Source organism: Coregonus lavaretus (assembly GCF_964263955.1).
Source record: "Coregonus lavaretus genome assembly, chromosome: 1".
Classification (NCBI taxonomy): domain Eukaryota; kingdom Metazoa; phylum Chordata; class Actinopteri; order Salmoniformes; family Salmonidae; genus Coregonus; species Coregonus lavaretus.
This window is the reverse complement of record NC_139988.1, coordinates 8,470,328-8,614,506: the sequence shown is the minus strand read 5'-3', so window position 1 is coordinate 8,614,506 and position 144,179 is coordinate 8,470,328. Positions and strand designations below refer to the sequence as shown.

General features: G+C 44.6%; 3 protein-coding genes across 4 annotated transcripts in view; 2 read left to right on the top strand and 1 right to left on the bottom strand.

The window, feature by feature from the left end:
• The window catches only part of LOC311136591 (tumor necrosis factor alpha-induced protein 3-like), a 29,276-nt gene extending 12,358 nt beyond the window's left edge, over positions 1–16,918 (top strand). For both annotated transcript variants that reach the window (XM_084170779.1, XM_084170780.1), the window contains exons 3-9: positions 2,001–2,191; positions 9,161–9,302; positions 10,524–10,694; positions 10,893–11,073; positions 11,326–12,290; positions 12,593–12,810; positions 12,973–16,918. In XM_084170779.1, coding sequence (XP_084026905.1) covers positions 2,001–2,191; positions 9,161–9,302; positions 10,524–10,694; positions 10,893–11,073; positions 11,326–12,290; positions 12,593–12,810; positions 12,973–13,251 — 2,147 coding nt within the window. In that variant the 3' untranslated portion in view covers positions 13,252–16,918. The remainder of the gene's footprint in view (positions 1–2,000; positions 2,192–9,160; positions 9,303–10,523; positions 10,695–10,892; positions 11,074–11,325; positions 12,291–12,592; positions 12,811–12,972) is intronic.
• Positions 16,919–46,630: 29,712 nt separating this feature from the next.
• On the bottom strand, positions 46,631–60,418 carry LOC311135858 (p53 apoptosis effector related to PMP-22-like). Its single transcript, XM_084169881.1, has 3 exons — positions 60,054–60,418; positions 50,366–50,506; positions 46,631–49,152 (listed from the first exon to the last, which is right to left on the bottom strand). The coding sequence occupies exons 1-3, from the start codon at positions 60,256–60,258 to the stop codon at positions 48,941–48,943; spliced, it is 558 nt and encodes a 185-aa protein (XP_084026007.1). The 5' UTR covers positions 60,259–60,418; the 3' UTR covers positions 46,631–48,940.
• A 3,127-nt stretch (positions 60,419–63,545) lies between these two features.
• LOC311104544 (brefeldin A-inhibited guanine nucleotide-exchange protein 3-like) lies at positions 63,546–118,377 on the top strand (the record flags this gene model as incomplete). The annotated part of the gene is made up of 33 exons (XM_084146409.1): positions 63,546–63,630; positions 67,357–67,408; positions 71,360–71,441; positions 72,472–72,603; positions 75,929–75,997; positions 79,573–79,686; positions 79,996–80,041; positions 80,489–80,573; positions 80,837–80,941; positions 81,172–81,502; positions 81,862–81,974; positions 88,529–89,484; positions 89,694–89,860; positions 90,070–90,235; positions 90,538–90,645; positions 93,440–93,655; positions 94,072–94,182; positions 94,445–94,595; positions 95,723–96,010; positions 98,426–98,559; positions 98,750–98,895; positions 99,730–99,909; positions 100,000–100,135; positions 100,794–100,925; positions 101,079–101,182; positions 101,517–101,790; positions 101,954–102,130; positions 107,838–107,952; positions 108,051–108,153; positions 113,993–114,124; positions 115,337–115,467; positions 116,262–117,504; positions 117,671–118,377. 33 exons carry the CDS (start codon positions 63,546–63,548, stop codon positions 117,860–117,862), a joined length of 6,576 nt encoding a protein of 2,191 aa, XP_084002535.1. The 3' UTR covers positions 117,863–118,377.
• Between the last annotated feature and the right edge of the window lie 25,802 nt (positions 118,378–144,179).

Below are 144,179 nucleotides of genomic sequence, written 5' to 3'. Positions count from 1 at the left end.
GTGTCCACCTCTACTGGTGTTTTCAACATGGTGTCCACCTCTACTGGTGTATTCAACATGGTGTCCACCTCTACTGGTGTTTTCAACACTGTGTCCACCTCTACAGACCCAGACTGGTGTTTTCAACACGGTGTCCACCTCTACAGACCCAGACTGGTGTTTTCAACACTGTGTCCACCTCTACTGGTGTTTTCAACACTGTGTTCACCTCTACTGGTGTTTTCAACACTGTGTTCACCTCTACTGGTGTATTCAACACGGTGTCCACCTCTACAGACGCAGACTGGTGTATTCAACATGGTGTCCACCTCTACAGACCCAGACTGGTGTATTCAACACGGTGTCCACCTCTACAGACCCAGACTGGTGTTTTCAACACGTTGTCCACCTCTACTGGTGTATTCAACATGGTGTCCACCTCTACTGGTGTTTTCAACACGCTGTCCACCTCTACAGACCCAGACTGGTATATTCACGACGGTGTCCACCTCTACAGACCCAGACTGGTGTATTCAACACGCTGTCCACCTCTACTGGTGTATTCAACACGCTGTCCACCTCTACTGGTGTATTCAACACGCTGTCCACCTCTACTGGTGTATTTAACACTGTGTCCACCTCTGCTGGTGTTTTCAACACTGTGTCCACCTCTGCTGGTGTATTCAACACGCTGTCCACCTCTACTGGTGTTTTCAACACGGTGTCCACCTCTACAGACCCAGACTGGTGTTTTCAACATGGCGGAAGTCAAAAAGAGGAAGGTAGAACGTGTTCAGTGTCAGAATTCAGAACTTCTACTTTTAGGTAAATAAATATGCGGGTGTAAATGTAAAAATAGATAATCCCACACAAAAATGAGACCACTATTGGTTTACATTTACATTTTTACATTTACGTCATTTAGCAGACGCTCTTATCCAGAGCGACTTACTTGTCGGTGAAGCTCGTAAAGAGAAAGCATTCCAGCCGAGCCAAGCGCCGCCCCTCTGGAAAGTCCAGTGCCACATGTCTCGGATGTCTCTGAAGTAGCTGACAAGGGGAAGAAAGAGTCAAATGGCAGCTTCACGGCACTTAGTCACAGAGAACCACAATCAGGGAAATTCCTCTCTTTAGTGTGGCAGGCAGCAGGGTATTTCAAACGCTTTAGGCCCATTTTGTTACAATGACAAAAAGACCCGCCGCCCTGCAATAAGAGTCAACATAAAATTCCAATGGTTTGTCTGCCAGACGGTTTATCATTGATTTCTTAAACTTGGATTAAAACCTGCAAACGCAACTTTACCTGATTTACTCATTTAGCGCATCTGTCACCCTCTCCAGTACTCCAGTCATCACTGAAGGCTGTTCTTTCATTCTCTTATTTAGTTTAGGTTGTTTCATTGTTAACGTGCCAAGGGACCATTTGACTTCCTAATTAAACTACAGTTAGAGTTTAAACCAATACTGTATGTGTCATTGGCCTAGTGGTCCAGTCTGTTTTAGCCATGTTGTATGGCATGATGACAACCATAGAAGAAGACAACACATGGAAAGCGATTAAAGTACACCACACAAAGCAACAGTGCTGATAGTCTGTGATATCAAACGTTTTATATTTCCTCTGTAAGGTGATGAATGGTGGTCAGATATAACGGACACCTGAAGAGCTGCTCTGGAAATCCCCTCTCTCCTTTTACACCTTTTTCTTAAAGCGATACAGGTCTTTGTCTGCGATGGATAGTTTTGCCGTTAATGACTCGCAGTCTTACCTGTGGTGTTGTGAGGATCGGCAGTTTGTATTTCACATAAACACAGAATCATAGTAAAGAGTTGTATTAGTAACAGCACTGTAGATAAACTTAACCTCCACTGTACATGCCTGGATCAAACCAGATGGAACTCTACAAAGTTTGAATGCGTGAACATAATACATTCTCAGCAACAAAAGAGTGATCAAATTAAGATCCTACACCTATATGTAATATCTACCCCCATATGTCATGGCTGTGTCTGTGTTGCAGGAGATGGGAACTGTCTTCTCCATGCTGCCTCTCAGTACATGCTGGGGGTGCAGGACACAGACCTGGTCCTGAGGAAGGCCTTGCACGGCGTGCTCAAGGAGACCGACACGGGCAACTTTAGAGCCCGTTTCCAGACAGAGCTGCTGCAGTCTCAGGAGTTCACCCAGACTGGCCTGCGTTACAGCACCATGGTGAGGAACGGAGGCCCCCTGTACGACCAGGATGGTGTTACTATACCAGACCACCTCTATGACCAGGATGGTGTTACTATACCAGACCACCTCTATGACCAGGATGGTGTTACTATAGCAGACCTCCTCTACGACCAGGATGGTGTTACTATAGCAGACCTCCTCTACGACCAGGATGGTGTTACTATAGCAGACCTCCTCTATGACCAGGATGGTGTTACTATAGCAGACCTTCTCTACGACCAGGATGGTGTTACTATAGCAGACCTCCTCTATGACCAGGATGGTGTTACTATAGCAGACCTCCTCTACGACCAGGATGGTGTTACTATAGCAGACCTTCTCTACGACCAGGATGGTGTTACTATAGCAGACCTCCTCTACGACCAGGATGGTGTTACTATAGCAGACCTCCTCTATGACCAGGATGGTGTTACTATAGCAGACCTCCTCTACGACCAGGATGGTGTTACTATAGCAGACCTTCTCTACGACCAGGATGGTGTTACTATAGCAGACCTCCTCTACGACCAGGATGGTGTTACTATAGCAGACCTGGGCCAAAGTACATAATGTCAAATACTTGGAAAGTGTAGTAAGATGTGTGCTTGATTTAGTTTGGAGTTAACACTTTGGGGACCAGGCAAACTAAATCAAGTGCAAACCAACTATTTGAAAGTGTTTGACTTATTGTATTAATATGACCCATGTCTGTTACTAGTATCACCTTTTAGTAGTATTGTCTGTTAGTAGTATCACCCAGGTCTATTAGTAGTATCACCTGTTAGTAGTATTACCTGTTACTAGTATCACCTTTTAGTAGTATTGTCTGTTAGTAGTATCACCCAGGTCTGTTAGTAGTATCACCTGTTAGTAGTATCACCCAGGTCTGTTAGTAGTATCACCTGTTACTAGTATCACCTGTTAGTAGTATCACCCAGGTCTGTTAGTAGTATCACCTGTTAGTAAGATCACCCATGTCTGTTAGTAGTATAACCTGTTAGTAGTATCACCTGTTAGTAGTATCACCCAGGTATGTTAGTAGTATCACCCAGGTATGTTAGTAGTATCACCCAGGTATTGTAGTAGTCTTGTCTGTTAGTAGTATCACCCAGGTCTGGTAGTAGTATCACCTGTTAGTAGTATTGTATTTTAGTAGTATTGTATGTTAGTAGTATCCCCTGTTAGTAGGATCACTCATGTCTGTTAGTAGTATCACCTGTTAGTAGTATTGTCAGTTAGTAGTATCACCCAGGTCTGTTAGTAGTATCACCCAGGTCTTTTAGTAGTATCACCTGTTAGTAGTATTGTCAGTTAGTAGTATCACCCAGGTCTGTTAGTAGTATCACCCAGGTCTTTTAGTAGTATCACCTGTTAGTAGTATCACCCAGGTATGTTAGTAGTATCACCCAGGTCTGTTAGTAGTATCACCTGTTAGTAGTATCACCCAGGTCTGTTAGTAGTATCACCCAGGTATGTTAGTAGTATCACCCAGGTCTGTTAGTAGTGTCACCTGTTAGTAGTATTGTCTGTTAGTAGTATCACCCAGGTCTGTTAGTAGTATCACCTGTTAGTAGTATCACCCAGGTCTGTTAGTAGTATCACCCAGGTATGTTAGTAGTATCACCCTGGTCTGTTAGTAGTATCACCCAGGTCTGTTAGTAGTATCACCCAGGTCTGTTAGTAGTATCAGCTGTTAGTATCACCCAGATCTGTTAGTAGTATCAACCAGGTCTGTAAGTAGTATCACCTGTTAGTAGTATCACCTGTTACTAGTATCACCTGTTAGTAGTATCACCCAGGTATGTTAGTAGTATCACCTGTTAGTAGTATCACCCAGGTCTATTAGTAGTATCACCTGTTAGTAGTATCACCTGTTAGTAGTATCACCCAGGTCTGTTAGTAGTATCACCTGTTAGTAGGATCACCCATGTCTGTTAGTAGTATCACCCAGGTATATTAGTAGTATCACCCAGGTATGTTAGTAGTATTGTCTGTTAGTAGTATCACCCAGGTCTGGTAGTAGTATCACCTGTTAGTAGTATTGTATGTTAGTAGTATCACCTGTTAGTAGTATTGTCAGTTAGTAGTATCACCCAGGTCTATTAGTAGTATCACCTGTTAGTAGTATCACCCAGGTCTGTTAGTAGTATCACCCAGGTATGTTAGTAGTATCACCCAGGTCTGTTAGTATTATCACCCAGGTCTGTTAGTAGTATCACCTGTTAGTAGTATTGTATGTTAGTAGTATCACCCAGGTATATCAGTAGTATCACCTGTTAGTTGTATCACCCAGGTCTGTTAGTAGTATCACCTGTTAGTAGTATCACCCAGGTCTGTTAGTAGTATCACCCAGGTCTGTTAGTAGTATCACCCTGGTCTGTTAGTAGTATCACCCAGGTCTGTTAGTAGGATCACCCAGGCCTGTTAGTAGTATCACCCAGGTCTGTTAGTAGTATCAGCTGTTAGTATCACCCAGATCTGTTAGTAGTATCACCCAGGTCTGTAAGTAGTATCACCTGTTAGTATCACCCAGGTCTGTTAGTAGTATCACCCAGGTCTGTTAGTAGTATCAGCTGTTAGTATTACCCAGATCTGTTAGTAGTATCACCCAGGTCTGTTAGTAGTATCACCCGTTAGTAGTATCACCCAGGTCTGTTAGTAGTATCACCTGTTAGTAGTATCACCCAGGTCTGTTGGTAGTATCACCCAGGTCTGTTGGTAGTATCACCCAGGTCTGTTAGTAGTATCACCCAGGTATTTTAGTAGTATCACCCAGGTCTGTTAGTAGTATCACCTGTTAGTAGTATCACCCAGGTCTGTTAGTAGTATCAACCAGGTCTGTTAGTTGTATCACCCAGGTCTGTTAGTTGTATCACCCAGGTCTGTTAGTAGTATCACCCAGGTCTTTTAGTAGTATCACCCAGGTCTGTTAGTAGTATCAGCTGTTAGTATCACCCAGATCTGTTAGTAGTATCACCCAGGTCTATCAGTAGTATCACCTGTTAGTTGTATCATCGAGGTCTGTTAGTAGTATCATCTGTTAGTAGGATCACCCAGGTCTGTTAGTAGTATCACCCAGGTCTGTTAGTAGTATCACCCTGGTCTATTAGTAGTATCACCCAGGTCTGTTAGTAGGATCACCCAGGTCTGTTAGTAGTATCACCCAGGTCTGTTAGTAGTATCAGCTGTTAGTATCACCCAGATCTGTTAGTAGTATCACCCAGGTCTGTAAGTAGTATCACCTGTTAGTATCACCCAGGTCTGTTAGTAGTATCACCCAGGTCTGTTAGTAGTATCAGGTGTTAGTATCACCCAGATCTGTTAGTAGTATCACCCAGGTCTGTTAGTAGTATCACCCGTTAGTAGTATCACCCAGGTATGTTAGTAGTATCACCTGTTAGTAGTATCACCCATGTCTGTTGGTAATATCACCCAGGTCTGTTGGTAGTATCACCCAGGTCTGTTAGTAGTATCACCCAGGTATTTTAGTAGTATCACCCAGGTCTGTTAGTAGTATCACCTGTTAGTAGTATCACCCAGGTCTGTTAGTAGTATCACCCAGGTCTGTTAGTAGTATCACCCAGGTCTGTTAGTAGTATCACCCAGGTCTTTTAGTAGTATCACCCAGGTCTGTTAGTAGTATCACCTGTTAGTAGTATCACCTGTTAGTAGTTTCACCCAGGTCTGTTAGTAGTATCACCCAGGTCTGTTAGTAGTATCACCCAGGTCTGTTAGTAGTATCACCTGTTAGTAGTATCACCCAGGTCTGTTAGTAGTATCACCCAGGTATGTTAGTTGTATCACCCAGGTCTGTTAGTTGTATCACCCAGGTCTGTTAGTAGTATCACCCAGGTATTTTAGTAGTATCACCCAGGTCTATCAGTAGTATCACCTGTTAGTTGTATCATCGAGGTATGTTAGTAGTATCATCTGTTAGTAGGATCACCCAGGTCTGTTAGTAGTATCACCCAGGTCTGTTAGTAGTATCACCCTGGTCTATTAGTAGTATCACCCAGGTCTGTTAGTAGGATCACCCAGGTCTGTTAGTAGTATCACCCAGGTCTGTTAGTAGTATCAGCTGTTAGTATCACCCAGATCTGTTAGTAGTATCACCCAGGTCTGTAAGTAGTATCAGGTGTTAGTATCACCCAGATCTGTTAGTAGTATCACCCAGGTCTGTTAGTAGTATCACCCGTTAGTAGTATCACCCAGGTATGTTAGTAGTATCACCTGTTAGTAGTATCACCCATGTCTGTTGGTAATATCACCCAGGTCTGTTGGTAGTATCACCCAGGTCTGTTAGTAGTATCACCCAGGTATTTTAGTAGTATCACCCAGGTCTGTTAGTAGTATCACCTGTTAGTAGTATCACCCAGGTCTGTTAGTTGTATCACCCAGGTCTGTTAGTAGTATCACCCAGGTCTGTTAGTAGTATCACCCAGGTCTTTTAGTAGTATCACCCAGGTCTGTTAGTAGTATCACCTGTTAGTAGTATCACCTGTTAGTAGTTTCACCCAGGTCTGTTAGTAGTATCACCCAGGTCTGTTAGTAGTATCACCCAGGTCTGTTAGTAGTATCACCTGTTAGTAGTATCACCCAGGTCTGTTAGTAGTATCACCCAGGTATGTTAGTTGTATCACCCAGGTCTGTTAGTTGTATCACCCAGGTCTGTTAGTAGTATCACCCAGGTCTGTTAGTAGTATCACCCAGGTATTTTAGTAGTATCACCCAGGTCTGTTAGTAGTATCACCTGTTAGTAGTATCACCCAGGTCTGTTAGTTGTATCACCCAGGTCTGTTAGTAGTATCACCCAGGTCTGTTAGTAGTATCACCCAGGTCTTTTAGTAGTATCACCCAGGTCTGTTAGTAGTATCACCTGTTAGTAGTATCACCTGTTAGTAGTTTCACCCAGGTCTGTTAGTAGTATCACCCAGGTCTGTTAGTAGTATCACCCAGGTCTGTTAGTAGTATCACCTGTTAGTAGTATCACCCAGGTCTGTTAGTAGTATCACCCAGGTATGTTAGTTGTATCACCCAGGTCTGTTAGTTGTATCACCCAGGTCTGTTAGTAGTATCACCCAGGTATTTTAGTAGTATCACCCAGGTCTGTTAGTAGTATCACCTGTTAGTAGTATCACCTGTTTGTAGCTTCACCCAGGTCTGTTAGTAGTATCACCCAGGTCTGTTAGTAGTATCACCCAGGTCTGTTAGTAGTATCACCTGTTAGTAGGATCACCCAGGTCTGTTAGTAGGATCACCCAGGTCTGTTAGTAGTATCACCCAGGTCTGTTAGTATTATCACCCAGGTCTGTTAGTAGGATCACCCAGGTCTGTTAGTAGGATCACCCAGGTCTGTTAGTAGTATCACCTGTTAGTAGTATCACCCAGGTCTATCAGTAGTATCACCTGTTAGTAGTATCACCCAGGTCTGTTAGTAGTATCACCCTGGTCTGTTAGTAGTATCACCCAGGTCTGTTAGTAGGATCACCCAGGTCTGTTAGTAGTATCACCCAGGTCTGTTAGTAGTATCAGCTGTTAGTATCACCCAGATCTGTTAGTAGTATCACCCTGGTCTGTTAGTAGTATCACCCAGGTCTGTTGGTAGTATCACCCAGGTCTGTTGGTAGTATCACCCAGGTCTGTTAGTAGTATCACCCAGGTATTTTAGTAGTATCACCCAGGTCTGTTAGTAGTATCACCCAGGTCTGTTAGTAGTATCACCCACGTCTGTTAGTAGTATCACCCAGGTCTTTTAGTAGTATCACCCAGGTCTGTTAGTAGTATCTCCCAGGTCTGTTAGTTGTATCGCCCAGGTCTGTTAGTAGTGTCACCCAGGTCTGTTAGTAGTATCACCCAGGTCTGTTAGTAGTATCACCCAGGTCTGTTAGTAGTATCACCCAGGTCTGTTAGTAGAATCACCCAGGTCTGTTCGTAGTATCACCCAGGTCTGTTAGTAGTATCTCCCAGGTCTGTTAGTTGTATCGCCCAGGTCTGTTAGTAGTGTCACCCAGGTCTGTTAGTAGTATCACCCAGGTCTGTTAGTAGTATCACCCAGGTCTGTTAGTAGTATCACCTGTTAGTAGGATCACCCAGGTCTGTTAGTAGGATCACCCAGGTCTGTTAGTAGTATCACCCAGGTCTGTTAGTTGTATCACCCAGGTCTGTTAGTTGTATCACTTAGGTGTGTTAGTAGTATCACCCAGGTCTGTTAGTTGTATCACCCAGGTCTGTTAGTTGTATCACCCAGGTCTGTTAGTAGTATATTTACATTTACATTTTAGTCATTTAGCAGACGCTCTTATCCAGAGCGATTTACAGGAGCAATTAGGGTTAAGTGCCTTGCTCAAGGGGACATCGACAGATTTTTCACCTAGTCGGCTCGGGGATTAGAACCAGCGACCTTTCGGTTACTGGCACAACGCTCTTACCCACTAAGCTACCTGCCGCCCCATGTATCACCCAGGTCTGTTAGTTGTATCACCCAGGTCTGTTAGTTGTATCACCCAGGTCTGTTAGTTGTATCACCCAGATCTGTTACTAGTATCACACAGGTATTTTAGTATTATCACCCAGGTCTTTTAGTAGTATCAACCAGGTCTGTTAGTAGTATCACCTGTTAGTAGTATCACCCTGGTCTGTTAGTAGTATCACCCAGGTCTGTTAGTTGTATCGTCCAGGTCTGTTAGTAGCATCACCCAGGTCTGTTAGTAGTATCACCCAGGTCTGTTAGTAGTATCACCTGTTAGTTGTATCACCCAGGTCTGTTAGTTGTATCACCCAGGTCTGTTAGTAGTATCATCTTTTAGTAGGATCACCCAGGTCTGTTAGTATGATCACCCAGGTCTGTTAGTTGTATCACCCAGGTCTGTTAGTAGGATCACCCAGGTCTGTTAGTAGTATCACCTGTTAGTAGTATCATGATGTTTATTGCAGCCAAAGTGGTTTAATTGATTATTCTTCTGTCAGAATTGGGAGGAGGAATGGGAGAAGATCATCAAAATGGCATCGCCTGTATCCAGCTGCAACGGGCTGCAGTTTGACTCCCTGGAGGATATGCACATCTTTATCCTCTCCAACATCCTCCGCAGGCCCATCATCGTCATCGCAGGTACAGCCTTTCTCAATGGAGCCTCTCATCACTCAGTTCATCAGAAGTTTAAACCCAGACGTGTATGCAGTTTCTGAAGTCAGTATGCTGTCTGTCTGTAGGTCTGTCTACTATAGCAGTAGAAGCAGTCAGTGTGCGGTCTGTCTGTAGGTCTGTCTACTATAGCAGTAGAAGCAGTCAGTGTGCGGTCTGTCTACTATAGCAGTAGAAGCAGTCAGTGTGCGGTCTGTCTGTAGGTCTGTCTACTATAGCAGTAGAAGCAGTCAGTGTGCTGTCTGTCTGTAGGTCTGTCTACTATAGCAGTAGAAGCAGTCAGTGTGCGGTCTGTCTGTAGGTCTGTCTACTATAGCAGTAGAAGCAGTCAGTGTGCGGTCTGTCTGTAGGTCTGTCTACTATAGCAGCAGAAGGAGTCAGTGTGCGGTCTGTCTGTAGGTCTGTCTACTATAGCAGTAGAAGCAGTCAGTGTGCGGTCTGTCTACTATAGCAGCAGAAGGAGTCAGCGTGCGGTCTGTCTACTATAGCAGTAGAAGCAGTCAGTGTGCGGTCTGTCTGTAGGTCTGTCTACTATAGCAGCAGAAGGAGTCAGCGTGCGGTCTGTCTGTAGGTCTGTCTACTATAGCAGTAGAAGCAGTCAGTGTGCAGTCTGTCTGTAGGTCTGTCTACTATAGCAGTAGAAGCAGTCAGTGTGCGGTCTGTCTGTAGGTCTGTCTACTATAGCAGCAGAAGGAGTCAGTGTGCGGTCTGTCTGTAGGTCTGTCTACTATAGCAGTAGAAGCAGTCAGTGTGCGGTCTGTCTGTAGGTCTGTCTACTATAGCAGCAGAAGGAGTCAGCGTGCGGTCTGTCTGTAGGTCTGTCTACTATAGCAGTAGAAGCAGTCAGTGTGCGGTCTGTCTGTAGGTCTGTCTACTATAGCAGCAGAAGGAGTCAGCGTGCGGTCTGTCTGTAGGTCTGTCTACTATAGCAGTAGAAGCAGTCAGTGTGCAGTCTGTCTGTAGGTCTGTCTACTATAGCAGTAGAAGCAGTCAGTGTGCGGTCTGTCTGTAGGTCTGTCTACTATAGCAGTAGAAGCAGTCAGTGTGCGGTCTGTCTGTAGGTCTGTCTACTATAGCAGCAGAAGGAGTCAGCGTGCGGTCTGTCTGTAGGTCTGTCTACTATAGCAGTAGAAGCAGTCAGTGTGCTGTATTGTGTTCAGTGACTAACTCATGGCTGTATCCTTACAGACCAGGTGCTACGCAGCATGAAGTCCTGCTCCTCCTTCTCCCCCCTCAACGTGGGGGGCATCTACCTGCCTCTGCACTGGCCTCCAGGGGAGTGCTACAAGTACCCCATAGTGCTCGGCTATGACTCCCAGCACTTTGCCCCCCTCATCACCATCAAAGACAGTGGCCCAGGTGTGTAAAGTAACCGTCATTGATAGATTATTGTGTTGAGGAGTGCTTGTAGGATGAGGGTGAATGTGACCTACCTTCCACATCTTACTAAATTGGGTCATTTCTTGTGCTGTTTTGGTGTACAGTGTCATTGGGTCCCAGAAAGGTGCTAGCTATATACTACCTGCTGTGTATCATCATTATGACTGTGTGCCCCAGAGATCCGAGCAGTGCCACTGATCATCCCGGGCCGCGGGGGCTTTGAGGGGCTCAAGGTGCACTTCCTTATGGAGAAGGAGCAGACGCAGAAGGAGAGGCTTCTGAAGGACTACCTGATGCTGATGGAGATCCCTGTCATCGGACTGGGCAACAACACCACACGCATCATCAACGCTGCCAGGTGGGTGGCACACTAGAGGCATGGAGAACTATAGAGATCAGGGTGTAAAGCAGTGTTTAAAAAGCACAATACAAATCTGTTTAGGAAAAAGTATGTTTGTGGCAAAATAGTACTTTAATTTGATTTACTTTATTTATTAGGGTGGGTCAAGTTGAGAACCAATTGTCATTATTGACGACATGGCGGCCTGGCCAAGAGGTTTATAATTATCCTATCAGTAGTATTGAGTGTGTTGTGTGTTGCCTCTCCCAGGCTGGATGAAGGGAATCTGCCTGAGGACATGAACCTGATGGAGGACTACCTCCAGTTGGTCAACCACGAGTATAAGCGCTGGCAGGAGGACAAGGACCAACTGTGGGCCGCCCAGCCCCATAGACCACCCCCCTTCTCCGTGTCCCAGCTGTCCCTCATCGAGATCCGCTGTGCCACCCCACGGTGCACCTTCTACGTCTCCGTGGACACCCAGCCACACTGCCACGAGTGCTTTGAGAAACGCCAAGGCCAGCCCAACGGGGGGATAGAGGCCGCCCCTACGAAAGGCGGTGGTCAGGCGTGTGAGCCGGAGTGTAGTAGTAAAGTACGGACCAGTCCCCCTGGCTGCCGGGCGGTGTTATCCAGCCCGCTCTCCGTCCCTCCCCCGCCCACGGCGCCCAGCCTCAGCCTTTACAGTGAAACCCACGCCATGAAGTGCAAGAAGCCTGGCTGCGATTTCACCCTCAGGGTGGAGCACAATGGTCTGTGTGAACACTGCTTTAACACCTGGCAGAATGCACCCGCTGCTGCTACTGCTGGCCCCTCCGGACCCCCAGCAGGCAACCCCAAGGGCCTCCCCCTGCCTGCCCACCCCAGCTGGCCACAGTGGGATGCAGGACGGGAGCAGGAGACAGAGAGGTGCAGCGTGTGCCACCAGGAGGCCTTCAGGATATTTAACGGACTGTGCCCTCCCTGCCTCCAGAACACTGCCACAGAGAGGGGCGAGCAGCCCCAGCCGCCAGCAGCAGCCAGGAAAGAGGCCTCTTCTGGGTCGTTATGGACCCAGCCCCAGCCCAGGGAATCTGAGCGCTCGGGCACCTCGGCACTCAACAGCCACATGCCAGGCCTCACCTGGCAGGTGCCCCCGGGCCAGCCCTGTATGAGGTCGGGATGCCAGTTCTTCGGGACTCAACAGAAGCTGGGATTCTGCACCATCTGCTATGTTTACTATCAGACCAACCACCGTAAGTCTAACCAGACGCTTGTTCTTAGTCATTTTAACAAGAAATGCTTTTCTTATAATTTCCCAGCAAAATATATAGATTGAATGTAAAGGAATCAGGCCACATCAAAACCCACAGCTGTCATGTCTTCTCTTGGTCTACTTATGTCAGTATACTTAGAAACAACGTGAAACTAGTTCTGTCTGTTTACACCAGACAGAACTGGAAAAGCTGCAAATTTACTGGAATCTCAAGAATAGTTGATATTGTGTGTGGTCATATGTGAGTTTGACATGTGGTTTCTCTGGGTTTATTTCCTCCAGTGGCGACCCCTCCTCCTCCCCCTGCTCCAATCCAGAGTCGCTACGCGTCAGAGGCAGGCTTCCAGAATGCTTTGCGCTGTCAGCGCCCGGGCTGTGGGGCCATGGACAAGACCATGATGGAGGGCTACTGTAACGAGTGCTACTTAAAGGAGCAGAGCTCCAGGTTCAACCAGACTGCTACCAGAGTTCCTGGCGCCCACTCCCCTCCACTGGTCATGGTGAGTGTCTCCCTCCCTCTCACCCAGGGCCCAGTGGCTGTACACTACATCTTGAATTGCAAATGATTTTTTACAGTTTTTAGAGTGTAATACAACTTCGATCAGATAGAATGATTTGCTTCCACAAGTGACAACGTTCTCTTTGTTTTTCTCTATCTGCAGCGAACTGCTAAACCAGAACCAGACAGACCCAGACAGACCCATACCCAGGCAACGTGCAGGCGGAGTGGCTGCAGTAACATCTCCCCCGGGTGCACAGACCTGTGTCCAGAGTGCCGGGCCACGCGGGGGCAGAGAGAGAGCCGCAGGGAGAGGGCAGGGGCACCTAAAGAGATGACGAAGCAGCGCTGTAAAACCCAAGGCTGTGACCACTATGCCAACATAGAGAAGCAAGGCTACTGTAACGAATGTGAATACTTTAAGCAGATCTACAGGGGGTGAGCCCAAAGGTTTGGGGAAGATTAAAACGGCCGTGCCACCATGCTAGTCAATGCATCTCTGAAACTAGTGACCCTAAGGCCAGAAGCCCGTTTTAACATGCGCTCATGAAGAGCAAAGAGCAGGGGCAGTAGAAATGGCCAGCAGAATACCTCTTAGTGCAATTATTATTATCACAGGTGTACAGGATGAAAGGTGAGGTATACGTGTCAGACAATGGACAACGTGTACAGGATGAATCATGCTGGACTGCTGATTGTATCTTGAAAAAAGCGCAATACGTAAGCTGCTTAATAATATGGCCAAGGAATTATCTATCAAGCAGCTAGCTACCAACACAATAATGTGATAAACTGCAGCTTTTGTTTAAGAACCTCATCGACCAAAGTTCTCACAAGTGCAAAGTTGTGCCAAAGCCATCACGCACTTCCAAAATGAGAGTTTGGTTAGTAGAAATGTGGTTTAAACAGGAGTAGTTACAGTCTCAAACTGTACCTACCTAGACAGCTAATGTACAGTATCTGAGTGATTGCGAGTGGGAAGGACCCGTAAGTACTGAATGGTGCTACTTGAACAGAAGTCAAACATAGAGGTTCTGTGACATGACAGAGAAAACAGTAGTAAAAACTCAATCATATTCAACCTCTCCCACCGCCACATAGATGTCTGCTAGCAGTACAGATGCTGTTGTGTTCTTGTTCGCTGTTGCCCACTTTTTGTATCTGTACTGTAGAAATCCAAGTTAGCACTTGGCCTGAGAGTTGTACCACGTTACAGTATGCTATGTTAATGCTGGGCAATTACCTTCACACAGACTCCTAGTTAATGACTTACTTATAGAGGACATGAGAGCAGAGTTCAGTTGATCTCGTCCAAGGGGATTGCCAGTGAGGAAAGGAGTGTGTGTTTGTATGTAAGGAAGGAGAACATAAAGGCAGGAGAAATCCCTGTAGAGCTCAACACCTCATTCAGAGGAGGGAGAACATAAAGGCAGGAGAAATCCCTGTAGAGCTCAACACCTCATTCAGAGGAAGGAGAACATAAAGGCAGGAGAAATCCCTGTAGAGCTCAACACCTCATTCAGAGGAGGGAGAACATAAAGGCAGGAGAAATCCCTGTAGAGCTCAACACCTCATTCAGAGGAGGGAGAACATAAAGGCAGGAGAAATCCCTGTAGAGCTCAACACCTCATTCAGAGGAGGGAGAACATAAAGGCAGGAGAAATCCCTGTAGAGCTCAACACCTCATTCAGAGGAGGGAGAACATAAAGGCAGGAGAAATCCCTGTAGAGCTCAACACCTCATTCAGAGGAAGGAGAACATAAAGGCAGGAGAAATCCCTGTAGAGCTCAACACCTCATTCAGAGGAGGGAGAACATAAAGGCAGGAGAAATCCCTGTAGAGCTCAACACCTCATTCAGAGGAGGGGGAACATAAAGGCAGGAGAAATCCCTGTAGAGCTCAACACCTCATTCAGAGGAGGGGGAACATAAAGGCAGGAGAAATCCCTGTAGAGCTCAACACCTCATTCAGAGGAGGGAGAACATAAAGGCAGGAGAAATCCCTGTAGAGCTCAACACCTCATTCAGAGGAGGGAGAACATAAAGGCAGGAGAAATCCCTGTAGAGCTCAACACCTCATTCAGAGGAGGGAGAACATAAAGGCAGGAGAAATCCCTGTAGAGCTCAACACCTCATTCAGAGGAGGGGGAACATAAAGGCAGGAGAAATCCCGGTAGAGCTCAACACCTCATTCAGAGGAGGGAGAACATAAAGGCTGGAGAAATCCCTGTAGAGCTCAACACCTCATTCAGAGGAGGGAGAACATAAAGGCAGGAGAAATTCCTGTAGAGCTCAACACCTCATTCAGAGGAGGGAGAACATAAAGGCAGGAGAAATCCCTGTAGAGCTCAACACCTCATTCAGAGGAGGGAGAACATAAAGGCAGGAGAAATCCCTGTAGAGCTCAACACCTCATTCAGAGGAGGGAGAACATAAAGGCAGGAGAAATCCCTGTAGAGCTCAACACCTCATTCAGAGGAAGGAGAACATAAAGGCAGGAGAAATCCCTGTAGAGCTCAACACCTCATTCAGAGGAGGGAGAACATAAAGGCAGGAGAAATCCCTGTAGAGCTCAACACCTCATTCAGAGGAGGGAGAACATAAAGGCAGGAGAAATCCCTGTAGAGCTCAACACCTCATTCAGAGGAAGGAGAACATAAAGGCAGGAGAAATCCCTGTAGAGCTCAACACCTCATTCAGAGGAGGGAGGGAGAATGTTAACAAACACACCTGTGGGAAAAAGAGCAACATAGCCCTTGGCTTGGTTCATACCTTGTAGCTGTGGCATGGCAGACAGTGCTCTTAGCTACTCAGAGCTGGTAGGCTCCAGCCTGCAGTAAAATACCTCTCCACCCGTAGAACCTGGCCTGCAGTATAGTACCTCTTCATCGTAGGGGCTCTGCTGACATCTGTTTGCTGAAATCTGCTCTGCTCACACGATGCCTCACTCCACTACTCTGTTTGATATCAAACTGACATACCTGTGTTTTCGTCTTTTAAACCTACATATTTTAACTGATATTTCCTTCCTGCCAAAAAAACGTGCCATCATCTACAAAGCATTGATTTGACCTCTTAACTAAGGCAGCGTTGAAGTCTGTTCAATATACATATCTAACGTCTGTTCAATATGCATATCTGACGTTTGTTCAATATGCATATCTGACGTCTGTTCAAAATATGCATATCTGACATCTGTTCAAAATATGCATATCTGACATCTGTTCAATATGCTTATCTGACATCTTTTCAATATGCATATCTGACATCTGTTCAATATGCATATCTGACATCTGTTCAATATGCATATCGGACATCTGTTCAATATGCAGATCGGACATCTGTTCAATATGCAGATCTGACATCTGTTCAATATGCATATATGACATCTGTTCAATATGCATATCTGACATCTGTTAAAAATGAATTTTGTCGATTAGCCTTATGGCAGCCTAGATATAGATCAGATGATACACATAATATAATATAAGGGTAATTAGTTGTCAGCTCTTTGGTTATGTTATGGGTCTCCACCCCATTCAGACCACTACATACTGCACAATACTTAATAAGCTGCTCTGGGACTTTCCTTACATTTACATTTTAGTCATTTAGCAGACGCTCTTATCCAGAGCGACTTACAGTTAGCACATACATTATTTTATCGAACCCACAACCCTGGCGTTGCAAACGCCATGCTCTACCAACTGAGCTACATCCCCTGCCGGCCATTCCCTCCCCTACCCTGGACGACGCTGGGCCAATTGTGCGCCGCCCCATGGGTCTCCCGGTCGCGGCCGGCTACGACAGAGCCTGGATTCGAACCAGGATCTCTAGTGGCACAGCTAGCACTGCGATGCAGTGCCTTAGACCACTGCGCCACTCGGGAGTTCCTTGACATGCATAGGGACATTCCAATGTTACACATAAACACGCAGTTCTAACAAAACATGCAAAAGTTGTGAGACATTTTTGTGTAGCCTGTCAATAATAGGGTATTGTATGAAAAGCTTTGTTTTGTTTGTTCAGTATTTATTAATATCAAATATTATCTGTACTGTGCATTTCAATACTTATTTATATGTTGTCCTGAAATGAATTATTTTTATTAAGAAAACCTGACATTGTCTTGTTGCTTATTTCAACTGTGTGTTTGTGTTTGCGCGCACACGTGTCGTATTCTACAGAACATACACTACATGACCAAAAGTATGTGGACACCTGCTTGTCCAACATCTCATTCCAAAAGCATGGGCATTAATATGGAGTTGGTCCCCCCTTTGCTGCTATAACAGCCTCCACTCTTCTGGGAAGGCCTTCCACTAGATGTTGGAACATTGCTGCGGGGATTTGCTTCCATTCAGCCACAAGCATTAGTGAGGTCGGGCACTGATGTTGGGCGATTAGGCCTGGCTTGCAGTCGGCGTTCCAATTCATCCCAAAGGTGTTCGATGGGGTTGAGGTCAGGGCTCTGTGCAGGCCAGTCTAGTTCTTCCACACCAATCTCGACAAACCATTTCTGTATGGACCTCACTTTGTGCACAGGAGCATTGTCATGCTGAAACAGGAAAGGGCCTTCCCCAAACTGTTGCCACAATGTTGGAAGCACAGAATCGTCTAGAATGTCATTGTATGCTGTAGCGTTAAGATTTCCCTTCACTGGAACTAAAGGGCCTAGCCCGAACCAATGGAGGCGAGCTTTACAACACTCCAGCCGACGCTTGGCATTGCACATGGTGATATTAGGCTTGTGTGCGGCTGCTCGGCCATGGAAACCCATTTCATGAAGCTCCCGACAAACAGTTATTGTGCTGACATTGCTTCCACAGGCAATTTGGAACTCGGTAGTGAGTGTTGCAACCGAGGACAAACGATTTTTAGACGTTACACGCTTCAGCACTCGGCGGTCTCGTTCTGTGAGCTTGTGTGGCCTACCACTTCGCGGCTGAGCTGTTGTTGCTCCTAGACGTTTCCACTTCACAATAAAAGCTCTAGCATTTTATACACCTGTCAGCATCGGGTATGGCTGAAATAGCCAAATCAACTAATTTGAAGGGAGTGGTGTCCACATACTGTTGTGTGTATATATATATATATATATATATATATATATATATATATATATATATATACACACAGTGGGGAAAAAAGTATTTAGTCAGCCACCAATTGTGCAAGTTCTCCCACTTAAAAAGATGAGAGAGGCCTGTAATTTTCATCATATGTACACGTCAACTATGACAGACAAATTGAGAATATTTTTTCCAGAAAATCACATTGTAGGATTTTTAATGAATTTATTTGCAAATCATGGTGGAAAATAAGTATTTGGTCACCTACAAACAAGCAAGATTTCTGGCTCTCACAGACCTGTAACTTCTTCTTTAAGAGGCTCCTCTGTCCTCCACTCGTTACCTGTATTAATGGCACCTGTTTTAACTTGTTATCAGTATAAAAGACACCCGTCCACAACCTCAAACAGTCACACTCCAAACTCCACTATAGCCAAGACCAAAGAGCTGTCAAAAGACACCAGAAACAAAATTGTAGACCTGCACCAGGCTGGGAAGACTGAATCTGCAATAGGTAAGCAGCTTGGTTAGAAGAAATCAACTGTGGGAGCAATTATTAGGAAATGGAAGACATACAAGACCACTGATAATCTCCCTCGATCTGGGGCTCCACGCAAGATCTCACCCCGTGGGGTCAAAAGGATCACAAGAACGGTGAGCAAAAATCCCAGAACCACACGGGGGGGGACCTAGTGAATGGCCTGCAGAGAGCTGGGACCAAAGTAACAAAGCCTACCATCAGTAACACACTACGCCGCCAGGGACTCAAATCCTGCAGTGCCAGATGTGTCCCCCTGCTTAAGCCAGTACATGTCCAGGCCCGTCTGAAGTTTGCTAGAGTGCATTTGGATGATCCAGAAGAGGATTGGAAGAATGTCATATGGTCAGATGAAACCAAAATAGAACTTTTTGGTAAAAACTCAACTCGTCGTGTTTGGAGGACAAAGAATGGTGAGTTGCATCCAAAGAACACCATACCTACTGTGAAGCATGGGGGTGGAAACATCATGCTTTGGGGCTGTTTTTCTGCAAAGGGACCAGGACGACTGATCCGTGTAAAGGAAAGAATGAATGGGGCCATGTATCGTGAGATTTTGAGTGAAAACCTCCTTCCATCAGCAAGGGCATTGAAGATGAAACGTGGCTGGGTCTTTCAGCATGACAATGATCCCAAACACACCGCCCGGGCAACGAAGGAGTGGCTTCGTAAGAAGCATTTCAAGGTCCTGGAGTGGCCTAGCCAGTCACCAGATCTCAACCCCATAGAAAATCTTTGGAGGGAGTTGAAAGTCTGTGTTGCCCAGCGACAGCCCCAAAACATCACTGCTCTAGAGGAGATCTGCATGGAGGAATGGGCCAAAATACCAGCAACAGTGTGTGAAAACCTTGTGAAGACTTACAGAAAACTTTTGTCCTGTGTCATTGCCAACAAAGGGTATATAACAAAGTATTGAGAAACTTTTGTTATTGACCAAATACTTATTTTCCACCATAATTTGCAAATAAATTCATTAGAAATCCTACAATGTGATTTTCTGGAGAAAAACATTCTCATTTTGTCTGTCATAGTTGACGTGTACCTATGATGAAAATTACAGGCCTCTCTCATCTTTTTAAGTGGGAGAACTTGCACAATTGGTGGCTGACTAAATACTTTTTTTCCCCACTGTATATATATATTAGTGTATTTCTATAAATCCCCACATTTCACACTGTTATGTGGATGACTGGATGTGTCAGGTGTCAGTGTGCAGCGGTAGGACGGAGTCAGGCGCAGGACACAGAACTGAGTAATAGACAAACTTTACTCGAAAAACAACAAATCTAATTTCCACGCAGGGAAATACATCAGCTCACAGCAGTATAAACACCAAACAAAGAACAATCACGCACAACACCATGAGGGAACCAGAGGGTTAAATAGGGAAACAAATTAACGTGATGGGAACCAGGTGTGTACAATACAAACAAAACAAATGGAAAACAGAAACGTAGATCGGTGGCAGCTAGAAAGCCGGTGACGACAACCGCCGATAGCCGCCCCCACAAGGAGAGGCACCAACTTCGGCGGAAGTCGTGACAGTACCCCCCCCCCCCCCCCCCCCTTGACGCGCACCTCCAGCAGCGCGCCGACACCGACCTCGGGGATGACCCGGAGGACGAGGCGCAGGACGATCCGGGTGGAGACGGTGAAATTCCTGCAGTAAGGAAGGGTCCAGGATGTCCTCCACCGGCACCCAGCATCTCTCCTCCGGCCGTACCCCTCCCACTCCACGAGGTACTGAAGGCCCCTCGCCCGACGCCTTGAGTCCATGATGGCTCGCACAGTATACGCCGGGGCCCCCTCGATGTCCAGCGGGGGAGGAGGAACCTCCTGTACCTCAGACTGCTGGAGCGGACCAGCCACCACCGGCCTGAGGAGAGACACATGGAACGAGGTGTTAATACGTTAATCAAGGGGGAGCTGTAACCTATAACAAACCTCGTTCAGTCTCCTCAGGACTTTAAATGGCACCACAAACCGCTTCCGGCAGGGCAGGCGAAGGGGCAGGTTTTGTGTCGAGAGCCAGACCCGGTCCCCCGGTGCATACACCGGGGCCTCGCTGCGGTGGCGGTCGGCGCTCGCCTTCTGTCGCCTGATGGCCCGTTGCAGGCGCACATGGGCAGCGTCCCAGATCTCCTCTGAGCGCCGAAACCATTCATCCACCGCAGGTGCCTCGACCTGGCTCTGATGCCACGGTGCCAGGACCGACTGATACCCTAGTACACACTGAAATGGAGACATGTTAGTGGGGGAGTGGCGGAGGGAGTTTTGGGCCATCTCTGCCCAGGGAATGAAAACCGCCCACTCCCCAGGCTGGTCCTGGCAATAGGACCGCAGAAACCTACCCACATCCTGGTTTACTCTCTCCACCTGCCCATTACTCTCGGGGTGAAACCCTGAGGTCAGGCTGACCGAGACCCCCAGACATTCCATGAACGCCCTCCAGACCCTAAATGTGAACTGGGGACCCCGATCAGACACTATATCCTCAGGCACCCCGTAGTGCCGGAAGACGTGGGTAAACAGAGCCTCTGCAGTCTGTAGGGCCGTAGGGAGACCGGGCAAAGGAAGGAGACGGCAGGACTTAGAAAACCGATCCACAACGACCAGGACCGTGGTGTTACCTTGTGACGGAGGAAGATCCGTCACGAAGTCCACCGATAGGTGTGACCACGGCCATTGTGGAACGGGTAGGGATTGTAATTTCCCTCTGGGTAGGTGTGTAGGTGCCTTTCACTGGGCGCACACCGAGCAGGAGGAAACGTAAACCCTCACATCCTTAGTGGGAAGTACTGGTGGCCCACTTTAGCTAAGACAGCGCACTGTCCTACCGATGCCAGGATGACCAGAGGAGGGTGACGTGTGAGCCCAACAGATCAATCAATCGCGGACATCGAACGGAACGTACAGACGCCCAACCGGACACTGGGTGGGAGTGGGCTCCGTACGTAACGCCCGCTTGATGTCCGCGTCAACCTCCCATACAAGCGGTGCCACCAGGCAAGAAGCCGGAAGTATGGGAGTGGGATCCGTGGACCGCTCCTCTGTGTCATACAACCGGGACAGTGTGTCTGCCTTAGCGTTCTGGGAACCTGGTCTGTAGGATAGGGTGAAAACAAAACGGGTGAAAAACATGGCCCACCTTGCCTGGCGAAGGTTCAGTCTCCTCGCCGCCCGGATGTACTCCAGATTGCGGTGGTCAGTCCAAATGAGGAAAGGGTGATTAGCCCCCTCAAGCCAATGTCTCCACGCCTTCAGACCCTTGACAACAGCTAACAGCTCCCGGTCCCCCACATCATAGTTTCGCTCCGCCTGGCTGAGCTTCTTCAAAAAGAAAGCACAGGGGCGGAGCTTTGGTGGCATACCCGAGCGCTGAGACAGCACAGCTCCTATCCCAGCCTCGGACGCGTCCACCTCTACTATGAATGCTAAGGAGGGATCCGGATGAGCCAGCACGGGAGCCGAGGTAAACAGAGCCTTCAGGTGACCAAAAGCCCTGTCCACTCCAGCTGACCACTGCAGTCACTTCAGCAAGGAGGTAATGGGAGCCGCTACCTGACCAAAGCCCCGGATAAACCTCCGGTAGTAGTTGGCAAACCCTAAGAACCGCTGCACCTTTACCGTGGTTGGAGTCTGCCAATTACGCACGGCTGAAATGCGGTCATTCTCCATCTCCACCCCTGACGCGGACAGGCTGTACCCTAGGAAGGAGATGGACTGTTGGAAGAACATACATTTCTCAGCCTTGACGTACAGGTCATGCTCCAACAGTTGACCAAGCACCTTGCGCACCAGGGACACATGCTCGGCGCGTGTAGCGGAGTATATGAGAATGTCATCTATATACACCACTACACCCTGTCCATGCAGGTCCCTGTAGATCTTGTCTACAAAGGATTGGAAGACTGATGGAGCATTCATCAACCCATACGGCATGACGAGGTACTCATAGTGCCCAGAGGTGGTACTAAATGCTGTCTTCCACTCATCCCCCTCCCGGATACGCACCAGGTTGTACGCGCTCCTGAGATCCAGTTTTGTGAAGAAGCGCACCCCGTGCAATGACTCGGTCCCACTGGCTATGAGAGGCAACGGGTAACTGTACTTCACCGTGATCTGATTTATACCCCAATAGTCAATGCACGGGCGTAAACCTCCATCCTTCTTCACAAAAAAGAAACTTGAGGAGGCAGGTGAAGTGGAAGGCCAAATGTATCCCTGTCCCAGAGATTCTGAGACATATGTTTCCATAGCCGCTGTCTCCTCCTGTGACAGAGGATACACGTGACTCCTGGGAAGTGCTGCGTCTACCTGGAGATTTATCGCACAATCCCCCCGTCGATGGGGTGGTAATTGAGTCGCCTTCTTTTTACAGAAGGCGAGAGACAAATCGGCATATTCGGGGGGAATGTGCATGGGGGAGACCTGGTTTGGACTTTCCACCAAAGTTGCACCTATGGAAACACCTACACACCTCCCTGAGCACTGACGTGACCATCCCTACAGAGCCCTCTGTTGCCACGAAATAGTGGGGTCATGATGGGCCAACCAGGGAAGCCCCACCACCACAGGAAACGCAGGAGAATCGATCAGGAAGAGATTAATACTCTCCTCATGACCCTCCTGCGTTATCATACATAGTGGAGCTGTGACCTCCCTAATCAGGCCCGACCCTAAAGGACGACTATCTAAGGCATGTCCAGGAAAGGGCACATCAACAGGAACAATAGGGATCCCTAATCTAAGTGCAAATGCACGGTCAATAAAGTTCCCAGCTGCGCCTGAATCTACTAGCGCTTTATGCTGAGAATGCAGGGAAAACTCAGGAAACTTTATACAGACATACATGTGCGCAACAGGGAGCTCTGGGTGAGTCAGGTGCCTACTCACCTGGGATGATCCACCAGTGCCCTGCCTGCTGCCTCGACTCCCTGGGGAACCTCCCCAGCACCGACCAACAGTGTGCCCTCTGCGGCCACACTTGGTGCAGGAAACGCCCCCCCCCCCCCCCCCCCCCCCTCCAGTCACCCTTAGAGCAGCACCTCCGAGCTCCATAGGGGTAGGTTCGGAGGTGCTGGGGGATGGAATGGACGTACCCTGATCCGGACGTCCGGGGGTGGCCAACAGGTTATCCAGCCGGATGGATAAATCCACCAGCTGGTCGAGTGTAAGGGTGGTGTCCCTGCAGGCCAGCTCCCGACGAACGTCCTCCCGTAGATTACACCGGTAATGGTCGATCAGGGCCCCCTCATTCCATCCCGCGCTGGCAGCCAGGGTCCTGAAGTCCAGTGCGAAGTCCTGTGCGCTCCTCTTCCCCTGTCTGAGATGGAACAAGCGTTCCCCCGTCGCTCTCCCCTCAGGCGGATGATCAAAGACCGCCCGGAAACGGCAGGTGAAATCCTTGTAGCGAACCAACGTAGCGTCTATCCCTCCCTATTCGGCGTTGGCCCACTCCAGCGCTTTCCCCGACAAACAGGAGATGAAGGCGGACACTCTCTCGTAACCTGAGGGAGCCCATCATAGGCCCTCGGGAGCGAGAGCCGAATCTCACTGGGTCCAGGTAACGGAGGGGTGGACAGCGGTGTGGGTTGAGGTGAAGTTGATGGGGTTGTGGGAAAATCCTCTCTCTCCCATCGCTTCAGGGTGTGCAGCACGCGATCCATGGCTGTGCCCAGATTGTGGAGCATCGTCGCGTGCTGCTGGATGCGCTCCTCCACCGGTAACGGAGGACTGGGTGCACCTGCTGACTCCATATTTGGTGCGTGATTCTGTCAGGTGTCAGTGTGCAGCGGTAGGACGGAGTCAAGCGCAGGACACAGAACTGAGTAATAGACGAACTTTACTCGAAAAACAACAAATCTAATTTCCACGCAGGGAAATACATCAGCTCACAGCAGTATAAACATCAAACAAAGAACAATCACGCACAACACCATGAGGGAACCAGAGGGAACCAGAGGGTTAAATAGGGAAACAAATTAACATGATGGGAACCAGGTGTGTACAATACAGAAACGTAGATCGGTGGCAGCTAGAAAGCAGGTGACGACCACCACCGATAGCCGCCCACACAAGGAGAGGCACCAACTTCAGCGGAAGTCGTGACAGGATGTTGCTCAATGGTTAGATGTAAAAAATGACATTATTCTGTGTTTTCTGTTTGTTCAGTGATTTTATCACTAGATGTGTGGGGTGTTTTCCAGTGGGGACATATGGGCCAAAGTGAAGTTAAACACTACCACACTGACTCTCTTATTTTAGCTAAACCATCCACATTACGTTTCTAAAGCATCTTGGTTCTCACACACACGTATATGTTTCACTTTGTCAGGTAATTTTTTCACTCTTTCTAACAATGTAATTCTGAAAGTAAACCCACACCTCTGTACCTCTCAAGGCCTTGGTTCATAGTGCTTGAAAAGCAGGCAACCCTTACTCAGAATCCTCACAGTTGAGTCACAGCAGAAAGGAAAGTCTTCATCAGAAGCTAATGCTGCTGAGGGAAGGGGTATTTGTTGTAGGTCAGAGGTGACATTTCAGGAGTGAGTGGGAGGGAGGAAAAGTGTTAGCGTGAGTACTAGGTCAGCCTACCGCTGTTGACATGTGGTGATCTGAAATTATCTTAGCATGCAAAGTGGGTGGCTGTGTTATCACCTGGCAGTTACCACGTTGTTGCACATGGTCATGGGTTAAAACGTATGTTTATGTTAGGCCTATGTGAAATTCTTATAGCTCAGGACTCTTGTGTTCGGCTTCAATTCAGGAAGTTGAGCTGCAAGCTATGTTTTGCAAAATGTATGCACTCACTAACTGTAAGTCGCTCTGGATAAGAGCGTTTGCTAAATGACTAAAATGTAAATGTGTATCCGCGTTAGTAACCAACGCTGACCCTGTTTTCTAAAATCAAGAAAAACAAGTTGATCATGGTAACAATACCCAACAGATCAAATCAAATCAAATCAAATTGTATTGGTCACATGCGCCGAATACAACAGGTGCAGACATCACAGTGAAATGCTTACTTACAGCCCTTAACCAACAGTGCATTTATTTTTAACAAAAAAGTAAAAATAAAACAACAACAAAAAAAGTGTTGAGAAAAAAAAGAGCAGAAGTAAAATAAAATAACAGTAGGGAGGCTATATATACAGGGGGGTACCGTTGCAGAGTCAATGTGCGGGGGCACCGGCTAGTTGAGGTAATATGTACATGTGGGTAGAGTTAAAGTGACTATGCATAAATATTTAACAGAGTAGCAGCAGCGTAAAAAGGATGGGGTGGGGGGGCAGTGCAAATAGTCCGGGTAGCCATGATTAGCTGTTCAGGAGTCTTATGGCTTGGGGGTAGAAGCTGTTGAGAAGTATTTTGGACCTAGACTTGGCACTCCGGTACCGCTTGCCGTGCGGTAGCAGAGAGAACAGTCTATGACTAGGGTGGCTGGAGTCTTTTACAATTTTGAGGGCCTTCCTCTGACACCGCCTGGTATAGAGGTCCTGGATGGCAGGAAGCTTGGCCCCAGTGATGTACTGGGCCGTACGCACTACCCTCTGTAGTGCCTTGCGGTCGGAGGCCAAGCAGTTGCCATACCAGGCGGTGATGCAACCAGTCAGGATGCTCTCGATGGTGCAGCTGTATAATTTTTTGAGGATCTGAGGACCCATGCCAAATCTTTTCAGTCTCCTGAGGGGGAATAGGCTTTGTCGTGCCCTCTTCACGACTGTCTTGGTGTGTTTGGACCATGATAGTTCGTTGGTGATGTGGACACCAAGGAACTTGAAGCTCTCAACCTGTTCCACTACAGCCTGTCGATGAGAATGGGGGCGTGCTCAGTCCTCTTTTTTTTCCTGTAGTCCACAATCATCTCCTTTGTCTTGGTCACGTTGAGGGAGAGGTTGTTGTCCTGGCACCACACGGCCAGGTCTCTGACCTCCTCCCTATAGGCTGTCTCATCGTTGTCGGTGATCAGGCCTACCACTGTTGTGTCGTCGGCAAACTTAATGATGGTGTTGGAGTCGTGCCTGGCCATGCAGTCATGGGTGAACAGAGAGTACAGGAGGGGACTGAGCACGCACCCCTGAGGGGCCCCCGTGTTGAGGATCAGTGTGGCAGATGTGTTGTTACCTACCCTTACCACCTGGGGGCGGCCCGTCAAGAAGTCCAGGATCCAGTTGCAGAGGGAGGTGTTTAGTCCCAGGATCCTTAGCTTAGTGATGAGCTTAGAGGGCACTATGGTGTTGAATGCTGAGCTGTAGTCAATGAATAGCATTCTCACGTAGGTGTTCCTCTTGTCCAGGTGGGAAAGGGCAGTGTGGAGTGCAATAGAGATTGCATCATCTGTGGATCTGTTGGGGCGGTATGCAAATTGGAGTGGGTCTAGGGTTTCTGGGATAATGCTGTTGATGTGAGCCATGACCAGCCTTTCAAAGCACTTCATGGCTACAGACGTCAGTGCTACGGGTCGGTAGTCATTTAGGCAGGTTATCTTAGAGTCCTTGGGCACGGGGACTATGGTGGTCTGCTTGAAACATGTTGGTATTACAGACTCAGTCAGGGACATGTTGAAAATGTCAGTGAAGACACTTGCCAGTTGGTCAGCACATGCTCGGAGTACACGTCCTGGTAATCCGTCTGGCCCTGTGGCCTTGTGAATGTTGACCTGCTTAAAAGTCTTACTCACATCGGCTACGGAGAGCGTGATCACATAGTCATCCGGAACAGCTGGTGCTCTCATGCATGCTTCAGTGTTGCTTGCCTCGAAGCGAGCATAGAAGTGGTTTAGCTCGTCTGGTAGGCTTGTGTCACTGGGCAGCTCACGGCTGTGCTTCCCTTTGTAGTCTGTAATAGTTTTCAAGCCCTGCCACATCCGACGAGCGTCAGAGCCAGTGTAGTACGATTCAATCTTAGTCCTGTATTGACTCTTTGCCTGTTTGATGGTTCGTCGGAGGGCATAGCGGGATTTCTTATAAGCGTCCGGGTTAGAGTCCCGTTCCTTGAAAGCGGCAGCTCTACCCTTTAGCTCAGTGCGGATGTTTCCTGTAATCCATGGCTTCTGGTTGGGGTATGTACGTACGGTCACTGTGGGGACGACATCATCGATGCACTTATTGATGAAGCCAGTGACTGATGTGGTGTACTCCTCAATGCTGTCTGAAGAATCCCGGAACATGTTCCAGTCTGTGCTAGCAAAACAGTCCTGTAGCTTAGCATCTGCGTCATCTGACCACTTTTTTATTAACCGAGTCACTGGTGCTTCCTGCTTTAGTTTTTGCTTATAAGCAGGAATCAGGAGGATAGAGTTATGGTCAGATTTGCCAAATGGAGGGCGAGGGAGAGCTTTGTATGCGTCTCTGTGTGTGAAGTAAATGGTGGTCTAGAGTTTTTTTTCCTCTGGTTGCACATTTAACATGCTGGTAGAAATTAGGTAGAACGGATTTAAGTTTCCCTGCATTAAAGTCCCCGGCCACTAGCTCCTGCATCTGGATGAGCGTTTTCCTGTTGATTTATGGCCTTGTACAACTCATTCAGTGCAATCTTAATGATCATTTCACAACTATTCATTTAGGGTGATTAACCGACACAGGCTATGTACACCTTGCCTATGGGGTGAATAACCGTAAGTACCTGCTGAAAATGAGACACAAGGAGTTTCATTTTGCATCATGATCATGTATGAGTCTGAGGTACAGGATGAGTCATAATGTGTCTGCTAGCAGACCAGATGACACCCCTCTGGTACACCAGACAGTTTAAAGTAAGTCAGTAGTTATCAGAGACGTACTTGTGGCCACAATGTCTTCGTTACATAATGGGTGATGATACACTAAAGCTAACTAAGGCAGAGTGTCCGATGAAAATGGAACAAACTGATTGTAAAGAATGAAAAACAAACCAGATCCTGTGTGATTGAATGTGGTCTTTGCAGTAATTTTTGTATTTTCTGCATTTAGTGTTTGGGTTGGGCTGACAAAAGCAAAAAGTTACGCTTATTTCACAGATTTCACAGTAAAATCACAGAAATATTTGACACTCCTTATAAATAAATAAATCTAATTTATTTCACCAAGTGCTTTAAATAAACCCCAAAGAGCAAGAAATGCAGCAATCAGGCTACTTAGAATAACTGTCCAGTGAATATCTTACTTATCAAATTTCATATTCCTACCCAAATAATGTTGTTGACTCGTCCTATACTCGTATTTGTGGCCAAAGCATAAATTGGAGAAAAAACACTTCAAAACCCCACCTCAAACTTGTATTTCAAACAGACCGTTTCAAAAATGCTTGCTATTTCCTCATAGAGGATGATGTCATCCTGGCCAATCAACCAAAATCCTAGTGTATTAAAGTAGTCCAAACATTAGTATTTGGTCCCATATTCCTTGCACACAATTACTACGTCAAGATTGTGACTCTACAAACTTGTTGGATGCATTTGCAGTTTGTTTTGGTTGTGTTTTGGATTATGTTTGGCCCTTTTTAGTCAGCTTTTTGCAGACAGTCATGTTCTTTTGATAAAATGCAATTTATATCAGCAATTTTGACGGTATCGTATAGTTTTGATAAATGCATTGTTTTTAGAAGGCAACTACATTTTGAAATACATTTACTGTGTTGCAAAAGGCCACAGAGTTCTGTGTTTTGTGTGCACTGTTTTGAAAATCGACAACATTGTAACAAGAAATGGATGTATGATTGAGAAAAACTGTAACTGAAGTCTTCGATGATAAGAAAAAAGTTTTGACAAGAGAAAAACATTAATCTGAATCTGCTGTCCCTCAAATGGGGGTCTAAGAAATTAGGTCACATGTCATTGGGTCGCAGGAGCATCATGCCCATTGGCAATAGTTTTAGTTGCATCCTAAAGACAGTCCTAAAACACTTCAGTAAAAAATAAAAATATTAACATACAGTGGGGACAACAAGTATTTGATACACTGCCGATTTTGCAGGTTTTCCTACTTACAAAGCATGTAGAGGTCTGTAATTTTTATCATAGGTACACTTCAACTGTGAGAGACGGAATCTAAAACAAAAATCCAGAAAATCACATTGTATGATTTTTAAGTAATTAATTTGCATTTTATTGCATGACATAAGTATCTGATCACCTACCAACCAGTAAGAATTCCGGCTCTCACAGACCTGTTAGTTTTTCTTTAAGAAGCCCTCCTGTTCTCCACTCATTACCTGTATTAACTGCACCTGTTTGAACTCGTTACCTGTATAAAAGACACCTGTCCACACACTCAATCAAACAGACTCCAACCTCTCCACAATGGCCAAGACCAGAGAGCTGTGTAAGGACATCAGGGATAAAACTGTAGACCTGCACAAGGCTGGGATGGGCTACAGGACAATAGACAAGCAGCTTGGTGAGAAGGCAACAACTGTTGGCGCAATTATTAGAAAATGGAAGAAGTTCAAGATGACGGTGAATCAACCTCGGTCTGGGGCTCCATGCAAGATCTCACCTCGTGGGGCATCAATGATCATGAGGAAGGTGAGGGATCAGCCCAGAACTACACGGCAGGACCTGGTCAATGACCTGAAGAGAGCTGGGACCACAGTCTCAAAGAAAACCATTAGTAACACACTACGCCGTCATGGATTAAAATCCTGCAGCGCACGCAAGGTCCCCTTGCTCAAGCCAGCGTATGTCCAGGCCCGTCTGAAGTTTGCCAATGACCATCTGGATGATCCAGAGGAGGAATGGGAGAAGGTCATGTGGTCTGATGAGACAAAAATAGAGCTTTTTGGTCTAAACTCCACTCGCCGTGTTTGTAGGAAGAAGAAGGATGAGTACAACCCCAAGAACACCATCCCAACCGTGAAGCATGGAGGTGGAAACATCATTCTTTGGGGATGCTTTTCTGCAAAGGGGACAGGACGACTGCACTGTATTGAGGGGAGGATGGATGGGGCCATGTATCGCGAGATCTTGGCCAACAACCTCCTTCCCTCAGTAAGATCATTGAAGATGGGTCGTGGCTGGGTCTTCCAGCATGACAACGACAAGAAACACACAGCCAGGGCAACTAAGGACTGGCTCCGTAAGAAGCATCTCAAGGTCCTGGAGTGGCCTAGCCAGTCTCCAGACCTGAACCCAATAGAAAATCTTTGGAGGGAGCTGAAAGTCTGTATTGCCCAGCGACAGCCCCGAAACCTGAAGGATCTGGAGAAGGTCTGTATGGAGGAATGGGCCAAAATCCCTGCTGCAGTGTGTGCAAACCTGGTCAAGACCTACAGGAAATGTATGATCTCTGTAATTGCAAACAAAGGTTTCTGTACCAAATATTAAGTTCTGCTTTTCTGATGTATCAAATACTTATGTCATGCAATAAAATGCAAATTAATTACTTAAAAATCATACAATGTGATTTTCTGGATTTTTGTTTTAGATTCAGTCTCTCACAGTTACAGACCTCTACATGCTTTGTAAGTAGGAAAACCTGCAAAATCGGCAGTGTATCAAATACTTGTTCTCCCCACTGTATGTGGGTTGGCCCATTGATTCTTATCGGAGCTGACATTTTCAAAGAGAAAGCTGCGCATATGTAAATGAAGCACGAGAAAAGAAGCGGGGAACAGGTGTGATTTGCATGTTGGTTTAAATGTGAGTCCATCTATAAATTAAAACAGTTAGCTGACTAATTCTCTGCACATTAACTACTGGATGGATCCCGTAAATCTGATCTCACTCTCTCAGCTAACCATATGCATCTTCACCTCAGGGGGTTGTCCCCAGTGAAAGAACGTTTTTGAATAGGACTCTGTAGAACCAGACCCTTTGAAGACACTCAAAGTGCACCATGCCTCTGAGTCTGCCTAAGTCCCCGAGTAGAGGTTACAGACATGGGTGGGAGGCTGGCCTGGAGGAGTAAAGGTCTATATCAGATTTTGAGAATGGAGGGTGTTCACTGTTAGTTATTTGTCCTAATATAAAATCAATCTGTTTTTATGTCGCTATTCCTACACAAAGAAATGGCTACAGTGCAGATTAGACGTGATTGTCATGTTATCACCTACAGTATCTATCGCCTTTTGAGCTCATTTAATGAGACTACTCATTTATAGATGTTCAACTGTGTTCAACACATTAGATATGTTCAATCTGGTAGGAATTTCAACTTCACAAGTGAAAGGAAAACCAGGCATTGTGCCAAATCAATGTTCTATTATGGGGTCACTTATAATCATCACTAGCAATCTTTATGAGACCTCTTCGACTTCCCCTCTAGATGAAATTCCACTTTGTCTCTTCATATACATTATGTCATATTGAAGTCTAGGGATTTACCCACCTGGGATTATTTTCATTGTTGTGGCTAGTTCCACCAATTAGGTGCCTTTTGAGTAGTGTAAAAACTTTTAATTCACCTAATTTTAATATTCTGTCACAAAGAGCAGACATGTTTTCCCATCTCAAAAAGTACTATAGTAAGTGCCTATTAAGTGTCAAATAAAGTGACAGTGTTGACGATTTCATCTTAAATCAGCCATAAATCATCTTGTAACAGCTTGTTTTGTGCAACAGGAAGTGGCAATTGAATGCAAGATTCACTAAACAAAGTCGGAAATGACTTTGACAAAGCAACAAAATAACTAGGGCTTTACAATGATGGTGAAAACTTGGAGACATGTTGGGGTTATAACACATATGGAATCATGTAGTAACCAAAAAAGTGTTAAACAAATCAAAATATATTTTATATTTGAGATTCTTCAAAGTAGCCACCCTTTGCCTTGATGACAGCTTTGCACACTCTTGGCATTCTCTCAGCCAGATTCATGAGGTAGTCACCTGGAATGCATTTCAATTAACAGGTGTGCCTTGTTTCTTTCCTTCTTAATGTGTTTGAGCCAATCAGTTGCGTTGTGACAAGGTAGGGGTGGTATACAGAAGATAGCCCTATTTGGTAAAAGACCAAGTCCATATTATGGCAAGAACAGCTCAAATATGCAAAGAGAAACAACAGTCCATCATTACTTTAAGACATGAAGGTCAGTCAATCCTGAAAATGTGAAAGTTTCTTCAAGTGCAGTTGCAAAAACCATCAAGCGCTATGATGACACTGGCTCTCATGAGGACAGCCACAGGAAAGGAAGACCCAGAGTTACAGTGAGGGAAAAAAGTATTTGATCCCCTGCTGATTTTGTACGTTTGCCCACTGACAAAGACATGATCAGTCTATAATTTTAATGGTAGGTTTATTTGAACAGTGAGAGACAGAATAACAACAAAAAAATCCAGAAAAACGCATGTCAAAAATGTTATTAATTGATTTGCATTTTAATGAGGGAAATAAGTATTTGACCCCTCTGCAAAACATGACTTAGTACTTGGTGGCAAAACCCTTGTTGGCAATCACAGAGGTCAAAAGTTTCTTGTAGTTGGCCACCAGGTTTGCACACATCTCAGGAGGGATTTTGTCCCACTCCTCTTTGCAGATCTTCTCCAAGTCATTAAGGTTTCGAGGCTGACGTTTGGCAACTCGAACTTTCAGCTCCCTCCACAGATTTTCTATGAGATTTAGGTATGGAGACTGGCTAGGCCACTCCAGGACCTTAATGTGCTCCTTCTTGAGCCACTCCTTTGTTGCCTTGGCCGTGTGTTTTGGGTCATTGTCATGCTGGAATACCCATCCACGACCCATTTTCAATGCCCTGGCTGAGGGAAGGAGGTTCTCACCCAAGATTTGACGGTACATGGCTCCGTCCATCGTCCCTTTGATGTGGTGAAGTTGTCCTGTCCCCTTAGCAGAAAAACACCCCCAAAGCATAATGTTTCCCCCTCCATGTTTGACGGTGGGGATGGTGTTCTTGGGCAGCATTCCTCCTCCTCCAAACACGGCGAGTTGAGTTGATGCCAAAGAGCTCCATTTTGGTCTCATCTGACCACAACACTTTCACCCAGTTCTCCTCTGAATAATTCAGATGTTCATTGGCAAACTTCAGACGGGCATGTATATGTGCTTTCTTGAGCAGGGGGACCTTGCGGGCGCTGCAGGATTTCAGTCCTTCACGGCGTAGTGTGTTACCAATTTGTTTTCTTGGTGACTATGGTCCCAGCTGCCTTGAGATCATTGACAAGATCCTCCCGTGTAGTTCTGGGCTGATTCCTCACCGTTCTCATGATCATTGCAACTCCACGAGGTGAGATCTTGCATGGAGCCCCAGGCCGAAGGAGATTGACAGTTATTTTGTGTTTCTTCCATTTGCGAATAATCGCAGCAACTGTTGTCACCTTCTCACCAAGCTGCTTGGCGATGGTCTTGTAGCCCATTCTAGCCTTGTGTAGGTCTACAATCTAGTCCCTGACATCCTTGGAGAGCTCTTTGGTCTTGGCCATGGAGGAGAGTTTGGAATCTGATTGATTGATTGCTTCTGTGGACAGGTGTCTTTTATACAGGTAACAAACTGAGATTAGGAGCACTCCCTTTAAGAGTGTGCTCCTAATCTCAGCTCGTTACCTGTATAAAAGACACCTGGGAGCCAGAAATCTTTCTGATTGAGAGGGGGTCAAATACTTATTTCCCTCATTAAAATGCAAATCAATTTATAACATTTTTGACATGCGTTTTTCTGGATTTTTGTTGTTGTTATTCTGTCTCTCACTGTTCAAATAAACCTACCATTACAATTATAGACTGATCATTTCTTTGTCAGTGGGCAAACGTACAAAATCAACAGGGGATCAAATACTTGTTTCCCTCACTGTACCTCTCGTGCAGAGGATAAGTTAATTAGAGTTACCAGCCTCAGAAATTGCAGCCCAAATAAGTGCTTCACCGAGTTCAAGTAACAGACACATCTCAACATCAACTGTTCAGAGGAGACTGCGTGAATCAGGCCTTCATGGTGGAATCGCTGCAAAGAAACCACTACTAAAGGACACCAATAAGAAGAAGAGACTTGCTTGGGCCAAGAAGCACGAGCAATGGACATTAGACTGGTGGAAATCTGTCATTTGGTCTGGAGTCCAAATTGGAGATTTCTGGTTCCAACCGCTGTGTCTTTGTGAGATGCAGTGTAGGTAAACTGATGATCTCCACATGTGTAGTTCCCACCGTGAAGCAAGGAGGAGGAGGCAGCGATACGCCATCCCATCTGGTTTGGGCTTAGTGGGACAATCCATTTGTTTTTCAACAGGACAATGACCCAACACACCTCCAGGCTGTGTAAGGGCTATTTGACCAAGAAGGAGAGTGATGGAGTGCTGCATCAGATGACCTGGCCTCGACAATCCCCCGACCTCAACCCAATTGAGATGGTTTGGGATTAATTGGACCACAGAGTGAAGGAAAAGCAGCCAACAAGTGCTCAGCATATGTGGGAACTCCTTCAAGACTGTTGTAAAATCATTCCAGGTGAAGCTGGTTGAGAGCATGCCAAGAGTGTGCAAAGCTGTCATCAAGGTGGCTACTTTGAAGAATCTCAAATATAAAATATATTTTGATTTGTTTAACACTTTTTTGGTTACTACATGATTCCATATGTGTTTTTTCATAGTTTTGATGTCTTCACTATTATTCTACAATGTAAAAATAAAGAAAAACCCTTGAATGAGTAGGTGTGTCCAAACTTTTGACTGGTACTGTATATTTGTGCACAGTTCCTACTTAAAATATCAAAGGGACGCAAAAGGAAGTTAATTTATTTCCCAGTTTAAGTGTCTCATCTGGGGAGTTTACAGACATGACATGAAAGCATTAGGTGATATCCATTTCATATGATTTACACAAGTATTTTACATCAAATAATCCATTATTCCCAAACATTTTCTGTTTGGTCCCAGAGTGAATTAATTTGTAACAATATATTTGTATATGGCTTTCAAGTCTAGACATTATGTCTAGACAGTAAAAGACCATCACAACTGATAAACCCTTTGAAGGAAGAAACTAAATAAATGCTTCTGAGAGATTTTCCTTGTGTAAATTTACCATACTTTACCAAGTAGGTGATGCTGCCATCGTGTGGTTCATTCTGTCAATCCCATCTAGAATACCTTTGTTTATTTTTTTTATTTTACCTTTATTTAACTAGGCAAGTCAGTTAAGAACAAATTATTATTTACAATGACGGTCTACCAAAAGGCAAAAGGCCTCCTGCGGGGACAGGGGCTGGGATTAAAAATAAAAATATAGGACAAAACACACATCACGACAAGAGAGACCTAAGACAACAACATAGCATGGCAGCAACACATGACAACACAGCATGGTAGCAACACAACATGGAAGCAGCACAACATGGTAGCAGCACAAAACATGGTACAAACATTATTGGACACAGACAACAGCACAAAGGCAAGAAGGTAGAGACAACAATACATCACACGAAGCAGCCACATCTGTCAGTAAGAGTGTCCATGATTGAGTCTTTGAATGAAGCGATGGAGATAAAACTTTCCAGTTTGAGTGTTTTTTGCAGCTCGTTCCTATTCGCTAGCTGCAGCGAACTGAAAAGAGGAGAGACCCATGGATGTGTGTGCTATGGGGACCTTTAACAGAATGTGACTGGCAGAACGGGTGTTGTATGTGGAGGATGAGGGCTGCAGTAGGTATCTCAGATAGTGGGGAGTGAGGCCTAAGAGGGTTTTATAAATAAGCTTCAACCAGTGGGTCTACAAAGATGACCAGTTTACAGAGGAGTATAGAGTGCAGTGATGTGTCCTATAAGGAGCATTGGTGGCAAATCTGATGGCCGAATGGTAAAGAACATCTAGCCGCTCGAGAGCACCCTTACCTGCCGATCTATAAATTATCTCTGTAATCTAGCATGGGTAGGATGGTCATCTGAATCAGGGTTAGTTTGGCAGCTGGGGTGAAAGAGGAGCGATTACGATAGAGGAAACCAAGTCTAGATTTAACCTTATCCTGCAGCTTTGATATGTGCTGAGAGAAGGACAGTGTATCGTCTAGCCATGCTCCCAAGTACTTGTATGAGGTGACTACCTCAAGCGCTAAACCCTCAGAGGTAGTAATCACACCGGTGGGGAGAGGGGCATTCTTCTTACCTGAGGAGATACTGTACGTTTTGGTAATATCTACGACATCTTATAGACACACTACTGGTTTCACAAAATATTTTGTGAGGAGCAATACAAAACATACCTGATCAGAGGTATCAAATGTCCTCAGTATCAGTGAGACAAACAATATTATTTCCCAATGAATACTGGCCTCTAGTGGTTATTGTATAGAGTCACATTTAAAAAGCTTTATGCGATCCTGTTCAGAGGCTGCGTTTACACAGGCAGCTCAATTCTGATCTTTTATTCACATCTTTGGGCTTTTGACCAATCAGAGGCTGCGTTTACACAGGCAGCTCAATTCTGATCTTTTATTCACATCTTTGGGCTTTTGACCAATCAGAGGCTGCGTTTACACAGGCAGCTCAGTTCTGATCTTTTTTTCACATCTTTGGTCTTTTGATCAATCAGATCAGATCGGAAAAAGATTGAATGTGAAAATATCTGATGTGATTGGTCAAAAGACCAATTAGTGGAACAAATATCAGAATTGGGCTGCCTGTGTGAACGTAGCCTGTTCACCCAGACCCAGGTCTTGTCCTGCATGCTTTTTTAAATATCAGTTATTGGGCTGCCTGTGTGAACGTAACCGGTTCACCCAGACCCAGGTCTTGTCCTACATGCTTTTTTAAATGTTAGACACCATATAGCTTAAATAGTTATTTCAAAGGAAAAATGCTGAAGCATTGAAATTCAGAGCATGTACAGTGTACATTTAACAGACACTCTTATCCAGAGCGACTTACAGTTAGTGAATACATTTTTTTTAAATACTGGCCCCCCGTGGGAATCGAACCCACAACCCTGGCGTTGCAAACGCCATGCTCTATCAACTGAGCTACATCCCTGCCGGCCATTCCCTCCCCTACCCTGGACGAATTGTGCGCCGCCCATGAGTCTCCCGGTGGCGACAGAGCCTGGATTCAAACCAGGATCTCTAGTGGCACAGTTAGCACTGCGATGCAGTGCCTTAGACCACTGCGCCACTCAGGAGTACACAAAGAGGGTGTGCCAATTCCCTGGATTTGTGTGTGGAACGTGAGCTCATTAACTCTAAACAGTCATCAGAGTTTTTTTGAGGACAGGGCTCATCTGATCCCGCACCAGATCTCTTTGTCTGCCTGATGAAGCTCCTGTCAGGGCATGCTGAATAGAAAACAGTTCTCACTGTCTCAAAAAATGTGTCAGTCACACTGACAAGAACTCCCAAGGTGTGGCGTACTGGTACTGGGTGTGTATTCAGTTATCATCCATTACTCATGTGTGTGTTTACACGAAGGTCAGATGGAATCACAAAAGCTGAAAACAGATGGACTCATGTGATTCATATAGTTGGCTATCTACCCTCCACTGTCTACAGTGCAACTGTGTTTTTCTAGAGAGGAGAGTCCACCCTCCACAGCCAAATGTTGCTTTAACTGTCTTTGTATTATCCAAATGTATTTTCCTCATGGAATGTGCTCTAGATACACTATATATACAGCAGTATGTGGACACCCCTTCATATTAGTGGATTCTAATAGAGATACACTATATATACAGCAGTATGTGGACACCCCTTCATATTAGTGGATTCTAATAGAGATACACTATACAGTGGGGAGAACAAGTATTTTGCAGGTTTTCCTACTTACAAAGCATGTAGAGGTTTGTAATTTTTATCATAATTATACTTCAACTGTGAGAGACGGAATCTAAAACAAAAATCCAGAAAATCACATTGTATGATTTTTAAGTAATTAATTTGCATTTTATTGCATGACATAAGTATTTGATCACCTACCAAACAGTAAGAATTCCGGCTCTCACAGACCTGTTAGTTTTTCTTTAAGAAGCCCTCCTGTTCTCCACTCATTACCTGTATTAACTGCACCTGTTTGAACTCGTTACCTGTATAAAAGACACCTGTCCACACACTCAATCAAACAGACTCCAACCTCTCCACAATGGCCACGACCAGAGAGCTGTGTAAGGACATCAGGGATAAAATTGTAGACCTGCACAAGGCTGGGATGGGCTACAGGACAATAGGCAAGCAGCTTGGTGAGAAGGCAACAACTGTTGGCGCAATTGTTAGAAAATGGAAGAAGTTCAAGATGACGGTCAATCACCCTCGGTCTGGGGCTCCATGCAAGATCTCACCTCGTGAGGCATCAATGATCATGAGGAAGGTGAGGGATCAGCCCAGAACTACTCGGCAGGACCTGGTCAATGACCTGAAGAGAGCTGGGACCACAGTCTCAAAGAAAACCATTAGTAATACACTACGCCGTCATGGATTAAAATCCTGCAGCGCACGCAATGTCCCCCTGCTCAAGCCAGCACATGTCCAGGCCCGTCTGAAGTTTGCCAATGACCATCTCGATGATCCAGAGGAGGAATTGGAGAAGGTCATGTGGTCTGATGAGACAAAAATATAGCTTTTTGGTCTAAACTCCACTCGCCGTGTTTGGAGGAAGAAGAAGGATGAGTACAACCCCAAGAACACCATCCCAACCGTGAAGCATGGAGGTGGAAACATCATTCTTTGGGGATGCTTTTCTGCAAAGGGGACAGGACGACTGTACCGTATTGAGGGGAGGATGGATGGGGCCATGTATCGTGAGATCTTGGCCAACAACCTCCTTCCCTCAGTAAGAGCATTGAAGATGGGTCGTGGCTATGGTCTTCCAGCATGACAACGACCCGAAACACACAGCCAGGGCAACTAAGGAGTGGCTCCGTAAAAAGCATCTCAAGGTCCTGGAGTGGCCTAGCCAGTCTCCAGACCTGAACCCAATAGAAAATCTTTGGAGGGAGCTGAAAGTCCGTATTGCCCAGCGACAGCCCCGAAACCTGAAGGATCTGTATGGAGGAGTGGGCCAAAATCCCTGCTGCAGTGTGTGCAAACCTGGTCAAGACCTACAGGAAACGTATGATCTCTGTAATTGCAAACAAAGGTTTCTGTACCAAATATTAAGTTCTGCTTTTCTGATGTATCAAATACTTATGTCATGCAATAAAATGCAAATTAATTACTTAAAAATCATACAATGTGATTTTCTGGATTTTTGTCTCTCACAGTTGACGTGTACCTATGATAAAAATTCAGACCTCTACATGCTTTGTAAGTAGGAAAACCTGCAAAATCGGCAGTGTATCAAATACTTGTTCTCCCCACTGTATATACAGCCACACCCGTTGCTGACAGGTGGATAAAATCGAGCACACAGCCATGCAATCTCCATAGACAAACATTTGCAGTAGAATGGCCTTATTGACGAGCTCAGTGACTTTCAACATGGCACCGTCATAGGATGCCACCTTTCCAACAAGTCAGTTCGTCAAATTTCTGCCCTGCTAGAGCTGCCCCAGTCAACTGTAAGTGCTGTTATTGTGAAGTGGAAACGTCTAGGAGCAACAACCACTCAGTCGCGGAGTGGTAGGCCACACAAGCTAACAGAACGGGACCGCCGAGTGCTGAAGCGCGTAAAAATCGTTTGTCCTCGGATGCAACACTCACTACCGAGTTCCAAACTGCCTCTGGAAGCAACGTCAGCACAAAAACTGTTTGTCGAGAGCTTCATTAAATGGGTTTCCATGGCCGAGCAGCCGTACACAAACCTAAGATCACCATTCGCAATGCCAAGCGTTGGCTGGAGTGTTGTAAAGCTCGCCACCATTGGACTCTGGAGCCGTGGAAAAGGGTTCTCTGGAGTGATGAATCACGCTTCACCATCTGACAATCCGACGTACAAATCTGGGTGCCAGGAGAACACTACCTGCCCCAATGCATAGTGCCAACTGTAAAGTTTGGTGGAGGAGGAATAATGGTCTGTGGCTGTTTTTCATGGGAAATCTTAACGCTACAGCATACAATGACATTCTAGACGATTCTGTGCTTCCAACTTTGTGGCAACAGTTTGGGGAAGGCCCTTTCCTGTTTCAGCATGACAATGCCCCCGTGCACAAAGCGAGGTCAATACAGAAATGGTTTGTCGAGATCGGTGTGGAAGAATTTGACTGGCTTGCACAGAGTCCTGACCTCATCCCATCAAACACCTTTGGGATGAATTGGAACTCCGACTGCGAGCCAGGCCTACTCGCCCAACATCAGTGCCGACTTCACTAATGTTCTTGTGGCAGAATTGAAGCAAATCCCTTCAGCAATGTTCCAACATCTAGTGGAAAGCCTTCCCAGAAGAGTGGAGGCTGTTATAGCAGCAAAGGGAGACCAACTCCATATTAATGCCCATGATTTTGGAATGAGTCGTTTGACAAGTAGTGTAGCTTGGTATTGGGTATCAAATGTTTCTCCTTTGTCCTCAATGGGATTCTCACAGCAGAGGCATGGGAATTACTTTGACCACATGGTCAATCTATGATAAGACCATTACCAACACGTCCATCTTTATTTTACTATATGGGTACGCAGGGGCGGTGTGTTCAATAGGGCGATATGGGCGACGCACTGCCAAACGGGAAAAGGAAGGGATTTTTTTTCTAATCAATTATATCACGGCAACAGTAGTTATCAGTGTTGTAATGTCCAATCAGGCTAAAGTCGTGCTTCAAATGGCTCCCCCCCCTTTTGGGGCGATTTCAGTCAGGTTGAAAATCGCCCAGAAGTCTGTCATAGACTCCCATGTAAAATCTATTTTTTTCAAATTTCAGAGCTTTCAATACAATCTCTATGGGTGTCTGAGGGCTTGCACTTACGCGCTTTCGTCATACGTAACGTAACCATGAACGTAACTAAGAAAAGAGCGGATTGTGTCTTTGAAAGAAGTTCCTTTTTGCCGGCGAACAAATGAAGATAAATTGGCAACGAAACAATTAGGACCTCCCAGACCAAATTTAATAATTCAACAGGTTTCTACTAAAGGCGGAAAGTCCTACACCCGAGGATTTTCCAAAAATTGGTACGAACGAAAAAATAACATTGCCACTCAACTGGATGAGGGATACAGGCTAGCTGTCCGCCGCCACAACGATGAGGTTAGTGTTGATAATCACAAGTTTACTGGAGAACTGAGACCAAGTAGAGACTTTGGACAGGGTGGATATGGTATAATAAAGGCAGTTTATTCAGAGGTAAAGATATCTGGAATCGCGTGCACGGACCCGTTCGTCAAACTCTTAGGGAGCTATACATTAAGCCCCATTACTTACCATATCAGATAAGAGAAATTGCTGCAGCTACATATATTTTACATCCTGGCCCTACATAGTTCACTATTTGCATCACTTACCAAAATATTACATGTGGTCATATATGCTTGGAAAGTGGAGATGCCATAGAACGTCAAAAAAGTAAACATTGCTGGAGACACAATGCCGTTTTGGAGAAGACATCGCGTTTGCTAGCGAAGAGATTTGTTGTGGCAAATGAACTTGGGCTGGGAATTGCCAGGAACCTCACGATAAGATATATGCATTGCGAGTCTCATGATTCTATACGTATTGCGATTCGATACTGTGATTTTATTGCGCACCATATGTCTGTTGCAGAGGGATCAGAAAGCCATGAGAACGAGTTTTGATCAGTCATGGAAATAAAAGTGCTGAAAACAAATTGGCTCCCAATGTGAAAAGATTGAGAACAAGCTATGAAGGAACAATAATGGTGTTTTGGTGCAGGTACAGCCAACTAGCGCTAAAATATTGCGATATTGTCAATACAGTATATCGTAAAGTATCACTATGTAACTCGATTTCTTTCACCCCAATCCCTCAAATTAACGGTAAATAACTGAATTGTTTGCCCCACATTTAGCTAAGATGATTAGCTAGCCAGCTAAAATGTTTTATTTAGTTAGCAGTCGCATCTACAATAGTTTACTGTCAATAACATGTCTCCAAAAATGACGTGGTGTCTCCAATTGTGTTGACATTTTACAATTGCGATGCGCATCCATGAGTATCCATGGATGTCTCCTGAGTGGCGCAGTGGTCTAAGGCACTGCATTGCAGTGCTAGCTGTGCCACTAGAGATCCTGGTTCGAATCCAGGCTCTGTCGCCGCCGGCCGCGACCGGGAGACTCATGGGCAGCGCACAATTGGCCTAGCGTTGTCCAGGGTAGGGGAGGGAATGGCCGGCAGGGATGTAGCTCAGTTGATAGAGCATGGTGTTTGCAACGCCAGGGTTGTGGGTTCGATTCCCACGGGGGACCAGTATAAAAAAAATATGTATTCACTAACTGTAAGTCGCTCTGGATAAGAGCGTCTGCTAAAATGACTAAAATGTAAAATGTAAAAATGTATCCACTTTCTGTAGCTCAGCTGGTAGAGCACGGCGCTTGTAACGCCAAGGTAGTGGGTTCGATCCCCGGGACCACCCATACACAAAAATGTATGCATGCATGACTGTAAGTCGCTTTGGATAAAAGCGTCTGCTAAATGGCATATTATTATTATTATTATCTGAAGCGAGCCCCGAAACATTGTGTGCAGACATTTTATGCAATAAATGAAGTAGGTTGAATATAGTAGTTCTGATCTTCTGATTGGTCCTGATGAGTTGGGCGAGGTCCCCTCCAGGCTACTGTCACTGTTGCATTGGCTCTGAGTCGGGTTCTCTGTCTTCAAATGTTCAGCCTAAGAGAGGGGAGTTTTGTGTGTGTGTGTGTGTGTGTGTGTGTTTAACAGTGATGATGTGTGTGTGTGTGTGTGTGTGTGTGTGTGTGTGTGTGTGTGTGTGTGTGTGTGTGTTTAACAGTGATGATGTGTGTGTGTGTGTGTTTGTGTGTGTGTGTGTGTGTGTCCTCAGAGCAAGAACTCGTGAGTTGGAAGAACTGAGAGGCCTATGGCGTGGGTGTTGTCCTTGGCCACCTGCTGACAAGGCTGACAAGATAGGACCCTTTTGTCCATTGTTATTGGATAGGAACAGAACTTATAACCAGCTCCTGACCTAAATAGATCTTAGCACAACATTTTACTCAACATATCATATTCCATATTCACTATAACAAATATATTTACTACGACATTAGCAAGAACCGCCACATCCTCAGCCGGCTAATCCAGTGTGTGAAGTTTTGCGGAGTGTTTGAGTTAGCTTTGCGAGGCAAAGATGAAACTGAGGGCTCCACCAACCCTGGTAAGCCAACACTTTTGAGATCAGTCAATAAATGCTTCTGGTATTGACTTATATGCTGCCCCTGTCTTCATGTTGTTGCTGGACATATCTTTTTTAAAATGTGTGTAGGTCACCTAAATCATCAGAAAAATTGCCCCCCCTGAGAATTTTTTCAGGAGCCGCCACTGTGGGTACGTCTTGTGACGTCGTTCACACCAATTGCAAAATATCGTCCTGCCGCAATTCGTCAATTATTTGTTCGGAACAGGTTAGATATTTGTGTCTTTTTGCATTCCTAAAATAAGCTGTTGACCAATAGAAATTGTTATCTGGGACACTGCCACTGACAGGTCTGTCGGTTCGTTGTGTGAATTAATTCATTAATTTCTCTCTGCCTCTTTTTTATGTTTGCAATGCATCAGTGCAGCAAGGTATCAATTTATCCAATGTGATCACACCAGAGGTAGGCTACACGTTGCTCTCTCCATTCAAACTTCCCCGCCAGTGCATTGCCAACGCTGTAGCCTATTTTATAGTCATTCAGCAAGCAAGAGGATTGATTGATGCTTCTCTCCTCTAAAGGGCCTATTAGTTTGAAAACATTGATTGAAATAAGTTTCAAACTATATTGCTGTTCATTGTCTATATAGGCTACTCGTTCAAGAGCTAGAGAGAGAGGGAAGAGATAGGTCAATGGAGTTGCCAGCGGAGATGCGTGAATTGTGCAAGAAGGGAACAGTGAAGAAGACAGAGAGATGTGTAAGTTAGAAGTTAATTAATATATGAATGCATATATGGCCTATATATTTAAGCAATAAGGCACGAGGGGGTGTGGTATATGGCCAATATACCAAGGCTAAGGGCTGTTCTTATGCACGATGCAACACAACCCCCCGAGGAGTCTTATTGCTATTATAAACTGGTTACCAACGTAATTAGAACAGTAAAAATAAATGTTTTGTCATACCCATGATATATGGTCTGATATACCATGGTTGTCAGCCAATCAGCATTCAGGGCTCGAACCACCAAGTTGATAATAGACTATATATTATAGGCCTGCTAAAGTGAATCTATAGGCGACCACCTGTGCTATAGGCAACCCTAAAAGACAGAGACAAAAAATGTATTGGCCAGAGTTGACCCTTATTAATAAGTGGTTGCACAGATTTAGATAAAGCACTCAAATTAAAATGTAGTGTTAACATAACCACCCATTGTTCACTCAAATGTATCAACGGCTGATCATTAGGCTGTGGACAGGTTACTGATCATTAGGCTATGGACAGGTTCCTGATCATTAGGCTTTGGACAGGTTACTGATCATTAGGCTATGGACAGGTTACTGATCATTAGGCTATGGACAGGTTACTGATCATTAGGCTATGGACAGGTTACTGATCATTAGGCTATGGACAGGGGTTACTATGGACAGGTTACTGATCATTAGACTATGGACAGGTTACTGATCATTAGGCTATGGACAGGTTACCGATAATTAGGCTATGGACAGGTTACCGATCAATAGGCTATGGACAGGTTACTGATCATTAGACTATGGACAGGTTGTCTGATCCTTAGGCTATGGACAGGTTACTGATCATTAGGCTATGGACAGGTTACTGATCATTAGGGTATGGACAGGTTACTGGTCATTAGGCTATGGACAGGTTACTGATCATATCTCCCCCTTAAAACTTTCCTCGTCAATTTGTCATAGGCTACATTGATTTAGCATTATCCTATTATGTAGACTCGTTTTTTATATCCTACAGAAAAGGAAAGGTTTTTAATAAGTTTTTGGGAAAGGAGAAATGTGATTTGCTTCTGTGTCTGAGTGAGATGCGCTGCAGGCGGCTTTGATTGATAGGTCCTTTCAGGTAGGTGGGTGTGCGTGTACGAGTTGACTAATGTCCATTCAGAAAGTTTCCTAAAATAAGCCTGTCTGGACTTCATCTCTTTAATCAGATAGAAAGAAAACCTTGTCTTGTGCAGGGTCAGCATATTTGCGTTTCCTCTCTTATTAAATGGTGTGCAACTGAATGAAACATGATTCATGATTCAACATGATTCATCCTATCAGATGCATAGCCTATATCCTAATATTTTCAGTAGCATATTATTTTTCCAGTAGTATATGATTTTTCTCTCATTACTGCGTCCTCTCTAGCCACTTAGAACAACATATTGTCACAGAGATTAACCGCAGGAGAGTTGGTGACGTTATGCAATATTTTTTGAGAAGTGCATTGGACTTGGTGTGAATGGTTTAGTGCATCAAAATTGGAATCTGTATTTTTTCAGAATTAGGATGAAAAGAGCCCAACGCAGTTGGTTAGAAAAGGCCTTAAAGATCAATCCTACTTGATGGTAATAGCACTCACTGTTGCCCCTGGTGGCTGGTTTTGAAGGCATTTCCCGATGTCCTCAGGACACGGATCAATGTCCGATTTCGAAGTCAGTCTTGAGCAACCTGCCTGTGCAAAACATGCAATTGTGATACTTTTTTTTATAACACACACACACAAGGCCGGTCCTTGCCTTTTTGGGGCCCTAAGTGAGATTTTGTTGGGGGGGCCCCCCATCTTGCGGGCAAAACATTTTAGTGGCCCTCCTCTTGATGGTGGAGAATTGTTTGTTTGTTTTAAAGTACATTTTCCTTTCCCCTTGATTTAAAGTTAATTTCTACCCATTTTGCCATGGGGTGGAGGGCAACTATTTGCAGGCTTAAAGCAAGTTTTCTGCAATTCTACACATTTTGCCATGAGGCGGAGAGAACATTTTGCAGTTTTATAACAAATTCCATGCAATTCTATTCTCCTGGGCACGTGCCCTGTGTCCTCAGTCGGTATTCAGCCATGATTACTACACATTTAGATAATAATCAAAAAATGGTTAGTTGACATGGGCTAATTGAGTGACTGTCAGTGACTGACATAACAAGAGAAAAACTGCTGATGCGCAACCACGTTTTGAATAATGTTACTGTTTTGCAATTGTGTGTTCTACCATTGCAACGCTCAAGATTAAGTTGAGACTCCAACTGAGGTCCCTCACAAACACATGCACACACACAGCCATGGAGACACACACACACGCAGTCTGAAGATATAACTCGTTAAAAAAACGACTCTTTATTGCATAAAAAGACACTGCTGATAATGGTATATTTAAACGACTAAATAAACCAAAAAAGATTGTCACCAGAATATATGTTACTGAATAACGATATGACCTTTTCCATTTCAACTGAAATATGACTTGATGAGTTATGAGTCCATAGAAAGTCCCATTCAATGTTTACAACACATTTTGCAATTTTGTAAAATGAAGGCACGTCTGAGTATGACATGACACTACTAGTCTTCTGTAGCAGACTCATAGGGCTCTATTGATGCTGTTGAAAGAGACTACATTGTCTCCTGTAAGCCTTTATAAGTCAAATGCTGAATGAACTGTATATCTAACAGTCTGTGGTTGGGTGCTTCATGTGGGTTACCATTATCAGCACATGGAATGGACATGACGTTTTAATAACGGGCTGAATTCAATCTGTAGTGCCAAAGATCAGCGTTGTAGTGCGGTTGAAATTGGAAGGTGATTTTCGATTGAGCCGACATATGATATGCAGCGTTTACCGTGAATGCAGTCAGAAACATTGCTTTTAAATTTCAATCACGCTATGAACATTATAACACTTATCTTCGGCACTACGGATTGAATCCAGCCCAAATGTGTATTTTCCCTTTATTTGTGTTTTAGTTTTCACTTGTCACTAACAATTCAGCAATACCCACTGTCATACCCATCCATAGCCAATCAAGGACATTGTCATAACGATTCATAGCCAATCAAGAACACTGTCCAGCAATACCCATTGTCATACCCATTCATAGCCAATCAAGAACATTGTCCTTGTTGTAGTAAAAAAACTCTCGTAAAAAAGGACAGAAAATCTTAAGATACAGCTGTGTGTTGCATAATACAATGACTAGAAACAGATTTCTTAAACTAATTGAATAAAAGCAAAACAACACTTGTCTCTTTCCTTGTACCATACACAGTATACATTTATGTTTACATTTTCTCTACTGTACTTACAATAATTCAGTTTAGCCATTAAATGACCTGAACCATTCAAATTAGGATTAAAGTGAATAAATCTTTGAAAAGCGACATCTTAAAACATCCAACAATCCTGCAGTCAAATACATTAGCTTTGTTTGTAGGGCATATGCCCTCTAACTCAGCTGATAAGAACACTTGACATAATCCATCAACTCTAGGATGGAGTTCTTACCATTGATATTAAGTGCACTTCTGTGATTTTGAATTGAACGAATTTAAGGATAAGGTTATGGAGGTTTATGGACATTGTTTATGTATAATCTGCAATATTGCTTCTGAGTCACTTCAACTACTGTACACAAACATCAAACATGGAAAAACATCCAATGTGATAGAAACAAAGCCTCTGGGATATCCATACCTGGCAGCCTCCCTTGGTAACGTGGCCCACTCAAATCAATATAGGGATCAGTATAGGGTCGGAAATAGGGCATTAGACAGAGATACACATCTATGGGATCTTTCCAACGGAGAGAACATTCAGCGTTGTTGGAAATGACAAAAGTGACCTCCAATTATATGTCTAAGTGTCAGTGTCCTCTGTCCTCTGTGGTGGCAGAGGTGCTTCTGTCCGCCCGGAGCTGCATCTCAATAGTCTAAAGTGGGCTTCCTCTCCTTCATCTGGCTGATATGAAAGAACCTGAGCAGGTGAAAGTAAATTCCTGGTAGGTGTCTACTATATTGCTTTCACTGTCCTGTGTTTTCCTCAGTGCAGATGAAGGGAAGGAGATGAGGAGATGAGAAGGAGATGAGGAGGGAAGGAGATAAGGAGGGAAGGAGATAAGGAGATGAGAAGGAGATGAGGGGGGAAGGAGAAGAGGAGATGAGAAGGAGATAAGGAGGGAAGGAGATGAGGAGATGAGAAGGAGATGAGGAGGGAAGGAGATGAGGAGATGAGGATGGAAGGAGATGAGGAGATGAGAAGGAGATTAGGAGGGAAGGAGATAATGAGATGAGAAGGAGATGAGAAGGGAAGGAGATAAGGAGATGAGAAGGAGATGAGGAGGGAAGGAGATGAGGAGATGAGAAGGAGATGAGGAGGGAAGGAGATGAGAAGGAGATGAGGAGGGAAGGAGATGAGGAGGAGGAGATGAGGAGGGAAGGGGATGAGGAGGTGAGAAGGAGATGAGAAGGGAAGGAGATAAGGAGATGAGAAGGTGATGAGGAGGGAAGGAGATGAGGAGATGAGGAGGGAAGGAGATGAGGAGATGAGAAGGAGATGAGGAGGGAAGGAGATAAGGAGAAGGGAAGTCACTTCAGACTATTGAGATGAAGCCTGGGGGTGTCCGTGGTTCCTCTAAGCTGAGGTATAGATGTATTTGGTCTTGGCAAGGCCCGTGAGCTCGTCTTCGTAGCGAGGCAGGCAGCAGAAGAGGATCCCACAGCCGATGCTAAGGATGGTGGCCCCCCAGCCGAAGCCGTAGGCCCAGGTGTAGTCGTAGTGGCCCTCGAAGATCAGGTCATTGAACCTGACTGGGTAGATGATGAGGGCGATGAACTGAATGATCACTGTGGTGAGAAACAGGCAGAACAGAGAGATTTGTCAGAGGTGGATCATTCAGAAACAGGCAGAACAGAGAGGGTCGTCAGTGGTGGATCATTCAGAAACAGGCAGAACAGAGAAACAGGCAGAACAGAGAGGTTTGTCAGTGCTGGATCATTCCAAACAGGGGAGGAGGCTGACTCTGTGGAACAGTGACACATAAGTGTGAGAGTCTACCAAAACTAGCGTGTGGGTGTGTGAACTTATAGCTCTAGGGCTTAGACGTAACAACAAATTAGAGTATGTGTCATTTAGAGTAGAAGGTGGATAACTAGATTAGAAGGTGGATAACTAAGGTGGATGAGTTAAAGTTGAGAAACTGAGAATTATATTTTACACATTCACTGTATGGACGGCGAATCACAAAGTGGGATCAAACAATGGATCACATAGCGATGATTACTACTGTTACTACTTTACATCCACATATACTGGTGATCCAGTCAGAACTAGTTCTGAATACTAATACTTATTTACTACACTAAACACTAGCAAAACATTCCCATGAGAGCACGACAGCTTTATAGTCAGACACCTCTATGATTCAGCTATGTCTGACAGACAGTTTCAGGGTAATTCTGATTGACTTTTCCCCTAGGCATAGGCCGGGCTGGGCTATCAGGTTTCACACTAGGGGGGCAGGGGGAGTGTTCCTATGATCTCACTATCAGTGCTGTGACTCAGCCAGACGCTGAACATTCTCCCAGATTCCATGGCAACGCCATACCACAGCCCTTCCCTGAACCTCAGAGCAGAGTAGGGACACAAACAACTCCCGCTCCTCGTTGGCAATGGTTCAAATCAGAAGAAGATTAGCTTTAGGACTCTCCAACTCCACAGTAGCTATGGTTGCAATGCTCCTTGAGCACCCTCAGAACGTGGAGGAGCATAAGTAGCACTAAAGTATGAGAGTGCTTGTAGTTTGAGGTTTGAAGCAATACATTTTGAGGCAGGCCGAATTCACAAAAGCAAGCCAGTTGTTAATATTTCACTGTCTTCAATAACTAACCTCTCCTCCATTAGCCCAGACACTTGAAGTACAAAAACATAAGGGGGTGGTTTCTCTGACACAGATTAAGCCTAATGCTAGACCAAAAAGCATTTTCAATGGAGATTGCTTTTTAGTCTAGGAGTAAGATTGATCTGGGAAGAAGAACAGAAAGGTGTTGTGTATCTTACCAGTGATGAAGAGCAGGACCCCGATGACGGGCAGAAGGCTGATGTTGAGGGTGCAGCAGAGAGCGATACAGGAGATGATGAAGGCGATGATGAGGATGATGAGGCCGATGATCATAAGAGCTGCCACAGCCTGGGCCCAAGCTGAAAACACATCAACAAGCAATGTTTAGTACAGAGCCTTCAGAAAGTAGTCACACCTCTTGACTTTTTCCACATTTTGTTGTGTTACAGCCTGAATTTAAAATGGATTCAATTGAGATTTTGTGTCACTGGCCTACACACAAAACCCAGTTTTGTCAAAGTGGAATTATGTTTGAAATGTCTTGAGTCAATAAGTATTCAACCCCTTTGTTATGGCAAGCCTAAATAAGTTCAGGAGTAAAAATGTGCTTAACAAGGCACATCATTAGTTGCACGGACTCACTCTGTGGGCAATAATAGTGTTTAACAAGATTTTTGAATGACTACCTCATATCTGTACCCCACACATACAATTATCTGTAAGGTCCCCCCTCAGTTGAGCAGTGAATTTCAAACACAGATTCAACCACAAAGACCAGGGAGGTTGTCCAATGCCTGACAAAGAAGGCCACCTATTGGTAGATGGGTAAAAATGTAAAAAGCAGACATTAAATAACCCTTTGAGCATAGTGAAGTTATTAATTACACTTTGGAAGGTGTATCAATACACCCAGTCACTACAAAGATAGGCGTCCTTCCTAACTCAGTTGCCAGAGAGGAAGGAAACCGCTCAGGGATTTCACCGTGAGGCCAATAGTGACTTTTAAACAATTACAGTTTAATGGCTGTGATAGGAGAAAACTGAGGAGGGATCAACAACATTGTAGTTACTCCACAATACTAACCTAAATGACAGAGTGAAAAGAACGAAGCCTGTACAGAATAAAAAATATTCCAAAACCTGCATCCTGTTTGCAATAAGGCACTAAAGTAAAACTGTAAAAAAAAAAAAAAAAAGCAAAGAAATTAACTTTATGTCCTGAATAGAAAGTGTTATGTTTCGGGCAAATCCAACACAACACATCACTGAGTATCACTTAATATGTTCAAGCATGGTGGTTGCTGCATCATGTTATGGGTATGCTTGTCATCGGCAAGGACCAGGGAGTTTTTTTAGGATAAGAATAAACGGAATAGAGCTAATCACAGGCAAAATCCTAGAAGGAAACCTGGTTCAGTCTGCTTTCCAACAGACACTGGGAAACAAATTCACCTTTCAGCAGGACAATAACCTAAAACACAAGGCCAAATATTCACTGGAGTTGCTTACAAAGTTGACATTGAATGTTCCTGAGTGGCCTAGATACAGTTTTGACTTAAAATCGTCTTGAAGATATATGGCAAGACTTGAACATGGCTGTCTTGCAATAATCAACAACCAACTTGACAGAGCTTGAAGAATATAAAAAAGAATCATGTGCAAATATTGTATAATCCAGGTGTGCAAAGCTCTTAGAGACTTACCCAGAAAGACTCACAGCTGTAATCGCTGCATCAAGTCTGACACCAACAGCCTCTTGAACAGCTTCTATCCCCAAGCAATAAGACTGATAAATAGCTAACAAAATAGCTACACAGACCGAGTTTACCTTGTATCTTTATTGTCCTTTTATTTCAGTATTTGCAGTGTCTCTATGCACACTTACAGGGCCCTACACACACACACGGTCACTCCAACACACACACAAACACTCACTCCATCATCTGATTACTCACACATACATGTATACTGACTCTACACACCCACACACCCACTCACATACAAGCTGCTGCTACTCTATTTATCTTATATCCTGTTGCCTAGTAACCTTACCCCTATACATATCTACCTCCATCACTCCAGTATCCCTGCACATGTAAATATGGTATTGGAACTGACTTTTTAAATATTTCCTGTATATAGTATGCTTACTTACGGTACTTTATTGTGTATTTCATATTTCTTATTTCTCATTTTTTGTTGTTGTCTAGTAATACATTGTTTTTGATTACTGCATGGTTTGGTTCTGAGTTTTTAAGAAAGGCATTTCACTGTACTTCTGCATGTGACATTGAAACTTGAACTTGAACAAATGTGATTCTAACATGTATTGACTCAGGGGTGTGAATACTTATGTAAATTAGATATTTCTGTATTTCATTTTCCAAACATTAGCTAAAATGTCTAAAAACATGTTTTCACTTTGTCATTATGGGGTATCGTGTGTAGATGGCAGATACAAATATCGAGTTAATACATTTTGAATTCAGGCTGTAACACAACAAAATGTGGAATAAGTCAAGGGGTATGAATACTTCCTGAAGGCACAGTATAGACAAGACTATACTTTTGAGCTGGTAAGTACAGATGTAGGATCTTAATTTGATCACCCTGTTACAGGATAACTTTCCTGCAATGCAGGACATTTTAAACTTGTAGTGTATTTGAGGTTTAAAAAGGCTTCTGTAGTTTGTAATTTCCACTTTGAAATTTCAGACTTGATTTTCCCTTACGAAAAATGTCCATGAATTATAATCCAAATAATAACTCACATTTCCTGTTGGTGCAGGATTATTTTTCTGCTGTAGCAAACTGGCTCAAATTAAGATCCTACATCTGTATACTATGGAGCTGGAATTAAATGTATTTTGGAATTTGAAGCATAAGAGGTTGAGAGATATTGGAATGATGTTTGGGAAAGTAGATTTTTTTTTTTGCAAAGCACTTGTCATAGACATAAACATTTACATAATTTAGCAGATGCTCTTATCCAGAGCGACTTACAGTTAGTGAGTGCATACATTATTATTATTTTTTTTTTTAAATCATACTGGCCCCCCATGGGAATCGAACCCACAACCCAGGCGTTGCAAACGCCATGCTCTACAAACTGAGCTACATCCCTGCCGGCCATTCCCTCCCCTACCCTGGACAACGCTAAAAATAGTGCAATAATAATCATCATAGTAATAATAATGCATTTCCAGTCATACACACGTGATATGACTTTACTTGATACAAATAGCTCTTCACACATAGCCCTACATTTCGAAATATCTTGAAAACTGATAAAGGTGCATTCAAAGAACATAAACTCAGTCTGGAAGAAATATTGTTACAACGGTTTTTCTCTTACATAATATCCCCGTCCCCACAAAATATGTCAGCTCAACATGTGAAAAAAAATATTTAAAAATGTAAAAATGCAATTTCATGTGCTTTTTTGGTAAGGAAAGTAATGAAACGGTATGGGGTTTTTAAGGTAAGTGGTACGCTGTTCAGCTAAAATAGTGGAAAATCTTTAATCAATGACAATATGATTACATTTGACATGATCATTTGACTTTTCAATGATCCCATCTGGGATTTGAACTCAACCCCTGGCTTTGGGGTATACTGATCTTTCTGCTGCGCCACAAAGTCTGTAGCATTATCAGAAGTCCCCTACACATTCATTATCTATAATACATCTCTGCACTTAGCAAAAGAGTACAGTCGTGGTCAAAAGTTTTGAGAATGACACAAGTATTGGTCTTCACAAAGTTTGCTGCTTCAGTGTTTTTAGATATTTTTGTCAGATGTTACTATGGTATACTGAAGTATAATTACAAGCATTCCATAAGTGTCAAAGGCTTTTATTGACAATTACATTAAGTTTATGCAAAGAGTCAATATTTGCAGTGTTGACCCTTCTTTTTCAAGACCTCTGCAATCCGCCCTGGGATGCTGTCAATTAACTTCTGGGCCACATCCTGACTGATGGCAGCCCATTCTTGCATAATCAATGCTTGGAGTTTGTCAGAATTTGTGGGTTTTTGTTTGTCCACCCGCCTCTTGAGGAGACGTTGCTCTCGGAGGATGTGTTGGTAACATTCTTTATTAATGGCTGTGTTCTTAGGCAAAATTGTGAGTGAGCCCACTCCCTTGGCTGAGAAGCAACCCCACACATGAATGGTCTCAGGATGCTTTACTGTTGGCATGACACAGGACTGATGGTAGCGCTCACCTTGTCTTCTCCGGACATGCTTTTTTCCGGATGCCCCAAACAATCGGAAAGGGGATTCATCAGAGAAAATGACTTTATCCCAGTCCTCAGCAGTCCAATCCCTGTCCCTTTTTAGAATATCAGTCTGTCCCTGATGTTTTTCCTGGAGAGAAGTGGCTTCCTCGCTGCCCTTCTTGACACCAGGCCATCCTCCAAAAGTCTTTGCCTCACTGTGCGTGCAGATGCACTCACACCTGCCTGCTGCCATTCCTGAGCAAGCTCTGCACTGGTGGTGCCCCGATCCCGCAGCTGAATCAACTTTAGGAGACGGTCCTGGCGCTTGCTGGACTTTCTTGGGCACCCTAAAGCCTTCTTCACAACAATTGAACCTCTCTCCTTGAAGTTCTTGATGATCTGATAAATGGTTGATTTAGGTGCAATCTTACTAGCAGCAATATCCTTGCCTGTGAAGCCCTTTTTGTGCAAAGCAATGATGACGGCACGTGTTTCCTTGCAGGTAACCATGGTTAACAGAGGAAGAACAATGATTTCAAGCACAACCCTCCTTTTAAAGCTTCCAGTCTATTCTTAAAGGAATACCTAGAATAGTATAAAGTAATCCTTCTACCCTCCCCACCACCCCCCCCCCCCCCCCCCCCCCCATAAAAATAAAAATAAAAAATGGTTGTCCCACTGGCTATCATAAATTGAATGCACCAATTTGTAAATCGCTCTGGATAAGAGCGTCTGCTAAATGATGTAAATGTAAATGTTATTCTAACTCAATCAGCATGACAGAGTGATCTCCAGCCTTGTCCTCATCAACACTCTCACCTGTGTTAACGAGAGAATCACTGACATGATGTCAGCTGGTCCATTTGTGGCAGGGCTGAAATGCAGTGGAAATGTTTTTTGGGGGGATTAAGTTCATTTTCATGGCAAAGAGGGACTTTGCAATTAATTGCAATTCATCTGGTCACTCTTCATAACATTCTGGAGTATATGCAAATTGCCATCATAAAAACTGAGGCATCAGATTTGTGAAAATTAATATTTGTGTCATTCTCAAAACGTTTGACCACGACTGTACCATCTGACTTCTATTTTAGTTATCAGTTAATCTGACTATTTTCTCGTCATTGATTTCATTGACTTATTTCAGCAATTGGAGGGTTTTCTGTCGAGTTGTCTAATGTTGGTGGGGCATATTATTCTGTAATGTTACTCCTGAATCACTATGAGTTTCCACATGTGAAATCATGTGGTTTTCCATAAGGGCCAAGAACAACTGCATCCCTCCAGCACAACTAGAGTCTCTACAGGAACAGAAAGTTGTCCACATTCCATGTTGACAGTATGTCAGTCTCAGGGACGGGTGTGGATACGCCCTGGTTACATCCTACCACACCCAACAATAACACAATTACAGGGCCAGGAGGACACAAAAAAACAAGATCTCATTTAAAGAAAAGTTGTGATTATGCATCCACTAAGTTTAAACACATTGTCCATGGAATCCTGCAATAAGAAATGCTCACAAATGCAAAGATTTGTCCCCCAATCAAATTAGGTTGTGAATGAGAGACTCTGATAGCTATTTAGAGGGTCTGGTTTGATCTCCTTCTCTTGAATGTACAGAAACCAGCAATGCGCTTGCACACTGTTGCAGAAAGTACCCTTGCTTGTTGTAGTTTCAAGTTCAAATTTCAAGTTTTATTAGTCGTATGTACAGGAAACACATGGTATACACCATCTAATGAAATGCTTACTGACAGGTTCCTTCTGGACAATGCAACAACAATAAGAAATAATAAAAGATACGAACATAAAGTAAATGGCTCAGTAGAATATAATAAACCATTTAGCATAAGTATAATACAGGAAAGCCCAATTTATAGTCCGATATTTACACGTGTATTGGGGAAGGGGTTAGTACATTATGTCATGCTGTAACACAAACATTGCAATGAAACTAGGGTATTATAATGAATGTATGAATGAATCCTGATAGGTTTCATTGCAATGCGGAACAAACCTTTGTTCTACAGTATCACAACTGCATCGTATTTCAACACACATTACTGGTGGTAGGTTATTAACTGACATCTGTTGCATGCAAATGCATAGCTCACACCTTAAATTATTCACTCTCTCTGTCTACCATCAAGATTAAATGGCAGGCAGCCTACACCTAAGCCTCAGGCACTGCAGTCATGCACTCACTTGCCTCTAACAGACAATGGGGTCCTAGTCTAACAAGTTCTATTTCGTGTGTACTAAACCATAGAGTAGAGAGTATCATTCAAACATTAAACAGAAGTACAGAGAGGTGGCGTGAGAACAGATAATATGTCCCTTGTGTTCAGAAAATGTAAATATTCTCACACTCAAAATGATGTGCTTCTCTGGATCTCAATTCCATGTTTGAGAACAGTTTTGGTGTATTAGTAGCCGACTGTTACAGTTGTTTGACTGTTGCAAAGGATCACTTTAAATGTTAGTGAAGGATCTCTTTAAATCTTAGTGAAGGATCTCTTTAAATTTTAGTGAAGGATCTCTTTAAATGTTAGTGTTAGTGAGTATGTCAATCCAATCCGAACAGTGTGATGTGGACAGCTTACAGGGCAGAAGATAGCTCACAAATACGCCTGACAGTCTAAATACTCTCCAGATGGGGAACATCTGTCTTGTGTCTTTCCTAATGAAGTTAAAAATAAACAACCAATGGCTAACCAATGTTGTTAATTAGAAAAAGTATGGGTCTGAACTTGAAGCGATTTAATCAGTTGAGTCGTCATCTACAGCGATTAAGTACAGATTCTAGAATTGGTTTTGGCACTTTTGTTCATGTGCACTTTTGAGTGTTGTTGATTTCATTCATGCACTGTGTATTTTTTTGTTGATTTCATTCATGCACTGTGCATTTTAAATGAGCAACCTTGTTATGTGACTCCAAGCTAAGAGGTATGCTTACCGTTTTAGGTAGGCTCTGTCTCTATCACATTGATTTGGCTAAAACTTTACATAGCCTAATAATCACACAAAAACGCTCCACTCCATTAAGCAATTCCTATTATTTCCTATTATTAAGTGATTAATAAATTATTGTCTGACAATGTTAAAACAATGTTGATACAATAGTAATTACTGTGTTAATACCCAATTTGTAAGTCGCTCTGGATAAGAGCGTCTGCTAAATGACTTAAATGTAAATGTACACAATATACAGAGAGAATGTCAATGATTTTGAAGACAAACAAATCCCATAACACCATCCATCCAACATGACACCACTAATTCCAGAGAATCCATCCATGCTATCTTCCCACCCAGGAAGGGACAGGATTGGACAACATCCGGCTGAGGTTGTTTAATCACAACAAAGTTGTGTTCCAGTGGTAATATGTCAATACTAGTTCATCTTGATGGCACCAGTCAGAAAGCGACATTATGGCCAACTGCACTCACCCAAACATTGTTTACCTTGGACCAGCAGCACTGACTCTACATGCACCGCATAATAAAAATGAATATATAATTCCCCTTAATTTGTATTTTCTGACTATATATAAGCTAACTTTTTGTGGTACGAAAATGAATGGTACAATTATACCAACTTCATTTTTCTGAGTCCAATTCCACCTGCCTGCTTTGTTCACTACTGGGCTATGCAGTCCCACAGTATAGGGTAAGTGAATGGTTGCATTTATGTAAGTAACCCATTCACTGAGCAAGGACACTGTGATAAGTGTAACTGCCTTTTCCTCTCCTTATAACATCAACAATGTTGCCATTGTTTACTGAGAGCTGAAACTATTCCTCCATTTGGACTGCTACCTGAATGACAACACAGCTGTTCTAACTGACTGACTGCAGGAGTACTTCCTGAGTTCTGAGTAATAGCATATGTTCAGAATGTACCAGGCATTGATATTTTTCACCAGCGTCCAGTGAAGACAAAGAGGCATTTTCTCAATTCTCTTTTCTCACCACAGATTGTCTGGCAGTGGTTTGTAGCAGGACCTCTCCAGCTTGGTACAGGCACTCTTCACACTTCTAAAAAATAGCCCTGAGAACATGACTGAGAAAGCCATCTTGATATGAATCCATCCAGCCTGTTAACACCAATATTCAAAGGCAATTCTCTATTCTATTTTGTTCTATCACATTATATACTATTGTTAGGAATTGGAACATTGGTTGCAATATTCTTACAATATATCTAAAGCAGCCAACATTATAATTTTGTATGAGAAAAGGATCTAAATTGAAATATTTTCTGATTACCATGATGAGTTGAGATGTAGGGGGTAGATCTATTATAGTAGCTGTAAAATGTGCAGGAAAACACCAACACAAACAGCTACCGGTTTGGGTTTGGGTTTATAGGCAAATGACATGCTAAAGACAATGGGAAACAGGGTAAATAAAGTGTTGTTGGAAGTTCACTCTGACTGGCTGCCACTTTGCCATTGAAAAACTCCCAGCAGAGCATTCCTTTGCTTGTTGAGGGCAGACTTTATGTAAAGGAATAAAGAAATAGGTTGTTCATGAAGTAGGCCTATGCACTTGCCCTTCAAACAATTTACAACTAATGAAATACCTCTGCGGAATACCTTTTGTACTGTGTAGGTAGACTATTAGTTATTAGCCCTCGTAAAACTGACTATCCTACCGATCCTTGACTTCGGCGATGTCATTTACAAAATAGCCTCCAACACTCTACTCAGCAAATTGGATGTAGTCTATCACAGTGCCATCCGTTTTGTCACCAAAGCCCCATATACTACCCACCATTGTGACCTGTACGCTCTTGTTGGCTGGCCCTCACTACATATTCGTCGCCAAACCCACTGGCTCCAGGTCATCTATAAATCACTGCTAGGCAAATCCCCGTCTTATTTTAGCTCACTGGTCACCATAGCAACACCCACCCGTAGTCTGCGCTCCAGCAGGTATATCTCACTGGTCATCCCCAAAGCCAACACCTCCTTTGTCCGCCATTCCTTCCAGTTCTCTGCTGCCAATGACTGGAACGAACTGCAAAAATCGCTGAAGCTGGAGACTCTTATCTCCCTCACTAACTTTAAGCGTCAGTTGTCAGAGCAGTTTACCGATCACTGCACCTTTACACAGCCTTTCTGAAATTAGCCAACCCAACTACCTCATCCCCATATTGTTATTTATTTTGCTAATTTGCACCCCAGTATCTCTATTTGCACATCATCTTTTGCACATCTATCATTCCAGTGTTAATTCGAAATTGTAACTATTTTGCACTATGGCCTATTTATTGCCTTACCGCCATAACTTACTACATTCGCACACACTGTATATATATTTTATGTTGTATTTTTGACTTTATGTTTTGTTTACCCCATATGTAACTCTGTGTTGTTGTTTTTATCGCACTGCTTTGCTTTATCTTGGCCAAGTCGCAGTTGTAAATGAGAACTTGTCCTCAACTGGCTTACCTGGTTAAATAAAGGTGAAATAAAATAAATCAAATAAAAATAAATGATCTTGATCAGCTCTCTTACTGTGAGCATAATAATAGTCACTAAATCAATTTCTGAATACATACACTATTGTACAGTAGGCTATAAATTGTCATAAATAATTAATATAGTCTTATTTTCCTTGTCACTATGATTAGGGCTGTTGAGTGAATCTTTATAGATTTTTTTCAATATGATACTTACAGAATTCCATGAGAGATTTGCATTCCCAGTTGTCATGCAGGCCTCGGCATTGACTCCACATACTTGCGTAGTGGGACTTTGCGTCCTTGTCCTCAACCCATCCCGAGTTAGCAGCAATTGCAATAATGTCAAATATAATCGCAAAAAGCAAAAGAAGTGGTACGATCCACCTGCATCTTGGATACGCAAATCCACAGCGAAACATTATCGACAAACACAAACCGGACAGTGCGGATAGAAGCGGTCGGGAGTCCAGATACGATATGGGTTTGTGTAAACTACACCTTTTTTACTGATCAAATCTGAAAGCTCCACCCTAGTTTGCAACGTAATCCGTGCACAGTAGCCTAACGCGTCCCGTGCGCGAGCGTTGCAAAATAAATGTACACATACACTGCCAGTCAAAAGTTTGGACACACCTACTCATTCAAGGGTTTTTCTTTATTTTTACTATGTTTTACATTGTAGAATAATAGTGAAGACATCAACACTATGAAATAACACATATGGAATCATGTAGTAACCAAAAAATAGTTAACAAATCAAAATATATTTTATATTTGAGATTCTTCAAATAGCCACCCTTTGCCTTGATGACAGCTTTGCACACTCTTGGCATTCTCTCAACCAGCTTCACCTGGAATGTTTTTCCAACAGTCTTGAAGGAGTTCCCACATATGCTGAGCACTTGTTGGCTGCTTTTCCTTCACTCTGTTGTCCACTTGGGTGACTGAAAGATGAACTGAGGTCTACGCTCCAGTCCAGTTGGTTGTGTTAATGCACCATAAAGTTGGTTGCCAACCGCCATATAAAGTCAAAAGAAGAAGAAGAAGCCTGAAGGAGGAGAGATTACTAGAAAATACATTTTTACGGTTTAATCAGTGGATTAATTGTCGGAGTAGAGGACCTTGTGGACTTCATGTAAAATAACAACACAATGTTTATATCCCAGGACAAATTAGCTAGCATTAACAAGCTAGCTAGCTAAATAGACAAATGTTTAATGCTTTTCGACCTGTCTCCAAATTAATGTAGTTGGTTCAGAGTTCGTTTTGATATTTCAACCTGCGTGTCCTGATCGTGTCTGGTGTGGGTGGACAAAATCAAAATGCGCGCAATGGCGCACGCGGACGCACGCGTGCGGGCGGTCTAGTCAGCATGTAAACCTGTTTAATAAACCTGTTACTTGGGCAGGCAGGCTCATTCTCGTCAGGCTTGGCCGAATGGCGAGAGTCAACCCAACCAGCATCTCAAGCCCAATCCATTGACACTGTAACATGCTGACCAGACCGCTCGCATGCGTGCGCCATCGCGCTCATGTTGAGTGTGATGGTGTGTACTACTGTGTGCATCTTGCTTGAAGGAGGAGAGATCAGCTCTCAGACTCTCAAGTAAGAGAGCTTTGGGGGGCAGGACCGAGTTTGGGAAACCCTGCCCTACGGCACTGCCCAGGGACACAGTGATCCCCTGTAGCTCAGTTGGTAGAGCATGGCGCTTGCAACGCCAGGGTTGTGGGTTCATTTCCCACGGAGGGCCAGTATGAAAATGTATGCACTCACTAACTGTAAATCGCTCTGGATAAGAGCGTCTGCTAAATGACTAAAATGTCAAATGTGATGTATGGTAAAGTGGCGGATTGTGGGCATGCACCTGTCACTGAGAAATTCAAACACCAGCTGGTTGACAGAGCGCTGGGCCATCTCTATGTGCTTGTTGATGTCCTCCTCCCACTGGAACATCTAACTAGTCCACTGTGTGATGTCAGAGTAGACCACCGTTGTCCCAGGGAACATTCTGATGACTACCTCCAAATCAGCTCTCATCTGACGCACCAGGGCTGTCCCCTTTGTGTGTCACAAATCGTTTCCACCGAGGTGGATGACTATGATCTTTCACGGTCACACCTCGCCTTGGAGAGAGAGAATATTTCAGAACCCTTCCATTGAAAACAGCTCATCCATATTTCGCTCTCCTGTAGTCATCTAGCCAGCTACATTGTGTAATCTCTCCTGTAGTCATCTAGCCAGCTACATTGTGTAATCTCTCCTGTAGTCATCTAGCCAGCTACATTGTGTAATCTCTCCTGTAGTCATCTAACCAGCTACATTGTGTAATCTCTCCTGTAGTCATCTAGCCAGCTACATTGTGTAATCTCTCCTGTAGTCATCTAGCCAGCTACATTGTGTAATCTCTCCTGTAGTCATCTAACCAGCTACATTGTGTAATCTCTCCTGTAGTCATCTAGCCAGATACATTGGGTAATCTCTCCTGTAGTAATCTAGCCAGCTACATTGTGTAATCTCTCCTGTAGTCATCTAGCCAGCTACATTGTGTAATCTCATAGTAAATATTTGCTTCAGTCTTTCTTCCTTGCTTTCGGCAATTTGCTTTGAGCAATGATCAGTAGGATTATGAGCTGGGATTTTATCAATACATAAATGCACAAGTGAGGGTTCACAAGGAGAGCATGTATTAAACTGAATTATAATGTTGTGTGATAATGTTGCATAACCACCAAAAAACTACGTTTTAAGTGAGAATAGGCATGGGTCTGAAGCCGAAAAAGAAAGGAATTTCAAATGAGCACCACAATGCCTATTTTTGGACACAATATTGCGTTCTGCAGGTATAGAATGTTGCCCAGGTCGCGCAGCTAATGTGGCTACTATGTTGTCTCGCGCTGTGTTGGAGTCGTCACTAGTTACCACAGCCACAAATGGCTAAACCCCGCCTATTTCTACAATGTATTTTCTTAAAATCAGATTTGAAACCTACCTTAACCTTACCCCTAACCTTAACCACACTGCTAGTTTTATGCCTAATCTTAATTTTTAATTAATACAAAAAAGCCAATTGTGACTTTGTGGCTGTGGTAACCGGTGCGGTTGCCTGGAGGGTGAGAAGAAATATAATGCATGGAGTCAGATTCCATGGAATTTATCTGCTGGAGAATGACGTGTTTTACATGTCTAAATTGACCTCAGGCTCGGGGCTAGATTGTTTATTCCGAAATACTACTATGTTCATCCCAACAATATTTTTACTTATAGGCCTATCATGTAAAAATAAATGGCCTAAAACACAATCTTGCAGCCACAGTGCCAACCGCTTGCGCCGTCAAAGCCGTTCCAGAAGAGAGCTCCATGGCCACAGTTTCCCAGTTTCTGATTTCCCAGAACGAATATGGGCCATACGTACTCGAATCAAGACAGTTCAGTAGGATAATAGGCATGTAATTTTTCGATAAATGCAGGTGTTTCATTATGAGAATGATCAGGTCGCTCGGTTGCATCAATATAAAACAGTCCGAAAACCCTGGTACGGCTGTGCAACGCTGTAAATAAACGCTTTGTCTCAGCTTCACGGATTTGACGTTCGGTCTTACATCACTGGCCTGGGAGTGAATCATCATAAGAGGATAGGGATGCTGCGGCCGTGAACTGGACATCGCACTTATTTAAACATTGCTCATTTTGTCATCTTTTTGTCATCATGGACGAAATACTAAGTAAGCTACAGAAGGACGCATCTGGAAATAAGCACAAAGCAATTCGGGATGCGTGCCTCTTCGCCTGTGGTGAGTAGCCTATAATAACAGGCTGCAACAGACACTAGCCAATGTTGCACCTGTCATAGAATCGAAAACTGACCAAAGATAGGCGTGTGTTTCAGGCTTCCTGAAAAACCCTCGTTTAGTAGTTCAGCCATTCAGATGGTCAACTATTTTACTATGCCTGCTGCTGACTTTCCGGAAATATTCTTATCAGGCTACTGGAGAGTGGAAAACGGACGTAGCATTATGTGCCATGGCCAACTCGGCAGCACCCAGACCAGTGCAATTATTAAAGCACTCATTCACTTATTTGGCCACATTACATGTGAGCATTTCTGTTGTCCCTAATGCAATTGACAGGTGGGCAATAGCTGTCGCATCAATCATAATGTTTATGAATGACAGGTGGGCAATAGCTGTCGCATCAATCATAATGTTTATGAATGACAGGTGGGCAATAGCTGTCGCATGAATCATAATGTTTATGAATGACAGGTGGGCAATAGCTGTCGCATCAATCATAATGTTTATGAATGACAGGTGGGCAATAGCTGTCGCATCAATCATAATGTTTATGAATGACAGGTGGGCAATAGCTGTCGAATCAATCATAATGTTTATGAATGACAGGTGGGCAATAGCTGTCGCATCAATCATAATGTTTATGAATGACAGGTGGGCAATAGGTGTCGCATCAATCATAATGTTTATGAATGACAGGTGGGCAATAGCTGTCGCATCAATCATAATGTTTATGAATGACAGGTGGGCAATAGCTGTCGCATCAATCATAATGTTTATGAATGACAGGTGGGCAATAGCTGTTGCATCAATCATAATGTTTATGAATGACAGGTGGGCAATAGCTGTTGCATAAATCATAACGTTTATGAATGACAGGTGGGCAATAGGTGTTGCATCAATCATAATGTGTATGAATGATAGATGGGCAATAGGTGTTGCATCAATCATAATGTTTATGAATGACAGGGGGAAAATAGCTGTTGCATCAATCATAATGTTTATGAATGACAGGTGGGCAATAGCTGTTGCATCAATCATAATGTTTATGAATGACAGGCGGGCAATAGCTGTTGCATAAATCATAACGTTTATGAATGACAGGGGGGCAATAGGTGTTGCATCAATCATAATGTTTATGAATGACAGGCGGGCAATAGCTGTTGCATAAACCATAACGTTTATGAATGACAGGGGGGCAATAGGTGTTGCATCAATCATAATGTTTATGAATGATAGGTGGGCAATAGGTGTTGCATAAATCATAATGTTTATGAATATTGTTGTATGAGGTAATGATATATAATGCACTTTCCATGACCCCTGGTCACATTCTTTAGGACCTACACAGAGCCATATTATTGACCCCCTTAGGAACTTTCTTTCACATATGACATGTACAGTGAGGGAAAAAAGTATTTGATCCCCTGCTGATTTTGGACGTTTGCCCACTGACAAAGAAATGACCAGTCTATAATTTTAATGGTAGGTTTATTTGAACAGTGAGAGACAGAATAACAACAAAAAAATCCAGAAAAACGCATGTCCAAAATGTTATCAATCGATTTGCATTTTAATGAGGGAAATAAGTATTTGACCCCTCTGCAAAACATGACTTAGTACTTGGTGGCAAAACCCTTGTTGGCAATCACAGAGGTCAGAAGTTTCTTGTAGTTGGCCACCAGGTTTGCACACATCTCAGGAGGGATTTTGTCCCACTCCTCTTTGCAGATCTTCTCCAAGTCATTAAGGTTTCGAGGCTGACGTTTGGCAACTCGAACCTTCAGCTCCCTCCACAGATTTTCTATGGGATTAAGGTCTGGAGACAGGCTAGGCCACTCCAGGACCTTAATGTGCTGCTTCTTGAGCCACTCCTTTGTTGCCTTGGCCGTGTGTTTTGGGTCATTGTCATGCTGGAATACCCATCCACGACCCATTTTCAATGCCCTGGCTGAGGGAAGGAGGTTCTCACCCAAGATTTGACGGTACATGGCCCCGTCCATCGTCCCTTTGATGCGGTGAAGTTGTCTTGTCCCCTTAGCAGAAAAACACCCCCAAAGCATAATGTTTCCACCTCCATGTTTGACGGTGGGGATGGTGTTCTTGGAGTCATAGGCAGCATTCCTCCTCCTCCAAACACGGCGAGTTGAGTTGATGCCAAAGAGCTCCATTTTGGTCTCATCTGACCACAACACTTTCACCCAGTTCTCCTCTGAATCATTCAGATGTTCATTGGCAAACTTCAGACAGGCATGTATATGTGCTTTCTTGAGCAGGGGGACCTTGCGGGCGCTGCAGGATTTCAGTCCTTCACGGCGTAGTGTGTTACCAATTGTTTTCTTGGTGACTATGGTCCCAGCTGCCTTGAGATCATTGACAAGATCCTCCCGTGTAGTTCTGGGCTGATTCCTCACCGTTCTCATGATCATTGCAACTCCACGCGGTGAGATCTTGCATGGAGCCCCAGGCCGAGGGAGATTGACAGTTATTTTGTGTTTCTTCCATTTGCGAATAATCGCACCAACTGTTGTCACCTTCTCACCAAGCTGCTTGCCGATGGTTTTGTAGCCCATTCCAGCCTTGTGTAGGTCTACAATCTTGTCCCTGACATCCTTGGAGAGCTCGTTGGTCTTGGCCATGGTGGAGAGTTTGGAATCTGATTGATTGATTGCTTCTGTGGACAGGTGTCTTTTATACAGGTAACAAGCTGAGATTAGGAGCACTCCCTTTAAGTGTGTGCTCCTAATCTTAGCTCGTTACCTGTATAAAAGACACCTGGGAGCCAGAAATCTTTCTGATTGAGAGGGGGTCAAATACTTATTTCCCTCATTAAAATGCAAATCAATTTATAACATTTTTGACATGCGTTTTTCTGGATTTTTTTGTTGTTATTCTGTCTCTCACTGTTCAAATAAACCTACCATTAAAATTATAGACTGATCATTTCTTTGTCAGTGGGCAAACGTACAAAATCAGCAGGGGATCAAATACTTTTTTCCCTCACTGTAGGCCTATTCAATAATGGCACAGCAGTTTTCCCATTAGTACAGAGCACATTAACCTATTCACATTTGAATTTCAGGCCAAGCTCTATCACTGATTGACACATTTTCTTTCTTTAAATACCAAAATGCCAGGTTGTTGTGACAGAAATTACTGAGTACTGTAATTGTCCACTCCACAGTGGAACCTGCTCTTTGCAAGGCTCCTGTCACCTCTCTGTGAGGAATTAGAGTGACACGATAGCACAGGGCTGCCTGGCAGACAGCTGCCCTCCTTCCTGCAGCTGTATACCAATGGACAGCAGGTATGCTGGTGCGAGATTAATGCAATATTGCACATAGGGCACATGAATAAAGGCAAGGACAAGGAGAACTTATCCACTCCCACACACGTACTACATTATTCATGCTGCCATTTCAATGTGAATATCATCATATGGTAATGGTTTTAATGAACTTCCTGTTTTTCTAGAAAACCTAGACCAAACTGACCTGTGTTTCAGATTCTGATACTGTACCACAACAAAGACTGGGTATTCTACAGAAAGACTGAGAACCATATGGCCAGTCCAGTCCTATGTTATTCTACAGAAAGACTGAGAACCATTGGGCCAGTCCAGTTCTATGTTACTCTACAGACAGACTGAGAACCATTGGGCCAGTCCAGTCCTATGTGATTTGATGTCTTAGCTGTAATCTGTTTCTTTTGTGTTGTATATGATTACAGAAACCCTTCAGAAACAAAATGGATCAGCCAAGATTCCCCCGTCTCGGCTCAGGTAAGTTAGTAAACATCATCAAGAGTTGGTTTGACTTCAGTCGTGTTTGTGTGTGTTGAGTCAGTGTGATTGTTGTGATGTTTCACTCTTCACAGTCCTACCATTCCCTCACCCACACATGCACACACACATGCATGGAGACACGCGCACACATAAAACACACGCACACACACCCAACAACACCTGCTGTGCTAGCAAGAAGGCAGTGTGAAGATCATGATTTATCATAGGAAAAACTGTGAGTATGATAGTGCTCTAAATTAATTAAACATTTGCAGTATTCACCTTTCTTCAAAGCTGATAAAATTCCAGAGTTAATGATTTAGCCTGTGTTGGTTTAGTCTGCGTATTATAGTTTTGCCAATAACAGTAACTACTCATGTTTTCTTTTTTCACTCTTGCTCTTGTTTTCGACAATTGTTAGTGTATTCCAAATTACTTCTTCCACAGTTGAATTCTCCTAACATTCTCTGCCCAGGACTCACAAATTATCTCCCTTTCTGCCAGCTCAGCAACTGCAGAGACCCACACCTCTGCATGTCCTCCCTCCGCTTCCCCCAGTGATATTTCTGTCAGCAAAACATGCTGTCACATGCTGGAACTGAAAAGGAATCCACGCTACACTGAGTTAGCCTCTGTTTGTCTCTGCAGTGTAACAGTTATTCCCTCCGGCTAAATGAGAGGTCTTGTGTAGGCTGGTGTTAGATCTGCAGGCTGGTGTTAGATATGGAAGCTGGTGTTAGATCTGGAGGCTGGTGTTAGATATGGATCTGGAGGCTTGTGTTTGATCTGGATCTGGAGGCTGGTGTTAGATCTGGATCTGGAGAATGGTGTTAGATCTGGAGGCTGGTGTTAGATCTGGAGGCTGGTGTTAGATCTGGATCTGGAGGCTTGTGCTTGATCTGGATCTGGAGGCGGGTGTTAGATCTGGATCTGGAGAATGGTGTTAGATTTGGAGGCTGGTGTTCGATTTGGAGTCTGGCGTTAGAGTTTGTGGTTGGTGTTAGATTTGGAGGCTGGTGTTAGATTTTGAGGCTGGTGTTAGCGTTTGAGGTTGGTTTTAGATCTAGAGGCTGGTGTTAGATCTGGAGGATGATGTTAGATATGGATCTGGAGGCTGGTGTTGTATCTGGAAGCTGGTGTTAGATCTGGAGACTGGTGTTAGTTCTGGATCAGGAGGCTGGCGTTAGATCTGGATCCAGAGGCTGGTGTTAGATATGGATTTGTAGGCTGGTGTTAGATATGGATCTGGAAGCTGGTGTTAGATCTGGATCTGGAGGCTGGTGTTAGATCTGGATCTGGAGGCTGGTGTTAGATCTGGAGGCTTGTGTTAGATCTGGATCTGGAGGCTGGTGTTAGATCTGGATCTGGAGGCTGGTGTTAGATCTGGATCTGGAGGCTGGTGTTAGATCTGGATCTGGAGGCTGGTGTTAGATCTGGATCTGGAGGCTGGTGTTGATATGGATCTGGAGGCTGGTGTTGATATGGATCTGGAGGCTGGTGTTAGATCTGGATCTGGAGGCTGGTGTTAGATATGGAGGCTGGTGTTAGATCTGGATCTGGAGGCTGGTGTTGGATATGGATCTGGAGGCTGGTGTTAGATCTGGAGGCTGATGTTAGATCTGGATCTGGAGTCTGTGGTTAGATCTGGATCTGGAGGCTGGTGTTAGATCTGGAGGGCTGGTGTTAGATCTGGATCTGGAGTCTGGGGTTGGATCTGGATCTGGAGGCTGGTGTTAGATCTGGATCTGGAGGCTGGTGTTAGATATGGATCTGGAGGCTGGTGTTAGATCTGGTCTGGAGGCTGGTGTTAGATCTGGATTTGGAGACTGGTGTTAGATATTGGTCTGTACGCTGGTGTTAGATATGGAGGCTGGTGTTAGATCTGGATCTGTTGGCTGGTGTTATATCTGGATGTGGAGACTGGTGTTAGATCTGGATCTGGAGGCTGTTGTTAGATCTGGATCTGTAGGCTGGTGTTAGATATGGATCTGGAGGCTGGTGTTAGATATGGATCATTAGGCTGGTGTTCGATCTGTATGTAGAGACTGGTGTTAGATCTGGATCTGTAGGCTGGTGTTAGATATGGATCTGGAGGCTGGTGTTAGATCTGGAGGCTGGTGTTCGATCTGGAGGGCTGGTGTTAGATCTGGATCTGGAGGCTGGTGTTAGATCTGGATCTGGAGGCTGGTGTTAGATCTGGATCAGTAGGCTGGTGTTAGATCTGGATCTGGAGGCTGGTGTTAGATCTGGCAGATACCATCACCTCAGAGTCTGTCTGTCTCCATGTAATCATATTCCGCCTGCTGTCCTGTTATTTGGAATGCTGTCTGGTTATGTAGAGACCTTTTCATTGCCTTGCCTTGTGTGCCCTGTGATGTTAGTCTGACAGTGGGAGGCTATTACAGGATTTATATAAGAGTCCAATTGCCGGACCCAATTTAGTTATTCTTTGAGGTTTAACCCCATCCCTTTAATTCAAAGTTCAATAGCCTGCTTCAATCAGTGATCTCAGTTAGCTTATATCAATGACCTGACTATGCCCCCTTTGAAACACTCATCTTAAACTGTCATGCAATTGAATCAATGGGTGAAACTTCCTTCCCTAACATCAATAACATGAATAGTTAACAGCAGGTATGATTAGTCTCAGCCTCAGGCATTAATAATATATTGATATACAGTGGGTTTTCAGGCTCAGTAACCTGCACACTGACCAGTGGTTGCATAACTCCTACACTGCATCAACATTAGATATTCACATTGACACAGTATAGCCATGACAGGCCATGAGCAGCCTCAGAGGGAAATATACTTCCATCCCTGATACCAGTAAGCTTCCCAGATAGGCTTAGTGCATACTTGGAAATAAGTTGGCATTGTAGATTACTGATAATGGTGTTATGATGAATTGAAGTGCATCCAGTCTCATACTCTTTATCTAGTTATAGTTATATAGTTAATGCTGCATTTGTCATTTTAATGTTCAATATATTGATTAATGGAAAGGTTGGGATGAAGCTAGTTATGGAATGCTAATTAGTTCCTTTATAAGTGGCAGGATACTAATTGTGAATTGTTTTGATAAATGTGTATTGCACTGTTGAGGAGAGCTTGTGTAGGCATTTCACTGTACCGTTTACACCCTGTCCTGTAAATGTGACCAATAAACTTTGATTTGATGAGATGAGACAGGGGAAGTGTTGTTAAGCTCAGCATGATGCATGAGTTTGATACTGTAGACTGTAGCGAGAAGGCATCTCCTTATTATGCAGAATGTTCTGTTTAACACGCTCCCTGTAGCCATTTCCAAATGTAATTCCAGTTGGTTAAAAAGGGCAAGGCTGGCGTCCTCAATTCCGCTGTTTTTCCTTCCTTCTCTTGAAATCTCTCTTCCTTCCTGCAATGTTCTCGGAAAAAAAGCTTTTCCTTTTTTTAGATTTTCTGCATCAGCCATATCATTTACTATCATTTTGAGGGCAAGCAGCAACAAGAATTCTCCCAAAACATAGTATTTAAAATGCCGTTAATAATAGGGGTTGTGTTGTGGATTTGTGGCCTTGATTTCAGACAGATCAAGATGAGATGAAATGTCTCTTGATTTCAGACAGATCAAGATGAGATGAAATGTCTCTTGATTTCAGACAGATCAAGATGAGATGAAATGTCTCGTGTTGTAGGCTGTTGTGATTATATCATTATATAAAATATTATACTCACAGCCTGTCCCCTGAAACATGGTGGATGTGAAACTATCATGCTTGCTTTTGCTCCTGCTTTGTTTTCATGGGATGTGAACATGTTAGCTGTAATCTCTTTTTGGAAAGCCCCACAGGAAATAATTGTCAGAGTGCCCTCAAACCAACCTTCTCCAGTCTAAATATGAAAACTTTGCCCCATTTGTTTTTTATTTTCTCTCTGTAGCTTAATTATATGTTTATGTCTTTGCAGAGAAAGATGCCTTCTCCCTCTTCAGCTGGCACTGGAGTCCAAGAACAGGAAGCTGGCCCAGACTGCCCTCACAGGAATGCAGGTACAGTCCAGCAGCCATACATGCAGCAACAATGACCTGTACAAAACAGCAGATGGGGTTGAACCAGGAAAAGGTCATTGCTTTGACTAGCCATGCGTTTGTGAAACTACAGTACATTCTATACTGAACAAAAATATAAACGCAACATGCAACAATTTCAAATATTTTACTGAGTTATAGTTCATATAAGGAAATCAGTCAATTGAAATAAATTCATTAGGCCATAATCTATGGATTTCACATGACTGGGAATACAGATATGCATCTGTTGGTCACAGATACCCCCCCAAAAAATGGGCCTCACAATGGGCCTCAGGATCTCATCACAGTATCTCTGTGCATTCAAATAGCCATCAATAAAATGCAATTGTGTTCGTTGTCCATACTTATGCCTGCCCATACCATAACCCCACCACCACCCTGGGGCACTCTGTTCACAACGGCTTATGGTAGAGAAATGAACATTAAATTATCTGGTAACAGCTCTGGTGGACATTCCTGCAGTCAGCATGCCAATTGTACGCTCCCTCAAAACTTGAGACATCTGTGGCATTGTGTTGTGTGACAAAACTACACATCTTAGATTGTTCCCAGCACAAGGTGCACATGTGTATTGATCAAGCTGTTGGATGGATTATCTTGGCAAAGAAGAAATGCTTACTAACAGGGATATAAACACATTTTGTGCACAACATTTGAGAAAAATAAGCTTTTTGTGTGTATGGAAAATGTCTGGGATCTTTTATTTCAGCTCATGAAACATGGGACCAACATGCTGCTTTTATATTTTTGTTCAGTGTAAGAGGAAATGTAGGTTAATTACATGCATTACTGCTGCAGACCCAACCCTTTACCCTTCAGTGAGTCTTGATTTGAATTATTTTTTGTCTGCCTAGATTCTGATGTTCTACACAGTATTCATTTTTTTTTTTACTGTGTATTGAATTGTCCCACTCTCTACCTGTATCTGTCTCTCTCTCTCCTCCATTTTGTACTGTTCTCCATCCTACTCCTCCTGGTATGACTGTAGAAGATGCTGTCTGAGGACAGGTTTGTGGCCGTGGAGACGGAGGCTCTGGAGAGGCAGCTGTTGAGTCAGATGCTGGACGCAGTGAGGGTGACCCCCATGCTCCACGAGGACCTGCAGGTCGAGGTCATGAAGGTCCGTCCTCTATGCATGCAGGGATTATTAAAGCGATCAGATGACTTAGTCTCTGTTATAGTAATTGACCCAGTCGAAACATTGATTAAAGAAGTATACTTTATAATCCAATAAAGAGTTTGACTGTTTTACCTCTGTTGATGCTGTGTGAAGACTGCTGTTGTATTGTAGTGTAGTGTAGTGTAGTGTAGTGTAGTGTAGTGTATTGTATTGCACTAAGGGTCCCTACTCCCCAGGTAGTGAAGTAAAGCCGGGACCAGCCCCTGGCTTGTTGCCAGTCAGTTGTACTCATTCACATTCATCGACGGGGCTGTAGTGGAGCGGGTCGAGATCTTCAAGTTCCTCGGTGTCCACATCACTAACAAATTAACATGGTCTACACACACAAACATAGTCGTGAGGGGGCACGACAACGCCTCTTCCCCCTCATGAGGCTGAAAATATTTGGCATGGGCCCTCAGATCCTCAAAATATTCTACAGCTGCACCATTGAGAGCATCTTGACTGGCTGCATCACCGCTTGGGATGCAAGGCATCCGTCCACAAGGCGCTACAGAGGGTGGTGAGTACGGCCCAGTACACCACTGGGGTCGAACTCCCTGCCATCCAGGACCTCTATACCAGGCGGTGTCAGAGGAAAGCCCTAAAAATTGTCAACGACTCCAGCCACCCAAATCATAGACTGTTCTCTCCAAATAGCTACCCAGACTATCTGCATTGACCCTTTTTGCAATAACTATTTTTGAACTATTCCCGTGTAGTTCTGGGCTGATTCCTCACCGTTCTCATGATCATTGCCACTCCACGAGGTGAGATCTTGCATGGAGCCCCAGACCGAGGGAGATTGACAGTTATTTTGTGTTTCTTCCATTTGCGAATAATCGCACCAACTGTTGTCACCTTCTCACCAAGCTGCTTGGCGATGGTCTTGTAGCCCATTCCAGCCTTGTGTAGGTCTACAATCTTGTCCCTGACATCCTTGGGGAGCTCTTTGGTCTTGGCCATGGTGGAGAGTTTGGAATCTGATTGATTGATTGCTTCTGTGGACAGGTGTCTTTTATACAGGTAACAAACTGAGATTAGGAGCACTCCCTTTAAGAGTGTGCTCCTAATCTCAGCTCGTTACCTGTATAAAAGACACCTGGGAGCCAGAAATCTTTCTGATTGAGAGGGGGTCAAATACTTATTTCCCTAATTAAAATGCAAATCAATTTATAACATTTTTGACATGCGTTTTTCTGGATTTTAGTTTTTGTTATTCTGTCTCTCACTGTTCAAATAAACCTACCATTAAAATTATAGACTGATCATTTCTTTCTCAGTGGGCAAACGTACAGAATCAGCAGGGGATCAAATACTTTTTTCCCTCACTGTACATGCGTACTGGGCATACCTTAGAATGGGGCATCCTGTAAACCATGCCACACAGCTAGACTTAACTGGACTTCAACAGGTTCAATTGGGGGCCGTTTTCAAATTATGTATACCATATAATTGTAGTAAATCTGAAGTTGGACAAAATGTGAGAACTGTGAAAGGTTGTCCTTGCCATGTATAGATTTCTTGCGGATTGCTTTCGTGAGCATGCCACTTTTTGTACATGGTACTTTTTAAACTGCAGATTGTTTTACGGCCTACTTTACTAGTAGCTGTAACTGGCTGCACCTAGCATGTCTCTAGTCTCCACAGAGTTCTTACTGTAACTGGCTGCACCTAGCATGTCTCTAGTCTCCACATAGTTCTTACTGTAACTGGCTGCACCTAGCATGTCTCTAGTCTCCACAGAGTTCTTACTGTAACTGGCTGCACCTAGCATGTCTCTAGTCTCCACAGAGTTCTTACTGTAAGTGGCTGCACCTAGCATGTCTCTAGTCTCCACATAGTTCTTACTGTAACTGGCTGCACCTAGCATGTCTCTAGTCTCCACAGAGTTCTTACTGTAACTGGCTGCACCTAGCATGTCTCTAGTCTCCACAGAGTTCTTACTGTAAGTGGCTGCACCTAGCATGTCTCTAGTCTCCACAGAGTTCTTACTGTAAGTGGCTGCACCTAGCATGTCTCTAGTCTCCACAGAGTTCTTACTGTAACTGGCTGCACCTAGCATGTCTCTAGTCTCCACAGAGTTCTTACTGTAAGTGGCTGCACCTAGCATGTCTCTAGTCTCCACAGAGTTCTTACTGTAACTGGCTGCACCTAGCATGTCTCTAGTCTCCACAGAGTTCTTACTGTAACTGGCTGCACCTAGCATGTCTCTAGTCTCCACAGAGTTCTTACTGTAACTGGCTGCACCTAGCATGTCTCTAGTCTCCACAGAGTTCTTACTGTAAGTGGCTGCACCTAGCATGTCTCTAGTCTCCACAGAGTTCTTACTGTAAGTGGCTGCACCTAGCATGTCTCTAGTCTCCACAGAGTTCTTACTGTAAGTGGCTGCACCTAGCATGTCTCTAGTCTCCACAGAGTTCTTACTGTAAGTGGCTGCACCTAGCATGTCTCTAGTCTCCACATAGTTCTTACTGTAAGTGGCTGCACCTAGCATGTCTCTAGTCTCCACAGAGTTCTTACTGTAACTGGCTGCACCTAGCATGTCTCTAGTCTCCACAGAGTTCTTACTGTAAGTGGCTGCACCTAGCATGTCTCTAGTCTCCACAGAGTTCTTACTGTAAGTGGCTGCACCTAGCATGTCTCTAGTCTCCACAGAGTTCTTACTGTAAGTGGCTGCACCTAGCATGTCTCTAGTCTCCACATAGTTCTTACTGTAACTGGCTGCACCTAGCATGTCTCTAGTCTCCACAGAGTTCTTACTGTAAGTGGCTGCACCTAGCATGTCTCTAGTCTCCACAGAGTTCTTACTGTAAGTGGCTGCACCTAGCATGTCTCTAGTCTCCACAGAGTTCTTACTGTAAGTGGCTGCACCTAGCATGTCTCTAGTCTCCACAGAGTTCTTACTGTAAGTGGCTGCACCTAGCATGTCTCTAGTCTCCACAGAGTTCTTACTGTAAGTGGGGAGTCATTTGTCTTCTCTTCCATACTAACCTGAGACCCTGTTGCTCCTTCACCCTCAGAGGCACAGGGCCCAGATATCACAATGTGAAAACAGCACTGTTGTCAAAGGACACAGTAACTATACTTCTAGCTGCATTTATTTCCAACTCAAAGTGCTATGTTGAGTGTTTGAAGTGATGCAGTCTGTTTTGACAGCAGTCACACAAAGCATTGGGTTTGTTCTCAACAGATGGTTTCTGTTCCCTGGCTGATTGCCTGACAGGATGATCTGTATGGTATGTGTAATGGGTGTTTTACAAGCCTTTGTCTCCTTACCCTACAGGTCCTTCTCTGTATCACATACTCCTCCACCTTTGAGATCAATGGAGACTCCATCCTGAGGATAGCTGAGGTAAGCCTGATGCAGGTATCACTGACATGCAAAGGGAGGCCAGGGAGCCAGAGAGGCCAGGGAGCTAGGGAGGACAGGGAGCCAGAGAGGACAGGGAGCCAGGGAGGACAGGGAGCCAGGGAGCCAGAGAGGACAGGGAGCCAGGGAGCCAGAGAGGACAGGGAGCCAGGGAGGACCGGGAGCCAGGGAGGACACACAGGACAGGGAGCCAGGGAGGACAGGGGGCCAGGGAGGACAGGGAGCCAGGGAGGACACACAAGACAGGGAGCCAGGGAGGACAGGCAGGCTGCCTGCCCCCTGACACTCCAGGCAATCAAATGCTCACAGTAATTTGAAAGAAAACCAATATTGTTTGAACCCAGGTCTGGTCTGTGTCTGTTCAGCCTGGCTCCAGGAGTAGGGGGGTGTTGATTATGATTATGGCTGACTCTTGACATAATGTGCCCCACCTCAGCGGCAGCACCTCCTTGCTTCTGCCATCCATCACCAAGGTGAATCTCTTTGTTGCTGCTATGCATCCAGTGTTTATGGTAATCACACTCATAGTAATCTAATGTATTATTTATGTATGTAGATCAATCAGTCACTGACTTCTAAAGAAGCATATCATTTGTAGAGTGGAGAGTGGAACTGCATGGGGTTTTCGTCACATTCATCAATATGAAAGTACAGCTCTCCGTATCTCCTCCTCACAGGCTGTCTGTAGATCCTTGGTCTGTCTCTCTGGACATGGGTTCCTGTGTTTCTCAGCTGTGCTCCTGGTTATCCATTAACAGCCCATAAATATGTCTAATGTTGTGTTTAAGTGGATCTGATCCCATTAGGCCAGTCCATCTGCTGTGTGCAGGCAGGAAAGGTCCAGCACCCCATAACTCTGCTGTTGGACAGAGAGGGTGAGCTGTCAACAGCAGCTCATAAATAACTGGACCTAATGCACCCCTGGATCTAATGTATGCTCCTGCTTCGTCGATCTGGCACCGGGAACAGAAGGTGTAAAAACATGTTGTTTGGGGTTTTAATTTGAATGGAGATTACCCTCTTTATCCCTGCATGGTAAGATCCATATAACTTATACCTCCCACTCTTTTCTAACAAATTAGAATGTCTATATTTTTACAGGTAAAAATTCAATTATCATGGTTATTTTATGATTTAATTCCAGTGATAAAACGTGTATGGCAGAATTTCATGAATGTTGTGTTCAGTGGATGGATGCTATTTCCTATCCTGCTCTTGCTGCTGTGTCACAGAGATGGTACATGCTCCTGTCTCTCTTCCTCATCCTTGGTACAGAGAGAGCCCTGCAGCCAGTGACCCAGAGTGTCAGTACAGACAGACTGACAGTCCCTAACTAATTCCTCCCTGTAACCTTTCAAAACCAGCTCAAACAAGGTGCTCTTTCCTCATTTAATCTCGTTGGTCTGGTCGCCATGGAAACCCCTAATTCAAGGCCACTGACATGACACCATGTCTGAAGTGGTCTTTCCACTACGTCAGCACCAGGCAGGGGGAGAGATGGAGAGTTGGGTCTTTATTATCAGATCTACTGGTCTGGGATCAGGTTACAGTATTTGTCATTCACAGTACTAACAGGTGCATTTCTAGTGTCAAGACTCGTTGAGATGTGACTTTGACTATTACTATACTTCATGATGCAGTACCCCAAAGAGAGAACCATTTCATTTCCCGAGTGGCGCAGTGGTCTAAGGCACTGCAACGCAGTGCTAGCTGTGCCACTAGAGATCTTGGTTCGAATCCAGGCTCTGTCGTAGCCGGCCGCGACCGGGAGACCCATGGGGTGGCGCACAATTGGCCCAGCGTCGTCCAGGGTATGGGAGGGAATGGCCAGCAGGGATGTAGCTCAGTTGGTAGAGCATGGTGTTTGCAACGCCAGGGTCGTGGGTTCGATTCCCACAGGGGGCCAGTTTGAAAAAAATAAAAAAATAATAATGTATGCACTCACTAACTGTAAGTCGCTCTGGATAAGAGCGTCTGCTAAATGACTAAAATGTATATTTTGAGATAACTAAAGAGTTGATATTTGGAAGCAGATTTGAGGAACTGAAGTTGACTTCTGACCTTTGACCTTTGTACCTGGAGCCCTGCTGAACTGGTTTGGTCCTTTAATTTATACAGTCTTTGGTCTGGGCGGTCATCTCATAATTGGACGGACCAAGCTATTAAAATCTACTTTTAGTCTTAGCTGATTCATACCATGAATCACTGCTCAGGATGGATTATAAATGGACCAGCATGGCTCTTGGTTAACAGAACAGTAACGTTAATAATAGCAGTTGCCTTTCACATTTTAATCTGCATGTTAATTACCAGAGCGACTGGGAGTCTTATTTTAGATTGGATCAGCAGATATGGCGTGAAAGATGAGCCCGAACAGTGTGGAGAAGAGTTCTATCTCACCTGCCTGATAACCTCTCTGAATAGTGACTCCTGCTTTCATTATACCAGTACTAAGGGGAGAGGGTTAAGAGAATGTTCCGGTCAAGCTTCCTTGGCTGGGCCTTTTATGTGTGCGTCATCCACCATAGAACCCAGAGCTTTCAGAGGCTGTCATCCTCCATAGAACCCAGAGACCAGCTTTCAGAGGCTGTCCTCCTCCGTAGAACCCAGAGTCCAGCTTTCAGAGGCTGTCCTCCTCTGTAGAACCCAGAGACCAGCTTTCAGACGCAGTCATCCTCCGTAGAACCCAGAGACCAGCTTTCAGACGCTGTCATCCTCCGTAGAACCCAGAGACCAGCTTTCAGAGACTGTCCTCCTCCGTAGAACCCAGAGACCAGCTTTCAGAGAATGTCATCCTCCGTAGAACCCAGAGACCAGCTTTCAGACGCTGTCATCCTCCGTAGAACCCAGAGACCAGCTTTCAGACGCTGTCATCCTCCGTAGAACCCAGAGACCAGCTTTCAGAGACTGTCCTCCTCCGTAGAACCCAGAGACCAGCTTTCAGAGAATGTCATCCTCCGTAGAACCCAGAGACCAGCTTTCAGACGCTGTCCTCCTCCGTAGAACCCAGACTCCAGCTTTCAGAGGCTGTCCTCCTCCGTAGAACCCAGAGACCAGCTTTCAGACGCTGTCATCCTCCGTAGAACCCAGAGACCAGCTTTCAGAGACTGTCCTCCTCCGTAGAATCCAGAGACCAGCTTTCAGAGAATGTCATTTTCTGTAGAACCCAGAGACCAGTTTTCAGAGGCTGTCATCCTCCATAGAACCCGGAGACCAGCTATCAAAGGCTGTCTTAATTCAATTAGCCACTGGGATGTCATCTAGATTTATACACTGATTTATATAGAGTGGGAAGTAATGAAAAGTGTAAGGTGAAGGTAAAGCAATAATGTCCTGCTGACTCTTCAGGGCTTGGCATCACATTTATACTTTGGTTGATGTATCACACATTGCTTAAAGATGATATTTTCATTCACTCCCGATGTCAGACTTTCTTCAGTCCAGCCAGCTTTGCCTTGAAAGAGGCATTTACCTTTGTGTATATACATTGGTTGTTACAGTAAACCCCTGCTCTGTTGTAACGTGTGTGTGTGTGTGTCCTGTCCTGCTATCCCCAGGTGTGTATTGAGACATACAAGTCCAGCTGTCACCAGCGCAGCATCAACACGGCCGTGAGGGCCACCCTCAGCCAGATCCTGGGAGACCTCGCTCTGCAGCTCGGACACAGACAGGTCAGCTACCCCAGGCACCTTTGACCTCTCACATTATCACCACTCAGACTAGATCAGAAGCAAATAATATGGGATTGTCTGGGAGGGAGGGGCTTAAATGAGATATTGTAATCAACTCATTAAATGCATCCATAGAGTACAGACGTACTGTGTTGAATACATTTTGGTTGACTTGTGCTGCTGTGATTACAAGAATCAGCAACAAGATCACAGTCTTTGAATATGTAGGGGAATGCATTGAATGCATAGTCATAGATGAAGCGACATACAGTGTCTGAAAGGCTATAATATTGTGTTGTGTGTCTGCAGGGAGTGGATGGCGAGGACGCACCAGTGCCCACACACCAGCGCAGAGGTACTTTATAGCCCTGTTATATAGGAAAGGCCTTCACTACCGCCCTTCGCATGCCATGGGGAATATACCTCCACATGGACTATACTGTCCCTTTTATGAGTCAATGAGCACAGGGTGTTAGACATCACAAATCTCTTACTGCAAGGCTGGGTGATTCACACCTCCAGAGTCCACGTCCAACAGTGGGAGAGGAGAGACCAGTAGTAGGAAGTGATGCAGTGTGTCTGCTGGTTTAACTGTTCTCTGTCAGACCTGGGTCAAATACATTTTGTCAAACACTTGAGCTGCGTTTGATTTAGTTTGGGCTGGACAATGCAACCAAAAGTTCAAACTCCACGCTTGGAATCGCACCTCAAATAATTTTAAATATATAAGGTATGTTATCAGTTGTATTTATTCCCCTGAGTGTGATGTCTCGGTAATGGTTGTTGGCCTGTATGTTTTTAGATGTGTCTCCCACGACACAGTCCCTGTGTGGGGACGTTGTGACAGTGCTAACGGTCTTCTGTGAGAAGCTGGAGGGGGTTGACCAGTAAGAATGATTCTTTATTCAGAGTTAATACTGTTTGTTTCTCTCTCATCTAAAGAACTCATCATTTCTCCCACCTTGTCTTACACCAATGTTATATAGAGATTGTCCTTGGTTGGCTTTTATTAAGGTGAGACACTGAGGCTGCATCCCAAATACCACCCCATTCCATACACAGTACACTGCTTTTGATAAGAACCTATAGGGAATAGGGTGCCATTTGGGATGGCCTGAGACACTGACTAATGGCCTGTTTGTTTGTACAGTGAGAACCAGCTGCTCCAGCTGCTCTACTTAGAGTGCATCCTGTCCATGCTCAGCAGCTGTCCTCCCACCATGCACCTGAGTAGAGGCTTCACAGACCTGATCTGGTAAGCCTGCCTATGGCTGACATACAGTCACACTTCCCTGTCTGATCACCTGTCTCCTTATTCCTTATGTCCGCAGTTTAAACATACATTATTGGTAACACTTTACTTGAGGGGTACCTACATACGGTCTTCATTTCACATTCATAAGCAGTACTTGAGCACTTCATAAAGTGTTAGCTATATTATCTGTCTACATAAAACATGTGACATGTCTTGTCTTCTTCTCTCAGGAAGCAGCTGTGCCCGTCGTTGGTGGTGATCATGGGAAACCCTGTGAACGACAAGACTATCACCTCGGCCCAAGGCCACAGAGGTGGGTGTCAGGAACTGGACCCCTCTCTGGGCGGGGTGTCTAACCAGGGCCGGGGGACCGGCTGCTCCTCCACCACCCCCGCCATGATCGGCCCGGTGGTGCGGACCATCTGCTACGTGGCTGCTGAGCTGGTGCGCCTGGTGGGCTGTGTGGAGTCCATGAAGCCTGTTCTGCAGTCGCTGTACCACCGCATCCTGCTCTACCCCCCGCCACAGCACCGCGTGGAGGCCATCAAGATCATGAAGGAGGTGGTCAGAGCCCCAGAATCCTCACTGTTCACCAGTCACCTTAAATCCCCTAACATAATGTTTATAGATCAACCAATCAATTAGCCTAGCGGTTAAGAGCTTTGGGCCAGTAAGCGAAAGGTCGCTGGTTCAAATCCGCGAGCCGACTAGGTGAAAAATCTGTTGATGTGCCCTTCAGCAAGGCACTTAACCCTTATTGCTCCTGTAAGTCGTTCTGGATAAGAGCGTCTACTAAATGACTAAAATGTAAATGAATTAGACCGTGGAATGTTGCTGCTTTATCGGCAGTACCAGTTTTGCAGAGGGGATGCAATGAGCGAAAATCAACTTGGGTGTCTTTGTTTGTTTGCGTTTTGTAGATTCTGGGAAGTCCTCAGCGCTTGTTTGACCTGGCTGGTCCCTGTGTTATAGAGCCTGAGTCTAGGAAAAGGTCCTTCTCCAAGAGGAAGTCTCACCTGGACCTGCTCAAACTGTGAGGACCCACATTTTGTTATTTGATTTAGCACTATAACCTTGTAAAAAAGAATATGCCTCTACCTGTCTGTATAAGCCTGTAACCCAAAAGAATATGCCTCTACCTGTCTGTATAAGCCTGTAACACAAAATAATATGCCTCTACCTGTCTGTATAAGCCTGTAACCCAAAATAATATGCCTCTACCTGTCTGTAACAGCCTGTAACCCATACATCATGTGTTGTATAGCACACTGTATTACTTATACAACTAATATAAGGACAGGACATGAGACGGGAGTAGAAATTAACGTGGGCATTGTTTTAATGCGTTTCACAGGAAGAACATTCCAAGCATTTCAATGTAGGTAAGCAAGGGGGGGTTACAGGTGCCCTAAAGGGACAAAACTAGAATATCAATACACAACATATCCCTCCCCCTTTACCTTTGATGACTCGTAAGGAAAAAGTAAATATTCACTGTTTTGCCTATTGTTTTCTTAATGTAAATAAATGAACTTTTCAGAATAACCTTTTCTAAACTAGGGATAGAGGGTAGACTGCCTCAGTCCCCAGACTTAACCCTGGGGTGTATTCTGCCCCAATATCGGAGATTAGTCTGAACTAAATAGTCAACCTGCCAGGGGGTCGTCTTTCTCTTGCAGGGTAATGACGACGTACAGGTGAGTCTACAGTCACATTATCTCTGAGTCACATTTGTAGGTTGCTGCAGTGGATGTTCAGGTGATAGCTCGTAGTCATGGTAGGTCTCCAGTAGCTGATCTTGGTTTGTCACTTGACAGGAGTCATCTCTGAGGTTGGTTCCTGGCAACAGTTGATCCAGATGATGTTTTCCGGTGTGTGAACTGTGTAGGACACAGGCCCTGTTTGTGCAACCACTGTGGCTGGTATCCACTTTGGACCTTTGCAGTAGTTCCAAGCAAGAACTCTCTCTCCAGCTATGAAGCTTCTGTCTTTTGCTTTGCTCCGTCTCTCCACCTGTGCTCTCTGTTGCGTCTGTACAACCTGTCTCATCTTTGGAGATCTCAGGAGGTCGAGTCGCGTGCGAAGCTGTCTTTTCATCATGGCTGACGCGGGTGCCACTTTGGTTGTAGCGTGGGGAGTGTTTCTGTAGGTTAACAGGAAGGTGTTTAGACGCCTATTGAGGGAGCTGTTCCCTTGTGATGATTTTAAAGCTTGCTTCATCGTTTGGACAAACCTTTCAGCGAGGCCGTTCATTGCAGGGTGATACGGCGCTGACTTGATGTGCTGAATTCCATTTGCTTCCATGAATGACCGGAACTCTTCAGACACCAGTTGGGGGCCATTATCACTAACGAGTTGCGTTGGCAAGCCGAAGCAACTGACAATTGACCGTAGCTCTTCGATGGTTCTCTCCGCTGAGGTGCTCTTCATCACTGTGACCTCAGGCCATTTGCTGTGTGCGTCAACTACGACTAAGAACATACGATCCTCCATTGGGCCTGCATAGTCTATGTGGACTCGCTGCCAAGGCTCCTCTGGGAAGTCCCATGGGTGTAGTGGCGCTAGCTGAGGCATGTTCCTCATCTTTTGACATGCAGAACATGACTTGACCTTGTCTTCGATAGCTGCATCCAGACCTGGCCACCAAAAGTAGCTGCGTGCAATCTCCTTCATTCGCACCTATGCCACAGTGCCCTGAATGGAGTTCTTCAAGCACCTACCTTCTCAGTGGCGGCGGTATAATGACTCGAAAACCCCATAGCAAGCATCCAAACTGAACTGTGAGCTCGTTTCTCCTCACTAGGTACAGTGAGGGAAAAAAAGTATTTGATCCCCTGCTGATTTTGTACGTTTGCCCACTGACAAAGACATGATCAGTCTATAATTTTAATGGGTTTATTTGAACAGTGAGAGACAGAATAACAACAACAAAATCCAGAAAAACGCATGTCAAAAATGTTATCAATTGATTTGCATTTTAATGAGGGAAATAAGTATTTGACCCCTCTGCAAAACATGACTTAGTACTTGGTGGCAAAACCCTTGTTGGCAATCACAGAGGTCAGACGTTTCTTATAGTTGGCCACCAGGTTTGCACACATCTCAGGAGGGATTTTGTTCCATTCCTCTTTGCAGATCTTCTCCAAGTCATTAAGGTTTCGAGACTGACGTTTGGCAACTCGAACCTTCAGCTCCCTCCACAGATTTTCTATGGGATTAAGGTCTGGAGACTGGCTAGGCCACTCCAGGACCTTAATGTGCTTCTTCTTGAGCCACTCCTTTGTTGCCTTGGCCGTGTGTTTTGGGTCATTGTCATGCTGGAATACCCATTTACGACCCGTTTTCAATGCCCTGGCTGAGGGAAGGAGGTTCTCACCCAAGATTTGACGGTACATGGCCCCGTCCATCGTCCCTTTGATGCGGTGAAGTTGTCCTGTCCCCTTAGCAGAAAAACACCCCCAAAGCATAATGTTTCCACCTCCATGTTTGACAGTGGGGATGGTGTTCTTGGGGTCATAGGCAGCATTCCTCCTCCTCCAAACACGGCGAGTTGAGTTGATGCCAAATAGCTCGATTTTGGTCTCATCTGACCACAACACTTTCACCCAGTTCTCCTCTGAATCATTCAGATGTTCATTGGCAAACTTCAGACGGCCCTGTATATGTGCTTTCTTGAGCAGGGGGACCTTGCGGGCACTGCAGGATTTCAGTCCTTCACGGCATAGTGTGTTACCAATTGTTTTCTTGGTGACTATGGTCCCAGCTGCCTTGAGATCATTGACAAAATCCTCCCGTGTAGTTCTGGGCTGATTCCTCATGATCATTGCAACTCCACGCGGTGAGATCTTGCATGGAGCCCCAGGCCGAGGGACATTGACAGTTATTTTGTGTTTCTTCCATTTGCGAATAATCGCACCAACTGTTGTCACCTTCTCACCAAGCTGCTTGGCGATGGTCTTGTAGCCCATTTCAGCCTTGTGTAGGTCTACAATCTTGTCCCTGACATCCTTGGAGAGCTCTTTGGTCTTGGCCATGGTGGAGAGTTTGGAATCTGATTGATTGATTGCTTCTGTGGACAGGTGTCTTTTATACAGGTAACAAACTGAGATTAGGAGCACTCCCTTTAAGAGTGTGCTCCTAATCTCAGCTCGTTACCTGTATAAAAGACACCTGGGAGCCAGAAATCTTTCTTATTGAGAGGGGGTCAAATACTTATTTCCCTCATTAAAATGCAAATCAATTTATAACATTTTTGACATGCGTTTTTCTGGATTTCTTTGTTGTTATTCTGTCTCTCACTGTTCAAATAAACCTACCATTAAAATTATAGACTGATCATTTCTTTGTCAGTGGGCAAACGTACAAAATCAGCAGGGGATCAAATACTTTTTTCCCTCACTGTAAGGTTGTAGGCTGTCCGACATCTCTCTTTCTTTTCCACGAGTGACAATGTCCACGACCTCAGACATCACTGGATCAGTGTGGGTGAACTTTTTCACTTGGACAGATGTAACTGGGGCGTTCGTCACTTCCTTGAAGTAGAAGATTTCAGCCTGGGAGTGCTCAGTGTGTGCGACAGGTAAGGGAAGCCTTGAGAGGCCATCTGCATTGCAGTGCTGCTCGACCTGCAAGCGATGGAATGCCGGTGTGGGGACCAAAGATGGAGGTGAGGGATCTATGGTCCGTCAGCAGTGTGAATCGTCGGCCAAACAGAAACTGATGAAATGTCTTAACTCCAAACACAATGGCGAGTGCTTCACGCTCTATCTGTGCATAATTGCTCTCGGCTTTACTTAAGGTCCGTGATGCGAAAGCAATTGGCCTTTCTTCACCTGATGGCATGATGTGTGAGACAACCGCACCAACGCCATAAGGCGATGCATCACATGCCAACTGTAATGGCAAGTTGGGGTTGAAGTGGGTTAGGGCCTCTAACTGAGCTAAGGCTGTTTTCACTTTCTTGAAGGCCTCCTCACATCTGTCTGTCCACTTCCACTGTTTGTTTTGTTCAAGAGTTCATGCAGTGGCTTTAACATGTTAGCTAGGTTTGGCACAAACTTTGCGTAGTATGTCAGTAGTCCTAAGAATGATCTCAGCTGACTCACGTTCTGTGGGGATGGAGCTTCTGCAACGGCCTTCACCTTTGATGGCGCCTTGTGGAGCCCCGAGCTGTCGATGACGTGGCCTAGGTACTCAACAGAGGGCCGGAAAAACTTGCATTTGTCCTTCCGGACCCTCAGACCGTCCTCCTCCAATCTCTGTAGTGTAGCGTTCAGGTTTCTCAGGTGCTCCTGCTCGTTTTTGCCGGTGATGATCATCGAGGTAACATTGGACCCCAGTGAGCCCGCTCAGTATCTGGTCCATAGCTCTCTGAAACAAGAGCTGAGGTGATTCCAAAAGGAAGCATCCGGTACCTGTACAGTCCTTTGTGAGTCACTATGGTCAACAGTTCTTGTGACTCTTGGTCCACATGCATCTGTAGATAGGCTTGACATAAGTCTATCTTACTGAATGTTTGTCCTCCAGCTAAACCAGAAAAGAGGTCGTCAATGAGGGGTAGTGGATATTTTTCAGCAGTCAAGACTGGGTTAATGGTGACTTTGAAATCACCACAGAGTCTGAGTGATCCATCTTTTTTTATGACTGGAACAACGGGTGTAGCCCATTCACTAACATTCACTGGATCCAATACTCCACTCTCGACTAGTCTGTTTAGCTCAATTTCAACTTTTGGTTTTATGGCGTATGGGACAGGTCTAGCTTTGAAGCATTTTGGCTTGCTGTCTGGTTTCACGGTCAGTTTAACTGTTATGTCCTTCATACTGCCAAGTTCTCCTTTGAACACATCCGCGTGTTTCCTCAATATCCCTTGTAGGTTTGTGTCCTCTTTTGCAACCATGTGAATTTCCTGCCAGTTTAGTTTCATATTTTCCAGCCATGTGCGTCCTAGCAATGCTGGATGGTTGCCTTTCACAATGTAGAGTGGTAACTTTACCTTCTGTTTGTTGAGCTCCACTGTAACAATCACGCTTCCTCTCACTGGAACAATCTCACCGGTGTATGTTTTCAGCGTCGTCTTTGTGGGCTGTAGTGTGAGGTGATGTAGTTTCTCCTTGTATACAGCCTCAGACAGCAAAGATATGGCTGCTCCAGTGTCCACTTGCATCCGTACTGCGTTTCCATCCAGTAGCGGTGTCACCCAGTACCCGTATCCATTGTCTGAAATTGACATAACATGCAAAGATTCTTCCCCTTCAGACAGGGTATCACTTTGTTCATCCTCTGTGTGCTCCATTTTATGCACTTTCTTTTTGTACTTCCTGAAGTCCCTTTTCCTTTGTTCAGTACTTTTGTTTGATTGTGTCTTTTTGTTTTTACATGCACGTTCGATGTGACCCTTTTTTACCACAACTTCTGCAGTCTTTGCACCAACACTCCTCTGCTTGGTGACCTGGTTTCCCACAGCGATAGCATGGCTTCCCACCTCCTGCCTTGGTTTTTAACTCCATAGACACCTTATGCACTTTGGTCGATGCACTTAGCTGTTGTGCGTCTTTATTTGCCATTTCCATTGACGTACTCACTTCTATTGCTCTCTGCAATGTTAAGTTACTCTCAGTCAAAAGGCGTTTCTGAATTGCCTCGCTGTGCATGCCACACACTAACCTATCACGTATAGTGTCACTCATTGATCGCCTAAATTCACAGTGTTCAGATAACTGTTTCAATACAGCCACAAACTGTGAGATTGATTCCCCCTCCTCTTGATTTCTCTTATGAAACCGGAATCTCTCTGCGATTATCAGTGGTTTTGGAGAATAATGTCCTTTTAAGGTAGCCACAATTTCATCATATGATTTATCACCAGGTTTTTCAGGCGTTACTAGGCTGCGCAGTAGATTGAATGAATGTTTTTCCTCCCATAACAGTCAAAAATGTTGGCACAACGACTTCAGCTTTATTTCCATTTGCCAACACAAAGTACTCAAAACGTTCTGTGTAAGAACTCCATTGTTCCACAGATTCATCAAATGTTCCTATATTTCCAATCAATGCAGACATTTTCGGTTTATTTTTCTTTCTTTTAACTCACGATGACTTCACTTTCTCCCGCAGCGAAACTCTTCCTATCCCTCAAGGCTCTTGTTGCCGTGACATCAAAGGCTAGCTAGCATCACTCAACTGGCTAGCTCCACGTTATGTTTGCGTCTTTCTACAGCGAGAAAAATAAATAAATAACGAATTTAACTCAGACTTTCTGCCGAAGACGAAGAGCACAAACGTGAGAACATTTCTTCCTCGTCGCCAGTTTTGTTGTATAGCACACTGTATTACTTATACAACTAATATAAGGACAGGACATGAGACGGGAGTAGAAATTAACGTGGGTATTGTTTTAATGCGTTTCACAGGTAGAACATTCCAAGCATTTCAACGTAGGTAAGCAAAGGGGTGTTACAGGTGCCCTAAAGGGACAAAACTAGAATATCAATACACAACATCATGGACTAGTGAGAAGGAAGTAGTACTGTTGTAAACTGATACGTAGTGTTAATGGTGTGCCTGTGTGTGTCTGTGTACCTACAGGGTGATGGACGGCATGACCGAGGCCTGTATGAAGGGGGGCATCGAGGCCTGCTACTCCTCAGTATCGTGTGCCTGTGCCCTCCTGGGAGCTCTGGACGAGCTGAGTCATGGGCGTGGCCTACAGTCAGAACAGGCCCGCGTGCTCCTGTGCCGATTGGACGAGCTGAAAGAGGGGGCAGAATCCACGCGGGAGTCCATGGAGATCAATGAGGCGGACTTCCGCTGGCAGCGCCACGTCCTCTCGTCTGCGCACGCTCCCTGGGAGCCCTCCGCCACCACCATCACGGAGCACAGCCCCGACGTCAGCATCAGCGTCACCATGGATACGGCCCAGACCACTCTGGATGGGGAGCTGGGACAGACCACTTCAGAGGGGGAGGAGTGTGGGGAAGAACCCCGACTCCCTTCGCCTTCCTCTGGTGGGCCGGACGCTGACCCCTACCCTGAGCTCCGTCCCTGTGTGAGGGAGCCGGGGGCGGAGCCCGGAGGACCCCCAGATGTGGTGCAGCGCAGCCATGCCCTTGTTTACCCTGACATCACCAACTTCCTGTCCGTGGATGCCCGTGCGCATTCCCACGGCTCGCGCTACAGTGAGTGCAACTTTAGCGTGGACGAGGGGGAGATGTCACGCACTGAGTTTGATTCCTGCGACCAGTACTCCATGGCAGCGGAGAAGGACTCGGGTCGCTCAGACGTGTCAGACATGGGCTCTGATAACTGCTCCCTGGCCGATGAGGAGCAGACACCCAGGGACTGTCCCGGCCACCGCTCCCTGAGGACGGCAGCCCTGTCCCTGAAGCTACTGAAGAACCAGGAGGCTGACCAGCAGAGCGCCCGGCTCTTTGTCCAGTCTCTGGCCGGCCTGCTGCCTCGCCTGCTGGGGATGCACAGCACAACAGACGTGGACACTTCTCTGCAGAACTTCTCCTCTACATTCTGCTCCGGCCTACAGGCGGGTAAGAGATACAGAGAGGAGCTGAAGGGAGATAGCATGAGATAATGAAGAGAGGACGTGAGATGACATCAGATGTCATTGAAACGTCAATTGAAGCAATGATAGTATCTTATTCTGCGAAGACATCCTCTAATATTTCTAGGTCCCACTGTTTGATGGAGACACTAGGGGATAATATTGACCTGGTTGCATCCTTATGTTCTCTCCCAGGTGGCATCCACTCTCCAGGCTATGAAGGCAGTGAGAACCTGAACTGTCAGGCCCTGATGAACGCTGACGGCCTTTACCTGGTCTCCTACTACGCCTTGCTCCTCAACCTCAAACTCTGCTGCCAGGACTTCTACCGCAGGAGGCCCATGCCTGTGCTGGTCAGTCTGGTGAGTGGAGGAGGTGGAGTCAATGTCTTAGTGCACTAAAGCTGATATTCCTGTGTATGTCAGAGAGGTTTGTGAACCCTGAAGTGATCAGCTGAACACCATGTAGTACATGCTCTGTAGCCAGTTCTTTTGTTTACGTGCTTGATATATTTTGAAGTGATCCCACCAGGCTTCATGGTTTCCCCATTGAATTGTCTCATCTGCTGCAGAAAGAATTTGTTGGTCTCATCCAGAGCAGTGGGGTGCTAGTGGTGCTGTCTCAGGCCTGGATCGAGGAGCTCTACCTCAAGGTGCTGGACAGGAACCTGCTGGGGGAGGCTGGCTACTGGGGCTCACCAGAGGAACAGTCCTTACCCCTCATCACCATGCTCACTGGTAGGAGGGGACACAGCTCTCCCACACTGCTTTATTCATGAGGTTTCTTTATATGTCAACATAAAGATATAAAATTAACATAATGCACATTTGAGTCTTTAAAATGTTCTGCTATGTTTTTCTGACAACTCTCATCACTTTGTGTCCTCTCTCTCTGTCTGTCTGTCTGTCTCTCTCTCTCTCTCTCTTTCGCTCTCTCGGTCTCACTCTTGCTCTCTCTGTCTCTCTCTCTCTCTCGCTCTGTCTCTCTCTCTGTCTCTCTCTGTCTTTCTCTCTGTCTGTCTCTCTCTGTCTCTGGTCAGATATCGATGGGCTGGGCAGTAGTGCCATCAGAGGTCAGCTGATCCGTAAGGCCAACACACAGTCCCCTTTCAGCTGTGACAAGAGTGGCAGTGACACCCTCATGGCAGGTACTGACACCACCAGGTACTTACACCACCAGGTACAGACACCCCCAGGTACTGACACCTCCAGCTGTACTTTCTGAGTCGCTTCACCAAGACAGTATTTGCTATATTTTGTTTAGATATTTAGGAATATTGTATTGTGTATTCTGTTTAGGATTTTTGGGGGGGGCATTTTGCTTTATTCAGACAGATTAGAAACAGTGGGGCAAACAGATTAGGAGGAGACAAAGTGGGAAGGGTGGAGAAGGGGACTGAACCCTGGTCTATCCCGTGGCATACATGAGCCTAGATGCTGTACTCTCTACATGGAGAGAGAAATATGTTGTTCTCCTTGCATCTCTCACAGGGGAGAGAATGGAGAGCTGCCAGCGTCTGCCTACATCTTTTATTATCACTGGGAACAAAAGGCGCACCGTCAAGCACTCGCGCCACTTTGTTACCACAGCAACCGCTGCTGTGTTGCTAATTAGGCATTACAGCTTCCATGTAATTAGCTAGCTATGTACACATAATCAATAGGGACAACTATATTAACATGGAACGGAGAGAAAAGGGATTGTTGTCAGTTCTAATATTTACTTCCCTGTATGAGAGGTTATTGTCACACAGAGTGCCTTTATAGCTCTTAAATCTCTCAAGGTCTCTCTAACTGGACTGCAGTTTACTGCCTGTCTGTTTACTGCCTGTCTGTTTACTGCCTGCCTGTTTACTGTCTAAGTTTACTGCCTGTCTGTTTACTGCCTGTCTGTTTACTGCCTGCCTGTTTACTGCCTGCCTGTTTACTGCCTCTGAGCAAATAATTCTACAGCACATTACAGAACTGCTGGGTCAATACACAGATAGATATAGTGTAGGTTCTGACTTATCTCCCATTAGTGCCTTTTCAGGCAAGGGGTCTTTGTCAATAGACGTGGATGTACTGTATCCTGTTTTAAAGGTCTGATTCAACCCCATTGTGCTGTAGCATAGGTATTGGTCAATACAAAGATGAGGGTCTGACTCGCAGGTTGGCATTTATTGTCATGAATCTTGCCCTGGAGGCAGCTCTGCAGACTGGCACAGCCACAAAGTCATAAAACTGATTTTTAATCTAACCCTAACTTTAATCTTAAACTAAACCACACTGCTAACCCTAATGCCTAACCCAAACTGTAAAAGACCAAAAAGCAAATGTTTGTTTTCATGAATTTCTACGATGTAGCCATTCATACTGTTTCATGATCAATAGTCTACTGTACACAGCTGAATGTACTGTATGCTGTATTTAAAGCTAGAACAGCATTTGCTACATCCATTTGTGGACTTAAATTAAAGATATACACTGAGTATACAAAACATGCTCTTTCCATGACATAGACTGACCAGGTGAAAGCTATGATCCCTTATTGATGTCACTTGTTAAATCCACTTCAATCAGTGTAGATGAAGGGGAGGAGACAGGTTAAATAAGTATTTTTAAGCCTTGAGACAATTGAGACATGGATTGTGTATGTGTGCCATTCAGAGGGTGAATGGGCAAGACAAAATATTTAAGTGCCTTTGAATGGGGTATGGTAGTAGGTACCAGGCGCACCAGTTTGTGTCATGAACTGCAACTCTGCTCACGCTCAACAGATTCCCATGTGTATCAAGAATGGTCCACTACCCAAAGGACGTCTAGCCAACTTGACACAACTGTGGGAAGTATTGGAGTCAATATGGGCCAGCATCTCTGTGGAACGCTTTCGACACCTTGTAGAGTCCATGCCCCTATGAATTGAGGCTGTTCTGAGAGAAAAAGGAAGGGGGTGCAACTCAATATTAGGAAGGTGTCCCTAATGTTTGGTATACTCACTGTATAACCATTGATTCTTGAAGAATATAACTTCTAAATGCCTCGTGAGCTTAGTTTAACTGTCCTCCCCATCAGAACCCAAAATAGAAGCTTGTTTTACTCCAATGTTTGTAAACAATGTAAATGGAAACAAACACTGTATAGCCTCAAAACATGGTTCAATCTATAATGTTGGTATCATGGATGGTCAGTCCTTGCATCCATAACTCTGTATATGAAGTGGTTACATTTCTCCAGACCCATCCCTCAGCTTTTTACCAAAACAGAGGTGGGGTGCCACTTTGTTATTGTTTCAACTGCGGATTCTAGCTTCAAGGGTCTGACTCAACCCGCATTGATCCTGTTTCATACATAGGGGTTGTGTCGTGGAATATTCTAATCAAGTGAGAGAGACTGTCATTTCTTCAACAATCATCTTTATTCAATATCGATTTCATTATTGCAAAAATGAGACTTGTCGACCCAACACACTTGACTGTTGGGCCGAGAGCCTAACCTTTACAGAAAATGCTGGTTCTTATATAGCTGACACTAAAAATGCTTAGTCATGGCTGGTTCCACCCCTCCCATGCAGATCGGGTGGCATCATAAGCCACCTTGGGTTCATCCTATGGTTATCTGCACCTGGTGTTGTTTCAACCCCCAGCCCAAATACAAGGATGAACAGAAACAATAAGGGTTTTGTTCTACTCCTCCAGGTTATCTCTATCTCGGTTACACCCACCACATCTTGTCTATGGAATGCATGCTGTAGATCAATTGTCAGTGCAAGCTACCTCTAGTGACCATACGCCCAGATTAGCTGCAGGGAGCCAGAGTGGAGACCATAAAAACACAGCATTACTATTTGTTAAGTATTAATATCAAACAAATCAGGTAAATACGTAATTTTTCTCTCACAGTTGATACATGGTTCAATGTACAGATAAGGGTCTGACTCAACCTTCATTGATATTATTTCAGGCAGAGTGTTTGCCCGCTACATTCTGATGGGCTGCTGGAAGAACCTGATGGACACCCTGTCCACCCCTCTGACGGGGCGCATGGCGGGCAGCGCCAAGGGCCTGGCCTTCATGCTGGGGTCTGAGGGGCTGAAGGAGCAGAGCCAGAGGGAGAGAGATGCCATCTGTCTCAGCCTGGATGGACTACGCAAGGCAGCCGGGCTCAGCTGTGCACTAGGTAACAGGACCCAACACCATGGTGACTGGAGATAATGCCTGCCTGACTGACTATAATCCTTAAACAGGAAGGGTGTAGTAAACCCATTAGCTAGCGTGTTTACATCAGAGGCAGGCTGGGTCAAAGTATTTGAAAGAAAACAAAAACGATTTGATTACAGGTCTGGTTTAGAGATGTTTCCAGAAAGACGTTTTAAGATAATCGAATTCCTGAATACTTAATAGGCCTATTTGTGTAGCTATTGAAAATAGATACTGTATGATACTGTATGAATTAAGACCATAAATTGTTGTGATTCTCTGTTTGACTGTAGATGCTGCTATTGGCCAGGCACTCTGTGACAGGTGGCATAGTCCCTCCCAGCCCAGCTTGTCTTATTTACCATTATATCTAATGAATATTCATGCCTTCTCTAGGTGTGGCTGCCAATTGTGCCTCGGCTCTGGCCCAGATGGCAGCAGCCTCGTGTGTGCAGGAGGAGAAGGAGGAGAGGGGGGTGGGCGAGTCTGGAGATGCCATCACACAAGGTACTTACAGCCCCCCACATAACATACTGTGCTGTACACAGGGATTCAATTGACTGTTTCAAACTAAGACACCCACTGTACTATAAATCTACTGTAGACACAAAAAATTACTTTGGATTTGTCATTACTGCACAAGACAGGATACAGGATAAAGAATCTCTCTATTTCAGAAAAGATCCCATTGTCATATGGTCACATTTTGTTTTTGGAGCGGTGCTGTCTGGAGTGCTGGGATCTGTTCTGATCCTGTGTGTGTTCCCAGTCAAGCAGTGCGTGGAGCAGAAGCTGGAGCAGATGGGACGTCCTCAGGGGGTGCGGCTGCACACGGCCCACGTGCTCTGCATGGAGGCCATCTTCAACGTGGGCCTGGAGATGGGCAGCCACAACCAGGACTGCTGGCCCCACGTCTTCAGGTAACACAGCCAAGCTGTGGCAGGGCAGGCGATGCAGAGACATAGAAGAAGAAACCCTCTCCATAACAATTCAGAAAAGGCTGAGACAGGCATTCATGATGGCATATTACATTGGATTCATTCATGACAGCGTATTACATTGGATTCATTCATGATGGCATATTACATTGGATTCATTCATGACAGCATATTACATTGGATTCATTCATAAGTGTATTATACTTGATTCATTCATGACAGTGTATTACACTTGATTCATTCATGACAGTGTATTGCATTGAATTAATTCATGACATTGTATTACACTTGATTCATTCATGACAGTGTATGACATTAGATTCATTCATGACAGTGTATGACATTGGATTCATTCATGACGGTGTATTACATTGGATTCATTCATGACAGCGTATTACATTGGATTCATTCATGATGGCGTATTACATTGGATTCATTCATGACGGCATATTACATTGGATTAATTCATGACAGCGTATTACATTGGATTAATTCATGACAACGTATTACATTGGATTAATTCATGACAATGTATTACATTGGATTCATTCATGACAGCGTATTACATTGGATTCATTCATGACAGCGTATTACATTGGATTCATTCATGACAGCATATTACATTGGATTCATTCATGACAGTGTATTACACTTGATTCATTCATGACAGTGTATTACACTTGATTCATTCATGACAGTGTATTACACTTGATTCATTCATGACAGTGTATGACATTAGATTCATTCATGACAGTGTATGACATTGGATTCATTCATGACGGTGTATTACATTGGATTCATTCATGACGGCGTATTACATTGGATTCATTCATGATGGCGTATTACATTGGATTCATTCATGACGGCGTATTACATTGGATTCATTCATGACAGCATATTACATTGGATTCATTCATGACAGCGTATTACATTGGATTCATTCATGACAGTGTATTACATTGGATTCATTCATGACAGTGTATTACATTGGATTCATTCATGACAGTGTATTACATTGGATTCTTGGTACAGTTGCAGCCACAGGTTACTAACACTAATCTCTGTAACGACAGAACAATACAGTAGCGTACCTGTCTCTGTCTATCCAGGGTGAGTGAATATGTCAGCTCTCTGGAGCACAGCCATTTCAGCGATGGCAGCTCCCAGGCCACCATGACCATCACCCAGGCCCAGCAGGCCTTAGACCTGGGGCTGGATTTGTGCGGCGAGCCCAGTCCGGATAGAGAGCTTGCCCTGAGCAGCCAGCCGGTCATCCAGCCCCAGTCCCTACAGGAGCTGCTGAGGGAGGGCAGCTGGGGGAAAGGCCTGGACCGTAGCCTGATGACGGGGACCATTGCATCCAAGGCCGTCTGCACTCTATCTACACAGGCAGACAGGTACCGCATTATAGGCTACAGGACTCTAATGTTTTGTCCACTGTGTCTGAATCACATACTCAGTTTCATATTGTCCTTTGTCTTTCTGTTTCATTGACTTCCATGTCTGAATATAAAACAATGTAGTTGCTGTTGACTGAATGTTACTAGGCTGCAACACAAATGTTGTAATTTAAGTCAGGAACAAAACAGCCGGCCATGTAAAGAAAGTGGCCACCAGGTGACAGTGTGGATCAAGCGCAGCTAAAAAACTTGAAAGTATTGGACTGTATTTGACACAGGCCAGTACGGCTATGTTTACACAGGCAGGCCAATTATTATATTTTTCCACTAATTGGTCTTTTGACCAATCACATAAGATCTTTTCACTTCAGCTCTTTTTAGAGCTGATCTAATTGGTCAAAAGATCAGAATTGGTCTGCCTGTGTAAATGCAGCTTATGATTTGCTATTGATTGTACAAAGAGTCACATGGTCATGCAGCATGTTCTCTTCTGGACATAGGCCATGATGGATGAGCTATAGCCTGCAGTGTTTACAGAACTACAGTACCAGTCAAAAGTTTGGACACACCTACTCATTCAAGGGTTCTTCTTTCTTTTTACTATTTTCTACATTGTAGAATAATAGTGAAGACATCAAAACTATGAAATAACACATATAGAATCATGTAGTAACCAAAAAAGTGTTAAACAAATCAAAATATATTTTAGATTCTTCAAAGTAGCCACCCTTTGCCTTGATGACAGCTTTGCACACTCTTGGCATTCTCTCAACCAGCTTCACCTGGAATGCTTTTCCAACAGTCTTGAAGGAATTCCCACATATGCTGAGCACTTGTTGGCTGCTTTTCCTTCACTCTGCGGTCCAATTCATCCCAAACCATCTCAATTGGGTTGAGTTCGGGTGATTGTGGAGGCCAAGTCATCTGATGCAGCACTCCATCACTCTCCTTCTTGGTCAAATAACCCTTACACAGCCTGGAGGTGTGTTTTGGGTCATTGTCTTGTTGAAAATCAAATGATAGTCACACTAAGCGCAAACCAGATGGGCTGGCGTATCGCTGCAGAATGCTGTGGTAGCCATGCTGGTTAAGTGTGCCTTGAATTCTAAATAAATCCCAGACAGTGTAACGAGCAAAGCACCCCCACACCATCACACGTCCTCCTCCATGCTTCACGGTGGGAACCACACATGCGGAGATCATCCTCTCACAAAGACACGGCGGTTGGAACCAAAAATCTCAATTTGGACTCATCAGACCAAAGGACAGATTTCCCCGGTCTAATGTCCATTGCTCGTGTTTCTTGGCCCAAGCAAGTCTTCTTATTATTGGTGTCCTTTAGTAGTGGTTTCTTTGCAGCAATTCAACCATGAAGGCCTGATTCACGCAGTCTCCTCTGACCAGCTGATGTTGAGATGTGTCTGTTACTTCAACTCTCATTTATTTGGCCTGCAATCTGAGGTGCAGTTAATTGCCGATTTCTGAGGCTGGTAACTCTAATGAACTTATCCTCTGCAGCAGAGGTAACTCTGGGTCTTCCTTTCCTGTGGCGGTCCTCATGAGAGCCAGTTTCATCATAGCACTTGATGGTTTTTGCAATTGCATTTGAAGAAACATTCAAAGTTCTTGAAATATTCCGGATTGACTGACCTTCATGTCTTAAAGTAATGATGGACTGTCGTTTCTCTTTGCTTATTTGAGCTGTTCTTGCCATAATATGGACTTGGTCTTTTACCAAATAGGGATATCTTCTGTGTACCAACCTTACCTTGTCACAACACAACTAATTGGCTCATATGCATTAAGAAGGATATAAATTCCACAAATTAACAAGGCACACCTGTTAATTTAAATGAATTCCAGGTGACTACCTCATGAATGGTTGAGAGAATGCCAAGAGTGTGCAAAGCTGTCATCAAGGCAAAGGGTGGCTACTTTGAAGAATCTAAAATCTAAAATATATTTTGATTTGTTTAACACTTTTTTGGTTACTACATGATTCCATATGTGTTATTTCATAGTTTTGATGTCTTCACTATTATTCTACAATGTAGAAAATAGTACAAATAAAGAAAGACCCTGAAATGATAGTCCCACAGATTTCCAATGGGCTTGTGGTGATTCCATTGTAGAATTGTGGTCCTACATAGAATTGTTCCATTCTACATTGTAGAATTGTGGTCCTCTGTAGCTCAGCTGGTAGAGCACGGCGCTTGTAACGCCAAGGTAGTGGGTTCGATCCCCGGGACCACCCATACACAAAAATGTATGCACGCATGACTGTAAGTCGCTTTGGATAAAAGCGTCTGCTAAATGGCATATTATATTATATTATTTTATTATTATTCCTTTCTGCTGTTTGAAGAATACATTGACAATCATTTGCTCTTCACTGTGTGTCCTTTTTTGCAGGTTGTTTGAGGACTCCGTCTGTAAGCTTAACCTGGTTGGCCTGGTGGGTTTCCTGCACCAGCTGAGGAAGGCATCTCAGTCCCAGCTCTTTGACTCAGTCACTGAGACAGGAGACTATTCCTTAGCCATGCCAGGTACCAAACACAGCACACTGTCATTCCCAACAGACCTGGGTCAAAACCCTGATTCAAATTAGCCCAGTACAATGGAACAGTCCCAAAAGTGCTAACTCAAAAGTTAGACACAGGTCTGATCCACAATGTTCATGGAAAAATAGCCTTTTACAGGAGCAAATGAACCATCATGTTGCCTTTGTCCTTGTAGGAGAGGCCAAGTCCACCATGGACAGGCGTAGCGCCCTGCACCTGTTCCGCCTAGGGGAGGCCATGCTGCGGATCGTGAGGAATAAGACCAGACCCCTGCTGCACATGATGAGGGCCTGGAGCGTAGTGGCACCACACCTGGTGGAGGTAGGAACAACACACAGGTAGGAGCCCCACACCTGATGGATGTAGGAGCACCACACCTGGTGGATGTAGGAGCAACACACAGGTAGGAGCACCACACCTGGTGGAGGTAGGAGCACCACCACACCTGGTGGAGGTAGGACCGCCACCACACCTGGTGGAGGTAGGAGCACCGCACAGGTAGGAGCACCACACCTGGTGGAGGTAGGGGCACCACCACACCTGGCGGAGGTAGGAGCACCGCACAGGTAGGAGCACCACACCTGGCAGAGGTAGGCGCACCACCACACCTGGCGGAGGTAGGAGCACCACCACACCTGGCGGAGGTAGGAGCACCACCACACCTGGCAGAGGTAGGAGCACCACCACACCTGGCGGAGGTAGGAGCACCACCACACCTGGCGGAGGTAGGAGCACCACCACACCTGGCGGAGGTAGGCGCACCACCACACCTGGCGGAGGTAGGAGCGCTACACCAGGCGGAGGTAGGAGCACCATACCTGGTGGAGGTAGGAGCACCACACAGGTAGGAGCACCACCACACCTGGTGGAGGAAGGAGCACCACCACACCTGGTGGAGGTAGGAGCACAACCAGACCTGGGTGAGGTAGGAGTACCACCACACAGGTAGGAGCACCACACCTGGTGGAGGTAGGAGGTGCACCACACCTGGTGGAGGTAGGAGCTCAGGGAATGCGTCTCAACTGTGTGGCCTCCTTTGCTTATGTCCTCTCCTCCACGATCACTGATCTGGCGTGGCCTAACAGGTTCACCCTTTCTGCAGTTTAAATTAGGCATATATTGTTCTCATTTCTGTTTCTCTCTGTCTCCTCTGAGGCTGCCTGCCACAAAGAGCGCCATGTATCCCAGAAGGCTGTGTCCTTCATCCATGACGTTCTGATGGAGGTGCTGACCAGCTGGGCAGAGCTTCCTCACTTCCACTTTAACGAGGCGCTCTTCAGACCCTTCGAACACATCATGCAGCTGGAGCTGTGTGACGAGGACGTACAGGACCAGGTTAGTTGTCTCTCACACACATAAGGTCTCCTTAACACCCTCTTATAATTAGTTGACCCGGTAGTTAAGAACCTGCTGTTTGTCTGTCAGGTGGTCACATCCATAGGGGAGCTGGTAGAGATGTGTTCCCCTCAGATCCAGTCTGGCTGGAGACCCTTATTCAGTGCCCTGAGGACCGTGCATGGGACAGACATGAAAGACTACCTGATAGGAGAATACTCCATGGGTATGTATGTCTGACAGGCAGCCTAGTCTTAGAGTTTATTACATCTCAATGTTTCTGTTGTATTATTGTATTCCCTAATGCACTGCAAAGGTAACATATTTCTGTTGTATTATTGTATTACCTAATGTACTGCACAGGTAACATATTTCTGTTGTATTATTGTATTCCCTAATGTACTGCACAGGTAACATATTTATGTTGTATTATTGTATTACCTAATGTACTGCACAGGTAACATATTTCTGTTGTATTATTGTATTACCTAATGTACTGCACAGGTAACATATTTCTGTTGTATTATTGTATTCCCTAATGTACTGCACAGGTAACATATTTATGTTGTATTATTGTATTACCTAATGTACTGCACAGGTAACATATTTCTGTTGTATTATTGTATTACCTAATGTACTGCACAGGTAACATATTTCTGTTGTATTATTGTATTCCCTAATGTACTGCACAGGTAACATATTTCTGTTGTATTATTGTATTCCCTAATGTACTGCACAGGTAACATATTTCTGTTGTATTATTGTATTCCCTAATGTACTGCACAGGTGGTCTCAGCAGCAGGAGATCTGTTGGAGCCTTGTCCCCTCTCTCTAAGGAGATTCCTGTGTCTTTGAGGTTGTTTTCTGCTCCGTCTCTAATGCAGGGAAGTCTCAGGCACCCGTGTTTGATGTCTTTGAAGCGTTTATCAACACCGACAACATTCAGGTCTTCGCCAACGCAGCAACTGACTACATCATGTGCCTTATCAAGTTTGTCAAAGGTTTAGGTAAGTCAGGTAAATAAGATGATTACATGATTTTTCTCTGTGGGTGTGTAATACTATTGTTATGATCATCACATTTGTAGACGGAGACATTGAATGTTCATGTTATTTGTAAGATATAATGGAAATGATTACTGCCATCAAACACTGGTGCCTTGTTCCCAGGAGAAGTGGACTATAAGGAGATTGGGGACTGTGTCAATGCCACTGGCTACAGTTCTACAGAACTGTGCCTCCCTGCTCTGGACTACCTAAGGAAGTGCTCCCAGGTAGGAAAACACTGGCCCATGGGCCACCTTAGCTATTTCCAATGGGTGTCACACTAAAATGAGTCCTCTTATCAGACGGGCTTCCAGAAAGTCTATTAAAATTGATAAATAAAGGGTCACAACCCTTCTACAGGAAGACTTCTCCCATCTACTTATGATGATCCTGTAGCTCAGTTGGTAGAGCATGGCGCTTGCAACGCCAGGGTTGTGGGTTCGATTCCCACAGGGGGCCAGTATGAAAAATGTATGCACTCACTAAAAACTGTAAGTCGCTCTGGATAAGAGCGTCTGCTAAATGACTAAAATGTTAATGTAATGATGTTTTCTGCTGCAGCTGCTTGCCAAAATCTACAAGATGCCTTCTAAGCCAGTGTTCCTGGGAGCCCGGCTGGCCAGCCTGCCCATGAGGGCCCAGGAGAGGTCTGTCAGCAGTGAGGATGGCATGGACTGTGTCCTGGCTGAGTTTGACGATGACACAGGCCTGATCCAGGTGTGGATCCTGCTGCTGGAGCAGCTGACTGCAGCGGTATCTAACTGCCCCCGGCAGCACCAGCCACCCACCCTGGAACTGCTGTTTGAACTTCTCAGAGAGCTCACCAACTTACCAGGTGAGAAGAGATACCATGACACCACAGGACAGGCCCAATTCAACACTATCCACTGAAGTTTGGTTTTACATGGTCTGGGTGATTATCTTCTAAAAGTCACATAATCAAGATTAACGTAGCCTACATGAAAACCAACCGTCAGTACTTTTTTTCACCTCCATAGGACCGGGCTTTGCCTTATTCTCCGTGATCCAGCTTCTTCTTCCTGTAATGTCACTCTGGCTGCAGCGTAGCCATGGTGACCATGCGTACTGGGACATAGCCGCAGCCAACTTCAAGCACGCCATTGGGCTGTGCTGTGAGCTGGTGGTGGAGCACATTCAAAGCTTCATCCACTCAGGTACAGTGGCCTTGGAAAGACAATGGAAATGACCCGAGTGGTGGTCGAGCATAGTGTACACAGCTAGCAGAGATGGAAGTGTGCACAGCTAGCAGCATAGAAGGAAGTGTACACAGCTAGCAGCATATAAGATAGTGTACACAAAGCTAGCAGCATAGAAGGAAGTGTGCACAGCTAGCAGCAGAGATGGAAGTGTGCACAGCTAGCAGCAGAGATGGAAGCGTGCACAGCTAGCAGCAGAGATGGAAGCGTGCACAGCTAGCAGCAGAGATGGAAGTGTGCACAGCTAGCAGCAGAGATGGAAGTGTGCACAGCTAGCAGCAGAGATGGAAGTGTGCACAGCTAGCAGCAGAGATGGAAGTGTGCACAGCTAACAGCAGAGATGGAAGTGTACACAGCTAGCAGCAGAGACGGAAGTGTACACAGCTAGCAGCAGAGACGGAAGTGTACACAGCTAGCAGCAGAGACGGAAGTGTACAAAAAGCTAGCAGCAGAGACGGAAGTGTACACAAAGCTAGCAGCAGAGACGGAAGTGTACACAAAGCTAGCAGCAGAGATGGAAGTGTACACAAAGCTAGCAGCAGAGACGGAAGTGTACACAGCTGTCAGCAGAGACGGAAGTGTACACAGCTGTCAGCAGAGACGGAAGTGTACACAGCTAGCAGCAGAGACGGAAGTGTACACAGCTGTCAGCAGAGACGGAAGTGTACACAGCTAGCAGCAGAGACGGAAGTGTACACAGCTGTCAGCAGAGACGGAAGTGTACACAGCTGTCAGCAGAGACGGAAGTGTACACAGCTAGCAGCAGAGACGGAAGTGTACACAGCTAGCAGCAGAGACGGAAGTGTACACAGCTAGCAGCAGAGACGGAAGTGTACACAGCTAGCAGCAGAGCTGGAAGTGTACACAGCTAGCAGCAGAGCTGGAAGTGTACACAGCTAGCAGCAGAGCTGGAAGTGTACACAGCTAGCAGCAGAGATGGAAGTGTACACAGCTAGCAGCAGAGATGGAAGTGTGCACAGCTAGAGATGGAAGTGTGCACAGCTAGCAGCAGAGCTGGAAGTGTACACAGCTAGCAGCAGAGATGGACGTGTACACAGCTATCAGCAGAGATGGAAGTGTGCACAGCTATCAGCAGAGATGGAAGTGTGCACAGCTATCAGCAGAGATGGAAGTGTGCACAGCTATCAGCAGAAATGTAAGTGTGCACAGCTAGCATCAGAGATGGAAGTGTACACAAAGCTATCAGCAGAGATGGAAGTGTACACAGCTATCAGCAGAAATGTAAGTGTGCACAGCTAGCAGCAGAGATGGAAGTGTACACAGCTATCAGCAGAAATGGAAGTGTTCACAGCTATCAGCAGAAATGGAAGTGTGCACAAAGCTAGCAGCAGAAATGGAAGTGTGCACAAAGCTAGCAGCAGAGACGGAAGTGTACACAGCTAGCAGCAGAGACAGAAGTGTACACAGCTAGCAGCAGAGACGGAAGTGTACACAGCTAGCAGCAGAGACGGAAGTGTACACAGCTAGCAGCAGAGACGGAAGTGTACACAAAGCTAGCAGCAGAGATGGAAGTGTACACAGCTAGCAGCAGAGACGGAAGTGTACACAAAGCTAGCAGCAGAGACGGAAGTGTACACAAAGCTAGCAGCAGAGACGGAAGTGTACACAAAGCTAGCAGCAGAGACGGAAGTGTACACAAAGCTAGCAGCAGAGACGGAATTGTACACAGCTGTCAGCAGAGACGGAAGTGTACACAGCTGTCAGCAGAGACGGAGGAAGTGTACACAGCTGTCAGCAGAGACGGAAGTGTACACAGCTGTCAGCAGAGACGGAAGTGTACACAGCTAGCAGCAGAGACGGAAGTGTACACAGCTAGCAGCAGAGACGGAAGTGTACACAGCTAGCAGCAGAGACGGAAGTGTACACAGCTAGCAGCAGAGACGGAAGTGTACACAGCTAGCAGCAGAGACGGAAGTGTACACAGCTAGCAGCAGAGACGGAAGTGTACACAACTAGCAGCAGAGATGGAAGTGTACAGATGGAAGTGTACACAGCTAGCAGCAGAGATGGAAGTGTACACAGCTAGCAGCAGAGATGGAAGTTAACTTAGACATTTAGACAGACAAAATAGGTGTTTGTGAAACAGATGTTCCCAGGGTCTCAGAGTAGGATTGCTGTTTTAGGATCAGTTTTAGGATCAGTTTTGCCTTTTAGATCACTTTTAAAATATATTACATGGGCAGGGAAAACCTGATCCTGACTCATATTATGAGATGCTTGATAAATCCCCCACTGGGCACAGACGTCAGTTGAACATCTAGTTTTTATTTACATTTGTGACTCAACACCTGGATTTGGTCTTATGTAGAAAAATTTGAAATTGTGTTTTTTACATTGGATAAAAGTAGAGACTCAGAGCTAGAAAATGGTATATCATACACTGCATTTGGGGAACAATGGGAAAGTAATTCTGCATTGAAAGTTGATAAACTTGTAAACTCACTTTTGAGAAAATGGCATTTGAATGTTTTGGTATCTAGTGATGAGCTCTTCTTTGTCTACCCACATTCAGCATCATTCACATCCTCTTAAGCTTTAGCCTCACCCATCTCGTTTAGCTCCCGGAGCTTTCAGAACGCACACTTGACGCTCTGGCCAATGATTTGTTTACCTCCGGATAACATGAAAACAGCCTAACCAGCTCTGCTGGCAACAATTTTATTAAGCTTTTTTGCTGATGTTTACTGACACCGGCCATATTCAACGGGTGTTGTACACTTTAGCTTAAGACATGTAGCTAGCTAGCTAAACAATTAACCTAGCTAGGTAAACAACGTGTAAGATCACATACGTCACGTAACGTTAGATAACGAGCCAGCCAGCTAACGTTAGCTAGTTAAACAACAATGAACATGGTGTCAAATCATGTCGTTACTACCCTGCATGAATCTGCTGGGAGCTAACCAAACAGGTTTAATGTTAGCTAGCTAACATTAGGTTCTAACTAGAAAAGCAAACAGCTCTGGGATACGAATAATAACGTCATTCACGTAAAGTTAGCTAGTGAGCCAGCCAGCTAACGTTAGCTAGTTAGCTAATAGTACACTTTATCTTGAAATGAAACACTTTCTGTCAAAATTAGAAACGTGTAATATCTGAAAATGTAGCTAGCTAGACGATCTTACCCGTACATCATCATGCATGATGGATGCGTCTCCCTGTCACTGATGCCATGCCACGGTTGCCCTTCCTTAGTTTGAAGATGTAATCCGGAGACAGGTGTTTTCGCCATCTCTTTAGCTATCATACTCTAATTCCACTGATTTCAAAACTCGGTCCTCCAGAAAGTGGTAAGCAACACTTACAGTGAGGGAAAAAAGTATTTGATCCCCTGCTGATTTTGTACGTTTGCCCACTGACAAAGACATGATCAATCTATAATTTTAATGGTAGGTTTATTTGAACAGTGAGAGACAGAATAACAACAACAAAATCCAGAAAAACGCATGTCAAAAATGTTAGAAATTGATTTGCATTTTAATGAGGGAAATAAGTATTTGACCCCTCTGCAAAACATGACTTAGTACTTGGTGGCAAAACCCTTGTTGGAAATCACAGAGGTCAGACGTTTCTTGTAGTTGGCCACCAGGTTTGCACACATCTCAGGAGGGATTTTGTCCCACTCCTATTTGCAGATCTTCTCCAAGTCATTAAGGTTTCGAGGCTGACGTTTGGCAACTCGAACCTTCAGCTACCTCCACAGATTGTCTATGGGATTAAGGTCTGGAGACTGGCTAGGCCACTCCAGGACCTTAATGTGCTTCTTCTTGAGTCATTCCTTTGTTGCTTTGGCCGTGTGTTTTGGGTCATTGTCATGCTGGAATACCCATCCACGACCCATTTTCAATGCCCTGGCTGAGGGAAGGAGGTTCTCACCCAATATTTGACGGTACATGGCCCCGTCCATCGTCCCTTTGATGCGGTGAAGTTGTCCTGTCCCCTTAGCAGAAAAACACCCCCAAAGCATAATGTTTCCACCTCCATGTTTGACGGTGGGGATGGTGTTCTTGGAGTCATAGGCAGCATTCCTCCTCCTCCAAACACAGCGTGTTGAGTTGATGCCAAAGAGCTCAATTTTGGTCTCATCTGACCACAACACTTTCACCCAGTTCTCCTCTGAATCATTCAGATGTTAATTGGCAAACTTCAGATGGCCCTATATATGTGCTTTCTTGAGCAGGGGGACCTTGCGGGCGCTGCAGGATTTCAGTCCTTCACAGCGTAGTGTGTTACCAATTGTTTTCTTGGTGACTATGGTCCCAGCTGCCTTGAGGTCATTGACAAGATCCTCCCGTGTAGTTCTGGGCTGATTCCTCACCGTTCTCATGATCATTGCAACGCCACGAGGTGAGATCTTGCATGGAGCCCCAGGCTGAGGGAGATTGACAGTTATTTTGTGTTTCTTCCATTTGCGAATAATCGCACCAACTGTTGTCACCTTCTCACCAAGCTGCTTGGCGATGGTCTCACTGTAATGTCTGCACCTGTTGTATTCGGCGCATGTGACCAATACAATTTGATTTGATTTGATTTGATTTCTAGCCCATTCCAGCCTTGTGTAGGTCTACAATCTTGTCCCTGACATCCTTGGAAAGCTCTATGGTCTTGGCCATGGTGGAGAGTTTGGAATCTGATTGATTGATTGCTTCTGTGGACAGGTGTCTTTTATACAGGTAACAAGCTGAGATTAGGAGCACTCCCTTTAAGAGTGTGCTCCTAATCTCAGCTCGTTACCTGTATAAAAGAGACCAGGGAGCCAGAAATCTTTCTGATTGAGAGGGGGTCAAATATTTATTTCCCTCATTAAAATGCAAATCAATTTATAACAATTTTTACATGCGTCTTTCTGGATTTTTTTGTTGTTATTCTGTCTCTCACTGTTCAAATAAACCTACCATTAAAATTATAGACTGATCATTTCTTTGTCAGTGGGCAAACGTACAAAATCAGCAGGGGATCAAATACTTTTTTCCCTCACTGTATGCAGCTCCACTACACAATATTTTTTTTTTTTTTAAGCCGCGTTTGACAGGATTACCAACACAGACTGACAGAAGACTTTTATATGGCAGACCAATCTGAACTCCTCTTTTGGCATGTCCAGTCCACTCATTATCTCAGCCAATCATGGCTAGTGGGAAGGTTGCTGTCTTTTTCTGTGGCTTAACCAACAAGGCTCGTAATTTAACAATTCTATTCGTATTTACAGATGGCATACAAGTGTGTTATTAAGGCACATGAAAGTTTACATGTTCCAGAAGGCATTTCTGCCAAAAAACACATTTTGATAAATTAATTAAAAAACGTTTAAATGGCTCTCTATCGAAGTCGTGACTTGCGACATACGCCTAGTTTCCTGAAACTGGTCACATTTGGTTGAGTTGTCAACTAATGTGAATACAATGTGAAATCAAAAATATTCACCGTAACATTGGATTTAGGTTAAAAGTTGGGTGAAAAAATGAAATTCCCTTACACACACACAATCCAAATCAGTTTACCACGTTGATTCAATATCACATTTAATTTTGTTGTTGAAATGACATGGAAACAACGTTGATTCAACCAGTTTTTGACAAGTGGGACGGCCCCAGATCCTGGTTGTGCCTCTGTCCATATCCTTCATATCTCTGTGCTCCTGTAGATATTGGCTATGAGAATCTGATCAACCTGATGCTGAAGGACCTCTTCAAGCTGCTGGTGGCCTGTGTGGCTGAACCTGCTGAGACCATCTCTAGAGTGGGCTGCTCCTGTATCAGGTGGCCACACACACACACACACACAGAGAGAGAGAGAGACACACATAATGTGTATGACTGAGCTTTAGGTGACAGGTGTTTGTCTCTTCCTGTGGCAGGTACGTGTTGGTGACAGTAGGCCCTGTCTTCACTGAGGAGATGTGGCATCTGGCCTGCTGTGCCCTGCAGGATGCCTTCTCTGCCACGCTGGAGCCTGTGAAGGTAAAGGCCTTATATTGTTATATTATCTATATATATTTAACCCTAACCCTGGAGCCTGTCAAGGTAAAGGACTTATATTGTTATATTATCATATTATATATACAGTGCATTCGGAAAGTATTCAGACCCCTTCCCCTTTTCCATATTTTGTTATGTTACAGCCTTATTCTAAAATGGATTACAGTTTTTAAAAAATCTCAATCTACACACAATACCCTATAATGACAAAGCAAAAATAGGTTTGTAGAAATGTTTGCAAATGTATTTAAAAAACAAACAGATTTACCTTATTTACATAAGTATTCAGACCCTTTTCTATGAGACTTGAAATTGAGCTCAGGTGCATCCTGTTTCCATTGATTATCCTTGAGATGTCTCTACAACTTGATTGGAGTCGACCTGTGGTAAATTCAATTGATTGGACATGATTTGGAAAGGCACACACCTGTCTATATAAGGTCCCACAGTTGACAGTGCATGTCAGAGCAAAAACCAAGCCATGAGGTCGAAGGAATCCTCCGTAGAGTTCCGAAACAGGATTGTGTCAAGGCACAGATCTGGGGAAGGGTACCAAAAAATGTCTGCAGCATTGAAGGTCCCCAAGAACACAGTGGCCTCCATCATTGTTTAATGGAAGAAGTTTGGAACCACCAAGACTCTTCCTAGAGCTGGCCGCCCGGCCAAACTGAGCAATTGGGGGAGAAGGGCCTTGGTCAGGGAGGTGACCAAGAACCCGGGAGGTGACCAAGAACCCGATGGTCACTCTGACAGAGCTCCAGAGTTCCTCTGTGGAGATGGGAGAACCTTCCAGAAGGACAACAATCTCTGCAGCACTCCACCATCCGGCCTCTATACAGTGGATTGCGAAAGTATTCACCCCACTTGGCATTTTTCCTATTTTGTTGCCTTAGAACCTTAGAAGAACCTTAGAATAATGTATTTTTTGGGGGTTTGAATCATTTGATTTACACAACATGCCTACCACTTTGAAGATGCAAAATATGTTTTATTGTGAAACAAACTGGAACCTTGAGCGTGCATAACTATTACAGCTGCAAGGCTCTTGGGGTATGTCTCTATAAGCTTATTATTTTTTTCTTTAAGCAATGGCTTTTTTCTGGCCACTCTTCCATAAAGCCCAGCTCTGTGGACTGTACGGCTTAAAGTGGTCCTATGTACAGATACTCCAATCTCCGTTGTGGAGCTTTGCAGCTCCTTCAGGGTTATCTTTGGTCTCTTTGTTGCCTCTCTGATGAATGCCCTCATTGCCTGGTCCTTGAGTTTTGGTGGGCGGCCCTCTCTTGGCAGATTTGTTGAGGTGCCATATTCTTTCCATTCTTTAATAATGGATTTAATGGTGCTCCGTGGGATGTTCAAAGTATCAGATATTGTTTATAACCCAACCCTGATCTGTACTTCTGCACAACTTTGTCCCTGACCTGTTTGGAGAGCTCATTGCTCTTCATGGTGCCGCTTGCTTGGTGATGCCCCTTGCTTAGTGGTGTTGCAGACTCTGGGGCCTTTCAGAACAGGTGTGTATATACTGAGATAATGTGACAGATCATGTGACACTTAGATTGCACACAGGTGGACTTTATTTAACTAATTATGTGACTTCTGAAGGTAATTGGTTGCACCAGATCTTATTTAGGGGCTTCATAGCGAAGGGGGTGAATAAATATGCATGCACCACTTTTTGGTTATTTATATTTTAGAATTTGTTGAAACAAGTTATTTTTTTCATTTCACTTCACCAATTTTGACTATTTTGTGTATGTACATTACATGAAATTCAAATAAAAATCAATTTAAATTCCAGGTTGTAATGCAACAAAATAGGAAAAACACCAAAGGAATGAATACTTTTGCAAGGCACTGTAGTAGAGTGGCAAGACGGAAGCCAATCCTCAGTAAAAGGCACATGACAGCTCGCTTGGAGTTTGCCAAAAGGCACAGAGAGATCCTTGATGAAAACCTGCTCCAGAGCGCTCAAGACCTCAGACTTGGGCAAAGGTTCACCTTAAAGTAGTTCCCCTATGGCATCGCGCTCAAGAACCTTATCTGGTTCCAACTTGCACATTTATTTTTAAGAGTGTAGTAAAAGTAAATGTCCACTTACTATACATTTTGATTCTTAGTTACAGTACTGTATAATATAATAATAATAATAATAATAATATGCCATTTAGCAGACGCTTTTATCCAAAGCGACTTACAGTCATGCCTGCATACATTTTTTTTTGTGTATGGGTGGTCCCGGGGATCGAACCCACTACCTTGGCGTTACAAGCGCCGTGCTCTACCAGCTGAGCTACAGAGAACCACGTTGGGATTATGTTGGGATTACTGTCATTCATTACTTTCTTTTTAGATTCTTCTTCTTATTTTTTTCTTCTCTTTTTAATAATGCAGATAGATTGTAACTTCCATCAATGTAATTGTCTGCATCACTTCCAAAAGCTATATCTCAGACTGGCCAATAAAAAGAAAATTTTAAGATGGGCAGTCTGAGATATGGCTTTTTCTTTGCAACTCTGCCTAGAAGGCCAGCATCCCGGAGTCGCCTCTTCACTGTTGATGTTGAGACTGGTGTTTTGCGGGTACTATTTAATGAAGCTGCCAGTTGAGGACCTGTGAGGCGCCTGTTTCTCAAACTAGACACTCTAATGTATTTGACCTCTTGCTCAGTTGTGCACCAGGGCCTCCCACTCCTCTTTCTATTCTGGTTAGAGCCAGTTTGCGCTGTTCTGTGAAGGGAGTAGTACACAGCGTTGTACGAGATCTTCAGTTTCTTGGCAATTTCTCACATAGAATAGCCTTCATTTCTCAGAGCAAGAATAGACTGATGAGTTTCAGAAGAAAGTTATTTGTTTCTGGCCATTTTGAGCCTGTAATCGAACCCACACTTGCTGATGCTTCAGATACTCAACTAGTCTCAAGAAGGCCATGTTTTATTGCTTCTTTAATCAGCACAACAGTTTTCAGCTGTGCTAACATAATTGCAAAAGGGTTTTCTAATGATCATTAGCCTTTTTAAAATGATAAACTTGGATTAGCAAACACAACGTGCCATTGGAACACAGGACTGATGGTTGCTGATAATGGGCCTCTGTACGCCTATGTAGATATTCCATAAAAAATCAGCCATTTCCACCTACAATAGCCATTTACAACATTAACAATGTCTACACTGTATTTCTGATCAATTTGATGTTATTTAAATGGTTTAAAAAAATGGCTTTTCTTTCGAAAACAAGGACATTTCTAAGTGACCCCAAACTTTTGAACGGTATTGTGTATATATACATATACATCCATACAAATATACAGTTGAAGTCGGAAGTTTACATACACCTTAGCCAAATACATTTAAACTCAGTTTTTCACAATTCCTGACATTTAATCCTGGTAAAAATTCCCTGCTGTTTTAGGTCAGTTAGGATCACCACTTTATTTTAAGAATGTGAAATGTCAGAATAATAGTAGAGAGAATGATTTATTTCAGCTTTTATTTCTTTCATCACATTCCCAGTGGGTCAGAAGTTTACATACACTCAATTAGTATTTGGTAGCATTGCCTTTAAATTGTTTAACTTGGGTCAAACGTGTTGGGTAGCCTTCCAAAAGCTTCCCACAATAAATTGGGTGAATTTTGGCCCATTCCTCCTGACAGAGCTGGTGTAACTGAGTCAGGTTTGCAGGCCTCCTTGCTCGCACACGTTTTCTATAGGATTGAGGTCAGGGCTTTGTGATGGCCACTCCAAAACCTTGACTTTGTTGTCCTTAAGCCATTTTGCCACAACTTTGGAAGTATGCTTGGGGTCATTGTCCATTTGGAAGACCCATTTGCGACCAAGCTTTAACTTCCTGACTGATGTCTTAAGATGTTGCTTCAATATATCCACATAATTTTCCTTCCTCATGATGCCATCTATTTTGTGAATTGCACCAGTCCCTCCTGCAGCAAAGCACCCCCACAGCATGATGCTGCCACCCCCATGCTTCACGGTTGGGATGGTGTTCTTCGGTTGCAAGCCGCCCCCTTTTTCCTCCAAACATAACGATGGACATTATGGCCAAACAGTTCTATTTTTGTTTAATCAGACCAGAGGACATTTCTTCAAAAAGTACAATATTTGTCCCCATGTGCAGTTGCAAACCGTAGTCTGGCTTTTTTATGGAGGTTTTGGAGCAGTGGCTTCTTCCTTGCTGAGCGGCCTTTCAGGTTATGTCGATATAGGACTCGTTTTACTGTGGATATAGATACCTTTGTACCTGTTTCCTCCAGCATCTTCACAAGTTCCTTTGCTGCTGTTCTGAGATTGATTTGCACTTTTCGCACCAAAGTACGTTCATCTCTAGGAGACAGAACGCGTCTCCTTCCTGAGCGGTATGACGGCTGCGTGGTCCCATGGTGTTTATACTTGCGTACTATTGTTTGTACAGATGAATGTGGTACCTTCAGGCGTTTGGAAATTGCTCCCAAGGATGAACCAGACTTGTGGAGGTCTACAATTTTTTTTCTGAGGTCTTGGCTGATTTCTTTTGATTTACCCATGATGTCAAGCAAAGAGGCACTGAGTTTGAAGGTAGGCCTTGAAATACATCCACAGGTACACCTCCAATTGACTCAAATGATGTCAATTAGCCTATCAGAAGCTTCTAAAGCCATGACATAATTTTCTGGAATTTTCCAAGCTGTTTAAAGGCACAGTCAATTTAGTGTATGTAGACTTCTGACCCACTGGAATTGTGATACAGTGAATTATAAGTGAAATAATCTGTCTGTAAACAACTGTTGGAAAAATTACTTGTATCATGCACAAAGTAGATGTCCTAAACGACTTGCCAAAACTATAGTTTGTTAACAAGACATTTGTGGAGTGGTTGAAAAACGAGTTTTAATGACTCCAACCTAAGTGTATGTAAACTTCCGACTTCAACTGTATAAATACATATACATACATATATATATATACCCTTAAAAAAAATTGTTTCCTTTATTACTTTCTAACCCTACCACCCCTCCCCTCATTTGAGTAAACTAGTGAACAACAACGCTTAGGCCTCTACTTCCAGCTTATACATGCTATATACATTTTATGGACACAGTCAATCTTACAATAGTTCTATTTTGTTTGTTTATACTCCTGAACTTCCTCTACCCTCAACCTCTCCAATCATTTTCATGATGTCCATCCGGTTTGCTTCGATATGCCATATCTTTAAAACTGTGCTCTTTCACAAGAGTTCTTAACCTATAACCTATATACGTATTATTGACACAGTATGTTTTACATTAGTTATCTTGTTGTTATTTGTTGTTATTAGTCCCAACCTTCAGCTCCATTCAACCCCTCCTATCTATCTCTTAACACCATCCATATTGGATTTCTATTTGCCATATGTTTTTCAACTGTGCTGAGATGTTTCACAAAAGTTCTGAACCTTTCTATTCTCATTGTTTCTACAGATTGGAAATTGACAAATATTTTTGTTGTTGCTAAAAGTATTATTATATTATTATATTATTTTTAGATTTTTAGATTCTTAGTTACAGTACTGTATGTTGGGATTACTGTCATTCAGTACTTTATTATTAGATAAATAGAATCCTAGGTGTATGTGTACTTTTACTGTCTCAGCTGTACATGACTGGGACCACTGTATGAAGTTCCATGTGTCTGATGGGGATGGTTCCGTCAGTGTGCTGTGTGTTCTAGATCCTGTTGACTGGATCACATTGGATGGAACCTCGTGCACCAGACTGTACAGCTTCAGCATACATGTCAGAGTACTAGACTACATTGTTGTATTGTGTGTCTGTGTCGCTGTGTAGAATCTGCTGGCGTGTTTCCGTAGTGGTTCAGACAGCTCCTCTGGGGATGCCTGTGAGGTTAAGGTGGCCGCGCCGTCCCACTCCCCCTCTGCTGAGGCAGAGTACTGGAGAATCAGAGCCATGGCCCAGCAGGTGACCCTCCTCCACCACACACTACTGTACATGCAACACTACTGTACATGCAGCACTACCGTACATGCAACTACTGTACATGTAACACTACTGTACATGCAGCACTACTGTACATGCAGCACTACCGTACATGCAACACTACTGTACATGCAACACTACTGTACATGCAGCACTACTGTACATGCAACACTACTGTACATGCAACACTACTGTACATGCAACACTACCGTACATGCAACACTACCGTACATGCAACACTACCATACATGCAGCATTACCGTACATGTAACACTACTGTACATGAAACACTACCGTACATACAGCACTACTGTACATGCAACACTACTGTACATGCAACACTACTGTACATGCAGCACTACCGTACATGCAACACTACCGTACATGCAACACTACCGTACATGCAGCACTACTGTACATGTAACACTACTGTACATGAAACACTACCGTACATACAGCACTACTGTACATGCAACACTACTGTACATGCAACACTACCGTACATGCAGCACTACTGTACATGCAACACTACCGTACATACAACACTACTGTACATGCAGCACTACCGTACATGCAACACTACTGTACATGCAACACTACTGTACATGCAACACTACTCTATATACATGTGATGGAACTTACACACTAGGAGCTAGATTCAGTCGCCCCTTTTCAGCTATGCACTATTTAAAGGCAATGTTTCCTTGTTTGCAGAGACTGCATATGTCGGCTCAATCGGAAATGACCTTTAAATGTGAATTGCGGTATTACGCAGATCTTCCGTGGTCCAGATTTAATCTAGGCCTAGGCAGCTGCATTCACACAGGCAGCCCTATTCTGATATTTTTTCCACTAATTGGTCTTTTGACCAATCACGTCAGATCTTTTTCAGATCTGATTGGTCAAAAAAAACATTAGTGAAAAAAAGATCAGAATTGGGCTGCCTGTTTAAACGCAGCCGGCTACATGCATGTTGATGTGACATATGTACATGTGTGGCAGTCTACAATCAGACCTGGGTCAAATACATACTATTCATCAATCTAGCTGTTATAATAGCTGTTATTAGACAAAATTTCAAATCTCTTGTATTATATCTCAAATCTTCTGGATGTTGTTCAGTATGACTATATAGCGGTTGAACATGAATTCCTCCTGTCTCCTAACTTCCTCCTAACTTCCTTCTGTCTTTAGGTGTTTATGCTGGACACCCAGTGCTCCCCTAAAACCCCCAACAGCAAGGAAGGCTTTGAGCATGCCCAGTCCTGTGTGCTCATCATAGAGCTCCCGTCAGACCAGCAATCCAATGGTCATACTCAGAAAAGGTTGGCAACTTTTAAATACATAGCTAGTCTGGTGGCTTGAGTCAGTGGGACAGTTGTACTAAACGTTTGCACCAGGTACAAGCACTGCAAAAACATATTAAATCTGTCCCTGTGTGTAAAGTTTATATACTGTGTGTTCAACCTGTCATGTACAGTACATCGTCAACTTTAAATTGTTGCTCTATTCTAATCTATTCACACTGGTGTGTTACAGTTCATGTCTGGGTTCACAGCCTTTACTCATACTGTTCAGAATGTCGATTATGATGTGTAGTATATTCAGACTCATTCCCTCCTTACATGCCTCTGATCTCTTTCTTGTGCTGGACTTGCTGCAGAAAAATTGGGTAAGAGCACTTTGATGACATCCATGCCATGATTCTGGTTTACTGTGAGCAGCATTCACCCACCTGTCTTAGTTCATTACCTGATGTTTTTAAAGATCATCTATTCAATGTCATGTACCGTAAACATAATTATATTCTGTCAACATATTTTATCAGATGGCATAAGCTACTGTACAGATGATGAAGACTTCAGCTGGGGAAATGTATGTCTTATATTAAAAGCAGACTGTTATAAAACGTTAGTTAAGTCATGTGTACTTGCATGTGTGAAGTCAAGAAGTCCAGCAACCTGCTCGCTTAAATACCATTTCTCATATTCTCCCAATAAGGAAAATGTATTGCTCAAATCCCGTTACGTGTTTCTGACAATCAGAACTACTGCATCAGTAATATAGGCATCTGTTTTCATCAATGGCTTTAATAACCCTTTTCTCCATCTGACCACAGGATTCCTTTCAGAACTATAGTGGTTAGCTTACTTTCCCACCAAGTGCTGCTCCAGAACCTGTATGACATCCTGCTGGAGGAGTTTGTGAAGCACCCTGGTGATGCTGAGGCCCAGGAGAAGACCACCCCAGTATCTGATCCTAGACCAGCTGGTTTCCTGCGCTACATCTCCATGCAGAACCTGGCCATCATCTTCGACCTGCTGCTGGACTCCTACCGCACGGCCCGGGACTTCGACACGCGCCCGGGCCTCAAGTACCTGCTGATGAAGGTGTCTGGGGTGTGTGGCGCTGCCAACCTGTACCGCCAGTCTGCCATGAGCTTCAACATCTACTTCCAGGCCCTGCTGTGTGCCACGCTCACCAACCAGGAGAGCATCACGGCTGAGCTGGTGAAGAAGATCCTGTACGAGGAGGACGAGGGCAGCTCTGACTCCTCCCAGCAGTGCTCTTCCGAGGATGAGGACATCTTTGAGGAGACGGCCCAGGTGAGCCCCCCGCAGGGGAATGAGAAGCGTAAGTGGAGGGCCACCGTCCCCTCACTCAGCATCCAGCCAGTCAGCAGCGCAGACTGGGCCTGGCTGGTCAAGCGGCTGCACAAGCTCTGCATGGACCTCTGCAATAACTACATCCAGATGCACCTGGATCAGGAGAACGTGGTGGACGAGGCAGTGCCTGTCCTCCGGGGGGACCCCCTCTTCTTCCTGCCCATCTTCCCCTCCACCCCCGAGACTCCCACGGCCTCAACGGGAGGCCTTTCCGGCCGTGGAACACCCTCAGACGACGGTGTGCGCTCCCAGCTAGCGGAGACGCCGTCGGAGGACACCCACAGCCCTACTGCTGGCTACTGCATGGACAGCCTGCCACACCTCAGAGGGGAGAGGAGATACCCAGCGGGCCGCAAGAAGGAGTGGTGGGAGAGTGCTGGGAACAAGCTATACACCATCGCCACCGACAAGACCATCACCAAGCTGATGATCGAGTACAAGAAGAGGAAGCAGCAGCAGCATACCACCTTCGTGAAGGAGACCAAGGGGGGAGAGAAGACGGGTGAGGCAGGGACCATGAGGGGCCCAGAGTCGTCCGTCCCACAGAGGCCCCAGCAGCTGGTGGACCCGGGGCCCATGAGACACTCGTTCAGTGCTGGGCCAGAGGTGCTGAGGCAGGAAAATATCAGATCCCGCTCCGGTTCTACAGCCAGCTCCCATAACGTCTCCATCAGAGACTCAGAGGCTCAGATACAGGTAGGACCACATGCTGGAGAAACATCACTCAGTCTATGGTCAATTGGGTGATAACAGAAAGTACATTTTTGTTTTTGATTTATCCAGTTTTCTTTTGATTATTGAATAAACGCATGTTGCACTCAAATGTAAGAGTAATTATCTTTCTCTCTTTCTCTCCCTCTAGGCGTGGACCAACATGGTTCTGACCATTTTGACTCAGATCCAGCTCCTCCCAGACCCTACCTTCGTGGCCCTGCAGCCCGCCATGTTCCCCTGCATTAGTCAGCTGACCTGTCACGTGACTGACCTCCGTGTGCGCCAGGCGGTGCGAGAGTGGCTGAGTCGCGTAGGGAGAATGTATGCCATCACTATGTGAAGGGCACCTGCCTGCCTTAGATGAGATGGCACTGTTTTTATTGTAGAGACCCAGGCTCAGCCAATGAGAATCTGCGTTGCCGCTTTCAGCCGCATTCAGTTTGATTGTAATTTACAGGAAGTCGTTCAGTTTGATTGTAATATATAGGAAGTCATTCAGTTTGATTGTAATTTACAGGAAGTCATTCAGTTTGATTGTAATTTACAGTGTCACACTTTGCTAGGTTTTGCTTTAACGCTGTCACTCATGAATGAAATGGAAGTTAGCTTTTAACTTTCTGCCCAAAATTGTATTGTCATGTATTTAAATTTGCTGACGTACAGTGCCTTCAGAAAGTATTCATACCCCTTGACAGCCTGAATTCTAAATTGATCAAATATATATTTTTCTCACCCATCTGACGAAGTGAAAACATGTTTTTAGAAATGTTTGCAAATGTATTGAAAAAGAAATACAGAAATATCTAATTTACATAAGTATTAAAGACACTCAGGAGCATTCAATGTTGTCTTGGTAAGCAACTCCAGTGTAGATGTGTCCTGTTTTAGGTTATTGTCCTGCTGAAAGGTGAATTTAAAATCAAATCAAATCAAATTGTATTTGTCACATGCGCCGAATACAACAGTGAAATGCTTACTTACAAGCCCTTAACCAACAATGCAGTTTAAAGAAAAATAAGTGTTAAGTAAACAATAGATAAGGAAAAAATATGTGCTTAGCTGTTTATTTTTATCCTAAAAAAAACTCCCTAGTCCTTGCTGATGACAAGCAGACCCATAACATGATGCAGCCACCACCATGCTTGAAAATATGAAGAGTGGTACTCAGTGATGTGTTGTGTTGGATTTTCAGGACATAAAGTTTGTTTCTTTGCCACAGTTTTACTTTAGTGCCTTACTGCAAACAGGATGTATGTTTGGAAATATTTGTATTCTGTACAGGCTTCCTTCTTTTCACTGTCATTTAGGTTAGTATTGTGGAGTAACTACAATGTTGGACGCCTGTATCTTTGTAGTGATTGGGTGTATTGATGCACCATCCAAAGTGTAATTAATAACTTCACCATGCTCAAAGGAATATTCAATATCTGCTCTTTTTATTTTTACCAATCTACCAATTGGTGCCCTTCTTTGTGATTGAATCTGTGTTTGAAATTCACTGCTCGACTGAGGGACCTTACAATTATCTGTATGTGTGGGGTATAGAGATGAGGTAGTCATTCAAAAATCATGCTAAACACACTTATTGCACACAGAGGGAGTCCATGCAACTTATTATGTGCCTTGTTAAGCACATTTTTACTCCTGAACTTATTTAGGCTTGCCATATCAGGACATTTTAGCTTTTTATTTTTAATGAATTTGTTAAAATGTCTAAAACATAAGTCCACTTTGACATTATGGGGTATTGTGTGTAGGCCAGTGACACAATCTCAATTGAATCCATTTTAAATTCAGGCTGTAACACAACACAATGTGGAAAAAGTCAAGGGGTGTGAATACTTTCTGAAGGCTCTGTAGCTGTTTATTTTCACCCCAATGATTTATATTAACGCACATATTATTATTTATTATTATTATCATCAATGCTCTACAACTGCAAATATGCTAAACACATTAAGAGTATATAGTTTTAGATGTATGTTTGTTCTTTGACTGGATTAACTGTGTCATATGAAATTATTAGTTACAGTTAGCTTTACACATTTCAGTGGTAAATTGGTATACTGCACTTTTCATCTGACAAGATTCTGCTCTATAAATGAAGTGCCCCAGTCCCCTCTAGGTAAACAGACCACCATCATGCAGTGATGTTGTGGTAGAAAAATAGGTGGGTAAACTCTGATCACCGGTCTTGGTGAAAAAAAGTAACACTCCCTATACTTTCAATGCATTTTTCTGCAAAAGGTGGTTTACCCTCTACTACACCACTGCCGTAATCCATCCATTAACTGAAACAGGATAGAAATGCAGCCAAAAATCGTACTGTATCTAAGCACACCTGAGATGCTCTCACCAACTAGGTTAATGAGTCTTACTCAGCACTGTCCAGTGGAATCAAAGTAAATCCACACATGCTGATCCTCATTGAGAGCTGTTGATAAACAACCCAACACATAATGTAAAGGAGACTGGCAGGATGAGGTTTCGTTCATATAACCTCAAACCTCAACAACCGGTTGGGCTGGAACCCTGCTCAGATCTGGCCTGTCTGGAAACTGACGTCCTTAGATAATGTGACACCTTAACATGATGATTCTCCAATCACTACGCCTTCCCCGGACCCCACCGGACTCACCAGCCCCTCTACAGGAAATGCCATGGTGCTGTCCCTCCCTTCCCTCTCTGTCCCTCCCTGCCCTCTCTGTCCCTCCCTTCCCTCTCTGTCCCTCCCTTCCCTCTCTGTCCCTCCCTTCCCTCTCTGTCCCTCCCTGCACTCTCTGTCCCTCCCTGCCCTCTCTGTCCCTCCCTGCTCTCTCTGTCCCTCCCTGCCCTCTCTGTCCCTCCCTGCCCCTCCCTGTCCTCTCTGTCCCTCCCTTCCCTCTCTGTCCCTCCCTGCCCTCTCTGTCCCTCCCTGCCCTCTCTGTCCCTCCCTGCTCTCTCTGTCCCTCCCTTCCCTCTCTGTCCCTCCCTGCCCACTCTGCCCCTCCCTTCCCTCTCTGTCCCTCCCTGCCCTCTCTGTCCCTCCCTGCCCTCTCTGTCCCTCCCTTACCTCTCTGTCCCTCCCTGCCCTCTCTGTCCCTCCCTGCCCCTCCCTGCCCTCTCTGTCCCTCCCTGCCCACTCTGTCCCTCCCTTCCCTCTCTGTCCCTCCCTGCCCTCTCTGTCCCTCTCTGTCCCTCCCTGCCCTCTCTGTCCCTCCCTTCCCTCTGTCCCTCCCTGCCCTCTCTGTCCCTCCCTGCCCTCTCTGTCCCTCCCTTCCCTCTCTGTCCCTCCCTGCCCACTCTGCCCCTCCCTTCCCTCTCTGTCCCTCCCTGCCCACTCTGCCCCTCCCTTCCCTCTCTGTCCCTCCCTGCCCTCTCTGTCCCTCCCTGCCCTCTCTGTCCCTCCCTTCCCTCTCTGTCCCTCCCTGCCCTCTCTGTCCCTCCCTGCCCCTCCCTTCCCACTCTGTCCCTCCCTTCCCACTCTGTCCCTCCCTGCTCTCTCTGTCCCTCCCTGCCCTCTCTGTCCCTCCCTGCCCCTCCCTGCCCACTCTGTCCCTCCCTGCCCTCTCTGTCCCTCCCTGCCCTCTCTGTCCCTCCCTGCCCCTCCCTGCCCACTCTGTCCCTCCCTGCCCACTCTGTCCCTCCCTGCCCTCTCTGTCCCTCTCTGTCCCTCCCTGCCTTCCCTGCCCCTCCCTGCCTTCTCTGACCCTCTCTGTCCCTCTCTGACCCTCTCTGTCCCTCTCTGACCTCTCTGCTCTGAGTCAGCTCTAATAGCTGACATCTGCTTGGGCAGTAATGAAAAGTAGTAGAAAAGGGACAGATTATTTAACATACAGTACATGTATCACTGTAAAATATGTTCGTTATTGCTGTTTGTGTACATTTGAGGAGTCAAATGACAGCCTTTTATGCAAACACCCATGTGTCTTTTAGTTAGTTTAGTGGACTATTTAGAAGTAGATATAATATGCACTTGCTGTCAAAACATTTGAAGTTCAATAATATGTTGAAACAGTTGCCAGCCTCCAAAGATTAGTTGAATTTTAGTAGAAAATGTCTGCTCTTAAAAGGTATTACAGGTAAATATAACTTATTAGGTTTTCAGCTCTACTCTAAAATAGGCAATAATTTAAAAAGCACATCACAATTGTAAAAGAATATGTAAAAAAATTGGCCAAATGCATTTGTGAATACAGTACATTTTTTATATGTAAGTACTCTCAAGCTGTTAATAGTAAGACACTTTTACAATGAATCAAAGATTTCATACAGAAAACAAACTGATAAATAAGTCAATTTAAATGTATACATTTACATATCTAGAACATAACATGATATGTTGTTAGAATTATGTCATGAGAGTTAATTTTACTATTGAAAAGTTTGCAACCTGGTAATTGCTTGCATAATTTGATGAGAGCATTCTGAGCTGGTTTCCATTGCAGTACTGTGGCTAGGATGTTCAGTGTCAAGTTTACCGATTTACAGTGCTTTATAGGGTATTTTCTTCTGACTCTACCTGGGACAGTCTTTTGCATACTGTTTGTTATAGAATGTCCTTTTTAGTTTACTGTCTTAATGTGATGATCAGCTTTGGGAGGTGAAAAGGACTGACCAATGACACTGTGTGTGTCTTGATGTGAACTGATGATGATGGTGATGATGAATAGGTTACAGCATCATCTCTCTGGAAACTAGGCTGAGCATGCAGCTTGTGAATGTGTAATATAGAGCCACTATCTTCTAACTGTTGGTCAGCCTAGAAACGTCTGGTCTGCCATAGCTTCCTATCTGCTGATTGAGGCTAAAAAGAGCAGGATCCAGAGAGAGTGTGTAGGGGTGAAGGAGACAGAGAAACCGTCTACTACACTCTATTGTCTGAGTGGATCATTTGTGGGTAGATTGTTAAAGTTAAAAGTGCTCAGAGTTCATGGGATGATGGACGTTGATATTACAAACAACAATAGGAGTGTTTGTGTATCAAACTTTGTACAAGACTGGGTTAATATCACTGCTTTCTATAACATATTTTTACACTGCCCCAAACTGTATTGATGCATTTATTCGAAACCGTCATTAGTCCAATTCCAGATATTCTGCAGTGTGGGAGCACATGATTTTATGGCACACACGTATGTTCAAGATTCAAAGCAATTAATTCTGAGCATTTATCCACAATATTTGAGAAAAAGGTGAAATATGAAAATTTTACTGATCTTTTGAAACACGAGTATGATCCCATGAGATGGCAATTGTTTTCAACACAGTTCAATGTGATTTTCTATTTCAATAACCAAAAGCCCATTATTTAACAATATATTTGTACATCAATGGTATAGAGAAAGGAGTCTTGTTTAATGATTTATTTGAGTGTTGTAAAATGTAGATAGGAATGTGTGGAGCATGACTGAAGGTTTCGGTGTGCTAAGACAACATTTTACATTTACATTTTAGTCATTTAGCAGATGCTCTTATCCAGAGCGACTTACAGTTAGTGAGTGCATACATTTTTCATACTGATTCATTCTGAGATCTTAAGAGTTTGGCCAAACAAAATTACATTCATTAATGAATTATTACAATCATTTAATATATTGTTATTAATATTAATATTTTCAATTTTGAAATTTGTACTGTTCTGCAAGGTACATATACCGTCAAACTTTTGCCAGTTTGTAAGTCCTGTATGACTATGGTTGGTATTATGGATGTACTGAATGGCACAAGCCTGCCTGGGAGAATGTGTTACTTAGATTGCCAATATTGTTACAGTGATTTAAAAGCTTTTTTTTTTGCCTTTCATAAAAATCTCAAATAGATAATGCCTTTGATAAATAAGTAACTATCATAATGTTTGTTGTGTTCTGGCTGGACTCCCTTGCTGATGTCATTTCGAGACCTTGGGACTATAAGGTTCTATCTAAACAAAGCATAGTTCTGAGATATTGAGTATCAAAGTTTTCACATCCCAGATCTCAGAACAGTTTTGTAGTGAATTCATCTTTCATAACCCATTAAGGTTCTCACCTTAAAGGTACCTAAAGTGCGGAGTATCAAAATCCTAAGACGTTTGTAAATCAGTTTTATTAACGGGGTGCATTCGCTGATAGAACCTTCTGTCTGGCAGAGAATGTTACAATTATTTCAATTTCAATAGAAAAAGACAGACATTTAATGATTAAATAAAGAGAATACCCTTCCTTCTTTCTGATCACATCATCAAATATATTAATGAATGTTCATCACACATTTGTTAAAGTGATAGTTCCCTAAAATGACAACTACACTATATCCTATGGATAACTAGCAACATTGCTAAAGCTTAGCTCTGGATGAGTAAACTGATATACACTGCTCAAAAAAATAAAGGGAACACTTAAACAACACAATGTAACTCCAAGTCAATCACACTTCTGTAAAATCAAACTGTCCACTTAGGAAGCAACATTGATTGACAATAAATGTCACATGCTGTTGTGCAAATGGAATAGACAACAGGTGGAAATGATAGGCAATTAGCAAGACACCCCCAATAAAGGAATGGTTCTGCAAGTGGTGACCACAGACCACTTCTCAGTTCCTATGCTTCCTGGCTGATGTTTTGGTCACTTTTGAATGCTGGCGGTGCTTTCACTCTAGTGGTAGCATGAGACGGAGTCTACAACCCACACAAGTGGCTCAGGTAGTGCAGCTCATCCAGGAAGGGCACATCAATGCGAGCTGTGGCAAGAAGGTTTGCTGTGTTTGTCAGCGTAGTGTCCAGAGCATGGAGGCGCTACCAGGAGACAGGCCAGTACATCAGGAGACGTGGAGGAGGCCGTAGGAGGGCAACAACCCAGCAGCAGGACCGCTACCTCCGCCTTTGTGCAAGGAGGAGCAGGAGGAGCACTGCCAGAGCCCTGCAAAATGACCTCCAGCAGGCCACAAATGTGCATGTGTCTGCTCAAACGGTCAGAAACAGACTCCATGAGGGTGGTATGAGGGCCCGACGTCCACAGGTGGGGGTTGTGCTTACGGCCCAACACCGTGCAGGACGTTTGGCATTTGCCAGAGAACACCAAGATTGGCAAATTCGCCACTGGCGCCCTGTGCTCTTCACAGATGAAAGCAGGTTCACACTGAGCACATGTGACAGACGTGACAGTCTGGAGACGCCGTGGAGAACGTTCTGCTGCCTGCAACATCCTCCAACATGACCGGTTTGGTGGTGGGTCAGTCATGGTGTGGGGTGGCATTTCTTTGGGGGGCCGCACAGCCCTCCATGTGCTCGCCAGAGGTAGCCTGACTGCCATTAGGTACTGAGATGAGATCCTCAGACCCCTTGTGAGACCATATGCTGGTGCGGTTGGCCCTGGGTTCCTCCTAATGCAAGACAATGCTAGACCTCATGTGGCTGGAGTGTGTCAGCAGTTCCTGCAAGAGGAAGGCATTGATGCTATGGACCGCCCGTTCCCCAGACCTGAATCCAATTGAGCACATCTGGGACATCATGTCTCGCTCCATCCACCAACGCCACGTTGCACCACAGACTGTCCAGGAGTTGGCGGATGCTTTAGTCCAGGTCTGGGAGGAGATCCCTCAGGAGACCATCCGCCACCTCATCAGGAGCATGCCCAGGCGTTGTAGGGAGGTCATACAGGCACGTGGAGGCCACACACACTACTGAGCCTAATTTTGACTTGTTTTAAGGACATTACATCAAAGTTGGATCAGCCTGTAGTGTGGTTTTCCACTTTAATTTTGAGGGTGACTCCAAATCCAGACCTCCATGGGTTGATAAATTCGATTTCCATTGATAATTTTGTGTGATTTTGTTGTCAGCACATTCAACTATGTAAAGAAAAAAGTATTTAATACGATTATTTCATTCATTCAGATCTAGGATGTGTTGTTTAAGTGTTCCCTTAATTTTTTGGAGCAGTGTATTTTCTGGTCTCTGACACCCAAAGTCAATAAACTACCTGCTAGTTATCAATAAAATTGGGTAAGTTTGTAATTTTAGTGAAATGCCCCTTCTATAGAGGTTTTTGTATTGATATAGAGCAAGACAAAAACAGCAATGCCTCTCCTAAGGGCCTTAAACATGCTCTAAGGCACCTGGATGTATTTGTTTTTACCATAAAGAGCTTACGTTATGGCCATTCTTCTAAAAAAATCTAAGTAATTGAAAAAGAGGACCATAACTTATGATAGGAATAATCAAGTACTTGAGACTATAAGGTTCTATCTGCAAAATGTATAGTTTTGAGATTAGCATTTTTCAAGGCCCAGATCTCAGAACTGTTTTGTGAGGTCTGCCTCTTTCATGACGCAATAAGTATATCACCTTACATACAATTATTTTTGATTAACAACACAGCATTATGATTGGATTCCGGATAGAACCTTATAGCACCAAGTTAAAAGGGTTTTGACTTTTTGGGGGGGACATATCGCACATGTAAAGAACCACCTAAAGAGCAACTCTATGTGAGTACCTCATTTTTGACCAAAATCAGATAGAACCTTCTAGTCCCAAGGTCACAATTTGTCTTCAGATTGTACTGTATGTATTTATCTTTGTATTCATACTCTCTATATTTATGTTGAATAAACAAGCAAATAGTTCACTGTATCTGTTAACTTTTTTTTACAATCACTATTGGTCTTGACAAGTAGGGCACATGGACCACTTTTATCCAACAGTGGTTCTTCAAAACCTTTTCTATGGAAAAAAAAAAGCTTCTAAGCCAGAATAACCCTTTTTCTAAGAGTGCATTTTCCTTCTCCAAATCCGCTCCACTCAGCACATCAGTTGACCAACCACCCGCTTAACCACTATACACTATCTACAGTGCATTCAGAAAGTATTCAGACCCTTGACTTTTTCCATTTTGTTGTGTTACAGCCTTATTCTAAAATGGATTAAATCTACACACAATACCCCATAATGCAAAGTGAAAACAGGTTTTTAGACATTTATGCAATGTATCTACACTTCCTATTAGCCACCGTTAGCGGTTTTCACCATTGTCCATGGCCTGCACTACCTACCAGCCAGCTCTAGCCTGGACAATTATCGGCCAGTCTGCACAGTCTGCACAGCGCGCTATCGACCCAGAACATATCGGATTTTCTGCCGGAATCACTGAATCATTGGACCTTAACACCGGATCATCGCAACTAGCTAGCTGCAACGAATGGATGTTGTTGTTGGCTAATCACCACTGTCCCGAAGCTAGCACCAGTTAGCCTTGAACTAGCCTCGAGCCAGGCCCATCTCCCGGCTATCTACCTCTCTGTCAACCGGATGGGACCTCCTAGTGTCGACACGGAGCCCCGCCGATCCATCACGACTGGTCTGCCGACGTAATCGTCTGATGTGGTTTCAACAGGCTTCCCGTTGCAACGACCACGAAGATCCATCTGCTAGCCGCGGACCGCTAGCACACGCAATCAACAGCCGTGCCTCCTGCTCACCTGTGCCGTAGCAGCCATCAAACTGCTCACGGACTCACCTATTGCTGTTCACTGGATCTTATGATCACTTAGCTACACAGCTGATGCCTGCTGGACCGTTTCTTTACACGGTACCCCATCCTGTTTATCTGTCCTGTTTATCTGTTTAGCCTCAGCCCAAACTTTCGTCGCCATTACCAGTTGTTGTCATAGCTCTCTCGAATAACACCTGTGATTGCTTTATGCCTCTCTCCCATGTCAATATGCCTTGCCTATTGCTGTTTCGGTTAGTTCTTATAATACAACTTCACTGTAGAGCCCCCAGTCACGCTCAACCTGCCTCAGATAGCTCCTTTGTCCCACCCCCCATACACGCGGAGACCGGCTCAATCGGTGCCTCCAGTCATGCTATCTCTTTCATCGTTACCCAACGCTTAGGTTTACCTCCACTGTACTCATATCCTTCCATATCCTTGTCTGTACATAATACCATGAATATATTCTACAAAGCCCAGAAATCTGCCCCTTTTATTCTCTGTACCCAACGCACTAGAAGATCAGTTCTTAAAGACTTTAGCCGTATCCTTATTCTACTCCTCCTCTGTTCCTCTGGTGATGTACACTGCTCAAAAAAATAAAGGGAACACTTTGTAACACAATGTAACTCCAAGTCAATCACACTTCTGTGAAATCAAACTGTCCACTTAGGAAGCAACACTGATTGACCATAAATGTCACATGCTGTTGTGCAAATGGAATAGACAACAGGTGGAAATTATAGGCAATTAGCAAGACACCCCCAATAAAGGATGGTTTTGCAGGTGGTGACCACAGACCACTTCTCAGTTGCTATGCTTCCTGGCTGATGTTTTGGTCACTTTTGAATGCTGGCGGTGCTTTCACTCTAGTGGTAGCATGAGACGGAGTCTACAACCCACACAAGTGGCTCAGGTAGTGCAGCTCATCCAGGATGGCACATCAGTGCGAGCTGTGGCAAGAAGGTTTGCTGTCAGCGTAGTGTCCAGAGTATGGAGGCGCTACCAGGAGACAGGCCAGTACATCAGGAGACGTGGAGGAGGCCGTAGGAGGGCAACAACCCAGCAGCAGGACCGCTACCTCCGCCTTTGTGCAAGGAGGAGCAGGAGGAGCACTGCCAGAGCCCTGCAAAATGACCTCCAGCAGGCCACAAATGTGCATGTGTCTGCTCAAATGGCCAGAAACAGACTCCATGAGGGTGGTATGAGGGCCCGACATCCACAGGTGGGGGTTGTGCTTACAGCCCAACACCGTGCAGGACGTTTGGCATTTGCCAGAGAACACCAAGATTGGCAAATTCGCCACTGGCGCCCTGTGCTCTTCACAGATGAAAGCAGGTTCACACTGAGCATGTGACAGACGTGACAGAGTCTGGAGATGCCGTGGAGAACGTTCTGCTGCCTGCAACATCCTCCAGCATGACCGGTTTGGCGGTGGGTCAGTCATGGTGTGGGGTGGCATTTCTTTGGGGGGCTGCACAGCCCTCCATGTGCTCGCCAGAGGTAGCCTGACTGCCATTAGGTACCGAGATGAGATCCTCAGACCCCTTGTGAGACCATATGCTGGTGCGGTTGGCCCTGGGTTCCTCCTAATGCAAGACAATGCTAGACCTCATGTGGCTGGAGTGTGTCAGCAGTTCCTGCAAGAGGAAGGCATTGATGCTATGGACCGTTCCTCAGACCTGAATCCAATTGAGCACATCTGGGACATCATATCTCGCTCCACCACAGACTGTCCAGGAGTTGGCGGATGCTTTAGTCCAGGTCTGGGAGGAGATCCCTCAGGAGACCATCCGCCACCTCATCAGGAGCATGCCCAGGCGTTGTAGGGAGGTCATACAGGCACGTGGAGGCCACACACACTACTGAGCCTCATTTATACTTGTTTTAAGGACATTACATCAAAGTTGGATCAGCCTGTAGTGTGGTTTTCCACTTTAATTTTGAGGGTGACTCCAAATCCAGACCTCCATGGGTTGATAAATTTGATTTCCATTGATAATTTTTGTGTGATTTTGTTGTCAGCACATTCAACTATGTAAAGAAAAAAGTATTTAATATGATTATTTCATTCATTCAGATCTAGGATGTGTTATTTTAGTGTTCCCTTAATTTTTTTGAGCAGTGTAAATGTTAACCCAGGCCCTGTAGCCCCCAGTATCACTCCTACTCCCCAGACGCTATCATTTCATGACTTCTGTAACCGTAAAAGCCTTGGTTTCTTGCATGTTAACCTCAGAAGCCTCCTCCCTAAATTTGAGTTATTCACTGCGTTAGCACACTCCGCCAACCCTGATGTTCTAGCAGTGTCTGAATCCTGACTTAGGAAGGCCACCAAAAACTCTGAAATGTCCATCCCCAACTACAAAATGTTCCGTCTAGATAGAACTGCCAAAGGGGGTGGAGTTGCAATCTACTGTAGAGATAGCCTGCAGAGCTCTATCATACTATCCCGGTCTGTGCCCAAACAGTTTGAGCTTCTACTTCTAAAAATCCACCTTTCCAGAAATAAGTCTCTCACTGTTGCGCTTGCTACAGACCCCCCTCAGCCCCCAGCTGTGCCCTGGACACCATATGTGAATTGATTGCCCCCATCTATCCTCAGAGTTCATACTGCTTGGTGACCTAAACTGGGATATGCTTAACACCCCGGCCGTCCTACAATCTAAACTAGATGCCCTCAATCTCACACAAATTATCAAGGAACCTACCAGCTACAACCTTAAATCTGTAAACATGGGCACCCTCATAGATATCATCCTGACTAATTTACCCTCTAAATAAACCTCCGCTGTCTTCAACCAGGATCTCAGCGATCACTGCCTCATTGCCTGCATCCGTAATGGGTCCGCGGTCAAATGACCACCCCTTATCACTGTCAAACGCTCCCTAAAACACTTCAGCTAGCAGGCCTTTCTGCCTTTCTAATTGACCTGGCCCAGGTATCCTGGATGGATATTGACCTCATTCCGTCAGTAGAGGATGCCTGGTTGTTCTTTAAAAGTGCTTTCCTCTCCATCTTAAATAAGCATGCCCCATTCAAAAAATTCAGAACTAAGAACAGATATAGCCCCTGGTTCACCCCAGATTTGACTGCCCTTGACCAGCACAAAAACATCCTGTGGCGTACTGCATTAGCATCAAACAGCCCCCGCGATATGCAACTTTTCAGGGAAGTCAGTAACCAATATACACAATCAGTTAGGAAAGCAAAGGCTAGCTTTTTCAAACAGAAATTTGCATCCTGTAGCACTAACTCCAAAAGGTTTTGGGACACTGTAAAGTCCATGGAGAATAAGAGCACATCCTCCCAGCTGCCCACTGCACTGAGGCTAGGAAACACTGTCACCACCGATAAATCTATGTTAATTGAGAATTTCAATAAGCATTTTGCTATTCTCGGGCCGACTCTATTCTCTCTGTATATCAGTGATGTCGCTCTTGCTGCTGGTGACTCTCAGATCCACCTCTACGCAGACGACACCATTTTGTATACATCTGGCCCTTCATTGGACACTGTGTTACCAAATCTCCAAACGAGCTTCAATGCCATACAACACTCCTTCCGTAGCCTCCAACTGCTCTTAAACCCTAGTAAAACTAAATGCATGCTCTTCAATCGAACGCTGCTTGCTCCCGCCCGCCCGACTAGAATCACTACTCTCGGCGGGTCTGACTTAGAATTTGTGGACAACTACAAATACCTAGGTGTCTGGTTAGACCGTAAACTCTCCTTCAGACTCGCAACTCCAATCCAAAGTTAAATCTAGAATCTGCTTCCTATTTCGCAACAAAGCCTCCTTCACTCAAGCTACCAAACATGCCCTCGTAAAACTGACTATCCTACCGATCCTTGACTTCGGCGATGTCATTTACAAAATAGCTTCCAACACTCTACTCAGCAAATTGGATGTAGTCTATCACAGTGCCATCCGTTTTGTCACCAAAGCCCCATATACTACCCACCATTGTGACCTGTACACTCTCGTTGGCTGGCCCTCACTATATATTCATCGCCAAACCCACTGGCTCCAGGTCATCTATGAATCACTGCTAGGAAAATCCCCGCCTTATCTTAACTCATTGGTCATCATAGCAACACCCACCCGTAGTATGCGCTCCAGCAGGTATATCTCACTGGTCAAAGGAGCCAACACCTCCTTTGGCCACCAATCCTTCCAGTTCTCTGCTGCTAATGACTGGAACGAACTGCAAAAATCTCTGAAGCTGGAGACTCTTATCTCCCTCACTAACTTTAAGTATCAGTTGTCAGAGCAGCTTACCGATCACTGCACCTTTACACAGCCCATCTGAAATTAGCCCACCCAACTACCTCATCCCCATATTGTTATTTATTTTGCTCATTTGCACCCCAGTATCTCTATTTGCACATCATCTTCTGCACATCTATCACTCCAGTGTTAATACTAAATTGTAATTATTTTGCACTATGGCCTATTTATTGCCTTACCTCCATAACTTACTACATTTGCACACACTGCATATAGATTTTCTGTTGTGTTATTGACTGTATGTTTTTGTTTATCCCATGTGTAACTCTTTGTTGTTGTTGTTTTTATCGCACTGCTTTGCTTTATCTTGGCCAGGTCGCAGTTGTAAATGAGAACTTGTTCTCAACTGGCTTACCTGGTTAAATAAAGGTGAAATAAAAAAATAAGCTCTGTCAGGTTGGATGGGGAGCGTCGCTGCACAGATATCTTCAGGTCTCTCCAGAGATGTTCGATCGGGTTCAAGTCCGGGCTCAGGCTGGGCCACTCAAGGACATTCAGAGACTTGTCCCGAAGCCACTCCAGCATTGTCTTGGCTGTGTGCTTAGGGTCGTTGTCCAGTTGGAAAGTGAACCTTCGTCCCAGTCTGAGGTCCTGAGCGCTCGGTAGCAGGTTTTCATCAAGGATTGCTCTGTACTTTGCTCCGTTTATCTTTCCCTCGATCCTGACTAGTCTCTCAGTCCCTGCCGCTGAAAAACATCCCCACACCATGATAGTTCCACCACCCTGCTTCACCGTAGGGATGGTGCCAGGTTTCCTCCAGACGTGACGCTTGGCATTCAGGCAAAATAGTTCAATCTTGGTTTCATCAGACCAGAGAATCTTGTTTCTCATGGTCTGAGAGTCTTTAAGGTGCCTTTTGGCAAACTCCAAGCAGGCTGTCATGTGCCTTTTACTGAGGAGTGGCTCCCGTCACTCTACTATAAAGGCCTGATAGGTGGAGTGCTTAAGAGATGGTTGTCCTTCTGGAGGGTTCTCCCATCTCTACAGAGGATCTCTGGAGCTCTGTCAGAGTGACCCTCAGGTTCATGGTCAGCTCCTTGACCAAGGCCCTTCTCCCCCGATTGCTCAGTTTGGCCGGGCGGCCAACTCTAGGAAGAGTCTTGGTGGTTCCATACTTCTTCCATTTAAGAATGATGGAGGCCACTGTGTTCTTGGGGACCTTCAATGTTGCAGAAACATTTTGGTACCCTTCCCCAGATCTGTGCTTCAACACAATCCTGTCTCGGAGCTCTACGGACAATTCCTTCGACCTTAGGACTTGGTTTTTGCTCTGACATGCACTGTCAACTGTGGGACCTTATATAGACAGGTGTGTGCCTTTCCAAATCATGTCCAATCAATTGAATTTACCACAGGTGAACTCTAATCAAGTTGTATATACTGTATAAGGGTGTATATACTGTATAGACTGTATAGGGGTATGAGCTGTATAGGGGTATAGACCGTAGAAACTGTATAGGGGTATAGACTGTATTAGGGGTATAGACTGTATTAGGGGTATAGACTGTATTAGGGGTATAGACTGTATAGGGGTATAGGGCGTTGGGTCACCACGAGCCGCCAGAACAGCTTCAATGCACCTTGACATAGATTCTACTGTACAAGTGTCTGGAATTCTTTTGGAGGGATGCCAAATTCCATAATTTGGTGTTTTGTTGATGGTGGTGGAAAACGCTGTCTCAGGCGTTCAATTGTGTTCAATATGGTTGAGATCTGCTGACTAAGACATACACACATACACACTTTAAGTCCCTGTATGCTCATTCGAGACCCCTCTTTGAAAGTCACAGATCTCTTCTAGCCATGGTAGCCAAAATAATGGGCAACTGGGTGTTTTCAGACACTCAACATAATAGGACATTATCTGCTTAATTAACTCAGAAACCACACCTATGTGGAAACACCTTCTTTCAATATACTTTGTATCCCTCATTTACTGAAGTTTCCTTTATTTTGGCAGTTACCTGTAGATGAGAACAGTTAGCTGTGACGAGAACAGTTAGCTGTGACGAGAACAGTTAGCTGTGACGAGAACAGTTAGCTGTGACGAGAACAGTTAGCTGTGACGAGAACAGTTAGCTGTAGATGAGAACAGTTAGCTGTAGATGAGAACAGTAAGCTGTAGATGAGAACAGTTACCTTAGATGAGAACAGTTACCTGTAGATGAGAACAGTTACCTGTAGATGAGAACAGTTACATGTAGATGAGAACAGTTAGCTGCAGATGAGAACAGTTACCTGTATGAGAACAGTAAACCTGAAATGAGAACAGTTATCTGTAGATGAGAACAGTTATCTGTAGATGAGAACAGTTAGCTGTAGATGAGAACAGTTAGCTGTAGATGAGAACAGTTAGCTGTAGATGAGAACAGTTAGCTGTAGATGAGAACAGTAAGCTGTAGATGAGAACAGTAAGCTGTAGATGAGAACAGTTAGCTGTGACGAGAACAGTTAGTTGTGACGAGAACAGTTAGCTGTGACGAGAACAGTTAGCTGTGACGAGAACAGTTAGCTGTAGATGAGAACAGTTAGCTGTAGATGAGAACAGTAAGCTGTGATGAGAACAGTTAGCTGTGATGAGAACAGTTAGCTGTAGATGAGAACAGTTACTTGTAGATGAGAACAGTTAGCTGTAGATGAGAACAGTTAGCTGTGATGAGAACAGTTAGCTGTAGATGAGAACAGTTATCTGTGATGAGAACAGTTAGCTGTAGATGAGAACAGTTATCTGTAGAGGAGAACAGTTAGCTGTAGATTAGAACAGTTAGCTGTGATGATAACAGTTAGCTGTGATGATAACAGTTAGCTGTAGATGAGAACAGTTAGCTGTAGATGAGAACAGTTAGCTGTGATGAGAACAGTTAGCTGTGATGAGAACAGTTAGCTGTAGATGAGAACAGTTACTTGTAGATGAGAACAGTTAGCTGTAGATGAGAACAGTTAGCTGTGATGAGAACAGTTAGCTGTAGATGAGAACAGTTAGCTGTAGATGAGAACAATTATCTGTAGAGGAGAACAGTTAGCTGTGATGATAACAGTTAGCTGTAGATGAGAACAGTTAGCTGTAGATGAGAACAGTTAGCTGTAGATGAGAACAGGTACCTGTAGATGAGAACAGGTACCTGTAGAGGAGAACAGTTAGCGGTAGATGAGAACAGTTAGCCGTGATGAGAACAGTTACCTGTAGATGAGAACAGTTAGCTGTAGATGAGAACAGTTAGCTGTAGATGAGAACAGTTAGCTGTAGATGAGAACAGTAAGCTGTAGATGAGAACAGTAAGCTGTAGATGAGAACAGTAAGCTGTAGATGAGAACAGTTAGCTGTAGATGAGAACAGTTAGCTGTAGATGAGAACAGTTAGCTGTGACGAGAACAGTTAGCTGTGACGAGAACAGTTAGCTGTAGATGAGAACAGTTAGCTGTAGATGAGAACAGTTAGCTGTAGATGAGAACAGTTAGCTGTAGATGAGAACAGTTAGCTGTGATGAGAACAGTTAGCTGTAGATGAGAACAGTTAGCTGTAGATGAGAACAGTTAGCTGTAGATGAGAACAGTTAGCTGTGATGAGAACAGTTAGCTGTAGATGAGAACAGTTATCTGTAGAGGAGAACAGTTAGCTGTAGATTAGAACAGTTAGCTGTAGAGGAGAACAGTTAGCTGTAGATGAGAACAGTTACCACAGTTAGCTGTAGATGAGAACAGTTAGCTGTGATGAGAACAGTTAGCTGTAGATGAGAACAGTTATCTGTAGAGGAGAACAGTTATCTGTAGATGAGAACAGTTAGCTGTGATGATAACAGTTAGCTGTAGATGAGAACAGTTACCACAGTTAGCTGTAGATGAGAACAGTTACTTGTAGATGAGAACAGTTAGCTGTAGATAAGAACAGTTAGCTGTAGATGAGAACAGTAAGCTGTGATGAGAACAGTTATCTGTAGATGAGAACAGTTAGCTGTGATGAGAACAGTTAGCTGTAGATGAGAACAGTTAGCTGTAGATGAGAACAGTTAGCTGTAGATGAGAACAGTTAGCTGTAGATGAGAACAGTTAGCTGTAGATGAGAACAGTTTGCTGTAGATGAGAACAGTAAGCTGAGAAGAACAGTTTGCTGTAGATGAGAACAGTAAGCTGTAGATGAGAACAGTTAGCTGTAGATGAGAACAGTAAGCTGTAGATGAGAACAGTAAGCTGTAGATGAGAACAGTTAGCTGTAGATGAGAACAGTTAGCTGTAGATGAGAACAGTTAGCTGTAGATGAGAACAGTTAGCTGTAGATGAGAACAGTTATCTGTAGAGGAGAACAGTTAGCTGTAGATTAGAACAGTTAGCTGTGATGATAACAGTTAGCTGTAGATGAGAACAGGTACCTGTAGATGAGAACAGTTAGCTGTAGAGGAGAACAGGTACCTGTAGATGAGAACAGTTAGCTGTAGATGAGAACAGTTAGCTGTAGATGAGAACAGTTATCTGTAGAGGAGAACAGTTAGCTGTAGATTAGAACAGTTAGCTGTGATGATAACAGTTAGCTGTAGATGAGAACAGGTACCTGTAGATGAGAACAGTTAGCTGTAGAGGAGAACAGGTACCTGTAGATGAGAACAGTTAGCTGTAGATGAGAACAGTTACCTGTAGATGAGAACAGTTACATGTAGATGAGAACAGTTAGCTGTAGATGAGAACAGTTACCTGTATGAGAACAGTAAACCTGAAATGAGAACAGTTATCTGTAGATGAGAACAGTTATCTGTAGATGAGAACAGTTATCTGTAGATGAGAACAGTTAGCTGTAGATGAGAACAGTTAGCTGTAGATGAGAACAGTTAGCTGTAGATGAGAACAGTTAGCTGTAGATGAGAACAGTAAGCTGTAGATGAGAACAGTAAGCTGTAGATGAGAACAGTTAGCTGTAGATGAGAACAGTTAGCTGTAGATGAGAACAGTTAGCTGTGACGAGAACAGTTAGCTGTGACGAGAACAGTTACTTGTAGATGAGAACAGTTATCTGTAGAGGAGAACAGTTAGCTGTAGATTAGAACAGTTAGCTGTAGAGGAGAACAGTTAGCTGTAGATGAGAACAGTTACCACAGTTAGCTGTAGATGAGAACAGTTAGCTGTGATGAGAACAGTTAGCTGTAGATGAGAACAGTTATCTGTAGAGGAGAACAGTTATCTGTAGATGAGAACAGTTAGCTGTGATGATAACAGTTAGCTGTAGATGAGAACAGTTACCACAGTTAGCTGTAGATGAGAACAGTTACTTGTAGATGAGAACAGTTAGCTGTAGATATGAACAGTTAGCTGTAGATGAGAACAGTTATCTGTAGATGAGAACAGTTATCTGTAGATGAGAACAGTTAGCTGTGATGAGAACAGTTAGCTGTAGATGAGAACAGTTAGCTGTAGATGAGAACAGTTAGCTGTAGATGAGAACAGTAAGCTGTAGATGAGAACAGTAAGCTGTAGATGAGAACAGTAAGCTGTAGATGAGAACAGTTAGCTGTAGATGAGAACAGTAAGCTGTAGATGAGAACAGTTAGCTGTAGATGAGAACAGTTAGCTGTAGATGAGAACAGTTAGCTGTAGATGAGAACAGTTAGCTGTAGATGAGAACAGTTAGCTGTAGATGAGAACAGTTAGCTGTAGATGAGAACAGTTATCTGTGATTAAAACAGTTAGCTGTAGATGAGAACAGTTATCTGTAGAGGAGAACAGTTAGCTGTAGATTAGAACAGTTAGCTGTGATGATAACAGTTAGCTGTAGATGAGAACAGGTACCTGTAGATGAGAACAGTTAGCTGTAGAGGAGAACAGTTACCTGTAGATGAGAACAGTTAGCTGTAGATGAGAACAGTTAGCTGTAGATGAGAACAGTTATCTGTAGAGGAGAACAGTTAGCTGTAGATTAGAACAGTTAGCTGTGATGATAACAGTTAGCTGTAGATGAGAACAGGTACCTGTAGATGAGAACAGGTACCTGTAGATGAGAACAGTTAGCTGTAGAGGAGAACAGTTAGCTTTAGATGAGAACAGTTAGCCGTGATGAGAACAGTTACATGTAGATGAGAACAGTTAGCTGTAGATGAGAACAGTTACCTGTATGAGAACAGTAAACCTGAAATGAGAACAGTTATCTGTAGATGAGAACAGTTATCTGTAGATGAGAACAGTTAGCTGTAGATGAGAACAGTTAGCTGTAGATGAGAACAGTTAGCTGTAGATGAGAACAGTTAGCTGTAGATGAGAACAGTTAGCTGTAGATGAGAACAGTTAGCTGTAGATGAGAACAGTTAGCTGTAGATGAGAACAGTAAGCTGTAGATGAGAACAGTAAGCTGTAGATGAGAACAGTTAGCTGTAGATGAGAACAGTTAGCTGTAGATGAGAACAGTTAGCTGTAGAGGAGAACCAGCCAGCTCTAGCCTGGACAATTATCGGCCAGTCTGCACAGTCTGCACAGCGCGCTATCGACCCAGAACATATCGGATTTTCTGCCGGAATCACTGAATCATTGGACCTTAACACCGGATCATCGCAACTAGCTAGCTGCAACGAATGGATGTTGTTGTTGGCTAATCACCACTGTCCCGAAGCTAGCACCAGTTAGCCTTGAACTAGCCTCGAGCCAGGCCCATCTCCCGGCTATCTACCTCTCTGTCAACCGGATGGGACCTCCTAGTGTCGACACGGAGCCCCGCCGATCCATCACGACTGGTCTGCCGACGTAATCGTCTGATGTGGTTTCAACAGGCTTCCCGTTGCAACGACCACGAAGATCCATCTGCTAGCCGCGGACCGCTAGCACACGCAATCAACAGCCGTGCCTCCTGCTCACCTGTGCCGTAGCAGCCATCAAACTGCTCACGGACTCACCTATTGCTGTTCACTGGACCTTATGATCACTTAGCTACACAGCTGATGCCTGCTGGACCGTTTCTTTACACGGTACCCCATCCTGTTTATCTGTCCTGTTTATCTGTTTAGCCTCAGCCCAAACTTTCGTCGCCATTACCAGTTGTTGTCATAGCTCTCTCGAATAACACCTGTGATTGCTTTATGCCTCTCTCCCATGTCAATATGCCTTGCCTATTGCTGTTTCGGTTAGTTCTTATAATACAACTTCACTGTAGAGCCCCCAGTCACGCTCAACCTGCCTCAGATAGCTCCTTTGTCCCACCCCCCATACACGCGGAGACCGGCTCAATCGGTGCCTCCAGTCATGCTATCTCTTTCATCGTTACCCAACGCTTAGGTTTACCTCCACTGTACTCATATCCTTCCATATCCTTGTCTGTACATAATACCATGAATATATTCTACAAAGCCCAGAAATCTGCCCCTTTTATTCTCTGTACCCAACGCACTAGAAGATCAGTTCTTAAAGACTTTAGCCGTATCCTTATTCTACTCCTCCTCTGTTCCTCTGGTGATGTACACTGCTCAAAAAAATAAAGGGAACACTTTGTAACACAATGTAACTCCAAGTCAATCACACTTCTGTGAAATCAAACTGTCCACTTAGGAAGCAACACTGATTGACCATAAATGTCACATGCTGTTGTGCAAATGGAATAGACAACAGGTGGAAATTATAGGCAATTAGCAAGACACCCCCAATAAAGGATGGTTTTGCAGGTGGTGACCACAGACCACTTCTCAGTTGCTATGCTTCCTGGCTGATGTTTTGGTCACTTTTGAATGCTGGCGGTGCTTTCACTCTAGTGGTAGCATGAGACGGAGTCTACAACCCACACAAGTGGCTCAGGTAGTGCAGCTCATCCAGGATGGCACATCAGTGCGAGCTGTGGCAAGAAGGTTTGCTGTCAGCGTAGTGTCCAGAGTATGGAGGCGCTACCAGGAGACAGGCCAGTACATCAGGAGACGTGGAGGAGGCCGTAGGAGGGCAACAACCCAGCAGCAGGACCGCTACCTCCGCCTTTGTGCAAGGAGGAGCAGGAGGAGCACTGCCAGAGCCCTGCAAAATGACCTCCAGCAGGCCACAAATGTGCATGTGTCTGCTCAAATGGCCAGAAACAGACTCCATGAGGGTGGTATGAGGGCCCGACATCCACAGGTGGGGGTTGTGCTTACAGCCCAACACCGTGCAGGACGTTTGGCATTTGCCAGAGAACACCAAGATTGGCAAATTCGCCACTGGCGCCCTGTGCTCTTCACAGATGAAAGCAGGTTCACACTGAGCATGTGACAGACGTGACAGAGTCTGGAGATGCCGTGGAGAACGTTCTGCTGCCTGCAACATCCTCCAGCATGACCGGTTTGGCGGTGGGTCAGTCATGGTGTGGGGTGGCATTTCTTTGGGGGGCTGCACAGCCCTCCATGTGCTCGCCAGAGGTAGCCTGACTGCCATTAGGTACCGAGATGAGATCCTCAGACCCCTTGTGAGACCATATGCTGGTGCGGTTGGCCCTGGGTTCCTCCTAATGCAAGACAATGCTAGACCTCATGTGGCTGGAGTGTGTCAGCAGTTCCTGCAAGAGGAAGGCATTGATGCTATGGACCGTTCCTCAGACCTGAATCCAATTGAGCATATCTGGGACATCATGTCTCGCTCCACCACAGACTGTCCAGGAGTTGGCGGATGCTTTAGTCCAGGTCTGGGAGGAGATCCCTCAGGAGACCATCCGCCACCTCATCAGGAGCATCATTCAGATCTAGGATGTGTTATTTTAGTGTTCCCTTAATTTTTTTGAGCAGTGTAAATGTTAACCCAGGCCCTGTAGCCCCCAGTATCACTCCTACTCCCCAGACGCTATCATTTCATGACTTCTGTAACCGTAAAAGCCTTGGTTTCTTGCATGTTAACCTCAGAAGCCTCCTCCCTAAATTTGAGTTATTCACTGCGTTAGCACACTCCGCCAACCCTGATGTTCTAGCAGTGTCTGAATCCTGACTTAGGAAGGCCACCAAAAACTCTGAAATGTCCATCCCCAACTACAAAATGTTCCGTCTAGATAGAACTGCCAAAGGGGGTGGAGTTGCAATCTACTGTAGAGATAGCCTGCAGAGCTCTATCATACTATCCCGGTCTGTGCCCAAACAGTTTGAGCTTCTACTTCTAAAAATCCACCTTTCCAGAAATAAGTCTCTCACTGTTGCGCTTGCTACAGACCCCCCTCAGCCCCCAGCTGTGCCCTGGACACCATATGTGAATTGATTGCCCCCATCTATCCTCAGAGTTCATACTGCTTGGTGACCTAAACTGGGATATGCTTAACACCCCGGCCGTCCTACAATCTAAACTAGATGCCCTCAATCTCACACAAATTATCAAGGAACCTACCAGCTACAACCTTAAATCTGTAAACATGGGCACCCTCATAGATATCATCCTGACTAATTTACCCTCTAAATAAACCTCCGCTGTCTTCAACCAGGATCTCAGCGATCACTGCCTCATTGCCTGCATCCGTAATGGGTCCGCGGTCAAATGACCACCCCTTATCACTGTCAAACGCTCCCTAAAACACTTCAGCTAGCAGGCCTTTCTGCCTTTCTAATTGACCTGGCCCAGGTATCCTGGATGGATATTGACCTCATTCCGTCAGTAGAGGATGCCTGGTTGTTCTTTAAAAGTGCTTTCCTCTCCATCTTAAATAAGCATGCCCCATTCAAAAAATTCAGAACTAAGAACAGATATAGCCCCTGGTTCACCCCAGATTTGACTGCCCTTGACCAGCACAAAAACATCCTGTGGCGTACTGCATTAGCATCAAACAGCCCCCGCGATATGCAACTTTTCAGGGAAGTCAGTAACCAATATACACAATCAGTTAGGAAAGCAAAGGCTAGCTTTTTCAAACAGAAATTTGCATCCTGTAGCACTAACTCCAAAAGGTTTTGGGACACTGTAAAGTCCATGGAGAATAAGAGCACATCCTCCCAGCTGCCCACTGCACTGAGGCTAGGAAACACTGTCACCACCGATAAATCTATGTTAATTGAGAATTTCAATAAGCATTTTGCTATTCTCGGGCCGACTCTATTCTCTCTGTATATCAGTGATGTCACTCTTGCTGCTGGTGACTCTCAGATCCACCTCTACGCAGACGACACCATTTTGTATACATCTGGCCCTTCATTGGACACTGTGTTACCAAATCTCCAAACGAGCTTCAATGCCATACAACACTCCTTCCGTAGCCTCCAACTGCTCTTAAACCCTAGTAAAACTAAATGCATGCTCTTCAATCGAACGCTGCTTGCTCCCGCCCGCCCGACTAGAATCACTACTCTCGGCGGGTCTGACTTAGAATTTGTGGACAACTACAAATACCTAGGTGTCTGGTTAGACCGTAAACTCTCCTTCAGACTCACATTAAGCAACTCCAATCCAAAGTTAAATCTAGAATCTGCTTCCTATTTCGCAACAAAGCCTCCTTCACTCAAGCTACCAAACATGCCCTCGTAAAACTGACTATCCTACCGATCCTTGACTTCGGCGATGTCATTTACAAAATAGCTTCCAACACTCTACTCAGCAAATTGGATGTAGTCTATCACAGTGCCATCCGTTTTGTCACCAAAGCCCCATATACTACCCACCATTGTGACCTGTACACTCTCGTTGGCTGGCCCTCACTATATATTCATCGCCAAACCCACTGGCTCCAGGTCATCTATGAATCACTGCTAGGCAAATCCCCGCCTTATCTTAACTCATTGGTCATCATAGCAACACCCACCCGTAGTATGCGCTCCAGCAGGTATATCTCACTGGTCAAAGGAGCCAACACCTCCTTTGGCCACCAATCCTTCCAGTTCTCTGCTGCTAATGACTGGAACGAACTGCAAAAATCTCTGAAGCTGGAGACTCTTATCTCCCTCACTAACTTTAAGTATCAGTTGTCAGAGCAGCTTACCGATCACTGCACCTTTACACAGCCCATCTGAAATTAGCCCACCCAACTACCTCATCCCCATATTGTTATTTATTTTGCTCATTTGAACCCCAGTATCTCTATTTGCACATCATCTTCTGCACATCTATCACTCCAGTGTTAATACTAAATTGTAATTATTTTGCACTATGGCCTATTTATTGCCTTACCTCCATAACTTACTACATTTGCACACACTGCATATAGATTTTCTGTTGTGTTATTGACTGTATGTTTTTGTTTATCCCATGTGTAACTCTTTGTTGTTGTTGTTTTTATCGCACTGCTTTGCTTTATCTTGGCCAGGTCGCAGTTGTAAATGAGAACTTGTTCTCAACTGGCTTACCTGGTTAAATAAAGGTGAAATAAAAAAATAAGCTCTGTCAGGTTGGATGGGGAGCGTCGCTGCACAGATATCTTCAGGTCTCTCCAGAGATGTTCGATCGGGTTCAAGTCCGGGCTCAGGCTGGGCCACTCAAGGACATTCAGAGACTTGTCCCGAAGCCACTCCAGCATTGTCTTGGCTGTGTGCTTAGGGTCGTTGTCCAGTTGGAAAGTGAACCTTCGTCCCAGTCTGAGGTCCTGAGCGCTCGGTAGCAGGTTTTCATCAAGGATTGCTCTGTACTTTGCTCCGTTTATCTTTCCCTCGATCCTGACTAGTCTCTCAGTCCCTGCCGCTGAAAAACATCCCCACACCATGATAGTTCCACCACCCTGCTTCACCGTAGGGATGGTGCCAGGTTTCCTCCAGACGTGACGCTTGGCATTCAGGCAAAATAGTTCAATCTTGGTTTCATCAGACCAGAGAATCTTGTTTCTCATGGTCTGAGAGTCTTTAAGGTGCCTTTTGGCAAACTCCAAGCAGGCTGTCATGTGCCTTTTACTGAGGAGTGGCTCCCGTCACTCTACTATAAAGGCCTGATAGGTGGAGTGCTTAAGAGATGGTTGTCCTTCTGGAGGGTTCTCCCATCTCTACAGAGGATCTCTGGAGCTCTGTCAGAGTGACCCTCAGGTTCATGGTCAGCTCCTTGACCAAGGCCCTTCTCCCCCGATTGCTCAGTTTGGCCGGGCGGCCAACTCTAGGAAGAGTCTTGGTGGTTCCATACTTCTTCCATTTAAGAATGATGGAGGCCACTGTGTTCTTGGGGACCTTCAATGTTGCAGAAACATTTTGGTACCCTTCCCCAGATCTGTGCTTCAACACAATCCTGTCTCGGAGCTCTACGGACAATTCCTTCGACCTCAGGACTTGGTTTTTGCTCTGACATGCACTGTCAACTGTGGGACCTTATATAGACAGGTGTGTGCCTTTCCAAATCATGTCCAATCAATTGAATTTACCACAGGTGAACTCTAATCAAGTTGTATATACTGTATAAGGGTGTATATACTGTATAGACTGTATAGGGGTATGAGCTGTATAGGGGTATAGACCGTAGAAACTGTATAGGGGTATAGACTGTATTAGGGGTATAGACTGTATTAGGGGTATAGACTGTATTAGGGGTATAGACTGTATAGGGGTATAGGGCGTTGGGTCACCACGAGCCGCCAGAACAGCTTCAATGCACCTTGACATAGATTCTACTGTACAAGTGTCTGGAATTCTTTTGGAGGGATGCCAAATTCCATAATTTGGTGTTTTGTTGATGGTGGTGGAAAACGCTGTCTCAGGCGTTCAATTGTGTTCAATATGGTTGAAATCTGCTGACTAAGACATACACACATACACACTTTAAGTCCCTGTATGCTCATTCGAGACCCCTCTTTGAAAGTCACAGATCTCTTCTAGCCATGGTAGCCAAAATAATGGGCAACTGGGTGTTTTCAGACACTCAACATAATAGGACATTATCTGCTTAATTAACTCAGAAACCACACCTATGTGGAAACACCTTCTTTCAATATACTTTGTATCCCTCATTTACTGAAGTTTCCTTTATTTTGGCAGTTACCTGTAGATGAGAACAGTTAGCTGTAGATGAGAACAGTTAGCTGTAGATGAGAACAGTTAGC

What these genes read in the sequence shown, in the direction of transcription:
- LOC311135858 (XM_084169881.1), bottom strand. Translation starts at nt 60,258, where the DNA reads ATGTTTCGCTGTGGATTTGCGTATCCAAGATGCAGGTGGATCGTACCA. An exon ending in CAAATCTCTCATGGAATTCT is followed by an intron (nt 50,507 to 60,053) that starts GTAAGTATCATA and finishes ATGTGTTTTCAG; the next exon opens with CTTGGGCCCAGGCTGTGGCA. An exon ending in GGTCCTGCTCTTCATCACTG is followed by an intron (nt 49,153 to 50,365) that starts GTAAGATACACA and finishes TTCTCACCACAG; the next exon opens with TGATCATTCAGTTCATCGCC.